The sequence below is a fragment of the Sphaerodactylus townsendi genome, linkage group LG03 (assembly GCF_021028975.2).
Source record: "Sphaerodactylus townsendi isolate TG3544 linkage group LG03, MPM_Stown_v2.3, whole genome shotgun sequence".
NCBI classification, from domain to species: domain Eukaryota; kingdom Metazoa; phylum Chordata; class Lepidosauria; order Squamata; family Sphaerodactylidae; genus Sphaerodactylus; species Sphaerodactylus townsendi.
In genome coordinates, this window is record NC_059427.1 from 69,843,069 (window position 1) to 69,985,640 (window position 142,572).

Below are 142,572 nucleotides of genomic sequence, written 5' to 3' on the forward strand. Positions count from 1 at the left end.
CTCCTTTGCTTTCTTCTGAAGTAAGCCAACTGGAGCCCTCTTAGAGGCTCTCATGGAACATGCACAGCAACACCCTGACCTGCAACATGCCAAACTCTAATCCTTCCTGAGCCTCCTGCTTTGCTTCTTGAAATTGCAGGCTCCATTCCCAGGTTTGCAAGGATTGCATGACAAATAGGTATATAAATAGGAGAAGGGTCACAGTGTTCCAGCATTTTTTAAAAAGTCACCTTCTCATCCATATTTATCATTATTTATCACTAGGAAGCCCATGTCTTGCTGTCTTGCTGTTGTCCATTTTGTGTGCCCACATAGCTAGGCCTAACTGGGCCTTTCTTGTCACACTTTCCACACTCCAGGGAAACTCTGACAGGGGCCTGAACACAGAGACTATTCTACTGTGAGTCCTGACTCTTTTGCAGTCCCTGAACAAAAATTGGCCCACACTCAAGTCTTAAAGCCTCACACTTGGCAAGGCTCAAAGTGAGCTGCTAGTTTAGCAGGAGTCCAGCTTTCCCTTATTGGGTGAGAGGATGGGCTTTGAATAGCACTATGGTAGTCCTAGAGACCTTCAGCCACTCTCCCTTCCTTGAAAAGATTCTAAAGGTGACAACCAAGAGCCCATACAAACAACAGCAAAGCAGAATTCTCAAAGCTGCAATATGTCAGTGAAAGATCCAGGATGATTATGATAATAATGATAATAATGATTTTAAAGTTTTGTGAACAGAATTCTGCAAATTGGATGAATTACATGGTCATGATTGTCAACAGACCTGAAGATAATATACTGTCCTTTTATTACAGACTTAAAGTGTAAAAATGGGCAAGTGGAACTTTTCATCACATTAAGCTTCTGTCAAGGCACAATACATTTTTTTTCTCCAGATGGGTGGCAACCATATTAATGCTAGAAAATGTAGGTCCACATTTATAGTGGTGGGGTCATAAAGAAAGGGCAACAGAGACTGGAGAGATTGTTGGGAATTGTACACAAATTGAAATGTGGTACCAGTTGTCATTCATGTCAATGGAAATTTGCCAACAAAGCAAACCAATCACTTTTGATTTCAAAAGAGTGAGTTTTATTAAAATGAGGGGATTTGTCAGAAGGAAGAGGGGAAATTAAGACAGTAAAATCCTTCCAGGATGCCTTGGAAATTATTTAAAATTATTCTGATTGAGGTACAGATAGAATACAGTCCCCAAATCAGGAAAGTGGGAAGTCTAAATGGATTGCTTGCATGGTTAGCAAGTCAAGTCAAGGAAGCCACAAAAAGAAAAAAGACTTTTTTTAAAAAAAAAAGTGGTAGATTAACCTGATCAAGGTGAACAAATATACATTGACAATAAGACAAGCAAAAAGAGAATTTGAAGAGTGGATGGCCAAAAAATGTTAAGGCAAAAAGCATTTCTTTGAAAAAAAAATCAGGAACAGGAAACCAGTTAGGGAGACATTTGGGCCTTTGCACAATAAAGGGATGAAAGAATAGCTTAAGGAACATGGAGAGATGACATCTATTTTCACTGGGGAAAATGTAGAGCAAATATCCATTCAGGGAGCCACTGCTTTTTGAAAGAGTATCAGAACAACTGAGTCAAAGTGAAATGACAAAAGATTAAGTTCTAAGAAACTGAAAACCACTGAGTCTGCAGGTCTAGATGGCATAACCCAAAAGTTATTAAAAAAATCAAATATGAAAATGTTGATCTATTATTAAGTATGGGTAACTTGTTTCTAAAATTGGGCACTGTGGTAGATAAGTAGACAATAGCAAACACCCCCAATTTTTAAACAAGGGGTTCAGAGGTGATTCAGGAAGTTACAGACCAGTTGCCTAGCATCTGTTCTAGGTACATTGCCATGCTACACACCAAATATAACATCCATGGAAATACTGGAGTCTAAAACCTTGCTTAGGCTTGGCTAAACCATGCATTGCAATTTAAACAGTCCTGATGCTTTGTATGAAGAGAGTGCCTTTCTCATCTGTGTACATAATGGGAAAGAGAGCAAGGTCAGTACCTACCATGAACAGATTGGCAGCCAATTGATCTCTGGATCCAGAGGGAGGATAAGGGTGAGAGTCCTCGATGTTTCAATAGATCATGATGGGGTTTCACAATGCCAGGCAAGAGTCCAGTGGAATGCAGAGAAGTTAGAAAGGACTGGAGTCTAATGAGACAGAACACAGCTATAGATTTTTTCGCACTTATGTGCTGTCCTGTCTCTTCCCTTTTGTACCCCTTCTATTTGCCAGTCTGCCCGCAGAGCAAATATATTAAGAGACTTCAACTTTTCTCACATTTTGTAACAGGCCTTGCATTGCAAAAACTATATTATGACAAAGCAAATTCCTGTATCAAAGGCTGTGTCAACCAACCAGACTGGCACAATAATTTACTGTATCACAACTGTCTTTCTGCAATCTGAAGCCTTGCTACATAGATGGTGCTAAACTTCTTGCACTATCTCTTGAGAGAATTGCCATAAAAGAAGAAATATTATCACAATTCACAAGCACTTTGCAGACAAGCATGTTTAGCCCTCAGCATGTAGCACACAGCACTCTCCATAAAATCTTAACTAACAACAGAAGAAGAAGTCTGGAATGTGATGTAATCCAACATCTTTCACCCCAATACTACACTTACGTAACATAAAACCATCAGCCCAGTTGTTATTTGCCATAAGTAGAACACAGAAACTAGCAAGATACATCAAGTTAATCATACTTGCAAAGTCAAAGAAATATATTTACTTCAAATATATTTAAGGCTGATATATTATGTTTAATATATATAATATATTTAAGGCATTACTGCATGATGGGGGTAAATGTGCATTGCCGCAAGACATATTTCCTCAAGCCCTGCTTTCACTTTCTATTCCCCCCATGGCAAACGAGACCACTTCTATCACAAATTTAATTTTGCTTCACAGCCAGAGCAAGCAGATTTACCAGTGAGCACAGCTTTGCCCAGGACCTCTTCCCTCCATCCACAGCCAGCCTGCCTAGTCTCACTCCCCTTCCACTGCTTTGCACGCTTTCCCCTCTCCCTCCTCCCACTTCTCTCAATGCTTGCAGCAATACATTGATATAGCTTTCGGAAAGAAACAGCACAAGTGTATCTTACAACCTCCGCCTCACCTCCCCCACCCTGCTTCTGCCCCACACCCTATGAAAGGCATTTTTACAACTTTCTTCCAGACAAGCTTCTATTTTAAAAATAAACCTCTCTCTCTCTTAGCAGCAAGTAAGTAAATAAGTGAGAAAGAGAGAGAGGGGGAGGGAGGGGAAGGGAGAGGAGGAGAGGGGAGGGGAAGAGAATATCAGCAAGATCTATGCCTTTAAGACTGTTGATGAGCAGAGTTAAAAGAAGCAGCAAAAGGTGGGGCAGGCACTGGGCTGCCTCCTCTTGTGTAAACAGAGAAACATGAGGAGACACCTCTGCAAGCCCACTGTGCAGAGAAGAGTCCCAAGGTAAGTGTTCCCTGTGTAATCAGCTTCTATGAGTTAAGCAGGTGAGCCATACCATTGCTACAAAACAAGATCACCATCTATTCTGGCTTCCCACTGTCCTCTAACAAAATCAACAAAATCTCACTAAGGAAGTCAAGTACAGCCATCAAAGTTCAATAACAGAAAAGGTTTTTTAAGAATTTGCTTCATCTGGCATTTTTTATTTCAGTTAGCATATTGACAGACAGGAATTAGAAGCCAAAATATCATGGCTTGAGGTGTACTGCCTTGATCCTTAATATGACACTTCCTCCCCAATATATTTATTGTTTTAAAGTTGATTTTCATCCCTTTTTTTCATTTTAAGGACTTTTAAATTATATCTTTACATTTTTAACAAAAAAGTGAGTACTTGATGATTATCACACAAAACCTAGACATATAGTCTATTCCCATGTAAGATAGTACATCAATTTAGACATAAATGCTATTGTATACTTTTTCAAAATCTGATCATTTATAGGAGATGATTTTTGTGATTTTTAATGCCTTTTAAAACTGTTGGCTGCCATGAAGCCCCTAACTGAGTGGAAAGGCAAGATGAAAATGTTTTAAATAAATATATAAAAACTCTTCAGCTTCTCTCTCCTGCTGCAATTCATCAATCCATTTGTTCCTTGGGGGCAGCAGACCCTTAGGAAGAGCATAGAGAGCAAAGTGTAGATTTGCAGTATGGGAGAGAAATAGATGGAAGTTGCTACTCCCGTTCCCAAGATGGAAGAGTCCTTAGTTTTCAAAACTGCACGGCTGGATACAGACCTTGTTTATGGAATATCCTCCCTGTATCCATCACCAGACATTCGTGATGCTGTAATACAGAAGCCAGATCATATATTTATGCAGGTTTTTAGTAGACATTCTCAATAATTGCATTTATTTCCTTGCCAAGAAACATTTCATTTCCCTCAAAGCTGTAATTTTGGCCAGAATATCTAAATGGAGTTGTTAATAATGATCTGAATAATACATAGAATAATGACCGGTATATATCCTGTCAGAATGCAATGTGCTATTGTAAGTGGGGGCCTAAAGAAAATCCTATGTTTCCTGATCCAAAGCCAACAGCTGTGAGTTATTGGCTTGGGAAGCAAAAGGGTTGGGTTTCGTTCCCAGGCATGACGTTCTGTGTGACCTTGAATAAGTCACTGACCCTCTCATGGTCTTTCCTTCTCTTAGCTCATCATGTGTACTGAGAGTGTGAGTTCTACACAGGGAGCTGTTTCTTGCTTCATGTGTATGCAATGATCAGAATAATGGATGCCCTGAGCTCACTGTGCCCCTGCCTCAGTTGCCTCACCAAATTGCCTTTTGAGGAGAAGGGTCCAAGAGTTACTTTATTCCTCTGGGAAGGGGCCATGTGGTTCATTTTCATATGTCAGTTGAGTGAAAGATTTGCAAATTTTAAAGTTATTTATTTAAGATGTGGTTTGAGGCTCGTAAGCAAATGCTATTTGCCTTGTGCTTCCTTATGGACTCTCCTGAGCATCCTCTTAAGATCATTCTGCACAGTTTCAATCAATGATTTGGAACAAGGTAGTTCTAGCCCATTTCTGTGGTCCTCTATTGTTACTCAACTTGCCCAAATGTACATATACCTTGATCAAAGGATGACTCCTTTGATTAAATTTGTGGCCTAAATGGAATTTAAAAAAACCCCTTAGTTATATGGTCTCCACTTGTGTGTTTAATTCTGGTGAAAACACAGAGAAGGAAATAAATATATCAAACTCAGAGACAAATATATATTCCTATTAATGCTCGTGGAATGCTGAACATAATTGACTGAGACTATTATTAACTTAGAACAGGTGTGTGCGTGTGTGAATGCACTGGCATCTGAGATTGTTATTACCTTAGAACAGATGTGTGTATGAGTGCACACACTTTACCCGAGCATAGACCTCTTTTTGAAGTGCTGTGATTTGCATTGCATTGTTTCCCTTCATCCCCCTGCCCTCAATTAGAGAAACATATTCCAATTTACAATTCCAAACTTTGGCAGAGAACAAATTAAAAAAAGAACATTTAAAAGACTCCATAGCCCTTCTGAGAGATCAGTGAAGGGATCCCAGCTACGTACTTAAGAGTTTGTCTGTGACCCTGTTCATTGAGTATTACCATTACCACACCGACCTAAACAGACTTCTGTCTGAGTAGCTAAATATTAATGGTCTGTGTCTGTGGAAACATGTGCCAGAGGTCAAAGAATGACTTCTTGGTGAAATTTCTAGATGTAAGCCTAGTTTGATATGATGCCAGTTCACACAGCTCTGTTGCAGGTGCTGGTATTGCCTCCTAACTTCTGGCCCAGTGACTCTTCTGGAGAGTGTCAGCTCCATAATGAACTGTATGAAATTCTGATGCTAGGAAGTGAAGCCACCCTGGCCTCTCATTCAAAGACTAGCAGACCTCTACGTCCCCTTCATTCCCCCTTATCTGGAAAAAGAGGATACCAGGGAAGCGAAGGGGCCCAAGATCCATCTGCGTCCCATTTGTGGGCCCACACGGTGTGTGTGTGAGGAGAGAGGTGACACTTTGGTGGCCTCTCTGGGGTCAATGGCCAGAGAGGCCTCTGCTCAGCTTTCCCCAGCCTCACATAGCCTCTTTCCCCTGCATGATCAGTCAGGCTTGGCCAGCAATGGGGTCCTGGCCAGTGAACCTCACAGAGGGTTTTTTGTCTTCCAGTCCACCCAGTCAGAATATTAGGCCCCTTGTTTAACTGCTAGGCCCAGTTGGCCTTGTGGCTTTTCCCACCCATCCCTCCCTCTGTTGTCATATTTTGGGAATCTGGTGCATTGGGTTTTGCTGTGAGGGTTTACAGGGGACATGCCAAACTTGGGAGCCATCAAGACACCTTCTCTTTCAAGTGGCAGGGGAGACCACACAGTGGCTTGTGTCCATGTGGAATCCTTCAACCTGCCATCCCATGGTGTCTCCCCAACCCCAGCAGGCAGGCTGTGCCAGGGTGGAGTACATTGGCCAGCAGGCAGGTCGGCCTGATCCATTGCTCCTTGCTATGTATCACTGCATCTGTATGTGGCATGATGGGAGGTGCTGTCCACCCTCTTCAGTGCTGGGAACTAGAAAATTTTTGGGAAATTAGCCCTTACTTGGAAATGATTAACATGGAAACAGGCAAGAATTGCTGCATGGTGGATTTTTAAAAAAAACCTTTTATGGCTGCATCCACACATCACTATTGTTCTATAGTGTGGTTGCTGTCCCATCAACACAGGAAAGTCAAGTTGCAAATGACCGCAGTAGTGCAGACACTAATAGTGTGTGGATACAACACTTACAGCAGCTGTATGTGAACAGGGCATTATGGTAATGTTTTATAATTAACACTGTCACATGTTGGCAACCATTGGAAACTGGTGAGGGTGATAATTTCCTGCTCATTGCTTAGCTGGCAGCCATAGTCAGTTGCTTCCACTTAATACTGCCTTGCTGATCTTTTTACATAGAAATCACATGGGAAGCAGTTGATTGTCACTGGCCTAACACCATCATTGCATCATTACATTGATATCACTCATTGGATGTGGGACAACCTCACTGTATGGTTGGAGTTTTTGTGACATTTTAATGGGGTGTCTTTATCACAGACATTTCAGACTTTCCTCTCCCCCAGGGATGCTTTTCAGGCCCACTTGGGCAGCCTGGGGTTTGGGGTCTTTTTTGGCAACCATTGGTGTGTCCAGAGTTGGTTCCAATACTGGGAAACCTCAGGGATTCTCAGGGTCCTCACCTTCCTGGAGTTGTTCCCAATAGTAGTGGATGTTGCCAATGGCGGGACAGGTTTAAGGACAAGCAAGTACAGTTATGGTGTGACTATGGTGTGACAACCAGGCCATGGTCAAAATCATCAACAGGCAAACCTTGCATCCGGAGTGGATCATGCATGTGGTTCATAAGCTTGTTATAACTTGTTGTTTAACATTACCTTCTCAGCTCAGTATATTCCAGAAGCCAATAACAACATTGCACACACACTGTCTTGCTTCCAGGAGGAGAGGTTCTGGTCCTTGGCCCCCAGAACCAATTAGATGATTTTACTGTGGAACTTATTCTAGTGCAGGGGTAGGGAACCTGCGGCTCTCCAGATGTTCAGGAACTACAATTCCCATCAGCCTCTGTCAGCATGGCCAATTGGCCATGCTGGTAGGGGCTGATGGGAATTGTAGTTCCTGAACATCTGGAGAGCCGCAGGTTCCCTACCCCTGTTCTAGTGGCTGGTCCTTGTACCTTCAAGATGTCCACTTCATAGAATCTGCGCTGCATATCCAGTTATGCAAGTCTAAGTCAGATCAACATGCTCGGGGTGCATGAATTAACTTATGGCCTGCCCCCGTGAGCAACCTTTTCCAGCATCATCAACCTCTAATTACTTTATAGTATGCCCCCACACACCCAACTCTCTGCTCATGCATGCTAATGGAACCTGCTTTTTGTGGTATCAAGTTCTAGGAATGTTCTGCACTTGCCTTTCCTGGCTTGGACTTCCCCCTGGGAATTCAGGGTCCACTCATTTTGGATCAGGGCTGCCACCGCAACAGCTGGGCTTTACCCCCTCCAAGACTGCAGCATCTACTGTTGGTGTCCTTCCATGTACAAGTGTTATGCTCACTTGCGTCTGTTATACTAACCTTCCTTTCCTCTCAGCTCTTCTAGGTTCATGGAGAAAAGGCCTTATAATAATGGGGCACAGCATTGTTTATTGGAATGGCAAGTATGCCAAGTTTATTGGAATGGCAAGTATGCCAAGGCTGGAACTACAATCTGGGACTGGGTGTCAGGATCTGCATCCATTGGTTGGATCATTGTGGGATGAAATGGGATTTCCTGCTTCCAATAGCTGCTGCTGAAGTCTTTGATTGAGACCACCCACAGGCCATCATCATCCACTTAAGGAGAACAACCTGCCAGCCAAAAAGGGTGTGCTTTTGTCTTGTGTTATAATCATATACATTACCATTCTGACTCAGAGGCTTCCAGGTACCATCATTCTGTAGCCTGTCTTGTTGGAATGTTGCAAGTGTCATGGAACCTCTGCCCTAGACCAGGTGGACTTAACAAGGTGAAAGGTTTGCAAGGCAGTCTCCCAGTTTCTTACCTCACTAGGGGGCCAAAAATATCACACCAAGACATTTCTTTTAGGCATCCTGAGCTCTTCTGTGATGAGACTTGTTCACCTTTCTAAGTGGGGCTGTGAGATCTGGCTGTACAGCATCTGCTTTGCCCTTTGTGATTGACTGCAGGCTCTGGAGCTTTGGCGGAAGCAGAGGCCTAGGCTGCCCCCACTCTTTGGTGGATTGGGCCTTGGAATGGATCCTTTTGTGGGAGGCATAATCTGTGAACCTGCTTCTCAAAGGTTGGGGGCTCCCATAAAAGGCTTTGGGGTGTGGGGGGCAACATTGCTATATCCCCAGGCAGGGACTGCCAGTTGGCCTACACTCCCAGGTAGTAAAGGTATACCCATACGGAGGCCAGTCCCCAGTGGGATCCCAGGCATTGCTACTCCTTGGTTTTTTAATCAGTGGGCAGGTTGGCAAAAAACAGTACTCATCAGGTTGACAGATGGGTTGCCTGATGCCAGGATCCACTCTCATGCTGAGCCTTAGCTCCTTAAGCCTGAATTCAATAAAACAGCTGTGGCCAGCTATTTTACCAAAGAACACGTATTATTTCTCAGTGCTGATCTCCCAACTAATACCTTCTTTGGCACTGCAAAAGCAACTCAAACTTCCCCCACAAGCTGTTGCTGCTGTCCAGGAGGGAGTGGAAAGGAAGGGTGGCGGACCATGCTAGCTGCATGGTCCCCAGCGGGCAGGATCGTTATGGGTAGCCAGGTAGTCTGAAGTTTCTCAGTTGCTAGAGGGTGAGAGGCCTAGAGCTTGGCAAGCCTTAAAAGGACAGACCCACCCCGACTTCTAACTTGTTGCCTCAGCAATTACCCTAGATTTGCCCACCCTCTTTCCCTTTGTTACATGTTTTTATCTTGTATGCTTGTATGTGATGCATTGTTTCTTTTAATTGTCACAGCTGGGTGGATTGGGCATTGGAATGGATCCTTTTGCAGGAGGTGGCGTATATGAACCTGTCTTCCAAAGGTTAGGGGCTCCCATAATGGGGCTTGGGGGTGTGGTGGGCCATGTTGCCACATGCCCAGGCCTACACCCCAGATGGTAAGGGGATATCCACACAGAGGCCAGCAACCAGTGGAATCCCAGGACTTGCTACTTCCCCCCACCCCCCGCAGCAGTGGAAAAACAGTGCTCATTGGATCAACAGCCAGTCACCTGTACCCATACTGCACCTTAGTTCCTCAAGCCTGAATTCAACAAAACGGTTGTGACCAGCTGTTTTACCAAACAACTTGTCTCTGTGTTATTTCTCAGCCCTGATCTCCCCACCAATATCCTCTTTGACATGGCAAAGCTTCCCCTCCTTTCCTCCCTGTTGTTGCATGGGAAATTTATCATTCTAATTGCCATAGTAGATTCTCTTGGTAATGGCACCAGCCACTCACATGGGACACCCCTATTCTCTTTTCCAAGTGAGAGGTGACGAGGATCAGGTCTGCATGTTAGAAGTAATGCTCCTGTCCCTATTCTCTTACTTTCCTGCTGTACGATTATTTCCCCCCTAATCCCATAAGTAAGAAAGTGCTCGGGCAAAATGAATCATCATGCATGTACAGTTTGTGTTTGTGTACGAACTGGTCTGGAGACTGTCCCGATTTACCAAAGATAGTCCCAATTTTTCCCCCTGTTCAGTTACTGTCCCAATTCTGTCTGTACATTTGCCTTGGGGTGTGCCTTGTTAAATTTTAGTTAGCATATATTATTAGAGTTGTCATTCTTTGGAATTCAGCTTCTTCCTCAAGGTCTCTAAAAATTACATTTTTATAGGGTTGTCTTGGTGGATGCATCCTGGCTCTAGCACAGATGTACATAAATGCCTCTGCATGAAGGCACCAGGTAGTGAATAGTTTGCCATGTTACACACTATAGTGCAAAAATGATTTTGAGTTATGGTAGCATATTGTTGGACACTTACGTTATTCTCATGTATTTTAACCAAAAGAATAAACACTGATTTGGCTTTGAAATTGAGGGAGGACAGAGTCAGTGTAGAGTCAGTGCATATAGCACATAACTGGCAGAATATATCCTTCAGCAGTGCATAATGGAGGAGCGACTTGACAGTCAGGAATCCTGGTATGATAATACGGTTATATAACCATGTGTCTGTGTTCTTTCCTAGAAAGCTAGACTTTAAATTGATGCTTTCCTACTGCTGCCTTGCCGCACTCTTCCCTTTCTTTTGAATCCTTGTCAAGAAATCATAACAGATGGGGAAACAGGTCTGATGTTTTTCCTCTTTAATCCTGTTCAGCTGCCTGCTCAAATTCCTTGCTGAGTACAGATGCCAGCCACAAATGACAATCCTGACTCTCTTTTACAGCTTTACATTACATTATCTCATTTTAACATACAAGACATGATTAAATTTAGACTTCCCTGTGAATAGTGACTGTGTGCAGCGTACCTTACTGCAGACCTTTGCAACCACAGATTTTTTTCTTTTCCCCCAGAGCAGGAATTCTATCTCTGTCCCATTTGCAATTTTCCATCATACCCTCCTTGAGCTTATGTAACAACCTCACACAGTTTTGTAAGAGGTCACAAATGACTGTGTTGCAATCATCCATTTATTTTGAACAAGATCTGTGAGGCTGAACAAACCAGTCAGTTTTATTAGCTTTCTCTTTCATTTGACAAATTATTTGAGGCACCGTGTGGTGTGATAGGGATTCATCCTTTGGAGGTGTCAGGCATGTTAAAGCTGCCACTTCATGTTCAGGCAAAGGGGGAAACCTATTTTAGAAGGTACCTTCTCCTCTGTGCCAGCATGGTAGCCTTCCAAAGGAAGAAGCTGCTGGCTGGCCTATTGTTTGCTTTGCTTTAGTACTGCCACTGCAGATTGCCAGAAGTACCCCTGCAGCTCTCCATTCACAGGCAGTCAGACAGCATAAGGAGAGGATAAGGCCCCACTTGGTCCTATCACATTCTGAGATTGGCCTCCTTTCTCATTCTGTTTCAAGGACTGTGGGTTTCTACTGCATGTTTTTTCCTATCCAGTTACTGACTTGACTGCCTCTTTGCTTCTTATCTTAATTATTCTTGTATTGCTTGCATTCAGACCACCAGTCCTGACAGTTAGAGATAATAATTTAACACAAAGCCGCCACTTGAAATTGCTCCATAAGAACTATATCAATGAGAGGAGTCTGTGAGGGTCAGCAGCCCTTAGGAAAATATCCCACCTTCCTTTCCTGACTGGTTTTTATTCAGAATAAGTCTCTATAGAAGTTGTATGGAAATATACGGAAATCCTTGTGCTCGGTCTCCTGTCCCAGTTACTCAGTAAGCCTAAACTTGCTGCCAGCCTTGAGGATTCTGGTCAAAGAATGCCAAGGCACTGGGATGACTGACAAGCGAGGGAAGTAGAGATTTCCTGCTTCTTTCTCCTCCATTGTACATGCTAACAATGATGCAAAAGTGGGAAGAATTTTGATCCTTCCTTCCTTCCTTTGAACAGTTTTCGTCCAGTTGACCTTGACCATGGTTTTTTCCTGCCTTCAGATACTTTTGTGCCGAAAACCAAGGACACTGTTTTTTTATACTTTAAAACAAATGGGTGGCTTAGTTTTGTGGTTTTGCATTAATTGACAACTGACTCCCCAACATACCTGTAGGTCACATTACTACAAAATTGCTGGCTATGAGTTTGCCAACCATTGCAGTTGTGTTGGTCATAGGCTACAGACACATGGTAAGCTCAGTTGTACTATCTTGAATCTTGTGCCAATTATAGGAACATGGCAATGCTTGATTCACTGAGTGGTTTTTAAGCCAATGAACTATTACAGGGCTCATGTCTTTTCAGCAAGCTATCCAGGAACTTGTGTGCTTAGGTTCCAGAATCCTCTTCAAGAACAGGAAAAAAGGGATGACTGTGGTCTCTGTATTGGCACCAATCCGAGCCTGGTATAATGACTAGGAACTTGACCATCTACCTTGCATAACACAGCAGATCGCTTCTTCTCTGCTCTACAGGTTATGTCTCAGCCCCCACCTTGGCTTTTCCCACTTCTGTTATATCTCTAACCCTCAGTTCATGCCAGCTTCTGACCAGAGGGATTCTAGTTTGGGAAACCCTTCATTCCAAGATAATATCTAATTTGTCTGCCCAAATCTAGTGCTGATTCACATAACCTGGTCTCCATGTGGTTAGAACCATCTTTGAAAGACAAAAGTATACTGATATGCTGTCCCAGTCTTGGAACCCTTGATTGACCAGACATTCAAATAGAATTCTACATTTGGGAGTTGAGAGAGGCAGTTAGGAAATGACAGAGAGTGACATAAAGTGGCAGTTGAAAGCTAGAGGCTGGCAGCTGGAATAAAGGAATAGAGTTGTGTGTAGGATCAGAAAGGATCTTGTGTATTGGAAGTTAATTGAGTGTGCTTCTGTCCTTCCTAAGGGAAATAGCTCCAAAGTAAAGGTGATGATCCCAAACCAGTTTTGAAGAAGAAAACTGGGAAATTATATGTTTCGTTCCTATCTTGATCAAATATTGTTTTAAAGAAACTTATGTCTGTTCAGTTAAGCGGTGACTGCCAAGCGTTTAATTTCTTAAAAGTAACAAACACCAGTCTGGGAAATCTATTAACTACATTCTGGATACAAAACTTCTGTTGTATATAATTATCCTAAATTTCCCCATTCCTATTGTTATGTTACCTCCCACATTTGTTCTTGAAACCTCCCTAACAACTAATTAATCATTTTTTCAAAAAGGGAGAAAAAAGTTTTTTAAGTTCTTAATTTATTCAGTTACTTTTGTGTCATATTCTAACAAACAAAGAGTTTTTGGCAGATTCTTTATTGTCCAAAGTGTGGAACAGAAAAACAACGTGACCCAAGTCATATGTGTCTGGAGTAAATGGGTTGGTGAGGAATAATATCTATTATACCATCCCAGAGACCTCTGTAAACAATCCATGCACACTTAGTAATTTTCTGTGCTATAAGTATTATTAAACACAGGGAAAATCAATATATTTTCCACCTTTTCAGTTCACATCAGAGCAAAAACTGAGGTGCAAGTTGTTACTGGCCCCTCCCACACATGCAGAATAATGCACTTTTAATCCACTTTCAATGCACTTTGCAGCTGGATCTTACTGTGTGAAATAGCAAAACCCACTTTCAAACAATTGTGAGAGTGGATTGGAAGTGCATTTTTCTGCATGTGTGGAAGGGGCCACTGTGAACTAATCAGTGCAGCTTTATGACAACTTATTTTCTTTTCCCTGCCATGCTTTGTGTATATTTGTTTAGGTTGGAGTTATGTTAATCTCTATCCTCAGGTAACAGTTACCTCAAACATACCTGTGTAGAGGCCTCCCATGGTGCAACAAGATGCCACCCTGTAAAGTGACTGTACATCAGCTGATATTTCATTCAGGGATTCACTTCTAACACCAGAGAAGAGCAAGGGCAGTCAAAAAACAAGCATGTTTTCCACAGTGTGTAGTTTCCCTGTTGCTGCTAAGGCAGTTAAATACAGCACAATGGAACTGGGCTTATACACAACAGGTTGCAGGTGTTTAATTGGTGATTTATATTAATGTTCCATTATATTAACATATGCAACAAATGTTTTGAGTTTCCAGCATTCACCCCCCCCCCAACCCAGCCAAAAAAAGTATTGAGTCCACTTTCATTGCAGAGATATGCTTTCCCACCCCCATATATCTTTCCAAGGAAAGCAGCAAGAGATTTACTTTTAAAATAAAGCTGGGAATTCAGAGAACTTGATGTGTACTTTGGTACAACAGCATATTGGTAAAACAGTAGTAAATTGCCAATTTTTTAATCTCCTGAAGGCTACTGTGGAGGAAATGTTGGGTGGGACCAGGTAAACCTGAACTTTTCCATCCACATGAAAGGCACCCAGGCTTTGCTATGACCTATCCCAAAACTTTGGAGGAAGGCAGGTTTGATAGCGATCACAGAAATGTACCACAATGCTGTGGGGGAGCAGGAAGTTAAAAACCCACTTTCTAACTGTATTAAAATAGGGGGAAATAACCCATGTGGAAACACCCATGGATCTGGAGATAAGTGATCTGTGTTGCTGTGGGTATGATGGGTCAGGAGAGAAAATTAATCCAGGCAGTGAGAAATCTTATCCTGATAATAATTTTGTCCATTCCTTCTGTAAGCAATTATGTTTCATCTTGGAAGCGTGTGTGCTTGCAAGGACACCAAGTCTTACATGGTCATCACTATAAAAACATCCAAATTATGCCAGAGAAATTCAGAAAAATTAACTAAGAATTGAGAGCTTTTATTTGGATATGTTTGGAGTGTTTTCCATGGAGTTAAGGGCTGACCTAAACATATTCCATTTTCAGCCGGAAATGTTCACTTTCCCTTGATCCTGTTTAATATCATTGTCCCCCCTGGGTACTGCTTGTATGGCATCATTTTCCCCTCTTACTGATTCCCCCCCTCCCGAATTAGCCACTTGATTAAAAAAAAAACAGGTGGACAATTTTGCAAAGGAGGCTAAACAAATCACAGTTTTGTTGTTACTGTAAAAAAGGATTGTGAAAAATTATGAGTAGCTTTCGTTTAGCTTCACATCAGACTTGACTGTCAGCTTGACTTTCAGATTGCTAGAGAACCTTGAGTGCACCCTCCCCTGACTGGGAAGAAATCCAAAATCGTTTCAAAAATGTATTTTGGCAGGGAAAAGATACATATTGTCAATACATTTATTCATGGTCCCCTTTTTGGAGCTGTACACACCTTTGAAGCAGTGCTGTTTTCAGCACTGAAAATAGAGTGCATACTATGTCAAAGATTTTCTAAGGGTCTTTTTAACATCCCATTTATAGTGCAATAAATGTACACATACTTTTGCACCGAAATTTGGTCATGTATCTGAGCCAGAATATTACCAAAGTAATTGTCTGAACTCATTAACCCTGTTTTCCTGTTCTTCCACTTTGGGGCAATGTCTGAAATGCTTAACAGGTTTTGTCCAGGATCTGAGATTATCTTTCTCCTTATTACCCATACATGCAATGAAGTGCGTCTGCATGAAGGTACAGGCGATTTACTGCTCAGATAATGCAAAATTCTTTTCAGCTGATCTGCAACATTTGCTTCTGGATTCTGTGAAGCTAATTGATTGAGAACTTCCAGGAATTATTGAGTGAACGAGGGAGCAAAACATAGTGTTTTCTATGTACAAGGATCATTCCTTAGTCTCTGCAGTATTACCATTGCAAATGTTTTGAAACTGCCAATTGTTTTTGTTGTAGTAATAATAACTGCACCCCTTAACATGGGTTTTTTATTCACTATCTATGGGGGCGGAGGAACTGCTGAAAGTAGCTTACTGTTGTGTCAAAACAAGACAAAAACATCGGGCCACTTTCTCACAGCTGTCAAATTTATGTGATCAAGGGCATGCTCAATCTATCTCCACCTTATCCTTGACAACTACAGGTCCTTTTTATGCCAGGCAAGTAGGGTAGCACTCTCCTGCACTGTTCCCCATTTTTCAGACTTACTATACAACATATCATGTGGGGAGCTACATCTGTACTGATCCTCTTTTTATTCCCTTCCCCGTTTTAGCCTCATAATAACTCCATGAATAGATTAAGCTGAGAATGTGTTGACTGGCCTAAGATGAATTCAGTGAATTCCATGGCTCCCGGATTTTGGCTGTCATAATGTGCCATGTATGGTATATGTCTCCCATTTCTCATATAAGGCATCTCCCATTTCTGGGAAAATGGGGGGAGCTGAAGGTAAGTTCACTGAGTCTCATAGAGAGAGGCCAGTTGACTCAGTAGAGCCTGAATGAGCACAGGCCTCTGGCTCAGAGCTAGTTAGCAGGGCTAAGGATGATTCTAGCATCTCTGGGTCTCCAGATGTAAGTTAGCATTGCAGATGAAGATTGAGACTGGCCTTAAGAGAGAGGCACCACTCAGCAAGATTGCAGGCTAGGCATTACCCAGAGTCTTTGAAGGAGCAGTCCCAGACAAGTAGCTCTGAGGAATGACAGCCCTTTGGCAAAAACTGCAGTTGTGACTGCAAAGGGTTTCTTTCTAGCTTTGACTGCATACCACTGTTGTCTCCAGACTTTGACTGACTACAGACCGGCATCTTGATCTTGATTCTTGGACTGTCCTTGCTGTTGTATGTGTTCCTGGCTTTTCACTCCTGACTTGATCCACATTACACTGGACTCTGCCACGGACTAGGTATTTTTGGAATTAGCACTGGCTAAACTGTTGTCAGCCCAGCCACAGCTCTGAGTCTCCTCAGTGCTGTATGTTTCTGTGGCAGCACACCAGCCCCACCCAGCCTGCACAGGTGTGGCTTGTGCTAAAGAGCCTTGGTGCCGAAAAAGCCAAACTTGATTCAGTTGAAGCTCTCCGTGCCACCATTTACCAGATCCACGTAGACTCAGGAAACTGTGGCAGGGAGAGGAGTCCGGCATTCAACTGAATCACTCCTTGCTGCAGTTTCTCAGGCCTTTTACACTTAACTCCTAGAACAGTGATGGCGAACCTTTTCAAGACCGAGTGCCCAAATTGCAACCCAAAACCTACTTATTTATCGCAAAGTGCCAACACGACAATTTAATCCAAATACTGAGGTTTTAGTTTAGAAAAAAATGGTTGGCTCTGTGGCGTGCATTACTCAGGAGTAAGTTTGGTGGTAGTCAGTGGCTTTCTTTTGAAGCAACCGTGCAACTCTTCCAATGGGTGAATCACAGCCCTAGGAGGGTTTACTCAGAAGCAAGCCCCATTGCCAGCAACCGTGCTTACTCTCAGGTAAAGGATCACGCTTTAGTTCTTTGCATAAAAATCAGTGGGGATTAACAGCGCTTAACAGGGTTACCTGCACTGCTTCCCCAAAACTAGGTCTTAGGTTAAATGGTAATAATCGAGCCCAGTGGCCCAGGCCCCGGGGGGCAACTCTATTTGCGCGTACCCACAGAGAGGGCTCTGAGTGCCACCTCTGGCACCCGTGCCAGAGGTTCGCCACCGCTGTCCTAGAACATAAGATTTGTTAAATGAAAGTCAGTGCTCAGCAAATGTAAAAGGCTAAAAGATGAAGTTTAAAATGCAGTGACAAGGTCCTAGACAACAGGTATCGTTTCCAATATCTGGATAAACAGCAAAATCTGTTGCTGTTCCTAGAACCAAAAGGAACAAAGGACACTGCACTGGATGTTGTTGAACAAATGTCAGTATCTGCTTCATCCAACTTTTCATATCTTATGAGAGGGTCAACAAAAGCTTTGACAAAGTATCTCGCCAAAGTCTAAGTAAACTAAGCCATGCTGGGATCCTCTTACTGTTGAAAAACATGAAGCAGAGGGCAGGAATAAATGGGTAATTTTCACAAAAGAGAAAAGTTAGCAGTGAGTACCCCAAAGGAACTGATTTGGGGCTGGTATTATTGATTTAGTCATCAATGATCTGGGGTCAGGAATGATAAAGCAGCAAATACCATGATTAAATAAATCTCAAGAGAGATTATATTTCAAGAGGATTGGAACATCTTCCTGATGAGAAAAGGCTAAAAGATTTGAGTCCTTCTACTTGGGGAAAAAAGAGTGAACATATAATTATCAATGATATGGAGAACATGGACACCACTGCATGCACTCCGTGCAATTCACCATTAACTTGTGGAATTTATTGCCATAGAGTGCAGAAAAGGCCCCTGATTAAAGACCACTTTATATATGCAGTAACGTGGTGAGAGACTATACCACTTCTGGTTACAATTAAAGGACAATTTTTTCATGATTCATGTAATTCCTTGTAGGTGGAAAAACTAGCACACTATTATCGGCTAGATCCTATTCTATTAAGGCTAAAAGTAAACATTGTAGCAAAGTAAAATGTCAGGAAACAATATGGGAGAACTGGGATATGTTTATTAAAAATAGATATGAATTACAGTATTGAATTGTTGAGACACTCTGACAAGATGCAAATTTATTTTTCTTATTTTTTTTGAAAAAGATAATTTAAGTAAATGTGAGTCTACAATATAATTACCTGGATAATATATATATTTCTTTATTCTCTTCTTTACGTTTTTCTTTTTTTCTTTTCTCTCTCTTCTCTTCAGTCTTTCTTCTTTTTTCTTTTCTTTTTTGTATAAGCTAAAGACAAACTAGTAATTATGAAAATTTTCGAGATCCACGTTAAATGAAATTATTGATAATCTAGATGTAAATATGATATTACTAAGGATAACAAGTAATAATATGACTAAGACTAATGATATCATGATTGGATTATGTGGAAACTTTAAGACAATTATGTTAAAAAAATTTGGTTTGTTATGCCTTGTAAGACATTATTTGTAAGCATCATCATATTTTAAAATGCAAAAATAAAATTAAAAAAAACCATTTTAGAGGTACATAGTTTTCACATGCCTGTTTATGCTAACCAGGTGAATTTATACACTTGGATATAAATACGTGGTACAGAGGTGACACTGTGAATGTTAAAAAAGATGTGCTGTTGTGTGCTAAAAGTCCTCGTTGAGCTTAGTTTGAGAATAGGTTGACTCAACTGGATTGGCCAGTTGATCTGTGACATAAGCAGTGCCCTTTGGTTAAGCAGAAGTGTTCTCAGGTGCAGCCATGTGTAGAAATATAAACACATAACCATTGACATTTATGTTCTAATGTTTGAGACTGTTTATAATAAACATCCCTGGTGTGTCAGGCTTCAGAGGGGAGGAGCTGATTTGTTTGATGATTACGTTCTTTGATGATTATCTTGTTACGTTGCCTTAAGAATCACAATCCACATGGTCGTCTTGTGACAAGCATTCCCCATCCAGCTATCCTAAATCTCATTTCAACATCATCATAGCTAATATTAAAATAGGTGATTCAAATGTAGCAAAACCAGGACACTTAGTGGCAAAGTATATGCAGCAAAACATGAGTGTGTTAGATAACCAATGGAAAAGGGCAGACTGTCCACTCGAAAAGGCTCTGATAAGGCCAGGAGTGCTCTCAGGGGCATGATCTGTTGGGAGCAGTTCAGAATCAGTTAAAGGTGTAGGGTAGGGTGGGGGACAGTTGGGAAATTGGCCTGTTTAGCTGCTCCAGACTTTATAAAGTCCTGGAAATATATGGGTGTGGGGGGAAATGTTCCATTTTTATCTTCACAGGCCTGAAATTGTTTAGAGATTCCAGTTTGCTCTCATGCCATCAGCAGAACAGCACCAGCCACAAAGTGGAGTCAAGGGATATTCCAGCCTGACAGAACCCCCAGATATGCAGAAAAATATACTTTGACTTTTCCCACTGAAAGGAAGGAAGCAGGAGGGTTGTACACATGGAGCTCTCACTCTATCTGATAGGTGAAATGGAACACCTTGCCATTTGCTTTTGTGCTTAAATACCTCCGAATTAATGTCAAAGTTGTAATAATTGGGAGTGTACTCAGAAATAAGAAACTCAAATGAATATTTGATCAGAGTGGCAAGGACCCTTTGCAAGGGAAAATCGTGGTACACGTGACTCATCTCCCAGCACCAGAGCCATTTTGCTCAACCAATCTGCAGATAGCCTAGCTGAGAAGAACAAAGAATAGAATAATGACACCTACACGACAGAAGACCAAATAGTAGTATATCAGCCTTCCTTTGGAAACAGGAAAGGGCAGAGAACTAGCAGAGGGAAAGAAGAGGAAGAAGCTCTCTTACCCATTTTGCCTAGGAGGCTGAACTGAGAACCAACTTCAGCCTCATATCTTGCCATCTTACTGGAAGTTATCTCATGCCTGAGTTACATTGCAAAGGCAGCCATGATCATACGTTGCTGAACAAAGGGGGAAAAACACATACCATGACACCAAAATTCAAGTCTAGTAGCACTTTAAAGGCCGACAACATTTTCCAAAGCATAAACTTTTGTGAGTCTAATGAAGTGAGATTTGACTTGTGAAAGCCTATATCCGTGGTGGCGAACCTTTGGCACTCCAGATGTTATGGACTACAATTCCCATCAGCCCCTGCCAGCATGGTCAATTGGCTCTTAACCTCCACGAGCTCTTAACCTCCTGCGCCACTGCTTACACTGCAAGCGTATCTGCGCATGTGCAAACATCCCCAGTGTTCCAAGTTCTGATTGGCTGTTTTTGGGGGCAGCAGCAGGGGTAAACGAAACCGCACCTTTTTCCAGTTCTGGATAGGGCCTGGTGCAGGCCTCAACACAGCAAGAGGCAGCAAAAAACAATGGGGCACAGCATCACATCATATTCCTGCTCACGTTCTCATTTTTTGTGGAAAACGAGAGACTACCTCCCCCCCATGATATGCCCACTAACATTCAGCTAAAAGTTCACATTTCCCTAGTTGTGCACTCTCAGTAACCAGTGCATGTACAGAAAAGAAAACGGGGACATTTTGGGGCTCCACTCCTGATAAACCCAGGCAAAATGGCACCCAGTCAATTCCATGAACAGAAAACATGCTTGGGGGAACGTTTCAGGAAGCGCAGGCTGCAACTATTGGCAGCTCAGCAGAGTTGAAAACTGACATGATGTCAGGTGGGGAGATCAGGGGGCTGGGTGGAAAAAAATAAACTAGTTCTGCTTCTGTGGTGTTTGCATAGTAGTGGGTTCAGCACAGGATTTTTAAAAAGAATCACCAAATTGGCAATTTTTGGAAATTCCGGGATGAGGGAAATATCATGAGACAAATCTGCTTTAGGACTGGGAATTGTGCAAACTTCTTGGCCAAACCAGAATATTTCCCTTGCTCAGCCCGGGATATTTGGATCATGCAGAAGCGACCCTAGAAGAAATGTGTGGAAGCATCATTCTGCACATAGACAAGGAAAAGCTCCTTTGGGAAGAATGTACTCCCCCTGTCTAGATAGAGAAGGGGTCCCCAACCTTTTTGAGCCTGAGGGTACATTTGGATTTCTGACACAGCAGGTCGAGCACAGCAGCAAAATGGCTGCACAAAATGGCTGCCCCAGGAGATGGAGCCAGACACACAATGATTGTCACAGGTGAAACTTCAATAACACAGTGCAGGTCTTTCTGCTGTTGTGGCAGTTGCGGACAAAGCAACATTTCAAAATTTCTGCTCAGCTAATGAAATCTCCAATGACCAATCAAAACCCTTGATGTACAAAAGTCCTTTCTGGCCCCACCCAATTCCTAGAAACACTTTTACAGGTGTCAGAAAAGATGTTGACAGGAGCCCAGGCATAGGCATCACAATGATGACCTCTGCACTAGAACTTCCTCCCTGTACCCTGTAGGATCTCCTTTTATCTTCTTGTTTGTACATAAGCTGTTGCTGCATTACCTGTAAGGTGCAACTGGACTATGAAGTACACTCCTCTTCATTGTTCTTTTTTGGGTACTGCTTTTATGGCTTGAATATCTAGAAGATGTCACAGAGCATTTAAGGTCCATCCTCTTTTTTGAGTATCTTTTAATTTGGGGGAAAGAATTCTGTTCTGATGGGAGGGTTCTGAACTCTATGGAGAAACCTACAGACACCTTTCCAATGCCCAATTGTCTGCTCAAGACTGCATCCATGCATCTCTGGAGAGGTATAGTCTCCCACTCCCCACTGGTACAGTCCAGGTCATGCTGTGTCTGACTTGCTGTCGGCATCAGGTTTGTCACATCTGAGTTGAGATCTCCTACCAAATTACTCTTTCTTGAAGGACTGTTGTGACTGCAACCAGTTGTTTTTGAGAAAATCTTGGTGGAATCTTTGTAGCATATGTTGGTAGTCAAAGGAAGGATTATTCTGGAATCTCCTGACCTTCTGAGATTCTAGGCATCGCCTTTGATTTATCTTTTGCCTATGCCAGGATCTTGTTAAGAGTCTCACCAAAGAACTTATCTGCTTGGAAAAGATAGGCTGCAATCACTGTCTTTGAATGGTAATCCATTGCCACCCTCTAAACCTCAAGAGACATCTAGTGGCAGCTGTTGATGTTCTGGCTGAAAACATCAAATAATCCTACATAGTATCTGCCATAAAGGAAACCACTTTGAGAAGACAATTGGCTCCTTCCTGCTTTCTGTCATTGGTGTCTGGTAAGAGTTGAACCATCTTTCTGGCCCATACAATTGCTGTTCTGGAAACAATGGATGCAGAAGCTGTCACTTTGATCGCCATGGCCACTTCCTCATGTACCTTCTTGGTGCACTGGTCAGCTCTTCTGTCAAGGACATCTCTGATGAGACCATCTCCATCTTCTGTCACTACTCCGGATGTTTTAATAGTCATGGTTAGAGCGTCCCTCAAATATTCCCTATTGGCAATTGCGTTTTTCATTATTTACTATGGGGAATCCTGCTTTATATTATTCTCTATAGGCAATTGTCCTTCCATTATTTCCTATGGGAAAACTGCCTTCCATTGTCCCCTAGGCAATCATGCCTTCCATTTTTCTCTATGGGCAAACATAGTTTACATTATTCCCTATGTGCAATCATGATTTCCCTTATTCCATATGGGCAAGCATAGTTTCCATTATTCTCTATGGGCAGTCATGCTTTCAATTATTCCCTATGGGCAATCATACGTTCAATTATTTCTTATGGACAACCATGCATTCTCTATGGGCAATCGTGTATCGTCAATGGGCAATTGCTGTCCATAGTTTTAGTATGTCCTGGCAGAAACAATAAATGGGGAGGGGGGGATCTATATAGCGATGGGAAAACTGACACAGAGTGTGGGTAGAATCCTGGAAGGGGGACGCTTGTATAGGGGCATAATGTCCAAATTGTTTAATTTCCTCCTTTGTAATTCTTCCTCGGACCCCAGCTTCTGGTTCTAATTAGGGACTTCTCTATTAATGATTCTTGCATTCTTCTCAAATAGTTAATATCCCATCGGCCTCTTTATTTTGTCTTGCACAACTGATCACAAACAAGGTCTGTAACTCAGCAGTTAACTTTGTAACCTACATTGAATTACAAAATGCTTGAACAGGCCTGATATTTAGGTTTTCTGGATATTGCCAGCTTGGATGTTATCATGCCATGCTGTTATTAGGAACTAACAACTGGTGCATGTCTTTTGCCAAAGAGATGCAAAACAAGAGCAGGAGTAATATGAGACAAGGGTAGTTTAGATCACAGGAGCACAAGGGCAGATCTTGTGACTCCAGCTTATTGAATATTTAACATCATACGTCTGTGTTGTATTATGGAGGTGATGGTTTAAGGCTCTCTAGTTAATGTTAAATGTTGCTTTGCAGAACAATGCAGCTTCAGATGCAGACAAGGAGAATATCCTTGCCAAAATCACAACCAGAAAGATTTTCTGGACAATATACAAACTGTTGTGGAGAATTTACAAAAAGCACTTCAATTCAAAATGTATTTATTGGAGCAAGTATTAGTAGTTTCAGTGATAACTGCACCCAAGCAATTTTCTTGGGATCAAAACCTAAATTTTCTATTAACCTTGATCAATGAAAATTATTACCACATTTACTTCTACATTTTAAATAATATTTTCTGTTTCTCCCATGCATCTCAAAAATCTTTTTTTCTATCTATAGAAACATAAACCAGGATGTGAACTGTGAAATATTTTTGTGCACTATGCTTGTATGTGGGGTTGTCAACCTCCAGGTGGTGACTGGAGATCTCCTGCTATTACAACTGATCTCCAGGTGTCAGAGATCAGTTCACCTGGAGAAAATGACCAGTTAAAGAGGACTCAATGGCATTATACCTCATGGAAGTCCCGCCGTTCACCAAACCCCACCTCCCTCAGGCTCCAACCCCCAAATCTCCATGGATTTCCCAACCTACAGCTGGCAACCCTACTTGTGTAATATATCCATGACCCCTTCCTTGAAAACATGTTATCTTCTACATATATAAAAAGCTAACACTGTTTTTGTTGATGATAGTATAACTCAGTAACTGCTGGGCCAATTCCTCTGAAAATTCCCAGCCACTATAGTCAGCCAGGTGAGAGTGTTCTTAGATGTTCACATACCTGAAATTTCACACCTGGCCCAGGTAAAACGCCTTTTTCCTGGCGCTCCATGGTGAAGGACATGCAGCTACCCGTGTGTAACTGTCACCCTTAGAATGTTCGTGCTGCTTAGAATGTTTGCTCAGATGGCCAGATAGGAGCAGTGGAAACAGCACATAGGCAGTAACTCAAGTGGAAGTGAAACACATACACACACGTACACACGAGGGAGAGGGGAGGGAGAGGGAGGGAGGGGTGGCATGCAAGGGAAGAGAGGGAGGGAGAGGAAAGGGATGGAGTGGGAGGCATGCAAGGGAAGAGAAGTGAGAGAGGGGAGAGAGTGAGGGGTGGCATGCAAGGGAGGGGAGGCAGGGGCCCCAGCATCTTGATATGACCCACCCACCCTAGCAGAGGGAAAGGGAAGGGAAGGAGGGGGAGGGGTGGCATGCAAGGGAAGAGAAGTGAGGGAGGGAAGAGAGCGAGGGGTGGCATGCAAGGGAAGAGAAGTGAGGGAGGGAAGAGAGTGAGGGGCGACATGCAAGGGACGGGAGGGAGGGGCCAGGCACCCAAATTCCCTGAATACTGTGGTTACAGTTAAGAAAACCAGGCACGCATTACTCAGGAGTAAGCTTGGTACAGCAACTGTGACATACTTTGAATGGCTGTGTCGCGCCCCTCAGATGGTTTCCTCACAAGCGACACCCATTGCCACCAACCAAACTTACTCCCAGGTAAAGTAAGATGTGTGGGAGGGGTGCCTTTCCATTCCCCCCCCCCCCGCACAGGAATGTGGACACACACATCACTGACATTGCACAGTATCAGGCTGCGTGTTTGCATGAGCACGTACTGCTGGCCTCTGCTATTGATTTGCTGCTACTGTTCCTTTCCCATTTCACCACGATAAGCCACAGCAAAGCGTGGCCGGGCCCCGCTAGTTCATCTAAATAATCAAGCTTTCTTCTGTGATACCCTATGATCCTTGCTTCCTTGCTTCCTTGCTTCCTTGCTTCCTTGCTTCCTCGCTTCCTCCCTCCCTCCCTCCCTCCCTCCCTCCCTCCCTCCCTCCCTCCCTTCCTTCCTTCCTTCCTTCCTTCCTTCCTTCCTTCCTTCCTTCCTTCCTTCCTTCCTTCCTTCCTTCCTTCCTTCCTTGTCTAACCAATACTCAAAGCAGATTACAACGTGATTAAAGAATTACAGAAGAAGCAGAGAATCTCCAAAGACTGGTAATTTCATTTTTCCTTGTATCTTCTTCCCCAAACTATTTCCTTTTTATCTCCTCCTGGCAGCCCCTGTATAATCCTCCCTTTCCCTGCTTCCTTTTCTTCTTCTCCCTTATCTGTCACTCCAGTCTTTATTATTTATTTACTTAATTTTGTTTTAATGTTTTGATGCATGCTGCCTTGGGTGGAATTTGGGTGGAAAGGTGGCATATAAATGGGAATCCAAAGCAGTTTGCATCCTTCTCAACACGTCTACCTCACAACAACCCTATGAGATACACCAGACTGAGAGAGAGTGAATGGTCCAAGGTCACTGTGACAGACAGGAGGGTATCCTGCCTTTGAAAGGAAAAACAGCCACTTGGATATTTCACCCCTGAGATTATGGGAGTGCTGCTCCAGCTTCTGATGACCTTTCAGAGGGGGGACAGTGTAAAGGATTCAATGGTGTTGATGAGAGGGGCAGCCGCCTGGCCTTGACTACATTCCACAGCCCGGGCGATGGGCCAGCTTCTCCGGCGGAGACCTTATCTCTGCGAGGGAGATGAGACCTCCGTTCCCATGGGAATCCGGGAGGGGGGATGGGATGGACAGAGTTATAACCTGTGTTTCTGGCGGGAGATCTTATTCCTGCCACTGCGTGTACTTGAGCTTTCTAAGATGTCTGAATAAACGGTCTTTTACACCAAAGAGCCTTTTATTTCTGCTTCTATGGAATTCCTTACATTGTGGCAGGAATCCTAATTCATCTATATTCCTAGTGCAGTGGACCTCTGGTGCCTCGGCATGGAGAGGTTGGATGTTTCTGGGGAAGGTGCGGTAGCCCCCAAAGAGGGCTCCGACCTTTCCCTTCTGGATCTGGAGGAACCGGCGGGAGAACGGTCTCGCTGGTGACTCTTTCCCCGCCCTCGTGATCAGCACGAAGTCTTCCTTTACTCCGCTGGAACGAGGGACGGAAGACGACTCATGGGGACTTACATGAGTCGTTTGGGGCGCTGTCTATGGATCGAAATGCCTGTGGATCGGATATCTACCCGCTGTAATATGGGATTACAAACCTCAGATGCAACTCTGTCACGGAGGAGACGGGCCTGACCACCTTTCATGCGCGCAACCCAGGAGTCCATTGAACGATTCCTGGACTCGTGATTTTGGTGATGCTCCTAAAGAACCACCGTGGCACAGCACTGGGGCTCCATCCAAGACCACCGTGACACTGGGACTATACCAGGGATTGGGAGGGGTATCCGTACCATCTTCCGATCGACCCCTGATCCCGGACCAGCGGCTGCACCTGAGATGCCCCGTGGAGCCACCGGTGAGGGCACGATGCTCGCCCAGACGACGAGGAGTCCGGAGAAAGCCTGCACTCCCAGCCGGATCTGTTCCTCTCCCATCGAAAGAGAGCTGGGATGAGGAAGTGGGCCGACTGCGAGATGCCCAAGAAGCATGGGCCCGTGAACGCCAGCTATGGGAAGAGGAACGGGAACAGCTGCAGCAAGAGCTGAAAACCTGCAGAGAGACCGAGCAGCAGCGCAAAGAAGTCCAACTCAATTGGACCGTACTAAAGAGGCGCCCAACGGCAATATGCGCAGAATCTATCAGTCCATGATAAAGTCCTGGAACACTCCAAACTGAACTTTACAGCGCCAACACGAAAGTGTTCAGGCCTTGGCGCGCACAAAGTGAACTTACTGCAGCTGTTCAACGGGACGAACTGGCTGAGTTGGAACGGGCGGAAGCAGCTTTGCATGCGCATCTTCAGGATGCATTGACTCGCTAAGGAGAGAGAGCTGGCTGCCTTGGAGAGGGAACTGAAGAAGCAACAGACCAGGACAGCCCAAGTTGGAGTCTACGCTGTCACAGGTACAGCCGGGCGCCAGAGGGCTTAGCACGCTGCTGGGTCCAGCCACCTTCCAAGGACCGGCTCCCACCGAACACCAGCGGCACCGGGCGTTGATACCTCCACCGATTCCAGCTCACAACCGCTGCCTCAACCCGCTAAACCTGTGCAACCGCCGCGGCGGGCTTAAGGGCCATGGAGAGGTTACTACAGGCCTCCAATACCTGCCCGCTTCGATGGGACCGGCTTCCAAACTTCCCTACTTCATCTTGCAACTCGATGCCCACATGGAGGACTATGATGATTTATACCGTCTGAGCGTGAAAAAATACGGGACATCGGCTCAGTCCTGGATGGGGCAGCAGCCGACTGGTTTGTGACTCTTTGGAACCTGCAAGATGAAGATTCTCGCACAGTACCCGCGATTCCTCCAAGCCTTGAGGGCTCGCTTCAAGATCCAGGTGCGGAAAATGAAGCTATCCGCATTCATCAAAACTATTCAGCAAGGCAACCGCCGTTTGCAGAATTTGCTCCATGAATTTCGTGCGCGGCTGCTCGACTCCCTCCTGAGTGGCCTGAGCGCATGAAATGCGAATACTTCTCGGATGCTGTCGACGGCAAGCTGCGTGAAACGGTGTTTTTAATTCGGGTCCCCCCGCACTATTGCTGATTGATTGCATTGGGATCCCCAAGTGGCGCCTCGCTTGGAGTATCGCTATGCCGGAGGCCGCCCACGCCTCGAAGCCGGCCACTGCGCCCACCAAGCCAAGCCCAGCCGCCCCTACCGAGACCACCTCCAAGCGCCGCCGCCGACTGGGATTGTGTCTTTACTGCGGAGGTCCCGGTCATCTAGCCAACTGCCCGAAAAAAACAGAAGCCAACCACTCCGCCACGCGCACCCCATCTGCCAAGCCACCACGCAAATCAGGGCCGCCCCAACGGGCTTGTCTTAAAGCAGTCATCGAAGGCGCACCCGGAGGAGGGGAAGCAGCTGTTTGCCTTTCTTCAGCCCCAATGGACATGGGTTCGACTCCAGACGCGGTGAGTGAAGGCAGCGCTCCCATTACAATCCAAGCGCTTCTGGCCAACCCCGCTAAGCATACTCGTATTATAGCCTCAGCCCTTGTGGATTCTGGCTGCTCCCATTGTTTAATGCGGCCCCAGGTGGCGGAGGAGCTAGGTCTAGACCAAGTCCCCTGGCTAAGCCCATACCTTTCACCCAAATGGACGGTAGTCCTCTCGAGCTTAAGGACCCGCCCAGTTCAAAAACGCAACCGGTTCTCCTCCGCTCGCCCGACCATTGGGAGAAAATTAGTTTTATTCTGGCGCCAGTGGCCAAACACTCCATAGTTCTGGGCATGCCATGGTTGTTGTTACATGAACCAAAATTCCTTTGAAAGAAAGGATCTTGGAATTCACTGACCCTCTCAAGCGGGGAACACATGAATTGGGGAAACTCACTTCTCCTGACACACACACCCCTGGCTTCATCAGCGCATTGCTCCCGATTCTACCGGCATCCCAATCGGGCGCATCAAGATCTAGCCAGAGTATTTCAGGAGCAAGAATGCATCAGTTGCCACCCCATAGAGACACTGACTGCAAAATCGTAATACAGCCAGGGCGAACTGCCCAAAGGTAGAATCTACCGTATGAGTCCCAATGAGGAGAAGGAACTTCGTGCCTTCTTAGACAAGAACCTCGCCAAGGGTTCATACGGGCGGCTACCAAAACACACACATGCTGCTCCTGTATTGTTTGTAAAAAAGAAAGATGGGTCTTTACGGCTCTGCACAGATTACCGAGGTCTCAATGCAGTCTCCCTGTCCAATAAATACCCTTTGCCTTGATCAAGGACCTTTTAGACGATTGGGCAAAGGACGATCTTTACTAAGTTGGACTTGAGAGAAGCTTACTACAGGGTCAGAATTGCTGAAGGCTATGAACACTTGACTGCATTTAACACAAAGTTTGGACAGTTTGAATACTTAATAATGCCATTCGGGTTAAGTGGGGCCCCCGGAGCTTTTATGGCCCTTATCAACGAAGTTCTCCATGACTTATTGTACAAGGGAGTAGTGGTGTACTTAGATGACGTTTTAATTTATTCACGAACCATGGAGGAGCATGAAGCATTGGTTCGGGAAGTATTGAAACGCTTGCTCAACAACTCCCTCTTTGCCAAACTTTCCAAGTGCTGTTTCCACCAAACCTCTATTGACTATTTGGGTTACCGAATCTCGCCCGAGGGCCTAAAAATGGATCCTGCTAAGATTGATGCGGTCCTCCAATGGCCGGCCCCCACCAACCGAAAAGAACTCCAATCTTTTCTAGGTTTTGCTAATTTCTATCGTGGACTTTATACCCCAATTCGCTGAACTGACTCTCCCTCTCACAGACCTCTTACGCACTAAGGGTAAAGATCCACTGTCCGCCAAGCCCGGGCCCCTTTCCTGGTCTGAAGAATGTCAGACAGCCTTTCAGCTTTTAAAGTCTGCTTTTACCACCGAACCTATCCTAAACCACCCTGGCCCAGATCTCCCGTTTGTGGTTCACGTGGATGCCTCGGACAAAGCGCTTGGGGCAGCCCTGTTGCAGAGAAATAAAGATGATAGACTGGTTCCGTGTGCTTATTTATCAAAGAAATTCTCCGGTGCTGAACTCAACTGGACTGTGGGGGATAAAGAGACCGCGGCCATTAAAGTAGCACTCTCCACTTGGCGCCACTGGCTGGAGGGGGCTAAACATCCCTTTCAAGTTTGGTCGGATCACAAGAACTTGGCCGCCCTCTCCACTTCAAGATGTCCGCGAAGCAACTTCGTTTGGGCAATGATTTCTTTTCTCGTTTCTCTTTCACGGTCCATTTTCCCCGAAAACCAATAAACTGGTTGATGCGCTCTCGCGCCTACCCTGGGAGGGGTGGAGCCAGCTTACGGGACATTCCGCACTGTTCTCTCCCTCTCCCAATTAGGGCTGGCTGTCACCCCGATCTCAGACATCCACTCCTCCTTCTCCGCCCATTCCCAGCCTGGTCTCTCCTTTCCGAACTTGAGGAGGCGGGGCGACGCGAGCCTCCGGCGGAGGAAGGCGACTCCCAATTGCGTTTGGAGAATGGCGTTTGGCGGCGGGGGGATTGTTGGTACATGCCTCCCTCCCTCCGCAAGCAGGTTCTCGAGGCCTGCCATGATGCCCGCTCGGCTGGACATTTTGGTTTTCTAAAAACTCTGCATTTGGCCCGCCGTCAATTCTGGTGGCGCGCGATGCGCAAGGACATTGAGACGTATATTAAAGGTTGCTCTGTTTGTGCAGAAGCCAAGACCGTCCCGGGAAAGCCCCATGGTCTGTTGAAACCTCTCCCGGTGGCCTCCCGCCCCTGGGAAGTCATCTCCATGGATTTTATTACAGATTTGCCAGAAAGTCATGGCAACACGGTCTTGTGGGTGGTGGTGGACTTATTTTCTAAACAAGCCCATTTTATTCCATGTGCTTCCATCCCCTCCGCTCCTAAGTTAGCTCGCCTGTTCATTCAGCATGTTTACCGTCTACACTTCAAGTTAAGGTGGTCTCCCATCCGCGGCCCCCAATTCATTTCAAAGTTCTGGAAAGTTTAGGGTTGTTAGGGTCAGCCCGGCGGTTGCCGCCTACCACGCTCAAAGCGACGGTGAGTCGGAGAGAACGAACAGAACCCTAGAGCAGTATTTACGTTGTTACACCAACTACCACCAAGACAATTGGTGCGAGCACAATCCGCTTGCGGAGTACGCCTATAACAATGCGGTTCATAGCAGTCACGAAAAACCCTTCGAAATTGTGTCTGGTCGCTCCTTCCCAATCGTTGCCGCAACTACCTGCGAAGCATTGGATCCTCCAGAGTTTCAACAATGGATTTCATCTCTGGCCGAGGGGTGGAAATCGGTCCAGACTGCCTTACAACAGGCTAAAGACTCCCAAAAGCTGCAAGCGGATAAGCACCGCCGGATTTCCCTCTGCGTGTGGGCGCCTGGGTGTATTTGTCTACCAAAAAATCTCAGAGGACGTGCATAAATTTTCTAAACGAGGCAAAAGATTCGTGGGACCTTTTCAGATTACTAAAGTGATTAATGATGTCACTGCCCGATTGGATTTGCCTAACTCTCTTAGTAACATTCATCCTGTCTTCCATTCCAGTTTACTCAAGGAGGCTCCCGTTTCCGATGCCTGGCACAACCCGCCGGAGAGGCCCCCACCGACTATTATTGATGGCCACAAGCATTACGAAATTGACGCCATCCTGGACTCTCGCTTTAATCGCAAACGCTTACAATATTTAGTCTCTTGGGTGGGGTATTCCTCTGGGTTTAATCAATGGGTTTATTCCGAAAATATTGACGCCCCCGCCCTTATTTCTGCTTTCCACCGCGCCTTTCCGCACAAACCTGGGGGGGAGGGGTCTTCTTTAAGGGAGGCAGAGTGTAAAGGATTCAATGGTGTTGATGAGAGGGGCAGCCGCCTGGCCTTGACTACATTCCACAGCCCGGGCGATGGGCCAGCTTCTCCGCCGGAGACCTTATCTCTGCGAGGGAGATGAGACCTCCGTTCCCATGGGAATCCGGGAGGGGGGATGGGATGGACAGAGTTATAACCTGTGTTTCTGGCGGGAGATCTTATTCCTGCCACTGCGTGTACTTGAGCTTTCTAAGATGTCTGAATAAACGGTCTTTTACACCAAAGAGCCTTTTATTTCTGCTTCTATGGAATTCCTTACAGACAGAATGTTAGAGGGAGGTATGGCAGGAGATATTTGAGATCTGCCTCAAGAACAGTGCAGCGATAGTTTGAGTCTGCCTTAGCAAGAGAGGTAGCATGGCAGAGTGGTTTAGCTGTACCTGTAGGAAATGATACAGTATCCAATTATGAGGTCTGTCTCTGGTGATGAGCAGACCTCACACTATTTAATCTGATTCTTGGGAAAGGGCAAGCTGATGTAGGGAATCCCATGTATGTGAAAGGATCCAACTTAATGGCTAGTTAATGAAAGACTGTTTGCAGTTGCAAACATTAAAGGGAATTCAAGTCACACTGTGAAGCCAAAACTAGCGTAAATTTATGTACCTCAGCCAGGCTCCTCCTCCTTTGGCTGTCTGGATATCTGTGCTACTAGTCTGCTCTCTAAAAATGACCCACAAATAAACAAACCCTTGTTATTTACACACAGTGTCTCCATTTGTGATCTTCTAGCTTACCACAAAACTTACTACAGAGCAGCAAAACTGAAGACTTTATACTTGCTACCCAAAAAACATCTTGTAACTGAGAAGTTTGGTTCCCCAAAATTGTAAGAGGCTGTCTGATCTCTTTAGTTGGTAGAAAGGTCCTATCATAATCACCCAACAAATTTCCATTGTAGAGTGGAGATTTGAGCATGGGTCTTCCAGACATCTGTATGACAATCTAACTGCTACACTACACTAATGCTCAGATTTCCTTCCTTCCCTTTCCCAGCAACCAATCCCTGTGAAAGGTCTGTCAGAGTTGCAAAAGTCATGTGATAGAAAATCTTTCAAATGAGTTGTGTGGTGATAACTGCTGGACCCTGTGGAAACATACAAGTGTATAGAGGCTGCTGCTGGGCACCAAGCTTTAGCCACCACGACACCTGGATGGTTGCTCAAATTGCGTGTTAGAAAGTTATCCAGTAGTTGCTGCTAGACCTTGTGTCAATGAGTCCTCCCTTCAGGGCAAGAGGAACAAAATCAGGGTTGGACTTACGGTTTGCAGCCAGGCTCTTCACTCCAGTCAAAGTAACATCAAATGACATTGCGGGCCACGTAGCCTAGGAGCTGTGGTGAAGTGGTTGAAGCAAAGTTGACTAAAACTGAATCCAAGGAAGATGGAAGTCCTGTGGTTGGGTCAAACTCCTGACTCTTGACAGGGTTCAGTTGGTACCAGCACCTTCCAACAGGAGCCTGGGGATGGTCCTGGATGCTGAAGTCACAGATACTGTCATGAGGGTGTTTTTCATCTTCTCCAAATTAGGCAGCTAGCTCCCTAGATCCACCAGACCATGGCCACACAGCCTGGAAAATCCACCACAACCAAGAAGATAAGTCTCTGTCAAATAAGATGAAGATACTCCACTGAGCCTGTAGTTGAGGGCAATGAGAGTTGCATATTAGTCAGCCTCTCTGCTGGGCCATCTTAGGCAATTATCCATTGTGGTCTTTACATTGTGCCCTGGTATGTTATTACACTATTATTATTATTATTATTTATTTATATATCACTCCTCCCCTTGCGGGCTCCAGGCAGCTTCCAACAATTAAATTTATCATCTTACAATAAAGGCATTATATCAGAATTAGGAATAAATATAGATTAAAGCATATTTCATAGTTCTAATGATAAGATGGTGGTAAAATACTGGCCCTTTCTGCACAAATCCCCCAAAACGTTTGTAAAACATTTTCAGTCCCGCCCCCTTTACCATGATGTATACCTGCATTCACCTTCAAATGATTCCTGGTTGCCATTCTGTGATTTCTCCCTTTCCCCCCCCCCCCCCTTTTTGTTTGAGAATACTTCATAGCGGAATGCTGCAATTCTCTGCAGTCCATCCTTCAGTGATTAGCACATGCGCGCACACACACACACCAAATAAAGAAACCTGTAGGAAAAACAAGAAAAACCTGCTGGAAGAATAGGCGAGGGGCAAGGAATGGGCTGAGAAAATGTTGCTGATAAGGAAAGGCAGGGAAGGCAGAGAAGCTTGGGAAGTGTCTTAAAGGGATCACACAGGCAAATGAAGTCACTTTGAAAACCTTTCAACTAAAGACTCATTTTAAAAGGGTATTCATTTAAAACATTTTGAGGCTTAAAAACAACACAGTTTGGGGTTAAAATAATGTGAAACTCCATGGAGGAAACATTTTATTTCCTGCCTCAAAACGTTTTAAAATGCAGAAAGAGCCACTATCAGTCACTAAGGGAAGAAGCGACCCCAGTGACTTCTGCGGCTGCTTGGTCACCTTTTGTTCAGTGGAAACTGAGGGCACCATCTTTTAAGTATTCGAGATATTATTAATCTTAGGTCTTACAGTTTTATATTGAACTATTTTGTATGCTCTGTGTTATTTAATATTAGCCAATCTGAGCCTGACTTTGTTGGGGACAGTTGGATAAAATGATTACTATTAATACTAATAATATAACTTCTAGTTGTATTTGGAAGTGACATCATGACTCTCTAGGAATCTACCAATCTCTATGGTAAAAACAATAGAGATCTGGAGGATTCCTAGAGTGTTATGATGTCAATTCCAGGTATAACTTTCAATGTTACTCCATGTCACTTCCCAATTCCCATTTTTGCTTCTGCTAGAGGAGATAGTAATAATGGAAGATGGGGGGTGGGGTGGTAGATGATGTTCTTGGCAGAAAATCTGGTTAGTCTAGTGGACTGGGAGGCCTAAAGAACCTTGGAAAGGATCTTCCTTCTTAACTTTTACCGACAGCAGCCGAGTTTTAAAGACTGGAAATACTTCAGAGGGCATTTGTTTTTCAAAGTTACAGACTTTGCTTCAGGGGGAAGGCAGTTAACCCTCTAATTTTTTTTAAGGTTTCAGATTTTCTGGAGGTTTTCTAAGGTTTGTAGAAAGATCTGTCTTGTCTGTTAATGGCTCCAGTCCCCAGATCTGAGTATCCACAAAAGGGGCCATGTTGAGAATTAGGTGCATTGATGATGTGAATGGCAAACTAAGGCAACAAATGCTGTAAACAATACAGAAAGTTGAATACAACAAACTTAGGTACATGATCAACACAATGGCAGGTGAATTGCACATTTATAAAAGCAGGTAATACCTTCAATAAGTATTGCAGTGTACTACAGTTCTATCCATTATAATGTAGTAGAAAGGAGAGGGGAAATCCATGTTTTTTTCTCTGATGATGAATATGACAATATAATTGAGCCATGGAGTGAAACATATCTTAGTGTGATATGCCTCTGAAGATTCCAAAATGTTAGGAGCAAAAACTATCTGACCGTGGCCACATAGCCCAGAAAACCCACATCAGCCAACTTACTGAAAGGTATTTAACTAATTAGTTTGTATGAAATGATCTTGTGCATAAATCCAATATGCTCTTAGGAGTAATGATCAGAGTTATTTTATACAATTTATCATTGTTCAAAATTTTCAGCTTTCAGCTAAGCCTGCATGCCTTTTTAAGTGGTTCAGTTTTGTGCTTTTAATAGCTGCCTGACATGCAAAAATTTAGCAGGTGAAGCTTTTCCTGACTTGGAAACAAAGTTATAAGAAAGATTTCCTCTACTTGTTGCCTGCATGCCAGGAATATTTAAATGGAACGGTATTTAAATGGCAGGAACGGTAACAAAATACGAGCAAACTCACTTTCACCTAAGGAGAGAAAGCAACAAGCAAAAATCCAGTGGTGTGGTTAGGTTGTCTTGTCGAGGGCTGCGAAAAGCTGGATTCAAATTTTCACTCAGCCATGAAGCTCACTATGTGATATTGGGCCAGTCTTCTCCCACAGCCTGTTTTTCAAAAGGCTGTTGTGAGGCTAAAACAGGAACTTACCTGACTGAGCTCTGTGGTAAAAAGTGAGGATAAAAATGTAATTATGAAAAGAGCATTTTAAGAACAGCCTGCTTGGAAAATTATTACTATTTCTGGTTGTTCCATAAGAGGTTTGATGCAGCAAGCTGTTCTTAACTGTAAAGGCTACAGCCTCAGCCCCCCTATTTCACACAGTGTTTCTCTTGGCTTCCTGGTATCCCAGGGAGCCACCAACTTGGTTGTTGCTAGCTGCTTTATTTGTGAAATTCATCCAGCTTTCCACCAGTAATATATTTCTTATGTGATCATTCATGTGGACTCTGAATTTCTGTTGTAATGTGGTCCCAGGCTATGCCACGAGGATCCCAGCTGTACATAGTACAGTGGAGTTGCTGCATAACCGATCAAGCTGAAGGTGCACAAATCTTCTGTTTGCTAGTTCTTTGCATTTTGATCACTCTGTCTTGCAGCCTAAATAACAAATTTTGAAATTAGTTCTGCAGGTATTATTTTGGCATCTAGGAATAACACTCCATAAACTATTTATGTAAACATCCACATTGATGAAGTTCTCCAGCTGATTTACTTTTTGTAAACATTTCAACACTTGTGGGGTGTTTTATCTGTGCCATGCAACTGAAACCAATAGAGATTCTCTAGGTACACATTTATGTTGTGGCAAGGAAGACAGAACCAGTTAATTAATTCCTAGCATGGGGGCATATAAACATAGCTTCTGCTCCAGAGAAACTGAAAGAAACATAATGCTAGTAGGGCTGAACTGAAATTACCCACATGTTTGACATTTGTGAAAACTGAGTGATTTTCAGAAGTGCTGATGAAATCAAGAGAGTATTTGAATTAAACTCTTTGGTAAAAACAGCTTTTATTATAGAGTTTTTGCCCAAATACCAAAGTATCTTCCTTGATGTTGTCAACATGATGACATCATTCCCAGAAGTGATATTGGCCTTCCTCTGCAGCTGCAGTAAATCCTTCCCACCTATCTATTGCTGGGGAGACCTGACAGTCCTAAGGAGGAAGTGGGTATAATAAGTCAGTCCATCAAGGGTTGGGAGTTGAAACCCCTGCCCTGGACCTCACTGGGTCTTTGATGGACTCCAAAATGGATCTTGGAAGCTAAGCAGGGTCGGCATTTGGAAGGAAGGCTATTCAGAGGAAGGCAATGGCAAACCACCTCTGCTTCTCACTTGCCTCGAAAACCCCTTGCTGGGTTCACCTTAAGTCAGTTGCAACTGGACTGCACTTTACGCGCACATATAAGGGATAGACTGCCATAAGGGATAGAGGGGGATTCGTCACACTTGTGAAATGGAATGGTTTTGTATACTTAAATAATATGAACCACATCAAAGGGGGAAGGAAGATGGTGGCAGCAGCCAGAGGTGACTGCAGGAATGCACATACACAACAAGCCTTTTTCACAATCAAGAACATATGCAAACTGTTGTATCCTTGATGTGATGACAACACCTTGTGGTCAGCCTGCAAATTGAACTGTCTAGATGATTTTGCATTTCTATTTCAGACATCTGCACCTCCACACAATGTCATTATGCAATTCCTAAAATATGGCTAATTGTCTTTGCACACACCCTTTAAACAGAGCACATTCTTGAAGAGCACTATCATGGCAATGTGAAATACTTCTCTATAGCACTATAAAATAATGGTGACTATTAAGACTAAATGCGCTCATTCTGACAAAAGATGCCAATGTCCATTTGCAGAAAAATTTGTTCCAGTCAAAAAAATGAAGATCCAGTGCAGCTTTGATTTTGAATTGTTCTAGCACATTGCAATAGACATGCAAAAATCTTCAAAACAAGGACCGTTTTCATGTGTACATTCAACACTAGAAGCCAAGATGCACACTGTGAAATGCATGCTACTTATCCAAATGCCTCATAGACACCTGAACATTTTAGATAACCCAGCAATTGTTAAATGGAATTACATTACTTATTAACTATTTAAGTTGGAGGGTCACACTGGGACCTTGAATTTAGATAACAACGATCTTCTGATAACAGGATCTGAGAAACTGGACTTACCCCACAACATAGTGTGTGTAATACTAACATTTACATTGGTGGATGTGGTTGCTCAATGTAAATGTGAAGATTTCCATCATATAAGACCACAGTTGCTTATAATTTCACCCTGTTTATTTTTTCCACAGTGCTTTATAATATTGTTCCACTTAATTAAAAACAAAACTACAGTTTCACCACAGTTCTGCAAAAATATCTTGATGTTAACCATGTAAGGTTTCACAATGATATCACACGGTATAGCCATGAACAATGTGTCAAAGATGGGAACATGTCACCTTGTTTTGGCTATATTGGTGATAAGAACTTTCCAGAACCAGAGGGCCACAATGGTTATCCATTGACTTTCCAATTAAAGTGATTCATGGACAGCTCATTTCAATCCATTTATGAGCCACCTTTAAAGTGCTCTGAAGTAGTCTGGTCAATTATAACAGTGCTGTACATTCCCACCACCTTTTTTAGCAGTGTGTTTTTTCAGCTTTACTATAGTGATTAGTGCTATAGCACTATAGTGATATCATCAGTATCTAATGCATTGGATTGCTGTGGTGCTGTAGCGCTTCAGCACTAATCTTAAAATGTCAAAAAAGCTGGAAAAAAGTGCCACTAAAAAGCCAGGGGAAAAGTGGTTCTTTTGGAAGTGCTCATTTTTAGAGTGAAAAAAAGGATACTTTTGTGCTGGAGGGAGGATTTTCTCCCCCAAAGGCTGTGTTCCAGTTACCAGTTACCATCCCTGTGATCCACAAAACTCTCTCCAAAAAAGGGAACCATTTCTGTGACTCAGGATGATTTTTCAAGATCATAACCATCCTCATAATTAAGTGATCCTGGAGCAACCCCCTCCCCTTTAGCTACTGTAGCTATCAGCAGACAGGGAGCGTTAACTGGAGAAGGGGTAACTTAAAGAAGTTGTTATTCATTCAAGAAATCTGCCATTATAAAGAAGAAAAAAGTCTCTTAATGTATATGTTTCTGTAGCTAACAGTTCATACACACCGAAATATATATAGGCAACTGGGACTGGAAACAGAATTGTGGAAGTTTTGGCTGGTTGTATGGAAACTGCTGGTTTTATCCTCAGTTCTTAGCAGCACCAGCAGGAAATATAGCAGCCCCGCTTATAACTGAAGACTGGTTATGGCCTGGATCAGACTTTGGATAAGGCAACTTCAACTGTTGCAGGAGGTAAGATGAAATATAATTTGATTTGAAAAGAACTTGTATAAGCTGAGTTTCTTAATTCTCAATACAGTTTGAAAAAGGCGACTTTAAACTCTCATCTCAGTTGATTTTTTATTGTACTCCACACGAGGTGTAATAACTTTTACAGTTCTCTTGGTAAAAAATGCAATTAAGTTACAGAAGACTTATGGGAACTCTGTAGGGTTTTCAAGGAATGGCTTAAGGATGGAGGTCTCACAACTGCCTCTTTCAAAGCTTCTGGAACTGTACCCTCCTGCAAAGAGGCGTCTACTACCACCAGAAACCAGTCAACTAACCCAGCTTTGCCTGCTAAATTAGCCAGGAGGGGCTAATAGCAATTGTTAATTATCAGCTCTTGTTAGCAAGAAGGAGGTTTAGGATTCCTTTTTCCTTCACAAGCAAATATACTCATTGCTTTTATTTTTATTATGAAAAGGCACTATAATTACAATGAAAAATAAAACTGGAGTGGCTTTGCCTTAAAACGAAAAATAGTACATAATTTCTTCTCCAAACAAGTGATAATTAATAATTGTTTCATAAAGAACATAGCTAATTGTGGATGAAGACATAGTGTGATTCCTTAAGAGGAAGCAGAAGGAAAGAACGAAAACGTAAAGTAATAGTAGCCCTGAGGCACCCATGACGTCTTAGTATGATGATTGTCCGTGCTGTATAATATTGTGCTACAACTGCACTCATGTTTGAAAAATCACCACAAATCAACTCTGAAAAAAGACACGAGGACCATGAGATAACACTGGAATGCAACAAATTACAAACAATTTACTCTGGATTCTTCGTTTTAAAAGCAACGAACAAATTACAGCAATTCCAGCCTAGACAGCTATAATGGAAGCACTTGGAGGCTGGAATACAGAGGAAGGGAGACACAAAACAGGAAACATGAAGGAGGGAAATATTATGTGCTTTGATGTGAATTCTATTACCCTAAAGGTAACGCTTTAGAATATACGAAACATTCAAAAGAAAGTGGGCATGATATAGTCACTTTGATCTCACTGTTTACTTTACCCATTGAAATTTATGGGGTTTGAAAGTGCTTATGTTTGGATGCATTGTGTGTTTTGTTCCCCCCACCCCCATTGGCACATAGCCTTCATGTGGTCCTCACTGCCAAAGACATGGATGTTGGACAAGAACAAAAAGGAACAAAAAAACTGGACTGGACAAATTCAGAAAATATCCATGGTGTACATCATGAAGATACTGTTGATATGCTTGTATGTTGATATGCTTGTATGAAATAAGATTCCTCTGCTAATAAGGCAAGCAGTTACCACAGGACTCCTTTTTTTGTCAGAACATATAGTAACATGGCTACTTCACTAGAATATAGGATTTCTACTCTGTTGGTTAAATGGAGTGAAGGATTACCTTGTAAATTCTATTATACCTATTGTTGGGAAATATTGTTGGTCTTTAAGGTGCTTCTTGTACAATATACCTGCTAGATATTTTGATGCAGCAGGGATTGCTACAGTGATCAGTCTTAGTTTAAACTGAGGCACAGTTCCTCACTTTCTGTTTCGTTGTGTCTGGCTTGTCTTGGCACCTTGAGTTGTCCACAGCCCAATGAGCACTGGAAAGGTGAGCAACAAATTTGTGCTCAGATGCTGCTTCCTCCACAGCTTGCCATGGAGTTAATTTATTTATAATATTTATAAACTGTACTCTACGCCTGGCACCCAAGGCAATATACCAATTTAGTGTGAATCAAGGCATAAATAATGTAACAGCCTGAAAATAGATGCACAAGGTTCGGTGTGATTTTGCTTAAAACTGTTACTTCTGTGATGTAATATAAAGAAGTCAGAGTAGTCATTATAAGAATTCCATAGACTCTTAAAATACATACATACATGAATATATATATCATGTGTCACAACCACGGTATTAGTCTCCCATGGTCAGGGGTGAGAGTATGTGATTGTCGCAAGATGTCAGCAAGCTTCTGTGGTACAAGTAGTGATTTGAATCTGGGACTTAGTCCAACACTTCAACCACTACACAACACTGACTCTCTTAAAACATTCCCATTGTATTTAGGTCTTTAAACTTTATTTAGGGATAATTTTTTAAAACTGAAGAATTTTTTGCTCCTGTTTCTGTCTCAAGAGTAGAATGTTCTAGAAATTCAAGAATCTAGATCAACTATGCCACACAGGATATGGTTGGCATTTGAATTTGCATAGATTAACAGTTCTTCCATGGCTTGAGTGATAGGATGAGCTTAAACAACAGTACACCAAGGCATCTGGAAACATCCGTGGAACATTTCATCCAATTAAACTTAACTAGTCATTAGAATTCAGTGTGAAGCATTTTCAAGCAGACACTTAACTCCCATTGAAATCAAGAGAACCTGGAAGTATTTAACTTTGCTAGACCATGCCTCATCAATTTATAACGTACCTGAATTCCATATGCTAAGCAGAAGAATAACTTCGTATTGCTCTCTGTGTTTTACATAATTTATGAGCAACAAGAACAACTCTGGCACAACCAGTTCCTAGGTTTTAAGTTTTTTGCTGGTGCTTTCTTCCTCTTCCTCCATATTCATTATCAATTAACATTAGAAACCACAACTTTTGTCAAAATGGTTGCCCAGTTGAGTCCTGTGTATTGCCAGATTGAAACAGTTTAAGACTAGTATGTGAAAGAGGAGACATAGAAGACGTTTTCATGTTGGGCCTTCTTAAATATACATCCTTTGGAGTATTTATGATAATTCACAGTTTTCCAGCCTCTGATAATGTGCAAAAAGATCAAAGGAAAGCCAAACCACTGACACTCTTTTTGAAAATCCTTCATATTGCCCAACTACAGTGCAATTCTAATAGGATATTCCACAGGAAGTCTCTTTAGGGCTGGACGGCTGCTTCAGTGGAAGTAACTGGGTCAGAGATAGCTTGAGTAGCTCTGTGTCCAAGGATCTGATTTTGCACCTGTCTTTACTTCCAGGTATTCTGAGTCCCTGCCAAGAGGGCTCTTCTTGTGGCTAGAGAATCTTCTCTCTCCCACTAAATTTAGCTCCATAGACAAGATTAGAAATACCAAAATAGGCCACTGCCGTTTAAACTAAACTCTGCTTTCCTGGGGAGAAAGAAACTGTCAGATTTAATTAAAAGGACCCCTTTGGGGATTAGAATTTTTAAATATATATATAACTCGAGAGATTAATATAATTAGTAGCCGCAAAAGTGTGACGCACAATTCCCCGCATTGATGACGAGGGTTTATTTACTCCGAGAGCCCCCTCGTTTCCACGCCTCCAAGGTACACCGATAGACCCTCGTTCGGAAATCCCTTCTTAATTTGCGTTTCAGTGGGAGAGAGGAAGCCTGTGGGGGGAAAAACACATGTTGGGCTATATAACCACTTGTGGTCGGGCACAGAGTTGCAAACTGCCATGCGAATCACGTTTCCTCGCAGCCGATGGAATAAAAGTTGTGCGAAAAGCCAGCGGGTGTAGAGGCGCGCAGTGGCCTTCTGCGTCGATCAGGATAGCCCCACAGGGACCTTGCTGGAGCAGAAGCGTTCAGGATAGCGGCAGAATTTGCAAAATGCATCCGTCGAGGCGCAGCAAAGCTGCTAACTGCCCCCCTCGCTGCCCGGCCTGCCCGGCCCCTGCGCGTGTCCCAGGCCCCCCTCTGGATCGCTTCCAACATACCTCCCTCCCTTCAAGTCACCAAAACGGGGGGGGGGGGGGAACCCATGACGCTTCCGCAGCCGCCGCGGAGATTGGAGGCGGCCGTGGTTGGGGGCGGGCAGGCATTAATCTTTTCACCTCCATTGGGGATTATTGGCCAGCACTGTAATCTGCGAGCGCAGAGAGAGCGAGGAGGGCGCCGCGAGACTGCCGAGCGCACCGAGAAGCGACAAGTTTGGCCGGGTTGTGCCCGCGAGGAACCGAGGCAGCCGCTGGGACCGGGTCCGGGACCGAAGGGGCAGGCAGGCACGTAAGTTACAGCCGACTTCGCGCCTCGGATCGGGAGGCATTGCGAGAGCTGCCGCAGACGCTGCGCCTTTCAGTGGCTATTTATACAGCCGCGACTGACTCAACGCTCGGGAGGAGAAGCCCCTGGAGCGCCGCCTCGAAGCGCTCCGCACAAACCCCCGCACCAACTTTTCTGAGCCAAGCCGGGCCGGTTCCGTTGCCTGCCTCTCTCTCTCTCTCTCTCTCTCTCTCTCTCCCTCTCTCTCTCTCTCGCAATGCTTTCTTGTACAATTGCTACGGCTAATACCTGCGTGGGTGGGTTCACGGAGGCTTTGATGTCCTGACAGGAGGATAGGAATAGACTTCAGCCTGGGCAGGTTGGACTGCCCCTGGTGTCGGGATGACAGGGGTTACTCTGCGCAGAGGGAGTGTGAGGAAGATCTTCCCTTAGGGCAGGGCTCCAGGACCTTCTGGGACTCCTTTTACTCCCCAGCTCTGAAGTGTTTCCTTCCCTCCTCTTTTACCAAACTTCTATGGATTCTTTTAGCTTCTTATTCCGGCTATACCCAAAAGAATGCCAGTCCTGGGATAGTGTCTGAAGAAGTGGGATGTTGCCCATCCACGTTTATGCTAGAATAAAACTAGTGTTGACCTTTGACTCTTGCTTTGGTCAACAGCAAAACGTTAACACTGGTCACCTCACGGGAATATGAATAACCTAAGTTCAGTTTGGTTTTTGGGGAAAGGGCATTAGTTATAGTTCAGTTATTATTTCAGTGGTATTGTTGGGTTTTTTAAATTTGGGGGCATCTAACAGTGTTGCTTTATACTTAGCAGCAGTAGACCATGTATTGCTCCTGCTTTTAAGACCAGAAAAGAACGGTGACTAAAAGTGGACTTGTTTACTATCCAGCACTGAGATTTGGTAACCTGGGTCAGACAGGATTTTAAAGACGACTATGCTGTATGGTCTGGTCCTGCACATACAAGCGTTCTTTGTGATTTAGAGCAACTTGCAGCCTGAGTGTGGCCAATGAGGCAGTTCTATCTCCAGCAAATGTATACAAGTCGTAGTCAGAGTTTTATTCCACAACTTGTAAGGGGAAGTTGTGTGTGAGAGATGCCACGTGTGAGAAGCAAATTCAACTGAAACAAGAGTTAGGGTTTTGGTTTTAGGCTAACAGTGCCTCCAGGGCTCAAGAAGACTGTATTACTAATGAGGAGCAAGAAATATATTTTCACCAGCAAGTTCAGATGGACAAGGTGAACAGGATGGGCCAGGCACTACAGGGGATGAGGACACCTGCAAAGAAGGGAGGATTGAAGAGGAGGAACTTTCTCCTTGTTTCAAGTATGATCAGGCAAAGCCTGAAAATATGCAAAGGCAACAGAGCTAGCGATGGTCAAAGACTTTCACGGCTGGATTCAACTGGTTGTGGTTAGTTTTTCTGGGCTGTGTGGCCATGGTCTGGTAGATCTTGTTCCTAATGTTTCACCTGTATCTGTGACTGGCATCTTCAGAGGGGTATCACAGAGAGAAGTCTGTACAGGTCTACCAGACCACGGCCACACCACCCAGAAAACCCACCACAACCAAAGCTTGGGATGTTTCGGCTAAGCTACACATCAGCTTCTTCCTTTAAAATTAGGTTGCTTACAGGACGTGTGCCCCTCTGCACAGGAGCAAGACAAAGATACTATTCCTGCCATAGTTTAGGCACCATAGTCACACTAATTGGAAGTATGATGATGCGGCTGGCCTCCACTCGGGCCAGGGCTTTTTCAGCCTTGGCCCCGGCCTGGTGGAACACTCTCCCTCCAGCTGTCCGGGCCCTGCGGGATCTTGGTGAATTCCGCAGGGCTGTAAGACTGAGTTGTTCCACCGGGCTTTTGGAGTGCCCAGCCGCTGATTAGGTGCCCCTTTTATTCTATTCCTCCGGTTTTTGGAGTCCCCCTGTCATCTAGGGGACCAACTTCTGTTACTGTCTTGTTCCCCTTTCTTGGGAGGGTTCAATCTGGGGTATTGCTGACGCCATTTTGTTGACTACTGCTGCATTTTAAATATTTAAACTTTTAAACTTACTTTTAATTTAATGGGGTTTTGTTTATATATTGTATGTGGAACCCATGCTGTACACCGCCCAGAGCCCTTTGGGGATTGGGCGGTATAGAAATCCCATAAATAAATAAATAAATAAATAAATAAAAATAAGTACAGAAAAGTGGTACATTAATGTGTCTCTGATGCACAATTGATTAATATAACCATGCTTGTGCAAATAGCTACTGTACCCTGTGCACTAATTTATCATTATTAATCCAAGTTTGATGTCACAGAGGAAGAGAAAACATCTCAGGTTTCCAATTATGAAATTTGCTTCCTGCTATACATATCTTCAGATCTGTGATTTGAGGGTGCTGTCAGCATGGTTTCTGCTGTTTATCTTAAGTGGATGCTGCCAGTACATATTGCACTTTCTTTTGACCAAATGACTTCTATATAATAGTTACTATTCCACTGGATTTATTGCTCTGTTGTGGGTTGAAGCAAAGCAGTGCAGTTTCTGAAGCTTAGAAAGGAAGATAAAGACTAAGTTGTTGGAAGTATCAGAAATGTCGTTAGTTGGGTAGCAAAAGAAGAGACTTACAGAGGGTTGGAAAAGGCCTGTCACGAGGAGATTACTTATTTGCTTTGTTTATACCTTGCCTTTCATCCCAATGGAGATCCAAAATGACTTGCATTGCTCCCCTCCATTTTATCCTTACAACAACCCTGAGGGGTAGGTTAGGTTCAGAGTATATGACTGACCCAAGGTCACCTAGCAACTGTCTGTGGCAGAGAGGGGAATAGAAGCTGGATCTCCCAGCTCCTACTGCGACACTCTAACCTCTATACTATATTGGCTCTCCATAGGCAATTGTCATGGGTAACTGATGTATTTTAGTTTGTGGCCTGATTCTAAAGGCTGGTTTAAATAAACTCTCACTGTGTCTTCCAGACCTGTACTTTTGCCACTCTGAGAACTATGACAAAGAGTGAGAGAAGTGGAAGTCTGGTTCAAATTTTACCTCAGCTATAGGCAAGCTGCTATTATTTCAGATTCAGCCATCTCTTCCAATCAGCAACATTGAGGTAATAATACTGGCCAGCCTTACAAAGCTGTTGTAAGGATTAATGTATATGAAGCTTTTGAAATTTGATATGCTTCAGTTAATGTCATATTTACTTTGGCTGCATTTGAGGAAATCTGAAATTTCAACACTTCTTCAGATGAAAGGAGCCTGCTAGGTCTTTCTTTCCCCTTCATGAAATTCGCCTTAGGCCTGTATAGCTATGTGAACGGCCATAAATGCAATCGGACATATTGATCTCATTACAAATACTCCCCTCCCCCCTCCATATTTGAACATAACACACTGCTTCTTATGACAAGGTCTTGGAAAGTACTGTCTGAGTGTCTGGGTTATCCAAGGGATAAGGGTTTGTCTGACATTTGCTGTGTTGTATGCATTTAAAAAAAACAACTACACTTTTTCCAGCTTTAATTTTTAATTGGGCTCAGGAGTGACATATGTTTCCTATCTCTGGAAACTCTTGCAGCATAGATCAAGTATCGGGATCTTCTGTTATTGACTTGAGACCGGCTGAACTTTGAGGGTCTTAGGATAGTTTTGTATTTTACAATCCCAGTGACAGTCTGTTGGGACCCAAGGAATTTCACTTGAAAATATTGGTAAGTGTTTTCACCTTTGTGTTGTTTCTGGCACTGTAGTAGTCTTGTAGCTGATGAAGTGAGCTTTGACTCATGAAATCTTACACCCTGGAAAATATTGTTGGTCTTTAAGGTGCTTCTAGACTTTTATAACTGATTTAGAATATAACATTCATCATACCACCCATGTGGTATGTGTTTGTGTTCAAGGCCATGCAGTGAGAAGGGTGAATGGAGTGTGATTAACAGGTGGGATGTGGTGCTAGGAAAGTATTGATAGAGCTTGCCTTATGGAGCTTCAGGCAGTGTGCTGTATGCTCTGGTAGACTACTTGCTATTGCCCACTTACTTCTTCCACATACCTGGAACAAGGCTGCATCTAGATCTCTCTGTGCAGTGGCTGGTTAGATACTCTGTGTGTTCAGGAGAGGGGCAGAGGAGGGATGCAGAGTCACACCTGCGACTGCTCAAAGTAGCATGTGCAGCTAAAACTGTGCGGTCTTTTTTTCCCTGTACCTTGAAGGGGTAGAAATTTACTTTTTAAAATTATAATTGTCATTCCCTCAGCTTTTGTATAAATGCAGGAGTTGGTTGGACACAGTAGCAAAACTGGGTAATGCCAATTCAGAGTGAACTCATGTTTTTAACCTACCCTGTTCAGTCTGTTTGGGGTTGTGTCTGTATGTGAATTTCCTCAGCTTGGAGCAACTCTGCCCATGATGCAGATGTGACAGAACCAGTGGTGTGTCCCATTTCCTAGAGAGGGGACTGAAACAAGGGCTGCCTATGGCAGAAGTAGGCCCTTCAATAGCCATTTGCCACCATACTGGGCTGGGACCTGATTGAGTTCCTATTGGCACGATCTTGGTGAGCATAAGTTCACGTTTCTATGTAGATTGGTTAGGCTCACATAGGAAGTCATGGAAGAAAGGGAAGGCAGGACTCCTACTTCTCAAGGGAAGACAGAATGAAAGTGAATGTTTAATACCAGATCTTAACAACCAGGTCAGCATGTACTGGTCTTCAAATTTGGGGTTACGAGAGGATTTTTATTTTCTTCTGGTAGGATTCAGCCTTTGACAGTTGTATAATAGGTTGAAATTCAATAGATGAAAGGTGGAGGGGGGGTGTTGTAGCATTGTAGTGCAGCCATGGGGAGGCCTAATGTGTTGAACAATCTGCCTTTTTTTCAGTAGGAAAGGGTCTGGAGCTTTGTTAAACAAAATGGGACACCCTCCTTGTCAGTTAAATTTGTTTTAAAAAATCTGTATCTTCTTGATTAGAAAGACAGGAAATCGACCACCTCTTTTAAAATGTACCAAGAAGCAGTGGCTTTATCCCAGTGGAACTAGCATCAAGCACATGCTTCAAGCTGATGGTGTGAGGTTTGCTGTTAATAGGAGACCCTATACTGGCTCTATCAGGAGGCAAGGTGCTCTTTTTTCGCCAGGCTAAAGAGAAGACTGGATATTTGTTTGCTTTGTACCAGAACAAGGGCACAGTTGTTTTGCAATCGGAACAAAGATTTGTGTTGGAGGATAGGCTCTTCCTGTGACTCTTCCTGTGGCTCTTGTCATCTGATCATCTCAAAGAGCCTTGCGCTCATTCATTTATTCTTGCATCATTTCTGCAGGCATTGTTCTATATCCCCATTTCATTGGCAGGTATTGTGGGGTGACATGACTGGAACAAGCTGAGCAGTGGTACAGGCAGAGCGAGGACCTCAGCTTCCTTGACTTGAAGATGCTGCTTCAAATGCAGTGTTCTTCTAATCACAAGAAGCAAAATGAAGGGCTTTGACACAGAGGCTTCCTGGTCAGCCAGCACATGGTACAATGAATGAACATTCATTTCTCATTAGACGCACACAATCCGCATGACTTCCTGCAAGGTCACTTGTTTATTTATAATATTTCTATACTGCATGTGGTTTACAAGGACTGACCCGGCGGCTTACAGTTTAAAATCAACATCACTATGATTGTACCCAAAAAACCTAAACTTATGCAGTAATCTAGAATTCTGAAAACCATTTCTAAACACATCTAAAAATTATTCTGCAAAAGCATCGCATCAAGTGCTAAAGTGCAATATAAAGTAAATTTCAATTTTCAATGCCTAGGGACATTGGGAAGTCTTTGCCTCCTTCTACAGGAAAGCAAGTGAAGAAGAAAGGTAGACTTCCAGGGGAAGCTGATTCTACAGTGCTGCAGCAACTACTGAAAAGGCCCTGCTTTTGATTAGGCCAGTGGTGGATCAGCCTGAGATGGAAAAGGGCTTATTGGGAAGGTTACACTCTGGAGCCAGATCGAAATCAATACTTCAAATTTATGCTTGGAAATGTAGAAGTCACCATTGTAATGGAACGCCATTGTAATGTGCTCTCTTCTGCTTGTTTCTGGGGGGGAAAAGCTGGGCAACAGCATTTTCAATATAATTGTCATTTCCAGACAGTCTTTAGGGGCAGCCTCATGCATAACACATTACAGTAGTTTAAACTGAAAGTCCACCAAGTCATGAATGACTGTGGCAGCATTTTTCAGCTCCAGCCTCAGGCACAGCTGGTGAATCAAACAACACTAATAAAAGACACTCCTGGTTGTATCTCTTAGTTCAAGCTCAAGCGAAGTGCTGCATCTTGGAGGGCCTCCACATTATGAACCCAGTTCTTCAGGGAGAGTACACTGTCATCCAGAGCAGCCCCATTTCCCTTGCTAACCAATTCTCTGAATCCCCCATCGCTATCATATTCTCCCTCAGCAAATCCACCATAGGCTGTTTTGGATGCTGATGTATATTTTGGGTGAGCCTCATTGGGACCTGTGTTTAGGGAGAAAGGTGGGATAGAAATGTTGTGAACAAATAAATAAATTTGGTTCATTTGCTGAATCACAGTGCAAAAGTAAACCAGTTACTCACGTCACATTCAGGCAGCAGGCAGCATTAAGAGGAGGAGGAGGAGGAGAAGCCCTTGTTTGGAAGGACAGTTATACAGTACCATAAGACTGAGGGGTGGACTATGGCTGAAGACCAGATCTCCTTACCAACAGTATCCAGAAGGTGGCAGCTGAAGGTACATAAAGCACAACAACTAGTTGGGACTATTTGCTTTGGCGGATGCATAATAAGTAAAACTCTTAGCTCAGAGGATTGGCTTGTTTTCTCAGGGCATTGTTTTCAAAGCTGTGTTATTCCTGGCAAGATAGTGAAGCAATCTATACTCTGCTCCTTTTGCTGAAACTGGTGGCCATATACACACATGCTCCCTGCTGCAACTTATCAATGCTTCTCCAGAGATTTATTTCCTGTCACCTCTGTTTCTTTCAACTCAAATTCTCTGCCACAGCCCAGCTGGCAGCCGCAGTCCAGTCAGTATACTGCTTCAGAGAGGATGATAATTTAAAGCCCTTAAACAAACACAGATTCTTCTTTAGATTCTCTTAATGTCTGAAAGCGCAATGTTCATGAGGGGTTTGGTGTGTGTGTGTGTGTGTTTTATAGCACATCAATATAGCCTTTCTTCAAGCTCCATTCACTGGTCTCTGTTGGGAGCTACATACAAGAAAGGCATTCCAGCTAAAGAAAGGACACAGCTTTAAAATGTCACATTAAGAGGGAATGAATATATCGAGTAATGGTTCACCAGAGCCTGAACCAAACACAGGCCCCTTCCGCACATGCAGAATAATGCACTTTCAATCCACTTTCAATGCAGCTGTGCGGAATAGCAAAATCCACTTTCAAACAATTGTGAAAGTGAATCGAAAGTGCATATTCTGCATGTGCGGAAGGGACCACACTGCAAAACTGTTCTAGAATCGGGCAGCGGGGGGTGGGGGGGGGGTGGACAACAGTTTCTGGGGTGAGCCTGGGTCTTTAGCCTGATTGTGATAGGGAACTCTGAGGTATAATGTGCAACTCTTTTCATAAACATGTAATTTCTGAACTGAGTGTGGGCAGGCATAGATGACAATTTCACCACATGCTAATGCTCTTTTGGATGGTAGAATTAACTATCATCCTGATACTTCTAACTCACAATGTGATAAATGTTTGTTTGTATTCATCTTGTCACAATGGAGCATAGCTGAGTTAACACTGTGTTTAGTGTGCGTTTAATCTTTATTCGTTGACTGACCAACAGGTACTATAATCATCCTTACTGTCGTAGGCAGTTGAATTACTGCCATTCTCTCTGCTTGTTACCCAGGCAAATCTCTGTTATTTGCTTCTTATCTCACATTACTTACACAAGAACTAATTTATTTCAGTGCTAGTTTAGAAGAGATTTGGAACCAAGATTACTTCAAGATACTTGGATTCTGTATCCACTTTCATCTCTCCTTTAGCAGACCCAGACTATGAAGAACAATGAATCTTTCTCATCTAATGGTTGCTTCAGTGGTGGGATTAAAATAATTTAACAACTGGTTCTGGTGGTGGGATTAAAATAATTTAACAACTAGTTGTTTACAAGCACCATTTTAACAACCAGTTCTGCCGAAGTGGTGTGAACCTGCTGAATCCCACCACTGTGTTGCTTCCTCCCAAAGGGCAGCTTGGGACAAGAGAAGCGAGTTCAACTTTCCAGTCCTCATGGGCATCTTGGCTTCCATAATTAGGGGCAGGAACTGGAGCAACGGTCCTGAGCAGACTCTTCAGCTGACCTGGTAATTCAGTGGGAAAGTCATACAGCAGCCACAGAGTCATTACCAACAAAAGAACTTCAGATCATAGGGGTGGGAGTCAGCATGCAGGCCAAGGCTTAATTGCCAATCAGAAAGGCATATTGTTTGCACTGTCAGTTGAACATCAAGAATTTAAACTTCAGTAAAGTAAAATAATTTGGGGGGACATGCCTTGTATCCCAAAACTCAGAATGAGACTCAGGGAGGCACGGAGGCATAGTGATGAGAGCAATAGCATGGGATATATGTGGGGGGTGGGGAGAGTCAACAGACAAAAAGGGATATGAGGAAGCTGGCCTTAATATATGTGGGAATTCAATAGCCATTTGGTGGTGCTGGTGCTGGTTTGCTATTGTAATTGTGTTTTAATCATGATACTGCATTTTAAATGTCCAGTGTTTTGTAAATCACTTTGTTTTGGAGAGAGGGTATATGAATTTTCAAGTAAATAAATGAATAGAGCATGGATGAAATATCATAACTTGTGCCTCAACCATAAAGTATGGATTGAACATTATGGCATTCCAGATGTTATGGACTACAATTCCCATCAGCCCATGCCAGCATGGCCAATTGGGATAGGAATTGTAGTCCATAACATCTGGAGTGCCAAAGGTTCGCCACCACATATAACCTATGCCTTCACCACCCACTGTGATGACATTTTCTTAAAATATCTGTAAGGGTTTTTTTAAAAGAAAACCCTTAACATTCAAAATGTTTCAATAAAACCATGAGATCTTTGCCCATCATTTATGATACTTTGTGACAGCTGGCATTGTGTTATGGGTAGAGTGTCAGACTGGGACCTAGGGCAACAGGATTCAAATCCCTGCCCTGTCACATAAGTCTACTAGGTAACCTTGGGCCTATCACAATCTTTCAACCTAACCTACCTCACCGTGTTGTTGTAAGGATAAGATAGAGTGGGGAGAGCAATGTAATGAGCATCTTTGCATACCAACAGGGAGAAAAGTATGTGTGTACGTCCCCCCCCCCCCCCAGTTCTTCCCCCTGTGGACTGCTGCTCCATTTTAAGGATGTTTTCATCTGAATTTCTCCCAGTATTTCAGAATTCCAAATGATGTGGTCTTGCTTCTGAAATAGAACTAGTGTATTATGACTTTTCTGTTGTTTTGCTTTATATTTCCAAATTTTGCCACAACTTCCCATTTTTTTCTGCTTATTTGTGTCTTTCTGTTCTCTGCAGTGTATCTGTTCCTGTGTGCTTTTATATATATTGCTGTCAAGTCACAGCTAACTTATGGTCCCCTGATGGGGTTTTCAAGGCAAGAGAAGCTTAGAGGTGGTTTGCCATTGCCTGCCTCCTTGGAGATCTGTCATATAAATGTTTGCCAGGACCAACCCTGCTTACCTCTTGAGATCTGACAAGATCAGGCTTGCCTGGGCTATCCAGGTCAGAGCCATTCATCTTTACTCAATATGTTATAAGTAATCTTGCTGCTGTTTCCCATCATTTCCTTTCTAAGGTAGGCCGCTGCCATTCTGACCAACAGCTGTTCCAAAAAGGGCTTGTGGGTTGTGTGGCAGGTTTGCCAGGTGTTGCTTCTTTCTTATAACACTGCAGAGATGTGAGAATTTACACCTGCAGAATGTTTTCCCCCCGGCAACTATTAATAGATCAAAAGCAAGAGAAAGCAATATCAGGTTTCTCAAGATGTCCCAACACTACCTGAAATCTTCCTTTCAATAGGTATGTTGCTGTTTCTGGCAGTTCTCTAGAGAGAGGGTTGTGCAGGGGGTGAGACATAGAGAAGGAGCTTGCTGCCTCCTGGAATATTCCTTCATTACCTTTGGTATTATGACATTGATGGTACAAACTCTAGCATGGTACGTAGTGTAATAACTTCAGTGATACCACCTGACAAAATGCATAAACCACCAAGTAGTCTTGGTAAGCACAATATGCCCATGTATAGACCTTAGTTTTTTTTAATTGACTTGATGAATAAAGCATTATTCTGTGTCCTGAAACGAAGCAAACTCAGGTACTTGCACATCGGAGTAGAACATTTAAACTCAGGCACATGGGGCTTAGTGGTTGTTTCATTTTTCATGTTTTTGATTGTCATCAGGGACATAGGTATAGATTTTTTAGGGGGGGTTCAGTGGCGGGGCTGCACTCTCACCCACCCTGGGGCATGGCCATAGCTCCCCAAGCCCCGCTCCCGGCCTCAGTGCTTATAAGAGCAGCTCTCTGAGGCCGGGGATGGCAGACTCCCCTGCCCCGCCCTCCCCTGCCCCCCACCAACTGGGCTTCTAGCCGGCAGCCCCTTCTGCCCTCCCCTCTGGGCAGAGGTGTAGTTAAGGAAAATGGAGTCGATGCAAAATCTGAGTTTTGCGACCCCCACCCACCCCATGGCGGCTGCTGTGTTGCTGGAATCCACCCCAAACAGCATCACTTTCAATGGTGTTTAAACTAGAGAGCTCAAATTCTCCTTTTAAATCCACCTTAAAGGGAGAATCTGGGGTCCCCAGTTAAAACAACATTGAAAGTGATGCTGTTTTGGGATGGATTATTCCCCACCTTGAAACAGCATCACTTTCAATGTTTAAACTGGGGACCTCAGATTCTCCCTTTAAATCCATGCCAAATATTTGGGATATGCCTGCTGTCAGGAGTGCAATTGTTAATCTAGCAGCACTAAACTTTCAGAGTATTTTTAGGAGACTCTCCTAATGAAACCTCCCAGGTTTGGTTAAGTTTGGTTCAGGGGGTTCAAAGTTATGGACCCTCAAAGGTGTAGCCCCCATCTATTATCTCCCATAGGAAACAATGGGGGATGGGGGCACCCCTTTGGGAGTTTATAGCTTTGGACCCCCCTGACCAAACTTCACAAAACCTGGGTGGTATCAGTAAGAGAGTCTCCTGATGATATCTCCCAGGATTGGTGAAGTTTTATTCAGGGGGTTCAAAGTTATGGATGCTCAAAAGTGTAGCCCCCATCTCCTATTAGCTCCCATTGGAAACAATGGGGGTGGGGCACCCCCTTTGGGAGTCCATAACTTTGGACCCCCTGAACCAAACTTCACCAAACCTGGGAGATAACATCAGGAGAGTCTCCAAAAAAATCCCTGAAAATTTAGTGCTGCTAGCCTAAAAATTGCGTCCCCTGCAGGCCAAAAACATAAAAACACTAAAAATACCAAAAAACCACAAATGGGGGGCGGAGCTTTGGACATGCAATGGGGGGGGGTTGAACCCGAGAACCCCCCTTACCTACATCCTTGATTGTCATATGAATATATAGGGAAAATAATTGATTTATCACTAAGACTGTGTACACTGCCACCGTGAGTATTTAGATTTCATATCTGAAAAGCCTGAATCACAAAGCTGGAAGATACCCAAAGGTGATGAAGTTCAGCCTGGGAAGATAGGTTTCAGAATGTGGTGCTAAGGAACTGCTGTGCTGCCGATTGCTCTGCTCAAGGTCCCATTGGGTCATTCATGCTTTCCAATATTTATGTAAAGCCGCTGGGAGAGGTCATCCAGAGATTAGGGTTCGGCTGCAACCAATAAGCTGATGACACTGATTTCTATTTCACACGACCGGAAGATCCCAGGAAAGATGTGGAAACTGTGAACAAGTGCCTGGGCTAATGAACTGAAACATGATTCTGATAAAACGGAGGTGCTGCTGGTGGGAGGAAGGTCTGACTTAGGAAATGAGCTATCCCCTGTTCTGGATGGAGTTGCTCTCCCCTTAATGGAACAGGTCTCCTAGCAGATGGCACCAGTGACCAGTGCTTTTTAGCAGTTCCAGGTGGTGAGCCAGTTGTAATCCTTCCTGAACAGAAAATATCATGCCACTGTGGTGCATGCTGTAGTAACATCTAAATTACTTCAGTATGCTCTATATGGGGCTGGTTCTGAAGTCTGGAAGATATAGTGGGTACAGAATGCTGTATCCAGAGTATTGACTGGAGGGCGTCATAGGGACCATATCATCTTGCCTCGTTCTACCTACATTGGTTTCTAGCTTGCTTCCAGGCTCAATTCACGGCACTGGTATTGACCTTTAAAGCCCTGAACAGCCTGGGACTGCCATACCTTAAGGACCCCCTTGTCCTATACAAACCTATTTGCTTACTCTGGTCATCCTCAGAGGCTCTTCTTTGTTGCCTTTGCCATCTGAGGCTAGACGAGGGGTGATCCAAGAAGGGCCTTCTCTGTTGTGACACAAAACTTCAGATAATCTTCCTGCCCAAGGTGACTTCCTCCCTCTATTGGTGTTTTTCACCAGCAGGTGAAGAACTTTTATGTTTCATCGGGCATACCCTCAGTAATGAGTTTTGATCCTCATTATAATGTTGCTTGTTTATTAATTTTTGGTTTTTATATTTTAACTGAATTTTAATTATTTTAATGTTTTTATGTTTGCTGCCTTGTGAATCATGACTGGGTGGAAATATGACATCAAATAAAATAAACCTTCCATTTTTTGCCAGGGCCCTTCATAAATCTTTGTCCTTGCAAATGAATTGTGTCACTCTTGTTACTGTCTTCCATAAACAAAATCACTAGAGGAATCCTGCATGTCAGAAGCCACTTTGTAATAAAAATGTCTGTGGGTGGACATCATATCAGTCATTTTCAGACTTTGAGCACATGATTTTATGTTCCTTTATGAGACTGAGATCTTCAATTGAGAAGGTTTGTGGGGCAGACTAGGCTATCCTAGTCCCATCAGATCTCAGAACCAAGGACAGCCCCAGTTAGTATTGAGGTGGGAGACCATCAAGGAAGTATAGTGTTGCTAAGTAGAGGCAGGCAATGGCAAATCATCTCTGAATGTCTCTTGCTTTGGCATGCAAAGTTATGAGGCCACAAGTCAGCTATTACTTGATGATATTTTCCGCCACCACTTGGGCAGAGGCTGGCAACATTGAGAATTAAGATACAAATGTAATAATAAATAGATATGTAGAATAAATTAATAAGTAATACAGATATTACTTAAAATAGATATGTAGAATAAATTAATAAGTAATACAGACCTCCCCGCTACTTTGACTACAGTTAGTGAACTGGAGGCTCCCTTGCCGTCTTCAGGCCCTTGTTTGGCCCGGTTTGCCCTGCTCTCTGAGGCCGCTGTTGACAGGGCCCTGGCTGCTGTTAGACCTACTACCTGTCCTCTGGATCCGTGCCCCTCCTGGCTTGTTAAAGTTTGCCGGGAGGAGCTACGACCCCACCTGTTGAATATCATCAATGGCTCCCTTGAGCAAGGAGTCTTTCCAGGTGGGTTGAAGGAGGCAGTGGTCCGCCCACTCTTAAAAAGGCCACCGTTAGATCCTGGAGATCTGGCCAATTACCGCCCCGTCTCGAATCTTTCGTTTCTGGGGAAGGTAATTGTGAGAGTGGTGCTGGAGCAGCTTCAGGGCTTCCTGGAGGACACATCGGCCTTTGACCCCTTCCAGTCCGGCTTCCGTGCTGGGCATGGGACGGAGACCGTTCTTGTCGCCGTCACAGATACGCTCCGTATGCAGCTGGACTGAGGCGGATCGGCGCTGCTGGTATTGTTAGATCTTACCGCAGCGTTTGATGTGGTCGACCACGACCTTTTGGCCCACCGCCTGGCCGCTTCCGGAGTCGCGGGGCATTGTCCTTCAGTGGATTGTCTCTGTTTCTCCGGGACCGGACTCAGCAAGTGTGGTGCGGAGATCAGCCCTCCCGACGGTGCCCGCTTCAGTGCGGTGTGCCCCAGGGGGCGCTTCTATCTCCGCTATTATTTAATATCTATATGCGACCCCTTGCTCAGTTGGTACGGAGCTTTGGGCTGATCTGTCACCAGTACGCTGATGACACTCAGCTCATTCTGTTGATGGAGAGGAGGGCGGCCATCGCCCCTGCAGCTCTACAGCATTGTCTGGAGGCGGTTTCTGGTTGGTTGCAACAGAGCAGGTTAAAACTAAACCCATCGAAGACGGAGATCCTCTGGCTGAGACGCGAAGGGGAGGTCGGGGATTTCCAGCCGCCGGTGTGGGAGGGGGCCTCATTGGCACCGGCCCCCTCTGTCCGCAGCCTGGGGGTCCACCTGGATTTGTCTCTTTTAATGGAGACCCAGGTGGCCCATACAACCGGGTTGCGTTTTTCCACCTTTGTCAGGCCCAACGGCTGGTCCCCTTCCTCTCCCAAGCTGACCTGGCCACTGTGATCCATGCAACGGTCACCTCCAGGTTAGACTATTGTAATTCGCTCTACGCTGGCCTACCCTTGCGCCTGATCTGGAAGCTGAAGCTGGTCCAGCATGCAGCAGCGCGTCTGCTTACAGGTGGTGCCTACCGTGACCACATCCAGCCTGTATTGCGCCAGCTGCACTGGCTTCCAGTGGAATTCCGGATCATCCACAAGGTATGGGTATTAACCTTTAAGGCCTTGCGCGGCCTGGGGCCCTTGTACCTTTGGGACCGCCTTACCCCATATGTCCCTACACGGCCTCTGCGCTCAGCAGAGGCCAATTTACTGGTGGTCCCCGGCCCCTCAATGATACGGCTGGCTTCCACCCGAGCCAGGGCCTTTACGGCCCTGGCTCCAGCCTGGTGGAACACTCTCCCACCATCTGTTCGGGCCCTGCGGGATCTTGGAGAGTTCCGCAGGGCCTGTAAGACCGAATTGTTCCACCGGGCCTTTGGGGAAGCCGGCCGTTGATGGTGTGCGCCCTTCCTGTGTTCTCCCTTTACCATCTTGGGAGCCTATAACATCTATACCGCCTCCTCTTCGGGAGGGGTCTTTTATCTACTGATAGTTTATATTGGACGTCATGTGACTTGCATGGAACGCTGTAATTTTTATGTAACTTATGTATTTATTGATTGATTGATTTTAAATGTAACTGATATTGCTGTATTGTTTATGACGCTTGTTGTCCACCGCCCAGAGCCCTTAGGGGATGGGGCGGTCTACAAATATAATAATAAAATAAAATAAATAAATAAAATATTCAGGTATCATAAATATTGAAACAGAATCAAAGGCTGTGATCTTGGGTGTAGTTTTTTAGTAGTGAGTCCCTTGAATTCAGAAGTGTATGTTTTCAAATTAGCATCAGAAGATCAAAACAGATTTCCATTCATTTACCCCCTTTTCTGTCCCAAAAAATAGGATAAATGGGCTAAAAAGGCCTGAGGTAAAGCAGCCTAGGTTTTTTTTTCACTTTTATTTTTCCTGTTCTTACCTTGTAAGATCTATTCCCTTGCAGTATAATGTAGAGGCGGGGACCTGTCTTTTTTCCAAGTGGAATTTTGCAAAGTACCCATTATAATGACAGCATTGTATTAAACAGTGCTCTCCCCTTTGTGCCTTGGCATTCTCTGTTGTTGGCTCTTTAACATACCAAGATAGTGGAAAAATAAATGAGGTGAACCTTGCCAGATCATCCATTTTAAGGATGGTAAGAGTATTTCAGCCTTCCCCTTTCCACTAGGGTTTCCACTTTTGTGAGAAAAGTGGAGGCTTGTGATTCCCCTTGGGAGTTCATGGCTATACAGTAAGGGCCTAATCATTCACTTATATACAAACATGTGTTAAAAAAACCAACCAATGGTTTCTCTTACTAGGAAAAAAAAAGCATATTTGAGAGGGTGGTCTGGAGCAAAGTAGAAGCAGTGGGAAGGGGATGTTTAGCCATTTCCCTGCCTGCCTGCCTGCCTGCCTGCCTGCCTGCCTGCCTGCCTGCCACTACTGGCCACTACAAATTACCCTCTCTGGCTGCTTTCCACTTGAAGATTTTCAAATATTGTTTGCTCCTCCTTACACAGATTTGGAAGCTATGTGTGTGGATTGGGGGACAGCTTGAGAAAGCCCTTTGCAATGGAGATGTGGGGGGGTGGGAGTTTAAGCACTGCCTCCCTGTCCTTTTCCCCCTTCACATCTTCACCTCTTGAAGTGGATCTTCCTTCAGTTGTTCAACTGTTGCTATAGATAATATTTTGTTCTGTTATGAAGATTGATATATACTTTCTATCATATCTTTCAATGGCTCTTTGCTTCTTTTAGGCATAGCAAGCCAAGTGATTTCTGCTTTGAGATTGCGTGGTTGCCCATACATTTGTATCAGTTACTGAATAAGTCAAGAAAGAAGGATTACATTACCTAAATAATTTCTTTATTTAAGAGCAGACCTATCCAACAACAGATAGTTCCCAATTCTTGTACCACATCCACTGAGAGTCTTTGAGAACATGCTAAGTTCTCTGATTACTTTGCCTTTTCCTATTTTTCTTAGTACCTGCTGCTGTCAATTTATGCCTGACATGTGTAACAAGGCAAAGATGTCTGCACCCAATAACATGCTATCTCAAGTACATCAGTAATGTTAACTTAGCAAGCCATGAAATGAAAGGACTGTTGTATCAACAGGATGTTGGTTAGATCAGGATTCAAGACCTTTAGTTCCATTTGGTTGGGATAGATGGGGTAAAAACGTAATAAATAAAATAACTTTTTCCCTGCCACCCAGACAATTGGACACACAGACAAAGGACATCATTGATTATTTATAATCATTCATTGGCCCTGCTGTCAAAACCAGTCACATGTACCTAGACAGGAAAGACTGCTGAAAAATGCATAGTACTGTAGACCAGCATAGACATAGCATGTCTGTGTTCAAACTCTGCATGTGTTTATTTACAAGAGAAGCCTCGGAGGAGTCCCTAGCACAGACCTTGTAATTAGAGATAATCATACTGATTGGCTGTCCCAGGTGTCAATAGTTTGGTTAGCTTTTTCCCATGTGGCCCTGTCTCTGTTGGATTCATGAAACAAGTTACAGTTGCCTTGTTCTTCATCTCCCCTCACCAGTGTGCAGGCTGCATGGGATCATGCATGTACAGTAATCAGGAGGATTGTGAACCTGGAGAAGGCTGTCCCTCCCCCTTTCTGCCACAACTGTATGTTGAAGGGCCTCCTAGTGTCCTCCCACTGTGAGGCCCAAGACAGCTACGGATGGTAAAGAGCAGGGAGTGAGCATAGATCCTGAACTACTACATCTCATTAATACAGACACAGCTATGCACCAAATGGAAGATTTATTAAATACTGTCAGAAATGGAGTCCTGAAGATCATGAATGGGATTGCTATCTCTCTTCATGTGCTTTTGAAAACTGAACTAACAGACAACAGAACCATCTGTTGCTTTCACTGTATTCCTCTAACTGGTGTAACTGTGCTAGTCAAATAGTCACTTGTGAAGCAGCTCGTAGTGGCACAGGTGCTAGGTGAGAATTGGCAACTTCACAATGGACCAATGAGATGTGCACTGGTCAGTTCAGTTGTTGGTCATGTTACCTCTACAGATGGTTGGCACTGCTGTGTGAATGGGGTTTATACCTTCCTTGACGCATGTCCCAAATGAAATACAGGGAGGGTAGAGTGTAAGATTCAGCAGTAGCAGCAGCACTCATCTCATGCACTGTGCATACAGTTGTGACCTACAGATTTAAGAGTGGTGCCACTGTTGTGCAGTTCAACTTCAACTTCTCAGACTACTTCTCAGACCACTGCTCAGTAGCAGAGCATCTGTTTTGCATGCAGAAGGTCCCAGATTCAATCTCTGGCATCTCCAGTTACAAGGATCAAGTTGGAGGTGTTGCGAAATACCTTTGCCTGAAACCCTGGAGAGGCTCTTCTAGTCAGAGTAGACAATAGTGATCTTGACAGAACAGTGGTCTGACTTAGTATAAGGTAGCTTTGGGTGTACTCAGGTGGAATACCCATCCCTTGTAGGGAATTGCATTGGGACTCTAGTTTCTGTGTTGACTGTTCCATGGTATCAGGCTCTGATCCTGTGGGGTGAGAGGAATCATAACCATTTGGCCTGCAGTTGACTTCAGTGATTGGCAGATTTAAAAGGACTGGGGGACTTTCCTTTGCTCTGTCCAGGGGCTGCAGGACTCATGTGCGCTAATAATCCTGGTTTTATAGAGCTTTTTAAATTGTATTGTATTTATTTAGTATTTTTACATTGTTCTTATTGTATTTATTGTATTTTTACTGTATGAAAGGTACAGGCTGCATGTACCTTGTTGTTTAATCTGTATTTATTGTTTTAATTGCTGCTGAATTTTAATGAGTTAGATTTTATGTTATATTGATTTACTGTTCTGGAAACAGTTATGTTGTGAGCTGCCTCGAGCCCTTCGGGGATGAGGCGACCTATAAATTTAATAAAAATAAATAAATAAATAAATAATTGTCATTAATGGCTCTGAGTCCTGCTTTGCAATGGGATATACATTGAAATAAACAAATAATTTATGCTGGTATAGAGGCTTCAGTGGGAGAGGGTAACCTCCTGTTTCATCCTGCTCCATCCTGGGACCTGGTCAGAGAGGACTTAGGATGCCAGCTAAATTCTACTTCTCTCCATGCCACCAGTTCTGATCATTATACCAATGTAGTCATACTGGTACATCTCCAGTATCTACCACTGTAAAGGGCTTAGCTGCCATCCTAAGCTGCTCCACAACTCTTTGCCTGTATAAGTTGATATTTATCTAAGGTGGATGATAAACTCTCTTTCTCCATCAGGAAATGTCACTGATGAGCAGGAGACTTTCACTATAGGTCCCATCCCAGAGCAATGTAATGCCAATTTTGTGATGAATATGTTAATATTACTTAATTATTAATAATATAGCAGTATTAATATACTATATAATACAGTAATATTAATACTAACAATAATTAATTATATTAATTGTTAATAATTAGGTGATAATAATGTTACTGACAGCCAGTGTGGTATAGTGGTTAAGAATGGTGAACTCTAATCTGGAGAAGCAGATTGGATTCCCCACTCCTCCACATGAGCGGTGGACACTTATCGGGTGATCTGGATTTGTTTCCCTGCTTCTCCAACCCTAGAACACATTACACAAAGACAATGTTCTTCAGCATGACAGTGTTAGTGGTTTATGCTGGTGATAAATGCTCATCTATTCAAAGCAGTGGTCTCCCTAGTCCAGTACCCTGTTCCAGCAGTGGGCATTCAGATACTGCAGGGAAGACCACAAGCAGGGTCCATAGAAAACAGTCCTCACCTATTTATTGCTCCCCAGCATCTGGAGGGTTCCAGTCAGCCATAATAGCCTGTGGTAGACCTATTATCCATAAACGTGTCCAGTTCCCTTTAAAATCATCTGGAACCCGTGGCCATCAACAATTAATGGGGCAATTTGTCCTACAAGTTAACTACCCATTGTGTGAAGGGGAATTTCCCTTCAATTGAAGAGCTCAGTGCTGACCAGTCAGAGGCGTAAACTGCATTCTCTTCAATGAGACTTCAGGCCTCGAACTGAAAGAGTGGCGTGGGACCTTTTTGCCCTATGGAGGGCTTTCAGGTGGCCAGAGATTTTCCAGAGTTTGCTGGCTTCCCATACTGCGTGGAGGCGCTCTGGAGGTTGTGCGGCAGCAACACTCTCCCTCTCCTCCTGAAACCTTCGGATTAGGCTGTAAATATATGCTAAAGTTATATCTACTGCCTTCTTTCTGTGATGATTTCAGATTTTGGATTTCTTTGAAGTTATATTTTACATATGATATGTATGAATTTCATTTTATCCCACTTCTCTCCGCATTGGATACCCAAAGCAGCTTACATCGTTCCCCTCTCTTTCATTTTAAACCTTAATGTAGATTGCCTTGCAGATGCTGAAATGTTTGGAAGGAGGAATAAAATTAATAAATGAATAAATTCATGTTTCTTGTGTGCAGGTGTGTTAAGTGGTGCAGCTCAGGACTCACCAAGACAGCAGGAAAAAGTAATGAAGGGTCAGAGTAGGTGCTGGAACAGGATGAGAGCAAATGCTACAAGTGGGTGCTGTGTGGTTTCCAGGCTGTATGGCCGTGTTCTAGCAGCATTCTCTCCTGACGTTTCGCCTGCATCTGTGGCTGGCATCTTAAAATAAAACCAGGTCACACATGAATTGCCTGTATTTTGTCACTGATATGACAAAAAGTGTTTGGATATGATATGAAAAAAAATTGCTCCTCCTAAACCTAAGACAGTCAGCTTGGTATGGTTGTTAAAGTGTTCCCCTAACATCCAGGAAGTCCAGGTACAAATCTACCTACCTTGCAGGGTGGTTGTTGCAGGGTGGTTGCAGTCACGAAGATGCCAGGGTGGTTGTTGCAGGGTGGCAGTCACGAAGATGCCAGCCACAGATGCAGGCGAAACGTCAGGAGAGAATGCTGCTAGAACACGGCCATACAGCCCGGAAACCACACAGCACCCAAGTGATTCCGGCCGTGAAAGCCTTCGACAAATGCTACAAGTGCTGGCGAATATTATTTAGGAATTCAGGGAACCATACATGGCTCTCTCCTCCTCCATTTTACTCTCATAACAACCACCCTGCAACAACCACCCTGCAAGGTAGGTAGATTTGTACCTGGACTTCCTGGATGCTAGGGGAACACTTTAACAACCATACCAAGCTGACTGTCTTAGGTTTAGAAGGAGCAATTTTTTTTCATATCATATCCGAACACTTTTTGTCATATCAGTGACAGGATTAACTCATCCCACCCTTTCATCTACATTACGGTACGTAATTAAGCACCAAATAAGGCAGTTTATGGGGATTGCCTTATTATAGAGGGCATCAAGCAGATAGTTGGAAGGAAGGACTGAAAGGTACTATAATTTCAGAGGCCTTGATCTTGTGCCGGATGATTCAGGAAAGCAAGCTACATGGCCAAATTGTGTGGAAGGTACCTAAAATGCTGTTCTAATGCAGCACTTGGACATTTTTGGTGGGAAGTTTGATGAGGCTGTTACACAGCTGAGTCAGAAAAATGCTTGGAATGGTATTCAACAGTTTAAATACAGAACTATCTCTTTTTTCCTCTTCTGCACCAGAAATAAATACAAATGAATAGCTTAAAAAAACCCTAGGATCAGAGCTAAGTTTCAGTATTAACAAAGGATCTTCCATGGCTGTCATATGGTGGGGGAGGTTAGAAATACAGGCAATTCATGTGTGACCTGGTTTTATTTGTATCCTTAAGGGAACTTCACTTTCAGGCCTGAAGGGAATGAGATTCAGCGTTTCCTCTCCTCGCAGATGCAACTTTTGTGCTACCCCAGCTATATTTCTAATGGACTCCAAATTCCATTGAAGTAATAGAATAAATATGACCCTTTAGAGACAGTATGGGGTTTCTTGGACTAATTATCTAAACGGAGCCCTATTGTTTTGTGAAGTATTGCCAGATACCCAGTGCTGGGGTTGACACAAGAAAAACATTTATCTCCTCTTAGCAAACATTATTATACTTTGCACACAGGATGGGGAAGCAAACTGAGAATAAGAGTAGGCCAGTGGATGGAGTGCTAGACTTGGATACAGACTCCATTGTGAACTCTTGGTCCTCATGAGTTTCCAGCTGTAAAAAGTGAATGTTGATCTGTGCCATATAGAGTTGCAACATTTAACTTTGCTTTTTTTGGTGAAATGACTCAGAGAGTTCTGAAATCCTGTGCTGCCAGTCTGGAGAGATGGATGTCTAGTTTTGGCTTAGCTGAGAATACTCCTATATAGAAGAAAGGTGTGGCTTCTCCTGCCAGGACAGCAGTGAGGTAAGCCAGGGCCCAGTTTAAAAAAGAAATGTGGGGTTCTCCTCCATCCGAAACAATTGCTGCCAGTAACTATAGAAATATTCTAAGTGCACAGGATACAGACATAATAAACATATTAAGTTGAGCGCAGAATATTACATTTTATAATTATGGATATATTAATCATCATGACTGCTGATTCAACAGACGGTCGAATGGAAAGCCTCACTGGTTCTGTAAACCACTTCCTTGAAGGTGAAAGGTCTGACAAATACAACCTTGTTTGCCCACTAACCTTAAGCAGTATAAACCTGTAGGTTAAAGGCAGAGGTGGGATCCAACCAGTTCTCACCACTTCTGTAGAAGTGGTTACTAATTTTTTCTGAGTGCCAAGAAGGGGTTACTAAAGCAACCTCCCTGCCCAATAGGGACTGCAGGTGCGTGTGTGCGGCAGCGCCACTGTTTGAATCCCACCACCATCAGAACCTGTTATTAAAATTTTTGGATCCCACCACTGGTTAAAGGTCTTCAGCTTTGTGGGTCCCCATGGCCAGTTGCTCCAGTCACTTTTCATCCCTGATTACTGTTTTAGAAGGTCTATTGTGGGGAAAGCTTCATATAATAAAATTCTTCTTTCTTCAAGATGCAGCAGTACTTTCAATGTCTGCACTTTGCAACCCTAGCAGTGGGGCTGGAAGGAGAAAAGGAGCTGTTCTGCTGGTTTCATAGAGTCCTAGAGTAGCTCTTAAATTCTCTGTGAGTGACATGAATTTTTTGCAACAAAAAAGGAGTCTGACGGAGGAGCCAGGAGTAAACTCGCTGTGGTTTCTGAGGTAACAATCAAAAGGAGGCAGAGCGTCTAAAGATGAAAAGGAACTGTCCTTATCATGAGAATAATATCTTATGTACTTTGGGTCTAAATACCTAATTTCTTCAGATATCATGATCCTCACTAATATAATTAGAGTTAAAAGGTTGCAGTTTATGTCCACTGTTCCTGTACAGCTTCATTAGCAGGATGAAATGAGCGAACAAGAAAAGTCCTTATCACTCGTACGCAGTCTTGCCGGGTCGCAACCCAGTGAAGTGCCTAGAATAGTTTAAATTTCCTGATGCAGCAGGAGCCGAGGCAACTGTGCCTACTCCTGCCGATCTGTTCTCTGGCCCTGTTCCTGCCTTCTTCCCCATGTGCTGAATTGAAGAGGGCTCCAAATGATAAGACCAAGGAAGGACCCAATGAGAAAAGCTGCAAGAGGCTCTTTTTCTTGCTGCATCTTGGAATGTAAAGCTTCATATGAATTCTTTGGGTTGTAATGTGGTTAACCTGCTGTATTTTCCCTAACCAGTCTCCTCTACTTTTGCAGTCTTCTTTATTTTTGCTTTGCTTAACACAAGATCTATGCTTTGAATGAATATTTCAAAAATTGCACAGTGGCTGCCTTCAGGGGATCAGGTTCTTTTGTTTTTTTAAAAAATTAACATGTACATGTCGCAATTCATGCAGTTGCGTCATTCATTTTCAGGGAGATCCGGGTAGGGTTTATATCAAGTAGGGGAAATGGGCTATCAGTGACTGTGATATCACTGTGCATTTGTTATGCCTCATTGATGCATGGGTATATTCTAAAATTAGAGGGGGAATGGTTCTCGTTTTCCCCTATCTCTTGTGGGTGTGTTATGTCTCATCAAGTTACTTCTGACTTATGGTGTCTCTATGAATTAATGACCTTCAAAACATCCTTTGACAGCCTTGCTCAGGTCTTGCAAACTGAAGGCCATGGCTTCTTTTTGTGTCAGTCCATCTCATGTTGGGTCTTCTTCTGTTCCTAGACTCTTGTTGGTAGCATAGGTGTTAACTGTACTTCATCAAGAGTTGGAAGCTGGCCACCCCCCAATCCCTCCCTTGACCTAGCCACAGGATCTCCATCTTCAATTGATTTAACCTCAGCTGGATCTACTTCAACCATTTTGTCATGGCCTCTAAACAACTGGCCAAAATACCTGCGGTGGCTGTCTATCAGTAGATAAAGCTGGATGTCAGTAGCATATTGATGGCAACCCTACCTGGAGGTCTGGATCAACTTGATGAGAGGGTACATGTAAATGTGAAATAACATCAAAGAGAAGATTGCCCTTTTTGGACCCCACACACCAATGCATGTTTGCTGAGGTCCGCTCTCCATTGCCACTGGAGAAATGAGCACAGCCACTGCAAGGGGGGTTAACCAATTCGAATGCTACTGTCAGGTCAAGCAACAACAACAGTATCAACCTGCATGGTCCAGTTGCCACTGGAGATCATTTGTGAAAGTGACAAAGGCTGTCTCTGTCCTATGGCCAGGGCAGAAGCTGGATTGAAATGGGTCCAAGACTGATGTGTCCTCCAGAAAAGCCTAGAGCTGTTCCTTGGCTGCTCTCTCAACTATCTTACCCAGGAATGGGAGATGGGAAATTGGGCAATAGCTGGAAGCTTCTGTTGGATCCAGCAATGGTTTTCAAGAGTAGCCATATCACTGTCTCTATTGGCCCCTCCGGAAAAGTCCCCAAACTCAGGGACAGGTTGATAATATTCCCCCTTGGGGTCCATGCCATGTCTCCGCTGACCTTCACCAGCCAAGACAGGCACAGATCTAAAAGGCACATGTTCGGCTGGACAGGATTCTGTTGACTCATCTTGGAAGAGGTGACTGAATTGTCCAACATGAGATCTGACAATGTCCAAGGACCAGTCCAAGGACCATCTCCAGTTCATTAGCCACAGCCAATTGTCAGCAGAGGATCTCCATCTTTGTTGGGTTCAATTTCAGATGACTCTTTTTTAACCACCAATTTTTTATACCACCAAATCAACCGAAGTTTCAAAGGCAGCCCTATATAGGTAATCTAATTTGGATACGAGCAGAGCATGGATCCCTGTGGCCAGATTACACTTTTTGAGGAACAGCTGTAGCTAGCAAACCATCTAAACTGCAGTCCAAACCATCTAAAGTGAAGTCTCTCCATGACAGGCTAGGTTTACTATCCCTAAACAGCTTCTCTACTGATGAGCAGTACCTTAGTCTTGTCAGAATTCATCTTCATTTTCTTGGCCGTCCTCCATCCTGTTACCTGCTTTAGACACCTATTCAGGATTTCCACAGATCCACCTAGCTTAGCTGTTAAGAAGAAATAGACCTGGGTGTCACCAGCATCTTATTGACAGCTCACTCCAAATCCCTGGATGACCTCTCCTAGTGATTTCATGTAGATGTTAAATAGCATGGGGAAAAGATACAGTACTGTGGGATCCCACAGCATGAATGTCAAAGGGCTGAGCAGCTGTCTCACAACACCACCCTCTGTAGTAGATTGTTCAAGTAAGACCAGAATTACCAAAGTGCAGTGCTCCCTACTCCCAGACAAGCCAGCTTTTCCAGAAGGATGCCATGGTCAGTGGCATCAAAAGCCACTGAGAGTTCCAGGACAATCCACTGGGTGCACTCCCCCACCATTCCCCTGGTGAAGGTCGTCAGTCAGGTAATCAGGCTCATTGTATGTGTGCCTCTGTGCTTGTGAGTATATTGTCACCTGTTACTTCTCTGAACAATGGGAAGTTCAAGCAGCAGCATAGGCTGGATTGGAAATATCATTTGAGTTGTTTTAGTAATATTTGAGTTGTTTTGTAATCATTTGAGTTGTTTTAATAATATTTATTTACTTTATTGCCCATCAGTTCTATCTATGGGAAGGGTAACACATAGCCAGTCATGTCTAGCTGTACATCAGCATCGCTGAGGGCACATAAACTGAAGGCAGTGTCTTTATTCTAATGTTATCTTAAGCAGAACAAGATCTGTCCAAAAAACAAAAAAAGATACCAAAATAGTACTTGTCCCATGTTTTAATCCCTGTTAGTCAGAAGTAGGGGCAGATCAGGCCAACAGGAAATCAGTGTTATTCATCAGCTCACCAAGTAAATCCCCTCTTTAGATTTTGCTGCTTTCTACTGACTTGCGAGGCAGTGACAGTGACTCTTACCTTATAGCATCAAAATCACACTTCCTGCAGCTGTGATGGCTTTGTAGACTGAAAAGGATTCTTCTCCTAGCCAAACAAGCGATCCATGAAGAGATGGGAGCAAAATTTTGGACAGGTTTTTTTTTAATATAGAGAAAGCAGGAACAGTGAGGTAACATTGATTTAGCAGAACTGTTTGGAACATTTTGAACTTTCCCTGGTAAAATATCACAGCATTCATTCTATAGGTCACTACTAAGGTTTCTAGGAGGCCTTGGGGCACAACGAGAATTGGTGCTCAACTAGATTTGGTGCCATTCTCTAGTGTAGTCTGACGTGGAAATTCCACTGCCATTTTAAATCCAAAAATGGGCAATTTAAAAATGCTGTGAGGGCCAATTCTGATTGGGCTTGCAGCATAGTCGGATAAAATGTTTTTTTCCTGTTCCTTCTCAAGTGCTGAAAGGCTCTCGTCTTCCCCACAGCAGTGCCCACTCTTGAAAAGCTGCATCAAGTGCTTGGAAGGATACCTCGCCTCTGCATGCTTGTAGCTTCCCGAGTTTAGAGCAGCACTTAGTGACAAGCCTTGCTCTTTTATGCTATATGCTTTCTTGCCCAGAATACTGCCAAACCCTTTCTTCTCAATTTGCAGTGGCAGAGAATATGGCATCAGCAACTGGAGTGTAGGAGCTGGTATTTTAGAGCCAATTAGAGATTTAAATAACCATGTTCTACTATAATTGCAGAGTTCTTGTCCTGTATTATTAGTCATGGCTTACAGATGGAGAAACAAGCACTGAGGAGGTGGGCATTGTCTGTGTAGATCTGTTGATATTTGACATCCTTCTGAAAGTCAGACACCCAACCCCTAACACTAATGTGAATATTGCATTTATTGGCCAGAATGTTTAACAACTCCTATATTTATTGAGGCATGAGGTTACAGAATTCCTATGCAGCAGGCCAGATGATTGTGCGGAAACTATTTATTGCTATTTACTTTACTGCTAAAATCAAGGAGCAAAAGAATTCTGAAAAGTGTAGCTGGAGCATCAATATACTCAGATTTGCACAACAGTAGATCCCAAGAATTTCAGCAGAATTTACTTCCAGAGTGAATGTGTTTAGGGTTTACAGACCAATTTTTATACCTCGTTGATGCCTGAAATCTCTGCCCATCTGGGATGGGATTAGATTCTTTTGCTTAGTGAAAACTTTTGCACCATCCATCTCCAGAGGAGGCTAATATGTCTCACCCTATTATAGCAGCTTAGAATGAAATTTATTCTCCTAGCCATGCTGAAAAGAGTAATGTAGCTGCTGCTGAGTGTGAATTTATTGCCCCCCTTTCACCCCATTACTAAAATCATGGTGAATTTGTATGTTTATTACTAAAATGAAATATACAATGTGTATTATTCTATTTCTTATTTTGCTCAGGGTTCTCTACAGCTGTCAGCATTTAGCCTAGAACAAATAATTGAACATGATGTAATTTGCCCAAAATGTCTGGGAGAAACTTCCAAAACAGTCATCTAGTGACAGAAGTACAGGTGGCCTAGGTCTAAGCTGTCATTGGTCCATAGACAGGACTTACAGAAAATTCATCTGACTAGCTTACTTAAACAAATTGACTGGTATTGCTATATCTGTAGCAGCTTGTGAGCAATTCTGAAGCTTCAATCATATTCCAACCATCATTGCTGTGCTCTTGTAAAAACTTGTAATTCGGACCCCCCCACATCAGTTCCACAAGTAATGAAAGAAAAACATCCATTTTGTTTCTGAAATGCCCTAAACAGAATGTATTGCAGTAAAGGGTTTAAAGGCCCCTAGCCTCACACTGATATCCAGACTCTAGTAGAGTGTACTAGTTATAGTTCCAAGTCCCTGCCCCCAACCACGAAATATTTGCTGAATCACATTTGTTCAAAATCAAGGGGCTGGATGCAGCAGAGGATTTCCATGACTTAATTGGAGGGAGGGATTCTTCCTTTTTTCTTATAGCCAACCTATGACTTCCCCCACATTCCTCCTTGCAACCCGTCCTGCTGGGAGAAGCAATTCAAATGGAGCATGCATGAGCAATTTGGGCTATAGTGGGAGAGGGGAGGCAATAGTGTTGCTCTCTGTTGATTGAAATCCTTTTCTCAGTGGATAGTTTCGGTGGGATCCAGGCCAGAGTCTTTAAGGAAAATGACAGAGTATTGGGAGAGTTGAAAATTGATTGCAGATCATAATTTTATGATTTCTAAAAGCATGGCGTGTCTTCTGGTTTACTGTTGATCTAGCATCAGGGGCCAGGCAGCAAAGAGAGAGACATTCCAGTGAGTAGGTAAAGTCATTACTATGTTTACAGTTTCTCCCTTCTCTGCCCCCCTGCCAGTATTGTTGCAAACTCTGCCAGGAATGCCCTGGGATTGAAACACTCTAAGCAGAGCCTGTAGGAAGTTGTCATACTCTTTTTCCAGAAAGCGCCTGAAATGTTGAGACATATGAATAGCCACAGTTGTTTAGGAAAACGTGTGTCTGCAGAAATCTTAACAAGGCTGGCATGGGCTGTTTGGTTGCCCAGGAAAGACAAAAAAAATAGCCTGATCATTCAGCAGCTTGTTGATGTTTTCATGGACTTAAAACATATTGTGAGGTGTCGCTCTCTTAAAAATCATGGCATCATCCAATTAACTTGGCACTACCAAATGCTTCCTTGTTCATTTGTCTTTGAAGAGCAGTCTTGAATTTTAAATGACATGGGGCAGAAGTGTCCACGGGTGTTGTCTGGAGGTTTTTGCATGTTACAAAGGTCTTGTGTGTGTTGGGTGATGACATCAGGAATTTGAAGCAGACATGTAACCAAAGCCTTTTTTCCCCTGTGACCAGTGTGTGAGTAGAAGTGGTAGTTTCCTTTACCCCTGTGCTGTTTTCTCTTCCTTAAAGTGTCCTATGGAGCTGCTATTGACTTCATTTGCAAAACTATATTATATAAACGAACAAAAGTAGAATCTGCTGGATCAGACCCTAGGCCAGTATGCCTTTTCACATAGTTGCCAACCAGTTGCCCTGGAGGGCCAAATAAACAGCGTAATAGTAGAGGTCATCCCTTGATTCTGCCTCTTCGCACTGGGTATTCAGAGGTTTGCTGCCTCTGTTCACTTTACATACTATGGGTAGTGGCTGCTAATGGACCTCTCCCCCATGTAGCAGTGTAATCCTCCTTTTAAGCATCTATGTTCTTGCCCATCATTACTTGTACTGGCCATGAATACCATTCTTTAATTATTTGTTGAGTGAAATAGTATTTGCTTTTATCTGTCCCTGAACCTATTTCCCAAGAATTTTATTGGGTCCCCCATGTTCCAGTATTACTGGAAAAGGAGAGAACGGTTTCTGTACCCGCTTTCTTTACCCCATGTATAATTTTGTAAACTTCTATCATGTCTCTTCTTAGCATTCTTTTTTTTGAAAAGTCTGAAAATACTGAAAAATCTGAGATACTGCATCCTTTCCTCATAGGAAAAGCATTCCAACCAACAGTGATCTTGGTTGCCCTCATTTGTACTTTCTCCATCTCTGCAATATCCTTTTGGAGGTTGGCAACCAGAACTGCACACAGTATTCCAAATCAGGCTGCACTATAATGTTATACAAAGGCTTTACAGCATTGGTTGTTTTATTTTCAGTCCCTTTCCTGGTAATTCCTAGCAGTGGTGTAACTAGGCAAACTAGAGCCCTGGGCAAAACCTGAGTTTGATGCTGAATCGTGCCCAGAAATGCAACGCATACACACACCTATAGCCAACTTCGATCCAATTAGTGTTTCTAGGCAAACCGGAGTTTGGCGCCCCCCATGGGCAGCCACCCTCCCCCACTGTTACCAAGCAATGATTTTTACACCAGGTTGTTTCAAAGTCACCATCACATTATAGAACATGCCCCAACTCACACAGCAATAAGCCATGCCACACAGCAGAAATAATTTTTTTGAAAGCATTTTCAAAATGCTTTCAAAATGTTTTATTACTGCTATGAAAACATTTTATGGTGTTGTATCCAGTACCCCCAATTGGGGGAAACAGCATCACTTTCAATGTTTCAAAGGAGAATCTGGGCTCCCTAGTTTAAACAAGTGATGCTGGAATCCACCCCCAAACAGCATCCTTTTCAATGGTGTTTAAACTAGGGAGCCCAGATTCTCCTTTTAAATCCACCTTAAAGGGAGAATCTGGGGTTCCCAGTTTAACCAACATTGGAAGTGATGCTATTTTGGGGTTGATCCTCCCCCACCCTGAAACAGCATCACTTGCAATGTTTAAACTGGGGACCTCAGATTCTCCCTTTAAATCCATGTCAAAGGCGGGGGGATTTAAAAGGAACATCTGGGGAAATTTGGAAGGTGCCTGCCGGCAGGGGTGCAATTATTAAGCTAGCAGCACCAAAATTTCAGGGTATCTTTAGGAGACTCCCCTAATGATACTACCCAGGTTTGGTGAAGTTTGGTTCAGGCGGTCCAAAGTTATGGACCCTCAAAGGTGTAGCCCCCATCTTCTGTTAGCTCCCATTGGAAACAATGGAGGATGGGGGCATCCCTTTGGGAGTCCATAGCTTTGGACCCCCTCGACCAAACTTCACAAAATCTGGGTGGTATCAGTAAAAGATTCTCCTGATGATACTTCCCAGGTTTGGTGAAGTTTGGTTCAGGGGGTCCAAAGTTATCGGCCCTCAAAGGTGTAGCCTCATCTCCTATTAGCTCCCATTGGAAACAATGGGGGATGGGGCACCCCCTTTGGGAGTCCATAACCTTGGACTCCCTGAACCAAACCTCACCAAACCTGGGTGATAGCATCAGGAGAGTCTCCCAAAACATCCCTGAAATTTTGGTGCTGCTAGCCTAAACACAGCGCCCTCTGCAGGCCAAAAATGGAAAAACACTGAAAATACAAAAAATCCCACAAACAAACTTGCGCCCCCCACAGGGCTGCGCCCAGGGCAACTGCCCACTTTGCCCAATGGGAGGAACGCCTCTGATTCCTAGCATAGAGTTTGCCCTTTTCACTGCTGCCCTATACTGGGTCTCATTTTCATTGAGCTTTCCACTACAACGGCAAGATTTCTTTCAATTGCAGTCTTAGCCAGTCTAGACCCTTTCAGAATATGTTTGAAGTTTGGATTTTTCGTTCCAGTTCGCATTACCTTACAGTGACCCATAGTGAAATGGATTTGCCACATTGTTGTCCACTCACTGAATTTAGAGATATCATCCTGTAGTGTTTTCAATCTATCTCACTGGCATTTTCCCCCACAGCCTATTTATATTTAGGCATTCTCCCCCACAGCCTATTTATATTTAGGGATAAGGAAGTGAACCATTCCGGTTTGGCCATGACTTTTGCATGGCTTCTGGGTCTCACTCGGGCCCGCCCTGTGAGATTTGCCTTATCCCGTGGCTTTCAAAAAATGATAAAATTGGTGGTTCTTTTGAAAAAGCCTGTGCCGATCCGCTCCCATGCAAATACCGCAAGAGATGGGCCGGTTTATTTTTCCGGCTTCTCCCCACCCCTTAGCTGCAGCCAATCAGAACATCGGAAAAATTGAAACTATGTAAACTACGTAAACTACGTAAACGTTCATGTGGAAAATGAAAATAAACTGGGGGCTCATGCATAATTCACTGGAGTTCTTCCTTCTGGCCTGAACGTGCTGACGGGCAGCCATGCGAAGAGAGAAACCAGGATAAAAACACCCTGGGATATATGATCCCAGGTCTATCCCAGGATATATTGGCTGTAGGGAAAACGCCACTGTTCACCATCCTAAATAATTTTCAGTAGAGCGTATGGACTTTCTTATATTGGCTTCTTGTTGATCTCTTGCTCTGAATGTTGAGATATCTTGACTCTTCAATTGTAAAAGGTTGGTGATCCGTGGGTTATAGTGGCATCTGCTTGTGAAGGTCAGGTCCCAGTGGCTGCACCCTCTATTAATATAATTGAGTGTTCAAGGGGCATCGTTTCCATGTGTGGAGCCAGCTCTGCCTGAAGCAGACTAAAGCTGCAGCAGCGGGTGGAGGAATGGCTCTTTCCCTAGCTTAAAACTATGAACATGAGTTATCCTTCCCATTTAAAAAAAATGACAGATTCTACCCTGGTGTCAGGATTAGAAATGTTTTTATTTCACATTCTTCAGGGTTTTTTTTAATTGTCATTGCCTATGGTTTGAAAAAAATACATCTGCAGCCCTGAACAGGTGAATTTCCCATTTCTGCATAGTGTAACAGGCAACATGAGACAGATGTCATGGTATTTGCACTGTTGTCTTTTGCTGTCTTGTTGCCTTTTACTGTCTAGTATTTGAGCATCTTAAAGGACTTCTGCAGCCTGGATGACTAGAAAGTAACACAGCCCTGCAGTGGGAGCTGGTCTGGGGTTGTCATCACTTCAGAATCTGTCTTTTATAAAGCTGCCGATTGTACAAATTTTGATCATTCTTGGAAGTTTAACAGCATCAGAACAAGCTTGGAAGAAGAAATGGACGGAAAGATAGGTTTGAGTGTAGTAAGAAGAGCAATCCTAAGCACATCTGCTCAGAAGCAAGTCCCATTTTATCAGTGGGACTTACTGTCAGGAAGATGGTTTTAGGACTGCAGTCCTGACTTACTCTGTGGTTACCAAATGTGTCTTATTTAGGGAGCTGTTCTCTTATTACAGATAGTCATGTTTTGCGGTTGTTCTACCCCCACTTCTGCAGAGGTGTTCCTCCCATTGGGCAAAGTGGGCAGTTGCCCAGGGTGCCCCCTTGTGTGGGGCGCAAAAACTGCAAGTTCGTTTGTGGGATTTTTTTATTTCAGTGTTTTTTCCATTTTTGGCCTTCAGAGGGCATAGTTTTTAGGCTAGAAGCCCCAGAATTTCAGGGATTTTTTGGGAGACTCTCCTGATGATCTCACCCAGGTTTGGTGATTTTGGTTTAGGGAGTCCAAAGTTATGGACTCCCAAAGGGAGTGCCCCCATCCCCAATTGTTTCTAATGGGAGCTAATAGGAGATGGGGTTACACCTTTGAGGGTCCATAACTTTGGACCCCCTGAACCAAAATTCACCAAACCTGGGTGGTTTCATCAGTAGGGTCTCACGAAGATACTCTGAAATTTTGGTGCTGCTATCTTAATAATTGCACCCCTGACAGCAGGCACCCCCTAAATTTCCCCAGATTTTCCTTTTAAATCCACCCCCTTCCTACCAATGCTTGTTTTCTTTCTTTCTTTTTCTTTCTTTCTTTCTTTCTTTCTTTCTTTCTTTCTTTCTTTCTTTCTTTCTTTCTTTCTTTCTTTCTTTCTTTCTTTCTTTTTCTCTCAATGCCTAATAAAGGTTATTATTATTAAATCCACCCCCTTCAGCATGGATTTAAAGGGAGAATCTGAGGTCCCCAGTTTAAACATTGAAAGTGATGCTGTTTCAGGGTGGGGGATAATCCACACACAAAAAACAGCATCGCTTTTCAATAATAATTAAAATAGGGACCCCCAGGTTCTCCAACTGGAAATGAATTTAAAAGGAGAATCTGGGCTCCCTAGTTTAAACACCATTGAAAATGATGCTGTTTGGGGCTGGATTCCAGCATCACTTGTTTAAACTAGGGAGCCCAGATTCTCCTTTTAAATCCACCTTAAAGGGAGAATCTGGGGTCCCCAGTTTAAATAATATTGAAAGAGATGCTGTTTCCCTCAATTGGGGGGACTGGGTACAGCACCACAAAATGTTTTCATAGCAGTAATAAAACATTTTGAAAGCATTTTGAAAATGTTTTCAAAAATATTTCTGCTGTGTGGCATGGCCCATTGCTGTGTTCAGATTTGTGAGTTGGGGGCATGTTCTATAATGTGATGGTGACTTTGAAACAACCTGATGGAAAAAATCATTGTTTGGTCATGGTGGGAGAGGGTGGCTGCCCATGGGGCGGGGCATCAAACTCAGGTTTTGCCCAGGGCTCCAGTTTGCCTAGGTACGCCACTGCACTTCTGTACTGCTTCCCTCTCCATAGTACTTCATGAAGCAGATCCATCAACTCACAATATTCTAGTTTCTGCATTTAGAGTAATTCACTTCAAGATCCAGATCAATTGCTCCAGGAGCAGGAATGGGGAGCAAGTTCAAACTTAGTAAAATAGAGGGCCCATTCAGTCCAATTCTCATTAAGAACCAGTCTATCTGAAGGAAGCAACATAACTAATTCAGCATAGTTATTTTCCCATGGTTTAGCGTGTGCTCAGACCTCAGAAGGAAGGAAAGCAATAGAAGCCTGTTTCAGCAAGAACTTCCACATTCAATGCTGTCAAAGAATTCTGGAGCTAGGAGCTGGTTTTTTGTTTTGGGGAGGGTGGGGTAAGGATTGTTCCCTTGGAAATAACAGAATTACCCTTTAAAATACAGGACCTCTGGCAGCAGCAGTACAGTGGAACAAATAGCAAGAGACCCACACACTTGGGTTAATAAGAGTTTAAGCAGCAGGCCACTGGGGATTATCTCCTTGCTATACACCAAAACAAACTGTGTGTTCTACTGCACAGCAGGGGTGGGGGGCAGTAAGGGCTTCTGGGTTCTATTTGTGGCTCTAGCTCTGTGTGTATCCTGGGCCCTGTCCCTTAATCCAACAATTCCTCTGTTTTTCAGTAGGGATAATAATATGGGTCTTTCTGGTGAAGGGAGAGAGGCTGAAGGGGGGAATACAATGTTGACAAGATGAAATGTGCAGCAGGTAGAATGAGTAGTATTGCCTTCTAGGGAATGGAGAGAGAAGTATCCAAGTGACTGCTTTGCTTTTTCTGGGCCTAACTAATTCAGGGCAACAGAGGTAACTTTCTAGAAAGCAATAGCCATTTCACCATATTTTAAGCTTCACACAGCTCTTCCAAAATGTAATCGCAAAACATCTAGCGTTAGGAATGAACCTGAATCTAGAAATCTGCTCCTTCTTTTGGCCTGCATGCCTCTCTGTGTCTGTGAAGACTTAATTCATAGTTATTGATGTGGTTAGTGAGAATAGTAAAAAGATCCCCCCTCCTCCCATGAAATAGTAATGCCACTGACAGTTATCGGGAGAATGTTGATGTATGGGAATTTTAGTATATATTTCTTTCCTTTTAAAATATTTTTCTTTACTAATATGAAAATATAGATGTGGAATGCCTCACTGTTTTCATCCCGTGGATTAATTTATGGGCCACAATTTTTATAGCTAAACTTTATTTTAAATTTTAAAATGATAGTTGCAGAAATACGTAGCTGTGTGTGTGTGTAAAAAGTGCTGCCAAGTCAAGCCCACCTATGACAACCTCAGCAAGGGATTTTCAAGGCAAGTGAGAAGCAGAAGCAGTTTGCCATTGCCTTCCTTTGCAGAGTCTTCCTTGGTGGTCTCCCTTCCAAGTACTGACTCTGCTTAATTTGAGAGATCTGACAAGATCAGGCTATACCATGCTGCCTTCCTTCCCATGTAGCTTTTTGCCTTTCATTAAATATGTATGTTTTCAAGTTTTAAATAAAAATATATATTTATGAGATTTAGCTCTCCTGTTTCCCCATCTTTAGGTGTACGTACTGAGGGAGAATGCGTAAGATCACTGAATAGGATCAATTACTCCTGAGTACCATGCTTGCAATAAAAGTGGACAAAGGATGAAAACATCCTCACTTTAGCATCTCTGATTGTGTGTGTGTGTCTGTGTGGAGAGGAGGAAATGGAATAGATGGGCAACTGGAGAGTATAGGTAAGGGATTTGGTAAAGAGAAAAATGGGGACAATTGGGGATAGGTGGAGCTGTGGGAAATGAGAAGGAAGAACATCTCAGCCTCTATGACCTTTTTTGAGCTTCTTCACTCCTCAGCTCATTGTGGAAGGCTGGTGGGGGATCCATTTCCATGTGCAAAGATCTCATCTTCTCTATTTAGCTGCCATTTTATTTTGAGTTGTGCTTATGGTAGAGCTGAATCTGAGGGGATTTTTTTGTCAACTAAAGCTCTATTTGAAATGCCTAAGCTCTATTTTTTTAGTTGCAACCACACAATTTCCTTGGAGCTGGAGTCAATGCTGATATGCCATGTCTTTGATGGAAACCTCATATTCATCTGAAATCCCCGTGATATGAGGGACACAAACTAAGACACTTAAATTCAACTGATACGACCTAATCAGAGCATGGCATGCTGGATATGAGTGGTGGAGGAATAGTGGTGGAGCTGATGTTATGGAGCAGATTCAAGTGGGACAGCTTGCAGAGCACACCTGGTTACGTGCATTGTGTAGCTGGGTGTAGCTGATGCCAGGAAAACGCATGTGCATCTACTTACTTGGCTGTTGAGACTGCAAACAGCATGAGAGATGAAGTATCCATTTAGTCTTCAATAGAGTTTTTTTTTAACTCCAGGCTGTAGATCTCCTTGCCTGCTGTTTCTCCCTGATCTGAACTGGCTTTTCTGAACCAGCCAGCTATCCCATGCCCAGCTGCCCTTTGAGAAATGCATATGCCTTCACTTAAGTCTTAGAATGTTCTCATGCCAAATACACTTTTACAGAAGTGTATGTCATATTGACTACCAGAAAAACAATGAAATGCATCTAGAATCCAATGGTTTACATGTAGAAGTTCTACTCACCTAGAACACAGATGTATATCCTAAATTGATAGATGTTGGACGAGATGGCCTGTATGGCCCTTTCCAACTTTGCCATACAGACTATCTCATCCAGCCCTCCACATTCACCAATCTCCTTTTAAAAGCGCAAATATAATATCAATCAGGCCTCAGAGTACAGGCATAGAGGACAGAGGTTTACAGTAGAGACTTGGCAAAACCCTTCATCATGGTCAGTACTTTTCCATGTAAAACAAATGCTTACATGAAAAGTAAACTTTCACATACTGAGATGAGGGCACTCACAGACCCCCTTTCACACAAGGTTACCTTTTATTTGCTGTTCTGCAAGACCTTATCTCCCAAGCAAAGCAAACAGTTTCAGGGAGGGTCCACCTTCTTGTTTTATCGATTTTATTTAACTCTCCATTTTTTCCGGTGTCACCTCATTAAAATACCTTTCAAATAAGTGTTTAAAAATCATTAGCGTCTTGTGTGACTGCCTCATTTCCACATTAATATTACCAATAAGGTGCTTACTTGAATTGCATTCTGGGAAGAATGCCAGCTCAGGAACAAAATGTGTTCCTGCCAGATAGGGCCAGCTGTCACAAGAGGCCTGCTGCATCCGTGGGTTTCACAGAGTCAGGATGATGGCAGAAACCCTCTCTGTGCATTAAGCTAAACACATTGACAATCAGCCTTAGCTGTCCAGAGACAGAGTTTCTCAAGTAGCTGGTAATCCTTGGGCAGAAAATCACACTTATTATGTCATAGGACAGTAAGGCTTTTGAACCAAAGACCAAACGGACGGGTATAAATCTCTTAGGAAGCAGAAACTTCAACAGCAACCATAATACTTCACACCTCCAAATATTGTTGGGAAAGAGTTGCCATGGCTGTGTTCTGCAATAGCTTGTTAGTGGGCTTCCTGTTTAACTCTTCTATGGCTTACTTACTGGATGGTTCAAGTGTGTGTTTTAAGTGCCTTTCAATGTATGGCTGCCCTTTTTAATCAATTGGCCATTATACATGGAATGCTTACCTCGGGGCTTTTTTACTGCACAGTGACTTGTAGTGGGGTCTCTTAGCATTTTTCTGCTTACATGCAAGGAGGCACTCAATCCTGCAGCACAGTTTTTCTGCAAAAAAACCTCTCCACCTGGTTCCCTTAACTCTGCCCATCTACTCCTTAAGGGCATACATCTTATCACATCCGGTAATTGCAAAATAAAGGGCTTTATTAAAGCCCTTTAAATTGCAGTTTTATCGATATACCTGTGATTGTTATGTCAACATTGTAGCCCCTTTTAAAAATAATTCCCCCCTCAAATGAAAGAGGCAAAGCAATTCCCTGGACCACATACTACTGAAGAAGTGGGCCATTTCCTAGACCTGATATTCTCTTCCCTTCCCACCCACCCACACATTCTGCTGTTGCTACTGCTGCAGGAGAAGAGAGAGGCTACTTTTAAAATAAAGGCCGGTTTGAAATGAAGTTTTTAAAGGAGCTAGAGCAGGGAAGGTTAGGTAGAGCTAAAAAGAGACCCTTCTTGTACTGTTCCTTGGAAAAGCCCTCTCTGTTGTTATTATATCGCGATATCAATATGAGCATTTAAAGAATCAGGAAGGAGCCGGCAACATGGAAGGGGAGCAAGGGGGAAGGTGTGGATGGCAGTGCGAGGAACTGGGATGGGTGGAACAAGGTAGGCTGGCTATGGGCTGACAGAACATATCCAGGGCAAGGTTGTGTTCAGTGGCAAATCTGCCTGTTTTGGTAGTGAAGCAAATTAAAATTTATGCTAGAAGTGGTGTTGCTTGCTGTGGAGAGAATGGAAAGTGAAAGTGAGATTTAAGGAAATACATCCATGCAAGAAATCTTGCCGCTATGGACATTTATTTTTATTTATTTATTTATTATTTGGACTTTTATACCGCCCCATCCCCAAAGGGCATTTGCCCCCATTGCTCACAAGACACCTTGTGCATAATTGGCCAATGTCCCCCAAAACTTCCTATAATTAATAGCCTTGCTCAGGTTCCAAGTACCAAGGCACTTCTTGTGTAGCATATATTCAAGACCCAGAATATGTCCAAAAAGTTGAAGAGATTGTGGGTTTTTTGAAAGTCACAGTAGGATGGAACAAGAGAATGTAATATTCATCTGGTAAGGTGACAGAAGCTGGGAATCCAGTTCACACATGCAGGATGATGAGGTGGTAGGGGGCTGAGGTGATAGAATGCACTGCTTCCCTTCAGACTCAAGTAGAGGATTCTGGCTTTGAATTTTCCTTCATATTAAACAAATGAGTACAGCAGGGAGAAATGTTGTACCACTTTGCATGCTATGCTGGTTTTTAATTTACAAAGATTTTTTTAAAAAAACTTGGGAGCATTCCAAAATGTGATCGTCCTCCTGGACTCTGAAGTGGTGGTATTCATTTTATTACTTCACGTATTTGTCACCGCATTACCCTGCATGTGTGAACCTGGCCTCCTGTGCCAAAGTGTCAAAATGTATTTAACACTGCAAGTATTCTCTGCCGCTTGCCACCTGCCTCTGGCTAGGAATGAGAAGAATCACAAACATTCCTGGGGATTTCTGAGGCTCCATTTTTACCCAAAGACCTGTGACTGAAATGCTGGTAAGTTTCTGCACATCTCTGTGAACAGAATCACATCCTTTGAGTATGTACACCACCCAGTGCTGCAGAAGGGCAGTGCCATTTTGAGCCATTTCCAAGAATAATGTTATCTCCTTTATCATCATGCAATTGTGCTGCTCTGTAATTCATAGCTGGAATATCAAACCTAATAATTTATAGAAATCCAAGTTATAATAGGTAAGCTTACTATGAAAGAGGAGATGAGAATGGGATAAGTAAGAAACAAAATTTCCTAACAGCTAAGAAAATAACTTATCAGCGTGGGTGGTTTACTTGCTGTCATTTGCTGTTTTTTTCTGCCTTTCCAAGATTGCCTGTTTGTTTGGAGGGTGGGGGGTGGGGAAAGCATTAAAAACCCAAGATTACAAACTGATATCTTCTGTTCATTTGTTTACTTGTTTCTAACCAGTGGAGAAGACCTAGGAAATAGCCAGAGACATATTTATGGATTTTTAATATATAGTGAACATATTACAGATTGTTGCTGAGTTATCCAGCAGCTACTCTGGAACCAATCTGTAATAAATTGCTGGAAACTGCTGTGTATTGTGTAGATGCTGTTAAAAGTTGCATTTCCAGGGTACATTCTGCACTGATTTTAAGGTCCAGATGTTCCTAGGAATATATAATGAAAAAGAGAAAGGGGTATTTGAGATCCAATGGGGTTAAAACAATTTTCTATATTTTTTCTAGTCCTCCCTGCCAGTGGTTAGTCTTCACACGGGTTGAAGAGAGTGGAAATGAGAATCCTCTTCAATCATAATACAGGGTCTTCTACTCTGTCATGCCTTTGTCTTAAATAACTGGCACAGTTTGAAAGACGGAGTCAGAATCTTGGAGTTTTTACTTCTTGATGCTCACAGCTTTGCAGGGATCTTTTTCAGGCTGTTCTGGACCCCCAGGAGGGCTAAGTAGAAGCAATTTGGTTTGCATAGAAATTGATATTTGTGTGGAAGTAGCATGACCTGGGACTTTAGGACAGACAGCTTCTAGGCTAGGAGAAAACTTGCAGTGGATGCCATGTTTGTCTAAAATGATGTCACACAGCCATCTTAATATTAAGAGAATGAGTGGTTTTTAAGATAAAGCAGTGTTGACTCAAAGCACAGAACAGCCCTAGATTGCAGCAGAAAGCCATAGAAAAAGCTGCCTAAATCTTACTGAGCTTTTGTAGTCTCACATGGGACCACCCTTGAGAAAGCAGTTATGGCATTAACTGTGATTGTCAGGATACCGGATTTTCAAATCCATCTTTGTTATTTAAGAATATGCTGCTTGTGTGTTGTGTGTGTATGTGGGTTTTTTTTAAAAAAGGTAGTTGTGGTAATGAAAACTTCAAGGTAACTTCTCACTTTTTAGGTTCAGGGAAATAATGACAGGTTGACGGCAGAGGCTTTATGGCAGAGTATGGATTAGAATCTAAGTTTTGCTGAGTTTAATTGTGAGCCTATTCTAGTTCTCCTCACCCAATTCTCCTTAAAATCTTCCTTGTTCCGCTTCCAAACCTACTCTGCCTGAACATCAAAATATCCTAGCATGTGGTACATATGTGAGAATCTCATGTTCTGAGAACTGGGGTGTCATGATCTCCTATTCTCTTAAGGGCTATTGAAAAATATTCTAAAATCAACAGTACAAAATAGAGTATAGAAATTGTTTGCCTTAACTGAATGCAGAAAGCTACAGTCAATGAGTCTGATCCAATCTGGGGTGCTGTGTGGTTTCTGGGCTGTATGGCCTTATTCTAGAAGCATTCTCTCCTGACGTTTCGAATGCTGCTAGAACACGGCCATACAGCCCGGAAACCACACAGCACCCCAGTGATTCCGGCCGTGAAAGCCTTCAACAATACACTGATCCAATCTGTTTCTCCTGGTAGGAGTGGATCGGTTCTTACTTCTTCCTTGTCCCAGCTGCACTGTGTGATCTTGAAGAGCTGATGCGGTAGTGGTGGTGTTAGTGGGGGCACTGATTTAGGAAATCAGGGAATATTGCCACTGTTTTGTGTAAGTGGAACAATTATTGGATCTATACATTTTAATATTTTTGTGATGCATGATTTATTGTATAGAGAGAACTTGATCTTCTTGGTCCAAGCCTGTGCTCAAATTGCCATGATGTATTATGGGGCATTTATTTCCATGGCCAGCCACGTGTCTCCACTTTCCCCTGTCCCTGCCAAAAGTGTTTATGTAGCCTCTTAATTGTAGCCATTTTGTTACTTGGAGATGTTTCTGCCAGCATTCTTGGTTTATATGGCAGGCTTGAAGATTTTAAGTTTACCTTCTGTCCTTTGTGGCAAAATCGCTGCGTAGGAAAAACACATATGGCTAGCTTGGAAATCATGTCACAAGATCAGTTAGTTTACGACATTCTGATAGTGAGCCCTATTAATAGGGTTATTTTCTTGGACAGCAAGAATAGCATTTTGCAAACTTTTTTTCTTGACATTTCTCCATGTAATAGAAATTTTAAAATCTTCTCTTTGTTATATTTTGAATGCTTTTAGAATCACAGAAGGGGCCATATAGACCATCTCGTCCAACCCCCCATGTATCTAGTTCTCTAATTGCTAATTGGCCTGTTTCTAATTTGTGTCCTCATAGCCTGGTTGCTGAATTGTAAGCCACAATGAGGAGGTGAGGTGGAATGGAAATAGTTTCAATAAATAACTTCTTTGTTTACCTACCTCCTACCCGTTTTGAACTTCAAACCATGACTCCATTGTGGCCACTTTGTTTTTTTCCTGGGTGACTCAGGTGGCGGTGGTGGTGATACTCTCTGTTCTCTGCAGACTGCTTGTACTCCCTTTGGGTGTGCAAAGTGTGTAGAGACGAGTGGGTAGTTATTGAAGAGGATGGGTATTTTACTTCCATCCCTGCCGTGGTGCCTGTGGGTCAGAAAAGTTTTCAGTTTATCCTTTCAGTGGTGACTGGTTTCAAGGTATAAATCTCAAACCCTACTGCACCCTTGCCTTCGCCACTTTCCTGTAACATGGGGTGGATGTCTCATTAGGCAGTAGTGCTCAGAAGAGTTACAAGAGCTATGTCAAAAATGAAAAAGAAAATGTGAAAAGAAACCAGCGTCTGCACAGGCATGAAAAGTTAAAAATGTTGTGCTTGGGAAGAATTTCTGCAAATAAAATTCAAATTCAAAATGTTACAATATGGAAAAAAAGAGTTGGGTTTAGCAATACCAAGCATAAAGCTTTACCGTCAAGCAGCTGCAGTAGATGTACAGTAGATGATTCCTTTTAAAACACCATACTTACTAGTAAAGTACAATCCAGTGGATCAGAAGCTTTCTTCTCATACCAAAAAACCCAAATTTAGTTTATAGCTCCTGGCCCGCTGAGTGTCACTGACCTTCTGGGAGGTTCTGAGCAAGAAAACAGCCCATGGGGAAATGATTACTCATCCCCCTCTGCTCCTGCTATTCAATCAAATAGTGCCCTCTCCCTGGGGTGTAGTAATTAAAAAAAATTGGAGCAATTCTACATGTCTCTTGTATTGCATGTAGTTTGTCCTTGAACTGCTAACAAATACAGAGAGCTTGAAACCTGTGTTTTTTTAAATGGAGATGAATGTTTTCAGATTTGAAAATTCTAGATTCTGGCTTTTATGGCATGAAATAATGATGCTCTGGTCCCAGCCCTACAATTTTATTAAATAAATAAAGACACCAACTTTTACCTGGAGTCTCCCAAGAAGAAAGGATAAAACTAAGTGCATTGTACAAATTTCTCTGTTCACTGGTTCCTCAGCACCCATCTTCCATATGTGTATCTGTTCCCCAAGCAAAACTGTTTCTGGTGCCCTGTGCCTGACTAGAACAGAGTGGGAGAGTCACAAGCAAGGTTTAACAGTTCAAACAAAAGGTTTAATATTAGAAGAATGGAGACCCTAACTCCTCCCAGGGTCTGTCTAAAATAAAGTACTTGCTTGACTGAACAGTAGAAGCTGTAGACTTTTGTTCTTTCTTTGACTGCTTCCAGGAAAGTCCACTTCTTTAAGTTCTTTGAGTCTTTATCTGGCTACTGTTCTCTGTAAACCTCACATTTGTTCTCTCTTTACACCTTTGACATGGCAAAATATTGCTGCCTCCTAACTCCTCGGGCACCTGTGCTGAACTGAACTGAGTTAAACAGGGGCATTGCTGGGAGAAAACAGAAAGACTGCCTCTTGGGGAAACTTCTTAAAGGGACAGGGGCTAACTAAAATTCCCTCCCTTTGGAGACTATACAGACTATACATGCTATCTATGGGAAACTTATACTTAACAATGAAAATAATAAAAGCTTCTGTGCGGGCATGACAGTATCTAACACTCAACTGAAGAAAAGTTGCTGGTATAACTCCCATAGTGCTGGACTTAATCTATGCTATCTCTAGTATAGCCATAAGATGCGGAGTGGTGACATTATGTGTCCTCTCCCTGTAAATTGCAGCCCTAATGCACAGAAGAAATATTCCAGAACAGTGGTCAAATGGCAGATAACAGGCATCCTGGAACATGGGATTATAAATGTTTATGAAGCAATGATAATGCTAGATAAATAAGATGACTCGTATAATTTGTTTAACAGATCACTGAATCAGGTCTTTAAAAAGTAATCTCTGCAGTAAGACTGAGGCTGAATAATTGTTAGGAATTTCACTGACGTAAGTTTAGCTTTGTTTATAGATTTCATTGAATGAGTTAATTTTGCTATAAAGCTGTTTCTGCTGAAAGGGTTCAAGATGGACTGATGAGAAACTTCTTGATGATTGCAAACCTGCCTGGTGTGTCAAGAAGGATGTCAGATGTTGCTGTGTGAAGAACACGAGTGAAGCAGAAGTTATACCTTCATGTTAGCCTGAGAAAGAAATGCTAACGGGGGCTTGCAGGGATGGCTGCAAGGATGTGCCTTCACACTGGTGTGAACTGAAGAGTTTTCTCAGCCTCCCTTTTCCTTCTGGAAAATGTGGGGGGTGGGGGGTGGGGGGTGGGGGAATGGTCAAGTACTTCCTGGGTAACTCTAGGCTCCTTTGCACTGCTGTGATTTGGTCCTGTTACTGTCAGTCACGAATAATACTTTCAGGTGTCATGGAATCAGTTGCTGGATGGTCTACCTTCTGGCTGGACACCATAGCTATTCTAGGATGATTTAGTGACATTCAGAAAGCAGTTTCTCTTTTTTGGCTTGCGCACACTTATTCATCACAAACACTGTGCCCTTTGGAGAAAATAAGGGGTTATTTTCAAAGTCTGGTTGGGAAACCACTCTGTTTATTGTGGAACTGTTGCTTTTTAGAACTCTTAAAAGGTAGTTGCAATTAAGGGGAAATGTTAATGATTTATAATAATAAACGTGTTTGTTATGGGACCCATTTCTTGAGTGGTAATTCACACTTTACATCTTGCAGTTAAAAAATCCTTTAAAAAGATAAGAGTTAAAGCACCAGACAATTTATCCCTGTTCCAGAAAGCACAGAAATTGTGAGTTAGATCGTGCCTCACACTTCTTGGCACAGTTGAATGTTTTTGCTTAAAAATGTGGTGGTGGTGCATACTGCCTTGTCTTAATGCTCCACAAGTATCTACAGGTTTAACAAGTTGGGGGCCTATCATTCTAGAGTCACACCAAGAAAAATAGCTCCTGGTTGGGGGCAGGGGGATATGCAGTTGAAGTTAGACAGGAATTGACCTTGCGGTGAATGGTTACAATCTGGGATGCAATTGTGAGTGGGCAAGACCTGAACCAGAGGCAAGTGCTGAAGATTAGCAACCTCAAAACTACCTACTGATGGGATCCAGCAATCCTGTTAACATGGGGCTAACACATAACAGGTGGTTTAATTGAGTAGGTAAAAGGAGAAAACTTTTGGCCACTAAGGGATGGTAAATAATAATGACAATCAAAGCGTAATGACTCAAGTCTTTATCTGGGATTCTGTGGTTGCCAGATAAGCAATGGGCTTACACAAGGGCTTGGAAAAATATCTGTCCTTTCAGTCCCATGGCTTTTCTAACACTGTTACTTTGTGCTGGATGCTAAGAACTCTCTGTCATTTAAAAAGGAAAGAGAGGGAGGAATGAGATTTCCCTCACTACTATTCACTGTTAATGACAGGACATTTTAGAGGACATTGATTCGTAGAGTTGCTATGAATTGGAAGCTACTTGACAGCACTTAACTTGCACACACCCAAGTTAGTTTTTTTTTTAAAAAAAATTGGCCTGTTTTTATTTTTAGCACTTCTAATTTGGGTTTTTAAGGTCACTTTTACATACTTATAATCAATTGATGCAAAAATAATATTGGAAAATATGCTCATTTTAGTGGGAAAAAATTGTTGTGTGTGCATGGACATACACACAACCCCCCCCCCCCAATGCCCTGAACATAAAAACATGTCTTGTATATTTGCTTCACTTATAGCCCACATTTCTTAATGAGGCTCACTGGGGAATGCAGGTGAAACAGAAATGGGAATTCTTGAATTGAACCAGCTGGGATGAGATATTAAATAGTATACCTAATTTGGAGACAGGCAAAAACTTGCTGTCCTAAGAAAGTGCTATCAGCAGTTGCCAAGACCAGGATTGACCTCCAGCCTGTAGTATCCTTTAAAACAAAAACATCCCTCCTGCTTTCTACCACATATGTTAATGCACTCCTATGCTCCCTTCCCTGAAAATTCCACTACTGTTGATCAAGGTCCAGTAGGTGTGCGTGAGTTGATGTTCTCATGCGCAGGGCAAGAAGAGAAGTACCAGACCTCAACCCAGGATTATACAACCTTTTCCCTTCGTCAGACTGACAGATGAATACAGTGCAGCTGTCCAGATCAGCAAAACGAGTATTGAAGAATAATTAGCATTTCATCCATGAATTGTTGCAGATTAAAGATGATTATCTCTGTTCAGTCCTGATCTGCATGGCCCAGGCTAGCCCAATCTCATTAGATCATGGAAGCCTAAGCAGGGCCTGTCCTGGTTGGTATTTGGATGGGACACTGCCAAGGAATACTAGAGCTGTGATGTGGAGGCAGGCAGTGGCAAACCACCTCTGAACATCTCTTGCCTTGAAGAACCCAATACGGTTGCCATAAGTCAGATGTGACTTGACAGTCAAAAAAAGGGCCCCAATTGAGTTTTTCCTTCAGCTGAACTTGAGAAACAGACCCCATCAATCAGCAACGTGGGAACCACCGATTCTGCACCCACACCCACACCCCCATGCCCCTCGTACCGGCTGCAGTGTTTACAGAGTGCAGGAAAAGGGCCAAAGCGAAACCTTGCTTGAATTCCTTAGAGATGCTAAGACGCCAAGCAACCTGTCTTTGGGTTATGGACTGTGCAGCAGCGAAGGAAATTGAATCTCAGCCTGTTGCACATCAGTCCAGTACTCTCACCTCAAATAATCCTCATTCTGATGTTGTTGCAACAGTGATGTGGTTTTTAAAACAGTACAAGAAACTCTTCAAGAGCCGTGGGTGGCAGAGGAAAGAACGCCAGGGGTGGGTTGCTGAGGAAAAGAAGCTGGGGCAAAGGCCCTAATTACTGTGAGCATGAACAGCCTATAATGATGCTGTGTCTTTGGGAGCCACTTCCAAGATATCAGCAGAGAGGGGCTCAGACTCCAAACAGAAGGCACTTTGTGCTGTGTGCCAGCAAGTCCAGTGCTCAGTGCTTTCCGAGCCTGGCAAGCTTCCTCTGCCGGGGACTTACTTCCAGTCTTTCAAACTTCTGTGGGCTCATGCAGTGATTGGCAGTGGAGTCAGTTGCTGCCAACCCCAGGTGGGCAGAATTTTTCTCTCTTTGAAATTTTTTGTATAAGTTTCAGGTCAGTTGGGAAAGTGCTTGATGCTAGAGAGATGCCTCTTGCTTTCGGAGGAGCTTGGAGACTTGATTTTCCCACTAAATACTGTTTTTCTGTCCCAGTACTGCCCTAACAGCCAGAAGAAAAAATAATTCTCTGCCATATGTCAAGCTGCATCTAGGGACAAACCACAAAGAAGGTTTTAACTTGAAAGGCAACAAGGCAACAAGTTTTAAAGGCAACAAGCAGCTCCAGGGGGTGATGATGTGATTCTAAGTCATGGTGCTGAGGAAGAGGGGGGTTAATTCCCCCCTGCACTGTTTCCCTGCTGGAAAATTATTTATTCACCCCATTGTGCTCTCCGCAGGGTTTCAAACACTTCTATCTTCTGTGGTATTATTGGGACTGCAAGATTTGCCTCAGAATGAGATGCAGTACTTTGGCAATTGTGTTTGAGGTGTCTCACTTTTGGAGAACTTGACAGTCGTCCTAGGACAACTACATGTCTAAATATGACTTCTGGTTCATTGTCAAGACAAACCAAAAGGTGTCTTATTTGAACTGGCCAAAGGAATGGAATTTCCAGGAGAGTGTTGGACCTTGTACACACCTGTCTCCATTTTTGCATTGTATCACAAAGAAGCAGTTCCATTTTCTATCTTTATTCAGGATTTCCAATTCTTTACAGTTTGTGTTTTGCAAACATATAGCCTGCAGGAAGAGCTGGGATTTTCTCCCAGACTGCTTTTTGCACTGTCTGCTGGTGTCCTGCTTCCTTTTGCATGACGTTACGCCCACCAAGGTTTTCATTGTAAGGTTTCTTCTGCTACCTCTGCCTTCTCTGTAGCTAAGCTGCTCGCTTCCTCCAACACAGGGGTAACACTTGACCTAGTGCTTTTGTCAGTTCTGGTTTAGTTGAAACAGTGAACTTCCCAGGGCCGGGGCCTGCTCTACTTACAGTGAGAGATTTAAGGAGCTCAGGCTGTTTAGCATGTAAAAGGAAGGTTAAGAGGTAACTTGGTTACGATGAATAAAGAGAAAGTGCTAATGGGTTTTGATGAGAAACTACTACAGCAACACCAAATGGTTGGAAGTGAAATCAGCACAAACTCACATGAGAAATGAAGCGTACAGTTTTAACAGTTAGGATAATTAAGCAATTATCCTCACGGTTTCTATCCTACTGGCCTCCCTTCTCCCCGTTCTCCTCCCTCTTTCCATCCCTGGCATGATTGACTAGCATATTAGTGTGGGGGTTGATTTTGTGTACCTATCCCTTGAATTTTAAGGGGCACCAGGGTTTTATCAGAGTTATCAGTTGGATTTTATTGGATGTTTTAATTGTTGTAAGTCACCCTGAGGCCTTTGTGGAGGGGTGGCCTAAAAATCGAACGAATAAACAAGCAAACAGATAAGTGTTGCTTGCAATAGAACAGAATGAAATTTCCATTAAAGTTCCTTTGGTTTCAGGATCCTACTAGGTGTGTTGTCTGTATTTGGCATATAATAGTGTTGGGCAGTTCTGTGTTCCCTTGAGATGCAGTTACGTGTCGGTAGCCATAGATGGATTCATCTGCAGACAGCCAAGTGCATTACTAGATTACATATCATAATTTCAGTGTGGATTTCCTACACCAACTCAAAGTCCTAACTCTGGTTTACCCACAATTTATCAAGCACTGGGGTGAACTCAGGTGCAACATGGAATTTCTTTGGAAAATCTGAGCCTTTGAAAGAAGCCCAGGAAAACTGTGAATTCCTGGAGATGCCAGAAAGGAGGGAAGCCTCTGTCATCCGTTGTTATGTGAGAAGGAATGCTGGTATCAAAGACTTTGCCGGACTACCAACCTTGCGTGGTTATATCATTATGAGTGTATCAATTTAGCTGTGAGGTTACAGAAGGTAATCCCTTGCTGCCTCTGCAGGAAAGCGGGCTGTACAGAAATATATGGATCCAGGAAGTTTGTAAATCAAACAGCCAAATAATTTTACCCTTCTTTTGATGCTGTCTGGGAAGCCAGAGCAGTACATGGGATGCTCTGACAGGGAATGGTCAGAATTGCCACATAGGCATATTGTAGGTACCAGTATATGCTTGTTTTAGGAGCCCATTTGTGAAAGAAAACTAGGTCTCAGGTGCAAAATCTCCAGTGGTGAAATTGAATTAACAGAACTCCCTCAGTGTTATATTTGGGGATCTATGTTGGTGCTCCATAATTATTTTCTGGTGCTCTGTTCTTACTGGATCTCCTCTTATCAGTGGATTTTGTGTCCTGAAAAGTGAATGAAAAAGGATGCGCCTGGGAACTAAAGCTGGTCACTCTGCTGCTCTCCAAACACAATGAACCTAACTGAGTACTTGGCTTCTTGGAAATGTTGGGCTGGAACTTTCCTGCTTAAGCCATATTGTTTACAGGTTTTTGATATCTAAAAAAGGACTTTGTGATTAGGCCACCTGAAGCCAGCAAGGGGAGTATTGAATAACAAATAAGCCAAGGAGTTGTTTTGGTTTTATTCCACAGGGCAGGAGCAGCTCCGTGATGCTCCAGTTTTGTGTTTTCTGATGCCAGCAGAAGGTGGTCTGATACCTATCTTACTCAGGGCTTTTTTCCTGCTATCTCCTGGTACTGGTATTCTCTGCAACAGAAGTGAAATAAATTGTTTGTGTGTAAATTCTGACCTGCTGGGACAAAACAAAAATAGAACAGTTCAACAGGTTGAGAGATTTTTTTTTGTAGAATCTGTCTGCCTCTATCTTGGAGTTTCACTACAGTGCCCACTACTCTTTGATCAACAGTCTCCTAGAAGATCACACCAGATTCCAGAGTCAAGTCTGTGTGCTTTCTATACCTTCAAAATTGTGTAACATAGAAATCCTATAATTATTTGGCAGTAAGAGCAGAAAACAGGAAGAAGCATGGACAGCTGGCACCTGAAAGATCCTGAGATTTGATTTTAAATGAGGCATGTCTAAGGATTAAATCTGACACTAGATCCAATTGTTTCAGTGGACAAGAGAATAACATGGACATGTAAATTCTGCCTTGGTTTAACCACTGGTTTAATCACTTTGCACTCACTTACCTGGGGTTAGTGTGCTACCAGAGAAAGAATTGCTTCAAATGTGTGTATTTTAATCCATTTTGACTCTCAGTGAGAAAGGTAGATTCGAAATGAAGTAAATAAATTAATAAAATCAATTTGTACATTTCAGTGGCTAAAGGTAGATGCCTTATCAAAGGGACATGCAAACTCATGGTCTTGTAGACTGACAGAGGTTTGTTTCATGTAGCATGGTTTGGGAAACGTCAAAGCAGAAATGGGGAACAAAGTGCAAGAACAGGTAACACAGAAGTTTTTTTAATAAACAGAAGCTACAGTCTGTGTGTTATATAGGAAGTATCTATGAAGACTGACCGGTTAAACTGGGAGGCAGGAAAAGCGAGACAAAAGGATTATTGGCCCAGGGAAGCATACACTTACAAGGAAAAACCTAGATGAATCCTTAGGTTTGAGGTTTACTGCCAGCAGTGACACTGACAGTGTTGGGCTACCATGTGGGTCATGTTGCAGTGGAGAATTATAAGAGCAACCTTTTCTGCCTTTGTTCCTCATCTCAACCTGCTTGAGCTGTTTGGCCTCAAGATGAATTCTGCCTATATGTGCTGTAAATATGAACGTCCTGTAAATGGAATTTCATTATTGTAACTATCTTTTTCCTTCAGTTAAAAATTCTTGGTAAGGCAGGCTGTGTACCTAGACTTGGTTGGTACACTTTGTGCAAAGATAACAGTACTACCCTGTTTCCCCGAATATAAGACATCCTCGGAAAATAAGACATAGAGGTTTTGCTGAAGTGCGAAATATACGGCATCCCCCAAAAGTAAGACGTAGCAAAGTTTTTGTTTGGAAGCATGCCCGTCGAACAAAACACAGAAATATAAGACATCCCCTGAAAATAAGACATAGCGCATCTTTGGGAGCAAAAATTAATATAAGACACTGTCTTATATTCGGGGAAACACGGTAGAATCTCACTGAGATACACTAACAGGTAGAAGAATGGAAAGCTGGCCAGGGCTGTGCCACCTTACAAGTTGACCTCTGAAAGCATGAAAGTTGTTTGGAGGAGATCAGATGATTACTTGATATTATTTGTCTATTGACCCTTGCTGCCCCTAAACCAACAGCAACAGTGGGGAGCATGAAATGGGGAAAAAATATTGGTGTTTGCTAGCAGTTTCCAGCAAGATCTGTCACCTATCGGGACAGGATCAATAATATTGTTTTGAAATATATGCATTTTTATATATCAGTCAGGCATCTGTGAATAATTCCCACCTAGGCTGGGCGCATCAAACTCTGTTGGCGAGTCTTTGGTATCCTTGCTTTATGGAGTCAAGTGCATGATTGATTGACATTTCCTTGCAGATACAGCACCACCAAGGAGACAGGCCTCTGCAGCTTGCTTCTCTACAGTTGTTGGCTGCTTACTTGAAAGTTGTCAGGAAAGAAGAAGGGAAAGTGCTCACATCAAATTGCAGAGATGAATTCCACAGCGATCCCCATCCAAACAGAAATGGTGGAACTGGTACCAAATGGAAAACACTCAGCGCTGAATGCCTCATCTGTCCCTTCATTGGGAAATGACAGGTGAGTTGTTTTTCACACATCACAGAGCGTACAGGTTCTGTCTGGGTCCCCAGTCTGTGTCAAACATTAATACAGGGCCAACTAATCGTGATGGTGTGCTGAATCCACCATGAGGACCTCCACTGCTATTTTAAAGTGATTTTAAGATGCCATGAGGGCCCAATCCTTGTTTCCTTTCCAACACGCCTTTTCAAGCTTTGAAACAGCTGCATCCCACACGGCTATTTTGGCACTTGATAAGGTAGCGGTGGGGCAAGAGCACCTCAACCCACTGAGCTGTTGTGGCACTTTAAATCACTTTAAAATGGTGGTAGCATGAGGTTCCTGGCTTGTCTAGATTGATCCACTGTGAAGGACTGAAAAGAAAAGTGTGTATTTTAAAAGTGCAGATTTGTCAGGAGCCATTACTGTTTACATCCAGAGTGAGGCATAGAGGCCTGGGAAATCTGGTGGTTAGATTATTGAGGAGCTCAGGTTGAAGAGCTATATATATAAAATCACTAAAGGATATATCTTCCCGAAAGAGGGGATAAGAATCCCAAAGACCAGTTAGTCTGTTGCATTATTTTGCTTTATTTTCCTCTGACGAGAGTGCTTATGTTTTAGTTTTGGGGGTTTGTATCTGTTAGGGCTTAGTGACAGTACTGAAGTAAATGTACCAAGCCTGATAGAGCCTCAAAAGTGTGTGTAATCCATTAGCCAGAGTACCATCTGAAGTATAAGGACCATCATAAAATAACTGTACTATCTAAGGAACATCTGTTTACCATCTAAGGTATCTGAAACTGAACAAACTTATTTAAGCCTGTGCCTGAAAACAAACATTGCTTATTCTCTGCCCAAAATCTCTGTTGTAAATATACATTTTTGCTGCCTCTTCCATTCCTTCATCCAAGTTATTCATCTCCCATTCCCATTCTCTTGTTAATAAATCTTTTATTCTGTTTAAGTTTTAAATCTGCCTCAATGTTATTATTTTGTATGCCTTATATTAAGGAGTTTGCCAAAAAAGGTTTTAAAATAATGGGCACCTTTCACCTTCTGGGGAGTATAACAGAGCCGAGGGAAAGTGCTTTCATTACCATACACTATCATATTAGAATCAGCTTAGCCCGTCAGGAAAAAGGCAGGAAAATCTAACAAGCCTGTCAGTGAATGGTTTCCCTTCCTGAGTGATGGGGCGGGGGGGGGGGGGGGTCTGTCGTACCCACAATCACACTGAGTTGTGGTTTCTCCTCAGTTTCAGTGCCTGTGGGGCCCAATAAGGATCAGGACTGTGGTGCATGTGAGAAAGGGGCTTCAGCCTCCCCCCACCCTGTGCCATTTTCCTGGCCTGAAAAACTCCTACAGTGCTGCTATTGGGCCAATTTGGAATACCTATGTATATCCCAGGAAATATGCGACTTTCCCAAGTAGCCAGCCACAGGACTGTACTACATTGGAAAAATGGTGCAAAGGGAAAGGCTGAAGTCCCTTTTCCACATTACTATGGTCATGATCCTAATCAGACATCGCATGTGCAAGAAGTGAGGTCAATCCTAAATTCACATGATTGTGTTACAGGGCAGGGACTCACACCCAACTTTTGCACCCCATAATGTGTGACACGGAGGCACAGGGCTAACTCAGAGCCATACTGCAGGACTGAAAGTCTCTCCCAATACAACAAATCTCTTTTTCAAAATAGTGAGGGATTGGCAATGCAATTTATACTTCAACTTGGAAAAGTTGCATTTGTATTCTTAATATCAAGTTATATTGCCATTATCCAGTCCTAGCTTTTCTCTGCACAGGCACCTCCTGCTCCCTAACTTTCCCTTCCGCACCCGCAAGCTCTGAGCTCTTTGGATATATACAAAATCCTGGAAGTTATTCTGCCCATTCATTTAAACCATCATTTGCTCATCAGTGGCTTGGAGACACACCAAATACCTGAATAATGTTATGCTGCATACATAGGATAATGGGGACAGTGTTCACATGTAAGACAGAAAGTAAATTTGGATTATCAGGTCTCTGAGCCTTCTTTTGCGATCTGTTTTAACACCAAGAGATCCATGCTTGTTTCTTGTGCTCTGCCCTTACATCTTCCCTCAAGGTTGCAACCTGATCTGAAACTGTTAGAAGTTTCTGTTGTGGGAATAACACATTTTCTTTGCACTTAAGATACTTTACATTGTACCTGTGAAAATGTGGTCTCTTTTCCCAGCCAGGTGTAGCATATATTGCAGTAATGACTCATGCTTGCAGTTTTCAAGAAGCTAGACTCCTGCTGCATATTCTTTAAGCGATTACGTAAACATTTTCACTTATTTTATGAATTTACACTCCCCCACCCCTTAACATTGTGCAGTGCAACTCCAACATGGATGTCCAGGTATAACCAGATGTTTTATAACAGAGACTAAGTATGGAATAGCAGCTTAAAAACACCAACCTTTTCCATGGAACAAGGGTTTATTCTTCTATCCCATGAAGATTTGCTTTCACATTGTGGGTAGGATATTGTTGTTGAAGAGGAACTTTGGGGCGTATAGTGCAACAAAATTGTGCAGAAAATCCTCTGGGCAATGGAAGTTTTAGCATTTGTCCAGGTTGACTAAGTAGGCATCACCTATATGAGAGGAAACGCTGCCGATCTATATAATCATCAGCACCCACAACCACACACTCATCCAACTGTGAATATGAAACTGTCAGGAGAAGGTTGCATACTAAGGTTATGTTTTCCTGCTGCCTTGTTCCAGATTTGAGGAGAACCAGGCAAATCTGACAGAGATGGAGGAGTTCCTTCCACATGGTGCTGTAAAGAAACAGACCCACTTCACAGACGTAAGTGTTTGCATAGATCTGGACAGTTGAGTTGGCTATCTTTCCAGAGAACTTGGTACAGAACAGAATCACACAGCTACTAATGGTTTTACCTGGGGGCCAAGGGAAGGCATCAGAGCAGGGGGATGCAGGCAAATAGTTTGAAGAACAATCCTGGAAGTCCATTCAAGAACACAATCCTCTATTAATTGCTTCCTTTTAGAATCAGAATCAACACTCTCTTGCCCAAACACATCTCCAACTGAGAGATGGGGGTGTGGGGCATGGGGGGGGGGGGGCTGAGGCAATGAATGACCCCCAGGCAGTGAATGACCGAGAAGGGTCTTGGGCCCATTACAGCTTCTACTCCTCAAAGTGGTCCCTGGCAAACCTAAGTTTTCTACCAGGATAGGAGGATCTGAACCTGTATTGCTGCCATGGGTCAGGCTGGCCCACAACAAGTGGATTCAAAGGGAAACAGGATTTTTTACTCCTTTTCACCTGCTCCAAGGAATCATACGGGAAAGGGAAGTCGGAGAAGGCTAGAGAAAAGGAGGGAGATGCAACTGCTCCTTTCCAGAATAGTAGAAAAGAGTGCTATATACTTGTGTGAATGAGTGATCAAAGGTAGATTGGGACTGCAAAATGGCCCAGGAACAAGCTAGACTGATTGCTTCCTTCTGCACCAAAAGCCAGCTCTGCATGGGCCATTTAGTGCAGACGGGACTTAGGATACCAGAAGTGGGTGTTGCCTCCTCAACTGGCAGAGTACAAAAGAATCCAACAGGGAAGCCAAGATGCCTTGCTGGTACTGCTGGTGAGATGTGAACTGAATGGCCCCTGCAGTGCGGGACAGCTGATGCAGCGTGGCTCTGTGTGCTCCTGCCTGCCAGCAGCCCTCCAGGACAGGAGCCCAATGGCCCACCTCAGCCCCACCCCTCCATGAATAATCCTGTCTCAACCTCTCTCTTTTTCTCTCCTGGCTATGCTTACAGTTTGAAGGGAAGACCTCTTTTGGGATGTCCGTTTTCAACCTGAGCAATGCCATCATGGGCAGCGGGATCCTTGGGCTAGCGTATGCTATGGCCAATACCGGCATCCTCCTCTTTCTGTAAGTGCCACTCAGAACATCAGAAGAGCTAAGGATATATCTTTATCGCTCCCCTTAAAATCACAATTCCTCTCTTGCCTTGTGCTAAAAAACCCATTTCCAGTTTATTTTGAACTCCGTGTATTATCTCATAGAACATTCAGAAGTTTCATTGCTGTGATGCCCCAATTGTGCTGTGGCTGATCTGATGAAAATTTCCTCCTGGCCATTGCCCTGCCCTTCTTCTGCTTTTATTGATACTTTTTTCTTTCCTCTCTCACCTGCAGTCTGTGGGATGGAGGTCATCTAGTGGCAAATTGCTCTTTACGTTACGTCCACCATGTTGGATGTTGCCTTCCTAGAACAGATGACCAAACTTTCAGAAGGGAAAGAACTGGTAATAATGGGAGATTTCAGTTATCCTGATATTTGTTGGGAGCCAAACACTGTCAAGACTATAAGATCCAATCAATTCCTCACTTGCAGACAGTTTCATGGTCCAGAAGTTGGAAGAGGCAACAAGGGGATTGACTATTTTAGAACTGTTCCTAACCAACAACAATGACCTAGTTAATGGGGTGAAAGTAGTAGGATCCTAAGGTGGGAGTGACCATGTTCTGCTGGAGTTTGTTATACAGTGGAAAGGGAATGCCTAGCATAATCAGACATGCATGCTAGACTTTAAGAAAGCTGATTTCAGTAAATTTAGGAAACTATTGGTGTGATCCCATGGTTAAGAATGCTAAAAGAGAAGGGAGTTCATGATGGATGGGAGTTTCTTACAAGTGAGATCTTGGAGGCACAATTTCAAACAGTTCCAATGAGGAAAAATGGGAGGTGTCTAAGGAAACCAGGAAGCCAGGTTGAAAACAATAAAAAAGGCTTTTTTGGTTATGTTCACAGCAAAAGGAAGAAAAAAGATATGATAGGGTCACTGTTTTAATGAATGCATTGAAGAGTGCCAGAAGAGCAGATGAGTAGACATGAATCAGTGACTTTGATTTCATATTACGTTTATTCTAATTTTTTGTAATTCTTATATATTTTATTTCTAAACTGAGATTATTGGTATTTAAATAGCACATAAAAGTGTGACTATCTGACTATTTCAGTAAATGCAATAGAAGTACCAATGATTCCCTTTTTCTGAGCAGTTTAGTAGTAGTCTTGCAAGGTATTCATGTATATATCCTGGCAGTTCATAGCTTCATTGGGTCAGGCAATGTACATACGCATGGCTGAAGTTACAACTCGAATTTAAAGGTGTTTATGATGCCTCATTCTGTTGTTGTATATGACTACAGAAGTGCTAGATGAGATAAATAAAGTATTATTCTTCTTGTCATGACAAGAACCTGGAAAACAAAGGATCTGGGTGAAGCAAAGCACTCAGCCTATAAGGTAGCAAGCTCTGAACAGAACATTTAGGCCTTTCCTTCTCTGTTTAACACACAACTAAGGTCATTGGCAACTGTAGCTCCTGAGTCAGAAAATAGCCTGACCCAGGCCACACAGCAGGATTGGGAAGAGGAAAAAAAATAAAGGAAGTTTGTTAGACTCATACTAAGTGGGTAGCAGCAGGTGGGCTGGGGCAGGTTGGGACCTCTTTCCTGAGAGCACAGAAGACTGTAGGCTATTGATGGATTTGCATTTATTGATTTCTTTGTGGTGCTGAGGCAGTCAGACTCTTTATGTGGGCAGCTGCCCTGGTTCTTGTGCTCTTTCTTTCTCCAGGCTCAAAGCCAGGGGCATTCGAGGCCTGCAAAACAATGTGGAATATGCCCTTTCCAGGCATCCTTGCTATTGGTTGGAGAAGAGAGCATCACAAGGCTGAGACCGCTTAGGAGAAATAATGGGCAAAAGTTTTGTAACTTTTGCCTTCAATCCAGCTTTTAACATTCTGTTGGTAGAAGCGACCATAATTTTGGGGCCTTGAAAATGCTCTCTTGACAGAAGAAATATGTCTTTCAATTGCAGGCCTACTGTTCATTTTTAACAGCTGGTCAACCTTTTCTGGATCAGGACAGCATGTGGAGTACATGCATGATGTCCCTGAATTGAGAGAAAGGCCCCTTCTTGTGAAGCATGTCATGATCACAGCCTTGCTGACTGCTTTTCTTCTGCACTGGTTTGTGTTCAGCCCACCATGTTGCTGTGTGGGGCTTGAAAACTTTATGGGATAAAGGTCATGGCTAATCCTTGCCCTCTCCTGATGCCTCTTATTAGGTCCATGAAACCTTTTATTCTGTTGTTTGGCAGTGCCATGAACGCTGTGGCCATCAACATGTGTGGACTTTTCTCTCGTTTGTTTTGATTCTCCCCCCTCTCTTGGGGAGTTACGATTGCCAGTTGAAACTGTGCAAACAAAGCCACAGGTTGAGGTCATTACCAGCAGAAGGGACTGTCCTTTTGCTTCCCTATGTGTCTGGGAACAGAGAGTTATCAGTCACAGATTGTCAGCATTCTAGCAGCATCATGGAACATGGAAGTGTCAGGGTCCTTCAATATCACTGACCCAGATCACAGAATGGTAGGCCAATGTTGCTCTGTTTGCATCAATTAAAATTATTACATTGCAAAAGTGTGTGAGGAGAGAGAATATAAACATCATATTCCATAACTAAAAAGTATACTTAGGAAATTTGCAATCTAAATAGCCTAGCAGATAATATATTTATATATTTATAAATATATGATTTATATAATTATAATTCAGATTTTAAAAATTGGCTATGCTTTTTTCTAGAACAGGAATATTTGACTGGAATGAGGATGCAAGAAAGAAGGAAGCATAATTTAAATTTATGTGGATTTCATACTGCACCAGTTTCAAACCAAATGTTAATGTATATGCAAAGAGAAACAGGCTTACTCCTAACTACAAAAAGCCAGAGTAAACAAAAGACCTTAGAACTCTCACAAAAGATGCTAAAACTTGAACTAAAGCTTAGTTACTCTCCAGAAAAAAAGATATCCATAATTATAGATCATTCTGGAAGAATGCCTTTTTGAATGATCTGCAAGCTACTCTAGCATTATTAACTAGGGAGCTGGCCAGTTGTTTTATTTTCCAAGCAAGTTTATATAGTAATATTTTAGTTGTTTTATTGTTCTATTTATTGCTTTTACTTCCATTTTATTTGTTTTTACTGTATTTTGAAAGTATTTTTAAGTGTTTTGCAGCCACCCCGAGTCTTCTGTGGGAAGAGGGTGCAGGGTATGAATAAAACAGACAAACAAGAAGAGTATAAACATCAGGAAACCCCCTCCACAAACTCTCCTTCATTTTAAGTGGAATTTGTACAAAAGGCTCAAGTGATGGATTTGGATTCCATAAACTTTTGTTTTAACATGAAAGTGTAGATTTCATCCCTCTCCCAAGCTGTCTAAACTGCAGCCACTCTTATTTGTTGTCTGAAAGGAGAATATTTTGGCCCAGTGGTGGTGGGGAGTACTTTTCACTCAGATGATTTGGCTTGTGCTTCAGAAGCTGCCTGACATTCAGAGCTCTCATTCCGTGTGAGCTGTTTGGCCGTGAGGGTGATGCTTGGACCAGCGCAGCCTTCCCATAGCCTGGAGAATGCTCGTTAGTGCTTAGCTACCCTGTGGAGAGTTTCTGTTGCGTTGCCTAACTACGTGCAGCTAGGGTCAGCTAGGGACAGAGTTGAGGCGCCCAGTCCGTCTGTCTTCAGCTTGTCAAGTGGCGATTTCTTTAGCCAGGGCACAACATGTCTCATTCAAAATGAAAACGAGCACTGAAATATTTCTGCAGGGAATAGCTACGTTTATTCCCTCGATGCCACCTGCTTTTAAGGATTGGTTCCTAATTTCATTCAGTGACAGTTCCATAAACTTGTTGAACTTCTTTCCTTGAGTGAATCTCCCTAGGACCGTCCTAGTTCCAGGTTTGGAGTTTTTGCTAAGACAGAAGTGAGCACAAAGCCTTTTGTGAAGATGCAGCAGTTCTGTGCACATTGGTTGCCCCTCTCATACTAGGTTTCCAATGGGTACCCTGTCACAATAAGAAAACTGGAGAGGGCACTCTCAGAAGGTGAGAACTGACTTTTATAAATGAGGTTTTGATCTGTCATTCTTACCTTTGTGGGATTTGGGCGAGCTTTAAGCAGAACCCTTTGTCCCATTACAGGTGGGGAAACTGATGTACAGAGAAGGGAAAGCCATAAACTTAACATGGGTGACAAGTGCACTAATGCCACGAAAGAGCTGGCATCCAAAAATAATAGCTTTTGTTTCCAAAATATAATTTTCCCTAAAGATGAACACACATTTTAGTTCAGTGCACATAGCCAATTTTAGTATGTGGATTTTTGTACATTGTGACCATCGGTGACTTCAGAAAAATGGTACATTTAGAAATACTTTTCTGGTTTTTGCATATGCATGCCAAAATCAAGAGAAAGGCTGAAAAGCATTTTGATGAATTTGGCCTGCATCGATACCCTTGTTATGGCTTCTATTTGGGAAGTTTCCACTTGAAGAGATCCTGTATGGCTATTTTCTTTTCCAAAATTAGGGTGGACATCTGAACATATTCCTAATGCCAAGCTCTCCTGCCTAATTATTAATACACATAAACTCCCTGGATATGAACTGATCAGGGAGGCAAAATACTGTTTCCTGAATTGTAACTGATTTACCTTGCTCCCAGGCTGACTGGAGTGGTTACAACAACTTAATAAAGGGAAAACATAGTAGACATTCCCGGGTATGTTTTGGTCAGTAAATCTGGCCTACTGCTTATTACATTGTGACTTCTTATAAGCAGGCCAAGCCCCTCAGTGTGTCTCAGAGCCACGTCATACTGTCCTCGCGCCACCTGGACAGGTGCCTAAGTGGGTCATAAAGATTTAATCATGTTGTGAAACCGTATTAAATTTTCTTTTCAGATTGAAATAATTAGATGATTTCTAAGTGGTAAATGAAAAGGCAGGTATCAACTTGCTGGAGGTTTAGGGAGGACAGCAGGCTAGATAAAACACTCATTTCCTTTTAGTTTCTCATTGTGTGCTTTTACAGTACCTACTAAAGCACATTCCGCCTTTCTGTGTTTGTGCGTGTGCATGCGCACACAGTGTAGACGGAATAAGGCATGAGAGACTGACCAGCTAGTGCTATTGGGATTACAGTAATGACAGGGTTTTTGCAAGTACCTGAGTGCAGAGCTGACAGAAAGAGCAGTCCATCTAAGCACAGGAACTCATGAGTACCCTTTAAGACACACAATTATTCTTAACTTTTCCCAAGTTTTACTAATCTCTCTGCAAGGTTTGGGGTAGGTCTGTCTTTCTGGATATCTTCTGTTTTATACATATCCAAAGATGAAGGATGGTTCTTTCATATCTCTGTCGCTCTGGGGTTGGGTAGTGGAGGCAAAGAACAGTGAGCCTGTTTCCCTGTGTAGAAATGACTAGTTATGACACTGCAATGATGTGGAAGAAAGTCTTTGTGATTGCAGCGGAGGTTATGACCAGGTAACTGTTTAGAATTGCAGAATGCTGTCTTATTTGGGACTGGAACAGCCATTCAGAGAGGGTTGGAGCTGCAGTCTTCAATTGATGTGATAAAGAGAAAAGCTTGTTATACCAGGTATAAAGTTAGCAGTATGATGAATGACTGGAGCAACAGCTATGACGATGTCTCTTTTGCCATTCTTATAACTGTAATTGCTTGGAAATATTTGTCACTTTAAAAGTGGAGTCAAATTTTTTTGCTAAGCCTTGGATCAGATCAGCTTATTTTTTGTTTGTGCTCATCAATAAAAATGAACCTGCACAGAGGCTCTGTTCAGTCAATACTTTCTGGTCCCATCACCTCTCCGTGTTTTGGTTTGGAAGAGGGTGGACCATGTTTGCTAACCTGATCTCCTTGCAAGGAAGGGTGGGATAATGAAATAAATGGTAGTGTTGGTCATTGTGTGATTCCTCTGATTTAGCTAGATGAGGGTTTAATACCTGTAATACTTATATTTTATTTATTTATTTATTGTTGCATTTTTATACCGCCCTCCCCCGGAGGGCTCAGGGCGGTGTCCAACATTAACAACAGACAGTAAAACAAGATAAAAATAAATTAAGACTTAAAATGCAGCATTCAATATCAAACCTTATTTAAGTTTTAAAATAGATGGCATCCGGCTATTTAAACCCTCCTCTTAAGAGAGGGACAGTGGGTCTAGAGTGTTTCTCAGCATGTTTGTTTCGGGCACCCACATCAGCGGCTGGTCTCCCCAAAGGCCCGGTGGAAAAGCTCAGTCTTACAGGCCCTGCGGAACTCATTGAGGTTCCGCAGGGCCCGGACAGCTGGAGGAAGAGCATTCCACCAGGCAGGGGCCAGGGCTGCGTCAGAATGCACCTGGCCCTGGTGGGAGGCCAGCCGCATCATAGTGAGGCGAGGCGGGGATCACCAGCAGATTGGCCTCCGCAGAACGCAGAGACCGGGGTGTGGGACATATGGGGCCAGACGGTCCTACGTAGGGTACGAGGAGTCCCCAAGTCAGCGCAAGGCCTTAAAGGTTAAAACCAATACCTTGAAGACGATCCGGAATTCCACTGGGAGCCAGTGCAGGCGATGCAACACGGGCATGATGTGGATCTCTAAAAGGCACACGCCCGTGAGCAGACGATGCCGCCGCATGCTGGACCAATTTTAATTTCCGGATCTGGGGCCGCTTGAGGAGAGCCCTTGCCAGAGCGAAGTTGCAATAGTCTAATCTGGAGGTGACCAAGTTGCATGGACCACTGCGGCCCAGGTCTGCTTAGGAGAGGAAAGGGGCCAGTCGCTGGGCCTGGCGAGAGATGCTGAAAAAAGCGCAGTAACCTCGGGTTGTATGGGCCACCTGGGTCTCCCATTGAAAGAGGTGAATCCAGGTGGGACCCCCAGGCTGCAGTAACTGAGGGGAGTCGGTGCCAATGAGACCCTCCCCTGCCACACCGGGCGCTGAAAGTCCTCTGCCCCCCTCAGCTTTCCAGCTTTCAAAGGATCTCCGTCTTTGTTGGATTCAGCTTTAAGCCTGCTCTTGCTTCAACCAACCAGCAACCTTGCCTCCAAACAGTGCTGCAGAGCTGCAGGGGCGGTGGACGGCTCCCCCTCCATCGACAGAATGAGCTGGAGTGTCATCAGCATAATTGGTGACAGACCAACCCAAAGCTCCGTACTCAGCTGAGCAAGGGAGTCGTATATAGATGTTTTGAATAACGAAAGCGGGGACAGCAGCGCTCCCTGAGGTACAACGCGTAATAAAGGCGGGCACCCTCGGGAGGCCTTGTCCCCACACCACACTTGCTGGACCTCCGGTCCCGGAGAAACGAGGCAATCCATTGAAGGACAGTGCCCCTGCACTCGGAAGTGGCCAGGCGGTGCAGGTCAAAGATCGTGATGCGACCACCATCAAATCGCTGCGGTAAGATCCAATAATACCAGCAGCGCCACGTCCGCTTCTCGGTCAAGCTGCATACGGAGCGTGTCTGTGATGGCGACGAGAATAGTCTCTCGTCCCATGCCACCCAGCACGGAAGCCGGACTGGAAGGGATCGAAGGCCGATGGTGACCTCCAGAAACCTTGGAAGCTGCTCCAACACCACTCTCTCAATTACCTTCCCCAGGTGAAACGAAAGATTCGAAACTGGGGCGGTACTGGTCGAGGATCACTCAGGGATCTAATGGACGGTCTTTTTAAGAGTGGAAGCGGACCACTGCCTCCTTCAACCCACCAGGAAAGAGACTCCTTGCTCCAAAGGGAGCTATTGATGAATATTCAACAGGTGGGGTCGTAACTCCTCTCGGCATGTTTTAATAAGCCAAAGAGGGGCAACGGATCCAGAGAGGACAGGTAGTTGGTCTAACAGCAGCCAAGGCTCTGTCAACAGCGGCTTCGAGCATAGGGAAAACTGGGCCAAGCAAGAGGGCCAGAAGACGGCAAGGGAGCCTTCAGTTAGCAGAATTGTCTCCAGAAAGTGGCAGGAAGGTCCTTGGCGGAACAGCTGACTTTATCTGCTTGAGAATAGCTCATAAATGCCTCACAGCTAATAGCCAATTGATCATTTTTTTGAGACCCCTCATTGATAATGGGGTAAGCAGCGAATAGTTCGAAGGCACAATTGTTAACTGGGCGGGAGCTTAGCAAGATCGCGAGAGAGGAGGAGAAGAATACTCTCTTCGCCTCCTCTTCATCGCCATCTCATAGGCCTTCATAAACGTCTATAAGATGTTCGCGCAGCCCTCGATCACGTAGACTTCCTCCACACTTTCGCTCTAGCCGTCTAAGCTCCACGTTTCCAGACAAGCGTAGCTCCTCGGTATACCAAAGCGAGCCAGCCGAGACCGGGAAATCGTAGAGGGCGCCGAGAAGCAATCTTTAACCTCGATGGCATTAAAGAGGCGGGTATTCCAATCCGCCACTAGTCCATCGAGGGTGCTGGTGGGTTCAGGATCCCGTAGAGCATTCAGGAATCCAACAGGATCCATAAGTCTCTGCGGGCGAGCAAAAATCCGCTCGTGGCAGGGTGAAGTTCTTGGCGCTTGATCTGTCTCCTACCCAAGTACTGGTTCTTGTCTTTTTCTCCTGTGTGATATATACATTCATGCAAGTCCATGGATGCAGACAGTTCTTGCTCTGAACTGTCTTGGCTTCCTCCCCACTGCATTATCCTCCAGATAGAATTGCACACATGGACAAATAAATGGTTACATGACGAAATGGTGTTACCGTAGCTGGTAATAGACAAGGGCTGTTATGAAGGTGTACATCTCCAGATGTAACCAGTGCATGATGGTGCCCAGCAGGTTAGCAGGTTAGGAGGAGGGCAAAAGTACAAACGATGCCCTCTATATTATATATGTTTCCTTTATATATAATATATAATAAATTATGTTGACCTCTGTGAACTGTCAATGAATAATTACACTTTTGCATTATTTTATCTATCTGTAAATGTTGAATATTCCCTCCTGCACACATAAAAACCCAATCCAAGGAGAAAGTTCTTAGCCTTTCCTGAACTTTTTAAAAAATACAGCACACATGATTTTGACATGGGAAACACCAAACATACCGCACACTTCTTCGTAGCCTGATAAAGTACAGCCCAAGAAAAGTTTTATCTGATAATTAAGCTCTAGAAACTAAAATGACTAAACCGCAGCTTTTGCCTTACCAAAGGTTGTGACTCCCCTGAGGCTTGGGGGTCTCCTTCTCCCTTCCCCCCATCTGTCCATCTCCCTCCCCACCCTCCCTTAACATCAGGTTAATCAAGAGAATGGGGCATGCACACTGCAGATCAAGCCATCTCTGCTGCACAATTGAGCTTTCCCCACCTTCTAGCAGCAGCAGGCAGCCATCTCTTCCATGCAGCTGAACCTTTCCCTCCTCCTAGCTGCTGCCTGATTGGGGGAAGGAGGGCACGTGGTACCAAACTGTGCAATTAACCACCACCACCACCCCCCCCCCCCCCCCCGGTTTCCTAGCATCAGCCTCCAGGGGCGCATGCACTGCAGAACAAACTGTCTCTTCCAGGCAGTCAAGGCTCCTGCCACCTCCTGCCACTGCTTTCTCTTTGCCTGCCTGGGGCATCTGCCCCCTCGCCCTCCTAGCTCTGCTTCTAGAGCCCTGCCTCCGTCTCTGTTTCCCTGCCCCTCCTTGCCCACACTTCAGGTATTTAAATATCTGGAACTGAGATAAAATAACTGGATGGATGGTCAGCCAAGCATTGTTGGGCTTTATACTTAATCAGGATTTATTGTGTTTCATAAATGTGCATTTCTTATTTGTTTTGCACAGTCTAAACATCTGGCCTCAAGAGTGTACAAGAGCTGCAAAAATATCCCATTTTCCAGACACTCTAAAGGAGGTTATCCCATGGGGGGAAAAGTGATCCCGTCCCCTGCACAGTGCATTCCTTGCAGCTGTGGTTAATATTTTTGAAAGGAGTTGCCCAGGGATTACAGATGCCCACCGGATAAAGATTATAATGTTTTCAGTAAAAAGTAACAGAATAACATTTTATAAACCCTTTTTTTCCAAATCATTTAACCGCTATGCACTTCATTTTATCTAGCCAATTTTTTGAAAATGGGAAATGAGCTGGGCTCACATCTTCAAAGAGATTCTTTAAAGAAATGCAATGTATGGACCAGCATGGTGTAGTGGTTAAAAGCAGTGGACTCAGATCTGGAGAACTGAGTTTGATTACCCTCTGCTCCACATGAGCTTCGGAGTCTTGCCTGGTGAACCGGATTTGTTTCCCCACTTTTATATTCCTGCTGGGTGACCTTGGGCTAGTCACAGTTCTTCGGAACTCTCTCAGCCCCACCTACTTCATAAGGTGTCTGTTGTGGGGAGAGGAAGGGAAAGGAGTTTGTAAGCCCCTCTGAGTCTCCTTACAGGAGAGAAGGGCAGAGTATAAATCCAATCTCTTCTTTTTCTTTTGGAGCTTTTAGAAGACGGACACTCCTTCCTTCCTGCAGAGTGGTACAGCCAATATTAGGGTGACTAGCGTGTTTGGATAGCACTGAGGAAACCTGGGCTGAATTCCTTAACACTGAAGCACTCACTGGGTATTTGGGAATATCTGTTACTCAGTCTAAACTGCCTCAGAGGGGAGTTGTGGGAATACAATGGAAATGTGGAAAACCAGGTTTACTGCCATGAACTCTCTGAAACAGTAGGAATAAAAACAAATGGACAGATGGCCAGTTTCAGGTAAAAGCAGAGTAATTCCTGTGCTGGGTATCCCATCTAGTTCATGTGGGTGTAATCTAGTGCTATTGGGATTGACTTTCAGGGAACATACACAAAAGCTAAAACAAATGTGGAACATGCAGAGGAAAGTGCTCAGAAAGTTAAATCAGAATTCTTGTGGAGTTGTCTGGAATGCTCAAATAGAAGAACCAAAAGTTCCCTAATCTGTCCTTCCCTCTGGATGCCTGCCTTGTTGCCAGTCTCTTTGTCCACATAATGGAAGCCACTCTTTTTCTTCTAGGTTCCTCTTGACTGCTGTAGCTCTGTTGTCCAGTTATTCCATTCACTTGTTGCTCAAATCCTCAGGAATTGTTGGTGAGTAATGAGTATCAGGGTTAACCCCATAGTTGGCTTGAGTTCAGTCTCCTCTTACATGTTGTTTCTTTGTACTGTGTGCAATGTATGATTCTCTGGCAGTCAATGAAGTCTTGGTATTCTGGAGTCTATGGACGGAGAGCAAGGAGGGACCCTTCCAGTCCCCAGTAACACAACTGAAGCCATGCTGTTATCTGGCATTTCCAGTGCTTGGAGATCATGAAAATTGTGTTTTCTCTGAATGTGGAGTCAGTTCAGTTGACTCAAGTTTGATTTTTCTGGTGGTTTAAAAGCCACTGCAAGTAGAGCTCTCACTCCCAAGAGTGTTTGTTCTGCCATGCAACAGTGCTTGAGTTAAACGCCTTCACTATCCTGTCACTCAAACTGTGTGTGAGGCAGATGGAAGGATGCTAGTGTCAGAGAGCATCACTAGAGGAAAATCTGTGAAAACAATGGCCCCTTCCACACATGCAGAATAATGCACTTTCAATCCACTTTCACAATTGTTTATAAGTGGATTTTGCTATTCCACACAGCTTCAAAGTACATTGGAAGTGGATTGAAAGTGCATTATTCTGCATGTGCAAAAGGGGTAAATGTGTATGTTTGAGTGAAGGATCACATTGTCAAAGATCTGGAGATGGTGTGTTGACTGATTTTTTTGGTGGTAAAAGCATTAGTGAGGAAGTGTTGTTCACTTACTCTATGGGTGCTTGTCTTTTTAATCAGTTTTGTTCCAGTTTTTCACATTCTTGGGAATGATTCAAAGTTACAGACTCCACAGAGAAGATTGACACCTGATCTGGGAGCTCCCCCTTTTGAAATTGTGATTTGGATTGGACCATAGTTAGTGTGGGGATCAGTTCCCTTCACTAGTTTTCTGACCTGAAATGGCCCCAGTTTGCCATTATTTACCTCAGTATGGAAACATGATTGTAGATGGAAATTTTTCCAGTGGGCCAGATAGTGGCTCTCTTGGGACTGCTTCAGGTTGAGGAATATGACACAGAAAGGAAGGCTTAAGTCTGTGCTCCCTGTGTTGTGGTCCTGATCTTTGTGCCTGGGAACTGAATTCCCAGCAGGCAACTCCCAGTACTATTTGGTTGAAAGTCCTTGTGGTGGCCAAGAGGACTTTGTAGCATGTGATCCAGTCTTCAGTTTCTTCAACAGCTGTGCCCATGTGTATGTTTCTCTATCTTTCTTTCCTTGCTCATTAATGCTTGGTGTCTTGTAGGAATCCGAGCCTATGAACAGCTGGGATTCAGGGCCTTTGGAACTCCAGGGAAATTGGCAGCTGGCATTGCTATAACACTGCAGAATATTGGAGGTACATCTTAAAATCATTCATTTCCCAATGAATTGCTCCAAACAAGTAGCCATAAAACAGCTGCTGAGATCAGTTCTCTCTTTCCTATCCTAGCCTCCTTTTACAGGAAAACACTGGGAGGGAGGCAAAATTAACCAAGTTAAGACAGTGTTTCCAAGCATCCTTTCCCCTGGCTCTGAATAGTATTTAGCAGACTGTTGAACTTCTATCTCCCTCTACAGCCATGTCAAGCTACCTGTACATTGTGAAGTCTGAGGTGCCTCTGGTCATCCAAACCTTCCTCAACCTGGAAGAGAAGACAGCGTAAGCATTTTTCACCTGGTTCTTCTTTTCTGTCCCCAGCTTGCCTTCTTCTCTCTTTTGCCTCACCTATCTGTGCAGTCCATGATTCACAGAATCACACTGTTGTAGTCAGCAGAGGGTGTGAGATCAGCGGATTGATTAAGGTGATGGATTCGTGTATTCTCAGCAGTTTTATAAGTTACATGGCATTTGCAAATTACATGGCAGAAAACTCTTGTTTTACTCCATAGTTGCTGTGAGTCCCATGGCCAAACCAAGTTCTGTGGTACATGTTCCCCTACCACAAATTCTGTTGAAAATATGCAGAATCTTTTGAAATAAAAAAAAATGAAGACCAGGGGGCATACATTGAAAATGCGGGGGGGGGGGGGATTAGGACTAATAAAAGGAGACATTTCTTCACGCAACGCGTGATTGGTGTTTGGAATATGCTGCCACAGGAGGTGGTGATGACCACTAACCTGGATAGCTTTAAAAGGGGCTTGGACAGATTTATGGAGGAGAAGTCGATCTATGGCTACCAATCTTGATCTTCCTTGATCTCAGATTGCAAATGCCTTAGCAGACCAGGTTCTCAGGAGCAGCAGCAGCAGCAGAAGCCCATTTCTTTCACATCCTGCATGTGAGCTCCCAAAGGCATCTGGTGGGCCACTGCAAGTAGCAGAGTGCTGGACTAGATGGATTCTGGTCTGATCCAGCAGGCTCTTTCTTATGTTCTTCTTATGTTCTTATGTCCATCCACTCCAACCCCTTGTGCAACCAGAATCAAATATTCCCAATTATGTAATAGGTTATGCTATATCCTTGAGATAATATTGCTGGGTGTATATGTGTCTGTCAGAAACTGCTGGGAAATAAGATTATAATGCATTGTTGGTAGAGCTGTTGGGCTGAGTTTATTGGAAAATGGTCTCTCCATGGGGATGTCTGCAGGCTAGATTTCTGTAACATTTTGCCCAGAAGGGAGCTGTAACATGTCTATGGAATCATGAACAGTATGGGCTCACTCTTTGATTACAAGTACAGCACTGGAGCTGTAAGGGGAGAGGGACTTTGTGCTGGCACAGATGTACTGATTATACTTTTTCAGTGCTCCTGATATGCACGTAGGCATCCTCTGTAGTATTTATCTTCCCCCACCATTATTCCTGGCTCACTTCCTCCTTGTGATTCAGCTCTTGCAAACATCTCTGTCTCTCCCCTTGCCATCTAGTAGGAGAGGGATTTATCCGCTAGACAGCCTGTTGCAGGGATTTCACAGAATTAAGCCACCACTATTTTTGATTGACACCAGTGCTGAACAAACCATCAGCACAGGATTAAACCGGAGTGAACTTCCAATCTCTACACAATGCATCACTTCCTTTTCAGTCCTTACTCTGAAAGCAGTAGCAAGCTTAGTTCCTGTAGCCTGTGCGTGCAAGTGTATGACAGAGATAGAGAGACTGACCAGCCTTCTGTTGTTGTTTATGCAGCAAATTGGTGCAGCCGGTGACAGACGTCAGTGACCAATTTGTGGCTGGGTAGCAATCAACCGTCAGAAACATAGTTCTCCTAAATATCCACTATACTGAGACAGCATGTGCTGGGGCACCACTGTTCTTCCTTCGTCATGTTACAGAGGAGAAATATTGTTTCCTGCTCTAGTTAGTTCCATTTTTTTTACTGTCAAGTCACAGCCGACTTATGGTGACCCCATAGGGTTTCCAACGTTCAGAGATGGTTTGCCATTACCTACCTCTGTGCAATGACTTGTCCTTCCTTAGTGGTCTCCCATCCAAATACTAATCAGGGCTGACCCTGCTTAGCTTCCAAGATCTGACAAGATTGGACTAGCCCCATCAGGGCATTGAGTTCTTAAGGAAAGTTTTATCCTTAAAAGGCCAAGGCTGTACTAAATGGTAGATGCTGGCAAGGAGGGATAGCTCATTGGTTACGCCTGAAACCCAAACCTTGAAGGTTTGCTACTTAGTTCTTTCTGTGCCATTGATAGGTTGCACAGTTCCAGGGAGTCTGGAAATATTGATGACTACTGTTGAGTATCAGAGCCCAGAACATAGCATCAAATAGAAAATCCCAAAACTAAAAAATTAATTTGAAGGATTGTTCAATCTTCATTACATTTTTATTCTGCCCTTCCTCTGAGTAGTTCAAGGGGGCATACATTTTTTAACCTCACCACAACTCCATTTTTTAACCTCACCACAACACATTTTTTAACCTCACCACAACCTCACCACACAAAGGCAGGTTAGGCTAACAGATAGTGACTGGTCCAAAATCACTCAGTAAGAATCATGGCTGAGTGAGGATTTGAACACAGATTCACCCACTCTAGGCCTCTTATTGTAAAGAAATATCATGAAAATTAGATTATGACATTTCTTTGCAGACTTGGGATCTCTGTAAGATCTCAGACAGATGGAGAAAGGGGGCTCCACAGACTCTGTCTGTTTCAGCTGATCTTAGGTCCAGACTAGATGTGACACTTTTCAAAGAGTTTGGTGCAGATTCCTCAGCCCTGACACATGTCCCCTCCAGCTAAGCCGCAAAAGCAGGGAATGTCATTTGAAATTGAGGCTGGAGCTGAGGCCTATTTTGGCTTGGGAAAACAGCATGGAGGTAGGGCAGGAACCCATCCACTTCCACATTGCAATTATTGCTCATTTTTAAAATGGCACTGGGTGGCTCCAGGGAACACGAGTTGGGTCCAGGAGCCCAGATCCCACTTTGGAAAACTCATCAGGTGTAGTTGGCCTTTAACTATACCGAATGTGAAATCTACAAGACGGGGTGAGAACCAAAGTGGTTTAGCAGTCCTGACAGTATAATGAGATGAGTGCAAGTTTAGAAGGAGTGGTGAAAAGAAGGTAGGTGGATGATGGATGAGCTAGGGAAGCAGCTGGTTTTAGGTGTACACAACTTGCTTCTCTTAATGCTGAGAGAAATAGGACAAAACTATCACTGTATGCTGCCACGAGAGCCAGTATGATGTAGTGGTTAAAGAGTGTATAAGTGGAGAGGGCTGGAATCAAACCCTCGCTCTGCCCTGAAGCTAACTGGGTGAACTGGGGCCAGTCTCTTGCATCCATTCAGAGTTGTAAGGATTTAACGGGGGCAAATGAACCATGAATGTCGCCTTAAGTTCCTTAGAGGAAGGGAGGATTAAACATTCTAATGAATACATATATTGCTTACTTCTGATAACCTCCTGTTGAAGGAGCCCCTCCTTGTTTATAGCCCAGGACAGGGCCTTGCCCCTTCCAATGAATGAAGCTATTGACTCCTTGGCCAGCAGCCACTGTGATGCAAAAAAATCACAGACCCAACACCTCTATCATACCCCAGCTTCTTCTTCTTTTAGACTGAATCAAATAAAACATAATAAAATATCCCACAGCCTTCCAAAAATACTGTCATTCATGCAAATTAAGTCTGCCCCTAACTTGACTAGCATGTTCCAGTTGTAGATGTTCAGAATTGTGGCTGCAGGGTTTTGAACAGGGTTGAATTCTGTAGTACAAAAACTTTCCCTCCTTCCTCAGTTCCTGTCTCGGTGAAATACATAGGATGTGCTGCAATGCCAAAGGGAATGAATGTGCCTTGCTAAAGGGATGAGGGAGAAGACAAGAGCTGGAGAAAGATCCTGCCTTTCAACACCCACCCTGCCTTGCAACAGAAAGCAAACTCATCCGATTTTGTTGTTGTGTCTGCTAATCTGATTTTATAAATCCTGACAGGTCAAGCAGCGGGGGAGGGGGAGCCTTGCTTTGCATGGAGAGAGGGAAACATCCAGCAGGATGAGCGGAAGCCAGTGGGGCAGGGAGGACGTTCTGCATTTCATGCGCAAGGCCAGAGCTGTCCCCTGAGGCTCCCAACAGACAGCAGCTTTATTCATTCCTCAGTGGGAGAGGCTGCTCTGCCGAGGTCCAGGGCACCTCAAAGTGCGGCATGTGAAAGCCTCCGTGTTCTGCAGGCAAGGTTGTCTTTGCTCTGCTGGGTTTGGCTTGGCCAATGTCACAGGCAGGTATGGGTGTTTGGGACCAGCATTACCTGTGTTACGTTTATAGCCCACCTTTCTTCCTGGCTGCTTATGGTGGCATTGCCCAGAGTTCCTACACAGGCTGCCGTCCAAATGCTGATGGGAGCCAGATCTTCATAGTTCAGCATGCTTACTGTCTATCGACTGTGTTGCCCTCTAGGCTTAGGTTTGAATTGGTGCTTCAGAGACTGAAACCTCATGTCAACCAAATGGGGGAAGGAGAAGCATGTAATTGTCTGCCTCCATTTAGAGAGAAGAGTAGTCTGTAACTCTGCCCCAAGGCTTTGCAGCCTAGAGCCACTTTGGAAAAGTATTATCTGGCAGCCCTCTGGAGCATTTGGAGTAAAGATCAGAGAAAGAACAAAACTCTGTTTTAGGACTCTAGAGAACAGGGTAAACTGAAGGAGTCCTAGCTCTTCCCAGGCAACCCTGGCTGAAATTACTGAAATAATTAAACAAAACGTCCATCTCTAGAGGATGAATTCTCTGAAAGGTTTTTGGCATTCTGTGTAAAACTGTGTTCACAGTTGTGTGCAAAGGAAACTCAAATGCTGTGCCTGTAATAACTTAGAGGCATCCAATGAGATAATGCAGTCTGTCAGTCGTGTGCATTTTTATCCTTCCATTCCAACAAGGAAGGGAGGCTTTTTTGGCTGAGAAAGAGTAGCTGGTCCAAAATCAGCCAAGACAGAATGGGGTTTGAACTTGGGTCTCCCACTCTAACCACCACATCGCACTGGTTGTCACTTGGGGTCACTATTTAAACTTTTTAAAAACATTCATATTTTCCAGATAATTAGCAACTCAGGATAAAGAAGGGACTCAGTGGCAGAGATCAGAGAGAGGCAGTGTCTTGGGAACGTGGTCAAGAGAGAACAGACAGGAGAATGGGATAAGGAGTTAGATAGGATGCTAATCAGTTCTTCCCAGCCCTTTATCCTGAAATCAAACATACTGACCACCAGAAGCCCTTTTAATTTTCCCAGGAGCTGTGAGAAGTTCCATATATTTCCATGATTTTGTGTGTTGTAGGTTTTCCAGGCTGTGTGGCCATCGTCTGGTAGTTTTTGCTCCTAACATTTCACCTGCATCCATGGCCAGCATCTTCAGAGGAGGCCATTCCCCATTCATTTTTCTCTCTCCTCAGCTGAAATATTGCTTTGGCATCTCTTGGATGGTTCAAGATGCACTGAAGCCTGTTTAGCTGGTAGGAGGTGCAGTCAAGAAGAACCCCGTCACCCCAGAATTGTAGACACTGCAAAAAGGAACTGTTCATGCACAATATTTGGATTTCATTTCCCAACTCTATTTTGAAGTTCTTGGATTTTAAATTTGCAGATTCTCCATTGAGCAAGAGGACATCTGGGTTCTGTTGATCTCCATTCAGGAAGGCAGGGGTTAAATTAAAATTTCTCCCAGGCTCCTCCGCTTTCTGTAGGTCCGCCTTCTCTCTCTCTCTCGCTCTCCAGTTTGTTCCCTGCCTCAGGAAGAGCAGGCTGCAGTGGCTGTTCTTGCAGCCACTGAGTTGAGTTTTTTCTTTAAGGGAAATTCTTTCTTTTCTGTTCTGGCGCCGGAGATAGGGCTAGGAGCAAAGCAAGCCATTGAATTTAAAACGGCACAGCTTTTTTCCTCCCGGCCAGCCGCGTTGATTGACAGACGCGTCGTTTTGTTTTCTTTTGGCGCCAAAACGCGGGTGACTCATCCTCCTCCCTCCCCTCGCTAGCGGAACGCTGCGCAATGCCAAAACGGGGAGAAATCCTGCTGTCCTCAGAAGAGGACAGCGAGGACTCCTGCGAACGCCCCCAGCACGGAGCGGGCAACGCAGAACCCAGCCAGAAGGAAGCGGCCGCAGTCCTCTCGGTGGGAGAAACGCACCATGCAGACGGCTCCCACTTGACTGATATTTCGCGCCAAAATTAGCTAGCATAAAATGGCCGGCTGACCATGGTGAGTTAGCACAATAGCCCAATGTACTCTGGTGTCCCGAGTCAGGGCTCTATTATGGCTGCATCACAACAGGAGGAGGAGTCCGCAGAGAGCCTACAGGAGGGCGGTAAGCTCTCATTGAGAGAATTAAAGTCTGAATTATTTGACTTTGTTAAGGGAGCTCTACAACAGGAAAGAGCTGTTATGAGGGAGGAAATGATTGAGCTTTACAGAGCTCAGATGGCCCCTGGTCCAGCAAGCCCCCCTTCCAGCTCCATAGGATCTCTCTCTAAACAAATAATCAGAGACAATAAGAGAGCTGGTCCTTCTTGGCAAACCAAAGCAGCCCTTAAAAGACCAAGATTAATTCCTGAGCCTTCTGGGAATTCTTCAGATTCAGAGCCACCCAGCAGGGAGGAAGGGGAAGTGCTATCAGACCAGGAGGACGCAGAGGATATGAAGGTTACTGCGCAATCCTCTCGCCTTTTCCAGATGGATGATTATCAATACTTATTGGCTAAAGCTGTTGCTGCCTTACACCTGGGGGAAGCACAAAGTGGGGAGGGCTCCTCCAAGCGCAAGTCCACATCTCTCCACAAGGGGGATGGGGAATTTTTTCCTTCCAACCCTAATGCCAAGAAGGTTTTTCCCTTCCCAGAATATTTTGAGACACAAGTTATTAACCAATGGGAAAAACCAGCAGCCAACAAGCGATGCCCTAATTTCTTACGCAAGTTATATGATTTACCTGCATATGCTAACAATATTTTGCAAGTCCCTGTTATAGATGGCCCCGTAGCTGCGCTGCAGAGCTCAGGCCTAGTATCCAAGGATGGCAGAGGTGGTGGGGGGGGGGGGGGGGGGGGGGGGGGGGGGTGGGGGGGGGGGGGGGGGGGGGGGGGGGGGGGTGGGGGGGGGGGGGGGGGGGGGGGGGGGGGGGTGGGGGGGGGGGGGGTGGGGGGGGGGTGGGGGGGGGGGGGGGTGGGGCCTGGGGGTGTGGGGGGGGGGGGGTGGGGGGGGGGGGGTGTGGGGGCGGGGGCGGTTGGGGGGGGGGGGGGGGGTGGTGTTGGGGTGGGATGGGGGGGGGGGGGGGGGGGGGGGGGGGGGGGTGGGGGGGGGGGGGGGTGGGGGGGGGGGGGGGTGGGGGGGGGGGGGGGTGGGGGGGGGGGGGGGTGGGGGGGGGGGGGGGTGGGGGGGGGGGGGGGTGGGGGGGGGGGGGGGTGGGGGGGGGGGGGGGTGGGGGGGGGGGGGGGTGGGGGGGGGGGGGGGTGGGGGGGGGGGGGGGTGGGGGGGGGGGGGGGTGGGGGGGGGGGGGGGTGGGGGGGGGGGGGGGTGGGGGGGGGGGGGGGTGGGGGGGGGGGGGGGTGGGGGGGGGGGGGGGTGGGGGGGGGGGGGGGTGGGGGGGGGGGGGGGTGGGGGGGGGGGGGGGTGGGGGGGGGGGGGGGTGGGGGGGGGGGGGGGTGGGGGGGGGGGGGGGTGGGGGGGGGGGGGGGTGGGGGGGGGGGGGGGTGGGGGGGGGGGGGGGTGGGGGGGGGGGGGGGTGGGGGGGGGGGGGGGTGGGGGGGGGGGGGGGTGGGGGGGGGGGGGGGTGGGGGGGGGGGGGGGTGGGGGGGGGGGGGGGTGGGGGGGGGGGGGGGTGGGGGGGGGGGGGGGTGGGGGGGGGGGGGGGTGGGGGGGGGGGGGGGTGGGGGGGGGGGGGGGTGGGGGGGGGGGGGGGTGGGGGGGGGGGGGGGTGGGGGGGGGGGGGGGTGGGGGGGGGGGGGGGTGGGGGGGGGGGGGGGTGGGGGGGGGGGGGGGTGGGGGGGGGGGGGGGTGGGGGGGGGGGGGGGTGGGGGGGGGGGGGGGTGGGGGGGGGGGGGGGTGGGGGGGGGGGGGGGTGGGGGGGGGGGGGGGTGGGGGGGGGGGGGGGTGGGGGGGGGGGGGGGTGGGGGGGGGGGGGGGTGGGGGGGGGGGGGGGTGGGGGGGGGGGGGGGTGGGGGGGGGGGGGGGTGGGGGGGGGGGGGGGTGGGGGGGGGGGGGGGTGGGGGGGGGGGGGGGTGGGGGGGGGGGGGGGTGGGGGGGGGGGGGGGTGGGGGGGGGGGGGGGTGGGGGGGGGGGGGGGTGGGGGGGGGGGGGGGTGGGGGGGGGGGGGGGTGGGGGGGGGGGGGGGTGGGGGGGGGGGGGGGTGGGGGGGGGGGGGGGTGGGGGGGGGGGGGGGTGGGGGGGGGGGGGGGTGGGGGGGGGGGGGGGTGGGGGGGGGGGGGGGTGGGGGGGGGGGGGGGTGGGGGGGGGGGGGGGTGGGGGGGGGGGGGGGTGGGGGGGGGGGGGGGTGGGGGGGGGGGGGGGTGGGGGGGGGGGGGGGTGGGGGGGGGGGGGGGTGGGGGGGGGGGGGGGTGGGGGGGGGGGGGGGTGGGGGGGGGGGGGGGTGGGGGGGGGGGGGGGTGGGGGGGGGGGGGGGTGGGGGGGGGGGGGGGTGGGGGGGGGGGGGGGTGGGGGGGGGGGGGGGTGGGGGGGGGGGGGGGTGGGGGGGGGGGGGGGTGGGGGGGGGGGGGGGTGGGGGGGGGGGGGGGTGGGGGGGGGGGGGGGTGGGGGGGGGGGGGGGTGGGGGGGGGGGGGGGTGGGGGGGGGGGGGGGTGGGGGGGGGGGGGGGTGGGGGGGGGGGGGGGTGGGGGGGGGGGGGGGTGGGGGGGGGGGGGGGTGGGGGGGGGGGGGGGTGGGGGGGGGGGGGGGTGGGGGGGGGGGGGGGTGGGGGGGGGGGGGGGTGGGGGGGGGGGGGGGTGGGGGGGGGGGGGGGTGGGGGGGGGGGGGGGTGGGGGGGGGGGGGGGTGGGGGGGGGGGGGGGTGGGGGGGGGGGGGGGTGGGGGGGGGGGGGGGTGGGGGGGGGGGGGGGTGGGGGGGGGGGGGGGTGGGGGGGGGGGGGGGTGGGGGGGGGGGGGGGTGGGGGGGGGGGGGGGTGGGGGGGGGGGGGGGTGGGGGGGGGGGGGGGTGGGGGGGGGGGGGGGTGGGGGGGGGGGGGGGTGGGGGGGGGGGGGGGTGGGGGGGGGGGGGGGTGGGGGGGGGGGGGGGTGGGGGGGGGGGGGGGTGGGGGGGGGGGGGGGTGGGGGGGGGGGGGGGTGGGGGGGGGGGGGGGTGGGGGGGGGGGGGGGTGGGGGGGGGGGGGGGTGGGGGGGGGGGGGGGTGGGGGGGGGGGGGGGTGGGGGGGGGGGGGGGTGGGGGGGGGGGGGGGTGGGGGGGGGGGGGGGTGGGGGGGGGGGGGGGTGGGGGGGGGGGGGGGTGGGGGGGGGGGGGGGTGGGGGGGGGGGGGGGTGGGGGGGGGGGGGGGTGGGGGGGGGGGGGGGTGGGGGGGGGGGGGGGTGGGGGGGGGGGGGGGTGGGGGGGGGGGGGGGTGGGGGGGGGGGGGGGTGGGGGGGGGGGGGGGTGGGGGGGGGGGGGGGTGGGGGGGGGGGGGGGTGGGGGGGGGGGGGGGTGGGGGGGGGGGGGGGTGGGGGGGGGGGGGGGTGGGGGGGGGGGGGGGTGGGGGGGGGGGGGGGTGGGGGGGGGGGGGGGTGGGGGGGGGGGGGGGTGGGGGGGGGGGGGGGTGGGGGGGGGGGGGGGTGGGGGGGGGGGGGGGTGGGGGGGGGGGGGGGTGGGGGGGGGGGGGGGTGGGGGGGGGGGGGGGTGGGGGGGGGGGGGGGTGGGGGGGGGGGGGGGTGGGGGGGGGGGGGGGTGGGGGGGGGGGGGGGTGGGGGGGGGGGGGGGTGGGGGGGGGGGGGGGTGGGGGGGGGGGGGGGTGGGGGGGGGGGGGGGTGGGGGGGGGGGGGGGTGGGGGGGGGGGGGGGTGGGGGGGGGGGGGGGTGGGGGGGGGGGGGGGTGGGGGGGGGGGGGGGTGGGGGGGGGGGGGGGTGGGGGGGGGGGGGGGTGGGGGGGGGGGGGGGTGGGGGGGGGGGGGGGTGGGGGGGGGGGGGGGTGGGGGGGGGGGGGGGTGGGGGGGGGGGGGGGTGGGGGGGGGGGGGGGTGGGGGGGGGGGGGGGTGGGGGGGGGGGGGGGTGGGGGGGGGGGGGGGTGGGGGGGGGGGGGGGTGGGGGGGGGGGGGGGTGGGGGGGGGGGGGGGTGGGGGGGGGGGGGGGTGGGGGGGGGGGGGGGTGGGGGGGGGGGGGGGTGGGGGGGGGGGGGGGTGGGGGGGGGGGGGGGTGGGGGGGGGGGGGGGTGGGGGGGGGGGGGGGTGGGGGGGGGGGGGGGTGGGGGGGGGGGGGGGTGGGGGGGGGGGGGGGTGGGGGGGGGGGGGGGTGGGGGGGGGGGGGGGTGGGGGGGGGGGGGGGTGGGGGGGGGGGGGGGTGGGGGGGGGGGGGGGTGGGGGGGGGGGGGGGTGGGGGGGGGGGGGGGTGGGGGGGGGGGGGGGTGGGGGGGGGGGGGGGTGGGGGGGGGGGGGGGTGGGGGGGGGGGGGGGTGGGGGGGGGGGGGGGTGGGGGGGGGGGGGGGTGGGGGGGGGGGGGGGTGGGGGGGGGGGGGGGTGGGGGGGGGGGGGGGTGGGGGGGGGGGGGGGTGGGGGGGGGGGGGGGTGGGGGGGGGGGGGGGTGGGGGGGGGGGGGGGTGGGGGGGGGGGGGGGTGGGGGGGGGGGGGGGTGGGGGGGGGGGGGGGTGGGGGGGGGGGGGGGTGGGGGGGGGGGGGGGTGGGGGGGGGGGGGGGTGGGGGGGGGGGGGGGTGGGGGGGGGGGGGGGTGGGGGGGGGGGGGGGTGGGGGGGGGGGGGGGTGGGGGGGGGGGGGGGTGGGGGGGGGGGGGGGTGGGGGGGGGGGGGGGTGGGGGGGGGGGGGGGTGGGGGGGGGGGGGGGTGGGGGGGGGGGGGGGTGGGGGGGGGGGGGGGTGGGGGGGGGGGGGGGTGGGGGGGGGGGGGGGTGGGGGGGGGGGGGGGTGGGGGGGGGGGGGGGTGGGGGGGGGGGGGGGTGGGGGGGGGGGGGGGTGGGGGGGGGGGGGGGTGGGGGGGGGGGGGGGTGGGGGGGGGGGGGGGTGGGGGGGGGGGGGGGTGGGGGGGGGGGGGGGTGGGGGGGGGGGGGGGTGGGGGGGGGGGGGGGTGGGGGGGGGGGGGGGTGGGGGGGGGGGGGGGTGGGGGGGGGGGGGGGTGGGGGGGGGGGGGGGTGGGGGGGGGGGGGGGTGGGGGGGGGGGGGGGTGGGGGGGGGGGGGGGTGGGGGGGGGGGGGGGTGGGGGGGGGGGGGGGTGGGGGGGGGGGGGGGTGGGGGGGGGGGGGGGTGGGGGGGGGGGGGGGTGGGGGGGGGGGGGGGTGGGGGGGGGGGGGGGTGGGGGGGGGGGGGGGTGGGGGGGGGGGGGGGTGGGGGGGGGGGGGGGTGGGGGGGGGGGGGGGTGGGGGGGGGGGGGGGTGGGGGGGGGGGGGGGTGGGGGGGGGGGGGGGTGGGGGGGGGGGGGGGTGGGGGGGGGGGGGGGTGGGGGGGGGGGGGGGTGGGGGGGGGGGGGGGTGGGGGGGGGGGGGGGTGGGGGGGGGGGGGGGTGGGGGGGGGGGGGGGTGGGGGGGGGGGGGGGTGGGGGGGGGGGGGGGTGGGGGGGGGGGGGGGTGGGGGGGGGGGGGGGTGGGGGGGGGGGGGGGTGGGGGGGGGGGGGGGTGGGGGGGGGGGGGGGTGGGGGGGGGGGGGGGTGGGGGGGGGGGGGGGTGGGGGGGGGGGGGGGTGGGGGGGGGGGGGGGTGGGGGGGGGGGGGGGTGGGGGGGGGGGGGGGTGGGGGGGGGGGGGGGTGGGGGGGGGGGGGGGTGGGGGGGGGGGGGGGTGGGGGGGGGGGGGGGTGGGGGGGGGGGGGGGTGGGGGGGGGGGGGGGTGGGGGGGGGGGGGGGTGGGGGGGGGGGGGGGTGGGGGGGGGGGGGGGTGGGGGGGGGGGGGGGTGGGGGGGGGGGGGGGTGGGGGGGGGGGGGGGTGGGGGGGGGGGGGGGTGGGGGGGGGGGGGGGTGGGGGGGGGGGGGGGTGGGGGGGGGGGGGGGTGGGGGGGGGGGGGGGTGGGGGGGGGGGGGGGTGGGGGGGGGGGGGGGTGGGGGGGGGGGGGGGTGGGGGGGGGGGGGGGTGGGGGGGGGGGGGGGTGGGGGGGGGGGGGGGTGGGGGGGGGGGGGGGTGGGGGGGGGGGGGGGTGGGGGGGGGGGGGGGTGGGGGGGGGGGGGGGTGGGGGGGGGGGGGGGTGGGGGGGGGGGGGGGTGGGGGGGGGGGGGGGTGGGGGGGGGGGGGGGTGGGGGGGGGGGGGGGTGGGGGGGGGGGGGGGTGGGGGGGGGGGGGGGTGGGGGGGGGGGGGGGTGGGGGGGGGGGGGGGTGGGGGGGGGGGGGGGTGGGGGGGGGGGGGGGTGGGGGGGGGGGGGGGTGGGGGGGGGGGGGGGTGGGGGGGGGGGGGGGTGGGGGGGGGGGGGGGTGGGGGGGGGGGGGGGTGGGGGGGGGGGGGGGTGGGGGGGGGGGGGGGTGGGGGGGGGGGGGGGTGGGGGGGGGGGGGGGTGGGGGGGGGGGGGGGTGGGGGGGGGGGGGGGTGGGGGGGGGGGGGGGTGGGGGGGGGGGGGGGTGGGGGGGGGGGGGGGTGGGGGGGGGGGGGGGTGGGGGGGGGGGGGGGTGGGGGGGGGGGGGGGTGGGGGGGGGGGGGGGTGGGGGGGGGGGGGGGTGGGGGGGGGGGGGGGTGGGGGGGGGGGGGGGTGGGGGGGGGGGGGGGTGGGGGGGGGGGGGGGTGGGGGGGGGGGGGGGTGGGGGGGGGGGGGGGTGGGGGGGGGGGGGGGTGGGGGGGGGGGGGGGTGGGGGGGGGGGGGGGTGGGGGGGGGGGGGGGTGGGGGGGGGGGGGGGTGGGGGGGGGGGGGGGTGGGGGGGGGGGGGGGTGGGGGGGGGGGGGGGTGGGGGGGGGGGGGGGTGGGGGGGGGGGGGGGTGGGGGGGGGGGGGGGTGGGGGGGGGGGGGGGTGGGGGGGGGGGGGGGTGGGGGGGGGGGGGGGTGGGGGGGGGGGGGGGTGGGGGGGGGGGGGGGTGGGGGGGGGGGGGGGTGGGGGGGGGGGGGGGTGGGGGGGGGGGGGGGTGGGGGGGGGGGGGGGTGGGGGGGGGGGGGGGTGGGGGGGGGGGGGGGTGGGGGGGGGGGGGGGTGGGGGGGGGGGGGGGTGGGGGGGGGGGGGGGTGGGGGGGGGGGGGGGTGGGGGGGGGGGGGGGTGGGGGGGGGGGGGGGTGGGGGGGGGGGGGGGTGGGGGGGGGGGGGGGTGGGGGGGGGGGGGGGTGGGGGGGGGGGGGGGTGGGGGGGGGGGGGGGTGGGGGGGGGGGGGGGTGGGGGGGGGGGGGGGTGGGGGGGGGGGGGGGTGGGGGGGGGGGGGGGTGGGGGGGGGGGGGGGTGGGGGGGGGGGGGGGTGGGGGGGGGGGGGGGTGGGGGGGGGGGGGGGTGGGGGGGGGGGGGGGTGGGGGGGGGGGGGGGTGGGGGGGGGGGGGGGTGGGGGGGGGGGGGGGTGGGGGGGGGGGGGGGTGGGGGGGGGGGGGGGTGGGGGGGGGGGGGGGTGGGGGGGGGGGGGGGTGGGGGGGGGGGGGGGTGGGGGGGGGGGGGGGTGGGGGGGGGGGGGGGTGGGGGGGGGGGGGGGTGGGGGGGGGGGGGGGTGGGGGGGGGGGGGGGTGGGGGGGGGGGGGGGTGGGGGGGGGGGGGGGTGGGGGGGGGGGGGGGTGGGGGGGGGGGGGGGTGGGGGGGGGGGGGGGTGGGGGGGGGGGGGGGTGGGGGGGGGGGGGGGTGGGGGGGGGGGGGGGTGGGGGGGGGGGGGGGTGGGGGGGGGGGGGGGTGGGGGGGGGGGGGGGTGGGGGGGGGGGGGGGTGGGGGGGGGGGGGGGTGGGGGGGGGGGGGGGTGGGGGGGGGGGGGGGTGGGGGGGGGGGGGGGTGGGGGGGGGGGGGGGTGGGGGGGGGGGGGGGTGGGGGGGGGGGGGGGTGGGGGGGGGGGGGGGTGGGGGGGGGGGGGGGTGGGGGGGGGGGGGGGTGGGGGGGGGGGGGGGTGGGGGGGGGGGGGGGTGGGGGGGGGGGGGGGTGGGGGGGGGGGGGGGTGGGGGGGGGGGGGGGTGGGGGGGGGGGGGGGTGGGGGGGGGGGGGGGTGGGGGGGGGGGGGGGTGGGGGGGGGGGGGGGTGGGGGGGGGGGGGGGTGGGGGGGGGGGGGGGTGGGGGGGGGGGGGGGTGGGGGGGGGGGGGGGTGGGGGGGGGGGGGGGTGGGGGGGGGGGGGGGTGGGGGGGGGGGGGGGTGGGGGGGGGGGGGGGTGGGGGGGGGGGGGGGTGGGGGGGGGGGGGGGTGGGGGGGGGGGGGGGTGGGGGGGGGGGGGGGTGGGGGGGGGGGGGGGTGGGGGGGGGGGGGGGTGGGGGGGGGGGGGGGTGGGGGGGGGGGGGGGTGGGGGGGGGGGGGGGTGGGGGGGGGGGGGGGTGGGGGGGGGGGGGGGTGGGGGGGGGGGGGGGTGGGGGGGGGGGGGGGTGGGGGGGGGGGGGGGTGGGGGGGGGGGGGGGTGGGGGGGGGGGGGGGTGGGGGGGGGGGGGGGTGGGGGGGGGGGGGGGTGGGGGGGGGGGGGGGTGGGGGGGGGGGGGGGTGGGGGGGGGGGGGGGTGGGGGGGGGGGGGGGTGGGGGGGGGGGGGGGTGGGGGGGGGGGGGGGTGGGGGGGGGGGGGGGTGGGGGGGGGGGGGGGTGGGGGGGGGGGGGGGTGGGGGGGGGGGGGGGTGGGGGGGGGGGGGGGTGGGGGGGGGGGGGGGTGGGGGGGGGGGGGGGTGGGGGGGGGGGGGGGTGGGGGGGGGGGGGGGTGGGGGGGGGGGGGGGTGGGGGGGGGGGGGGGTGGGGGGGGGGGGGGGTGGGGGGGGGGGGGGGTGGGGGGGGGGGGGGGTGGGGGGGGGGGGGGGTGGGGGGGGGGGGGGGTGGGGGGGGGGGGGGGTGGGGGGGGGGGGGGGTGGGGGGGGGGGGGGGTGGGGGGGGGGGGGGGTGGGGGGGGGGGGGGGTGGGGGGGGGGGGGGGTGGGGGGGGGGGGGGGTGGGGGGGGGGGGGGGTGGGGGGGGGGGGGGGTGGGGGGGGGGGGGGGTGGGGGGGGGGGGGGGTGGGGGGGGGGGGGGGTGGGGGGGGGGGGGGGTGGGGGGGGGGGGGGGTGGGGGGGGGGGGGGGTGGGGGGGGGGGGGGGTGGGGGGGGGGGGGGGTGGGGGGGGGGGGGGGTGGGGGGGGGGGGGGGTGGGGGGGGGGGGGGGTGGGGGGGGGGGGGGGTGGGGGGGGGGGGGGGTGGGGGGGGGGGGGGGTGGGGGGGGGGGGGGGTGGGGGGGGGGGGGGGTGGGGGGGGGGGGGGGTGGGGGGGGGGGGGGGTGGGGGGGGGGGGGGGTGGGGGGGGGGGGGGGTGGGGGGGGGGGGGGGTGGGGGGGGGGGGGGGTGGGGGGGGGGGGGGGTGGGGGGGGGGGGGGGTGGGGGGGGGGGGGGGTGGGGGGGGGGGGGGGTGGGGGGGGGGGGGGGTGGGGGGGGGGGGGGGTGGGGGGGGGGGGGGGTGGGGGGGGGGGGGGGTGGGGGGGGGGGGGGGTGGGGGGGGGGGGGGGTGGGGGGGGGGGGGGGTGGGGGGGGGGGGGGGTGGGGGGGGGGGGGGGTGGGGGGGGGGGGGGGTGGGGGGGGGGGGGGGTGGGGGGGGGGGGGGGTGGGGGGGGGGGGGGGTGGGGGGGGGGGGGGGTGGGGGGGGGGGGGGGTGGGGGGGGGGGGGGGTGGGGGGGGGGGGGGGTGGGGGGGGGGGGGGGTGGGGGGGGGGGGGGGTGGGGGGGGGGGGGGGTGGGGGGGGGGGGGGGTGGGGGGGGGGGGGGGTGGGGGGGGGGGGGGGTGGGGGGGGGGGGGGGTGGGGGGGGGGGGGGGTGGGGGGGGGGGGGGGTGGGGGGGGGGGGGGGTGGGGGGGGGGGGGGGTGGGGGGGGGGGGGGGTGGGGGGGGGGGGGGGTGGGGGGGGGGGGGGGTGGGGGGGGGGGGGGGTGGGGGGGGGGGGGGGTGGGGGGGGGGGGGGGTGGGGGGGGGGGGGGGTGGGGGGGGGGGGGGGTGGGGGGGGGGGGGGGTGGGGGGGGGGGGGGGTGGGGGGGGGGGGGGGTGGGGGGGGGGGGGGGTGGGGGGGGGGGGGGGTGGGGGGGGGGGGGGGTGGGGGGGGGGGGGGGTGGGGGGGGGGGGGGGTGGGGGGGGGGGGGGGTGGGGGGGGGGGGGGGTGGGGGGGGGGGGGGGTGGGGGGGGGGGGGGGTGGGGGGGGGGGGGGGTGGGGGGGGGGGGGGGTGGGGGGGGGGGGGGGTGGGGGGGGGGGGGGGTGGGGGGGGGGGGGGGTGGGGGGGGGGGGGGGTGGGGGGGGGGGGGGGTGGGGGGGGGGGGGGGTGGGGGGGGGGGGGGGTGGGGGGGGGGGGGGGTGGGGGGGGGGGGGGGTGGGGGGGGGGGGGGGTGGGGGGGGGGGGGGGTGGGGGGGGGGGGGGGTGGGGGGGGGGGGGGGTGGGGGGGGGGGGGGGTGGGGGGGGGGGGGGGTGGGGGGGGGGGGGGGTGGGGGGGGGGGGGGGTGGGGGGGGGGGGGGGTGGGGGGGGGGGGGGGTGGGGGGGGGGGGGGGTGGGGGGGGGGGGGGGTGGGGGGGGGGGGGGGTGGGGGGGGGGGGGGGTGGGGGGGGGGGGGGGTGGGGGGGGGGGGGGGTGGGGGGGGGGGGGGGTGGGGGGGGGGGGGGGTGGGGGGGGGGGGGGGTGGGGGGGGGGGGGGGTGGGGGGGGGGGGGGGTGGGGGGGGGGGGGGGTGGGGGGGGGGGGGGGTGGGGGGGGGGGGGGGTGGGGGGGGGGGGGGGTGGGGGGGGGGGGGGGTGGGGGGGGGGGGGGGTGGGGGGGGGGGGGGGTGGGGGGGGGGGGGGGTGGGGGGGGGGGGGGGTGGGGGGGGGGGGGGGTGGGGGGGGGGGGGGGTGGGGGGGGGGGGGGGTGGGGGGGGGGGGGGGTGGGGGGGGGGGGGGGTGGGGGGGGGGGGGGGTGGGGGGGGGGGGGGGTGGGGGGGGGGGGGGGTGGGGGGGGGGGGGGGTGGGGGGGGGGGGGGGTGGGGGGGGGGGGGGGTGGGGGGGGGGGGGGGTGGGGGGGGGGGGGGGTGGGGGGGGGGGGGGGTGGGGGGGGGGGGGGGTGGGGGGGGGGGGGGGTGGGGGGGGGGGGGGGTGGGGGGGGGGGGGGGTGGGGGGGGGGGGGGGTGGGGGGGGGGGGGGGTGGGGGGGGGGGGGGGTGGGGGGGGGGGGGGGTGGGGGGGGGGGGGGGTGGGGGGGGGGGGGGGTGGGGGGGGGGGGGGGTGGGGGGGGGGGGGGGTGGGGGGGGGGGGGGGTGGGGGGGGGGGGGGGTGGGGGGGGGGGGGGGTGGGGGGGGGGGGGGGTGGGGGGGGGGGGGGGTGGGGGGGGGGGGGGGTGGGGGGGGGGGGGGGTGGGGGGGGGGGGGGGTGGGGGGGGGGGGGGGTGGGGGGGGGGGGGGGTGGGGGGGGGGGGGGGTGGGGGGGGGGGGGGGTGGGGGGGGGGGGGGGTGGGGGGGGGGGGGGGTGGGGGGGGGGGGGGGTGGGGGGGGGGGGGGGTGGGGGGGGGGGGGGGTGGGGGGGGGGGGGGGTGGGGGGGGGGGGGGGTGGGGGGGGGGGGGGGTGGGGGGGGGGGGGGGTGGGGGGGGGGGGGGGTGGGGGGGGGGGGGGGTGGGGGGGGGGGGGGGTGGGGGGGGGGGGGGGTGGGGGGGGGGGGGGGTGGGGGGGGGGGGGGGTGGGGGGGGGGGGGGGTGGGGGGGGGGGGGGGTGGGGGGGGGGGGGGGTGGGGGGGGGGGGGGGTGGGGGGGGGGGGGGGTGGGGGGGGGGGGGGGTGGGGGGGGGGGGGGGTGGGGGGGGGGGGGGGTGGGGGGGGGGGGGGGTGGGGGGGGGGGGGGGTGGGGGGGGGGGGGGGTGGGGGGGGGGGGGGGTGGGGGGGGGGGGGGGTGGGGGGGGGGGGGGGTGGGGGGGGGGGGGGGTGGGGGGGGGGGGGGGTGGGGGGGGGGGGGGGTGGGGGGGGGGGGGGGTGGGGGGGGGGGGGGGTGGGGGGGGGGGGGGGTGGGGGGGGGGGGGGGTGGGGGGGGGGGGGGGTGGGGGGGGGGGGGGGTGGGGGGGGGGGGGGGTGGGGGGGGGGGGGGGTGGGGGGGGGGGGGGGTGGGGGGGGGGGGGGGTGGGGGGGGGGGGGGGTGGGGGGGGGGGGGGGTGGGGGGGGGGGGGGGTGGGGGGGGGGGGGGGTGGGGGGGGGGGGGGGTGGGGGGGGGGGGGGGTGGGGGGGGGGGGGGGTGGGGGGGGGGGGGGGTGGGGGGGGGGGGGGGTGGGGGGGGGGGGGGGTGGGGGGGGGGGGGGGTGGGGGGGGGGGGGGGTGGGGGGGGGGGGGGGTGGGGGGGGGGGGGGGTGGGGGGGGGGGGGGGTGGGGGGGGGGGGGGGTGGGGGGGGGGGGGGGTGGGGGGGGGGGGGGGTGGGGGGGGGGGGGGGTGGGGGGGGGGGGGGGTGGGGGGGGGGGGGGGTGGGGGGGGGGGGGGGTGGGGGGGGGGGGGGGTGGGGGGGGGGGGGGGTGGGGGGGGGGGGGGGTGGGGGGGGGGGGGGGTGGGGGGGGGGGGGGGTGGGGGGGGGGGGGGGTGGGGGGGGGGGGGGGTGGGGGGGGGGGGGGGTGGGGGGGGGGGGGGGTGGGGGGGGGGGGGGGTGGGGGGGGGGGGGGGTGGGGGGGGGGGGGGGTGGGGGGGGGGGGGGGTGGGGGGGGGGGGGGGTGGGGGGGGGGGGGGGTGGGGGGGGGGGGGGGTGGGGGGGGGGGGGGGTGGGGGGGGGGGGGGGTGGGGGGGGGGGGGGGTGGGGGGGGGGGGGGGTGGGGGGGGGGGGGGGTGGGGGGGGGGGGGGGTGGGGGGGGGGGGGGGTGGGGGGGGGGGGGGGTGGGGGGGGGGGGGGGTGGGGGGGGGGGGGGGTGGGGGGGGGGGGGGGTGGGGGGGGGGGGGGGTGGGGGGGGGGGGGGGTGGGGGGGGGGGGGGGTGGGGGGGGGGGGGGGTGGGGGGGGGGGGGGGTGGGGGGGGGGGGGGGTGGGGGGGGGGGGGGGTGGGGGGGGGGGGGGGTGGGGGGGGGGGGGGGTGGGGGGGGGGGGGGGTGGGGGGGGGGGGGGGTGGGGGGGGGGGGGGGTGGGGGGGGGGGGGGGTGGGGGGGGGGGGGGGTGGGGGGGGGGGGGGGTGGGGGGGGGGGGGGGTGGGGGGGGGGGGGGGTGGGGGGGGGGGGGGGTGGGGGGGGGGGGGGGTGGGGGGGGGGGGGGGTGGGGGGGGGGGGGGGTGGGGGGGGGGGGGGGTGGGGGGGGGGGGGGGTGGGGGGGGGGGGGGGTGGGGGGGGGGGGGGGTGGGGGGGGGGGGGGGTGGGGGGGGGGGGGGGTGGGGGGGGGGGGGGGTGGGGGGGGGGGGGGGTGGGGGGGGGGGGGGGTGGGGGGGGGGGGGGGTGGGGGGGGGGGGGGGTGGGGGGGGGGGGGGGTGGGGGGGGGGGGGGGTGGGGGGGGGGGGGGGTGGGGGGGGGGGGGGGTGGGGGGGGGGGGGGGTGGGGGGGGGGGGGGGTGGGGGGGGGGGGGGGTGGGGGGGGGGGGGGGTGGGGGGGGGGGGGGGTGGGGGGGGGGGGGGGTGGGGGGGGGGGGGGGTGGGGGGGGGGGGGGGTGGGGGGGGGGGGGGGTGGGGGGGGGGGGGGGTGGGGGGGGGGGGGGGTGGGGGGGGGGGGGGGTGGGGGGGGGGGGGGGTGGGGGGGGGGGGGGGTGGGGGGGGGGGGGGGTGGGGGGGGGGGGGGGTGGGGGGGGGGGGGGGTGGGGGGGGGGGGGGGTGGGGGGGGGGGGGGGTGGGGGGGGGGGGGGGTGGGGGGGGGGGGGGGTGGGGGGGGGGGGGGGTGGGGGGGGGGGGGGGTGGGGGGGGGGGGGGGTGGGGGGGGGGGGGGGTGGGGGGGGGGGGGGGTGGGGGGGGGGGGGGGTGGGGGGGGGGGGGGGTGGGGGGGGGGGGGGGTGGGGGGGGGGGGGGGTGGGGGGGGGGGGGGGTGGGGGGGGGGGGGGGTGGGGGGGGGGGGGGGTGGGGGGGGGGGGGGGTGGGGGGGGGGGGGGGTGGGGGGGGGGGGGGGTGGGGGGGGGGGGGGGTGGGGGGGGGGGGGGGTGGGGGGGGGGGGGGGTGGGGGGGGGGGGGGGTGGGGGGGGGGGGGGGTGGGGGGGGGGGGGGGTGGGGGGGGGGGGGGGTGGGGGGGGGGGGGGGTGGGGGGGGGGGGGGGTGGGGGGGGGGGGGGGTGGGGGGGGGGGGGGGTGGGGGGGGGGGGGGGTGGGGGGGGGGGGGGGTGGGGGGGGGGGGGGGTGGGGGGGGGGGGGGGTGGGGGGGGGGGGGGGTGGGGGGGGGGGGGGGTGGGGGGGGGGGGGGGTGGGGGGGGGGGGGGGTGGGGGGGGGGGGGGGTGGGGGGGGGGGGGGGTGGGGGGGGGGGGGGGTGGGGGGGGGGGGGGGTGGGGGGGGGGGGGGGTGGGGGGGGGGGGGGGTGGGGGGGGGGGGGGGTGGGGGGGGGGGGGGGTGGGGGGGGGGGGGGGTGGGGGGGGGGGGGGGTGGGGGGGGGGGGGGGTGGGGGGGGGGGGGGGTGGGGGGGGGGGGGGGTGGGGGGGGGGGGGGGTGGGGGGGGGGGGGGGTGGGGGGGGGGGGGGGTGGGGGGGGGGGGGGGTGGGGGGGGGGGGGGGTGGGGGGGGGGGGGGGTGGGGGGGGGGGGGGGTGGGGGGGGGGGGGGGTGGGGGGGGGGGGGGGTGGGGGGGGGGGGGGGTGGGGGGGGGGGGGGGTGGGGGGGGGGGGGGGTGGGGGGGGGGGGGGGTGGGGGGGGGGGGGGGTGGGGGGGGGGGGGGGTGGGGGGGGGGGGGGGTGGGGGGGGGGGGGGGTGGGGGGGGGGGGGGGTGGGGGGGGGGGGGGGTGGGGGGGGGGGGGGGTGGGGGGGGGGGGGGGTGGGGGGGGGGGGGGGTGGGGGGGGGGGGGGGTGGGGGGGGGGGGGGGTGGGGGGGGGGGGGGGTGGGGGGGGGGGGGGGTGGGGGGGGGGGGGGGTGGGGGGGGGGGGGGGTGGGGGGGGGGGGGGGTGGGGGGGGGGGGGGGTGGGGGGGGGGGGGGGTGGGGGGGGGGGGGGGTGGGGGGGGGGGGGGGTGGGGGGGGGGGGGGGTGGGGGGGGGGGGGGGTGGGGGGGGGGGGGGGTGGGGGGGGGGGGGGGTGGGGGGGGGGGGGGGTGGGGGGGGGGGGGGGTGGGGGGGGGGGGGGGTGGGGGGGGGGGGGGGTGGGGGGGGGGGGGGGTGGGGGGGGGGGGGGGTGGGGGGGGGGGGGGGTGGGGGGGGGGGGGGGTGGGGGGGGGGGGGGGTGGGGGGGGGGGGGGGTGGGGGGGGGGGGGGGTGGGGGGGGGGGGGGGTGGGGGGGGGGGGGGGTGGGGGGGGGGGGGGGTGGGGGGGGGGGGGGGTGGGGGGGGGGGGGGGTGGGGGGGGGGGGGGGTGGGGGGGGGGGGGGGTGGGGGGGGGGGGGGGTGGGGGGGGGGGGGGGTGGGGGGGGGGGGGGGTGGGGGGGGGGGGGGGTGGGGGGGGGGGGGGGTGGGGGGGGGGGGGGGTGGGGGGGGGGGGGGGTGGGGGGGGGGGGGGGTGGGGGGGGGGGGGGGTGGGGGGGGGGGGGGGTGGGGGGGGGGGGGGGTGGGGGGGGGGGGGGGTGGGGGGGGGGGGGGGTGGGGGGGGGGGGGGGTGGGGGGGGGGGGGGGTGGGGGGGGGGGGGGGTGGGGGGGGGGGGGGGTGGGGGGGGGGGGGGGTGGGGGGGGGGGGGGGTGGGGGGGGGGGGGGGTGGGGGGGGGGGGGGGTGGGGGGGGGGGGGGGTGGGGGGGGGGGGGGGTGGGGGGGGGGGGGGGTGGGGGGGGGGGGGGGTGGGGGGGGGGGGGGGTGGGGGGGGGGGGGGGTGGGGGGGGGGGGGGGTGGGGGGGGGGGGGGGTGGGGGGGGGGGGGGGTGGGGGGGGGGGGGGGTGGGGGGGGGGGGGGGTGGGGGGGGGGGGGGGTGGGGGGGGGGGGGGGTGGGGGGGGGGGGGGGTGGGGGGGGGGGGGGGTGGGGGGGGGGGGGGGTGGGGGGGGGGGGGGGTGGGGGGGGGGGGGGGTGGGGGGGGGGGGGGGTGGGGGGGGGGGGGGGTGGGGGGGGGGGGGGGTGGGGGGGGGGGGGGGTGGGGGGGGGGGGGGGTGGGGGGGGGGGGGGGTGGGGGGGGGGGGGGGTGGGGGGGGGGGGGGGTGGGGGGGGGGGGGGGTGGGGGGGGGGGGGGGTGGGGGGGGGGGGGGGTGGGGGGGGGGGGGGGTGGGGGGGGGGGGGGGTGGGGGGGGGGGGGGGTGGGGGGGGGGGGGGGTGGGGGGGGGGGGGGGTGGGGGGGGGGGGGGGTGGGGGGGGGGGGGGGTGGGGGGGGGGGGGGGTGGGGGGGGGGGGGGGTGGGGGGGGGGGGGGGTGGGGGGGGGGGGGGGTGGGGGGGGGGGGGGGTGGGGGGGGGGGGGGGTGGGGGGGGGGGGGGGTGGGGGGGGGGGGGGGTGGGGGGGGGGGGGGGTGGGGGGGGGGGGGGGTGGGGGGGGGGGGGGGTGGGGGGGGGGGGGGGTGGGGGGGGGGGGGGGTGGGGGGGGGGGGGGGTGGGGGGGGGGGGGGGTGGGGGGGGGGGGGGGTGGGGGGGGGGGGGGGTGGGGGGGGGGGGGGGTGGGGGGGGGGGGGGGTGGGGGGGGGGGGGGGTGGGGGGGGGGGGGGGTGGGGGGGGGGGGGGGTGGGGGGGGGGGGGGGTGGGGGGGGGGGGGGGTGGGGGGGGGGGGGGGTGGGGGGGGGGGGGGGTGGGGGGGGGGGGGGGTGGGGGGGGGGGGGGGTGGGGGGGGGGGGGGGTGGGGGGGGGGGGGGGTGGGGGGGGGGGGGGGTGGGGGGGGGGGGGGGTGGGGGGGGGGGGGGGTGGGGGGGGGGGGGGGTGGGGGGGGGGGGGGGTGGGGGGGGGGGGGGGTGGGGGGGGGGGGGGGTGGGGGGGGGGGGGGGTGGGGGGGGGGGGGGGTGGGGGGGGGGGGGGGTGGGGGGGGGGGGGGGTGGGGGGGGGGGGGGGTGGGGGGGGGGGGGGGTGGGGGGGGGGGGGGGTGGGGGGGGGGGGGGGTGGGGGGGGGGGGGGGTGGGGGGGGGGGGGGGTGGGGGGGGGGGGGGGTGGGGGGGGGGGGGGGTGGGGGGGGGGGGGGGTGGGGGGGGGGGGGGGTGGGGGGGGGGGGGGGTGGGGGGGGGGGGGGGTGGGGGGGGGGGGGGGTGGGGGGGGGGGGGGGTGGGGGGGGGGGGGGGTGGGGGGGGGGGGGGGTGGGGGGGGGGGGGGGTGGGGGGGGGGGGGGGTGGGGGGGGGGGGGGGTGGGGGGGGGGGGGGGTGGGGGGGGGGGGGGGTGGGGGGGGGGGGGGGTGGGGGGGGGGGGGGGTGGGGGGGGGGGGGGGTGGGGGGGGGGGGGGGTGGGGGGGGGGGGGGGTGGGGGGGGGGGGGGGTGGGGGGGGGGGGGGGTGGGGGGGGGGGGGGGTGGGGGGGGGGGGGGGTGGGGGGGGGGGGGGGTGGGGGGGGGGGGGGGTGGGGGGGGGGGGGGGTGGGGGGGGGGGGGGGTGGGGGGGGGGGGGGGTGGGGGGGGGGGGGGGTGGGGGGGGGGGGGGGTGGGGGGGGGGGGGGGTGGGGGGGGGGGGGGGTGGGGGGGGGGGGGGGTGGGGGGGGGGGGGGGTGGGGGGGGGGGGGGGTGGGGGGGGGGGGGGGTGGGGGGGGGGGGGGGTGGGGGGGGGGGGGGGTGGGGGGGGGGGGGGGTGGGGGGGGGGGGGGGTGGGGGGGGGGGGGGGTGGGGGGGGGGGGGGGTGGGGGGGGGGGGGGGTGGGGGGGGGGGGGGGTGGGGGGGGGGGGGGGTGGGGGGGGGGGGGGGTGGGGGGGGGGGGGGGTGGGGGGGGGGGGGGGTGGGGGGGGGGGGGGGTGGGGGGGGGGGGGGGTGGGGGGGGGGGGGGGTGGGGGGGGGGGGGGGTGGGGGGGGGGGGGGGTGGGGGGGGGGGGGGGTGGGGGGGGGGGGGGGTGGGGGGGGGGGGGGGTGGGGGGGGGGGGGGGTGGGGGGGGGGGGGGGTGGGGGGGGGGGGGGGTGGGGGGGGGGGGGGGTGGGGGGGGGGGGGGGTGGGGGGGGGGGGGGGTGGGGGGGGGGGGGGGTGGGGGGGGGGGGGGGTGGGGGGGGGGGGGGGTGGGGGGGGGGGGGGGTGGGGGGGGGGGGGGGTGGGGGGGGGGGGGGGTGGGGGGGGGGGGGGGTGGGGGGGGGGGGGGGTGGGGGGGGGGGGGGGTGGGGGGGGGGGGGGGTGGGGGGGGGGGGGGGTGGGGGGGGGGGGGGGTGGGGGGGGGGGGGGGTGGGGGGGGGGGGGGGTGGGGGGGGGGGGGGGTGGGGGGGGGGGGGGGTGGGGGGGGGGGGGGGTGGGGGGGGGGGGGGGTGGGGGGGGGGGGGGGTGGGGGGGGGGGGGGGTGGGGGGGGGGGGGGGTGGGGGGGGGGGGGGGTGGGGGGGGGGGGGGGTGGGGGGGGGGGGGGGTGGGGGGGGGGGGGGGTGGGGGGGGGGGGGGGTGGGGGGGGGGGGGGGTGGGGGGGGGGGGGGGTGGGGGGGGGGGGGGGTGGGGGGGGGGGGGGGTGGGGGGGGGGGGGGGTGGGGGGGGGGGGGGGTGGGGGGGGGGGGGGGTGGGGGGGGGGGGGGGTGGGGGGGGGGGGGGGTGGGGGGGGGGGGGGGTGGGGGGGGGGGGGGGTGGGGGGGGGGGGGGGTGGGGGGGGGGGGGGGTGGGGGGGGGGGGGGGTGGGGGGGGGGGGGGGTGGGGGGGGGGGGGGGTGGGGGGGGGGGGGGGTGGGGGGGGGGGGGGGTGGGGGGGGGGGGGGGTGGGGGGGGGGGGGGGTGGGGGGGGGGGGGGGTGGGGGGGGGGGGGGGTGGGGGGGGGGGGGGGTGGGGGGGGGGGGGGGTGGGGGGGGGGGGGGGTGGGGGGGGGGGGGGGTGGGGGGGGGGGGGGGTGGGGGGGGGGGGGGGTGGGGGGGGGGGGGGGTGGGGGGGGGGGGGGGTGGGGGGGGGGGGGGGTGGGGGGGGGGGGGGGTGGGGGGGGGGGGGGGTGGGGGGGGGGGGGGGTGGGGGGGGGGGGGGGTGGGGGGGGGGGGGGGTGGGGGGGGGGGGGGGTGGGGGGGGGGGGGGGTGGGGGGGGGGGGGGGTGGGGGGGGGGGGGGGTGGGGGGGGGGGGGGGTGGGGGGGGGGGGGGGTGGGGGGGGGGGGGGGTGGGGGGGGGGGGGGGTGGGGGGGGGGGGGGGTGGGGGGGGGGGGGGGTGGGGGGGGGGGGGGGTGGGGGGGGGGGGGGGTGGGGGGGGGGGGGGGTGGGGGGGGGGGGGGGTGGGGGGGGGGGGGGGTGGGGGGGGGGGGGGGTGGGGGGGGGGGGGGGTGGGGGGGGGGGGGGGTGGGGGGGGGGGGGGGTGGGGGGGGGGGGGGGTGGGGGGGGGGGGGGGTGGGGGGGGGGGGGGGTGGGGGGGGGGGGGGGTGGGGGGGGGGGGGGGTGGGGGGGGGGGGGGGTGGGGGGGGGGGGGGGTGGGGGGGGGGGGGGGTGGGGGGGGGGGGGGGTGGGGGGGGGGGGGGGTGGGGGGGGGGGGGGGTGGGGGGGGGGGGGGGTGGGGGGGGGGGGGGGTGGGGGGGGGGGGGGGTGGGGGGGGGGGGGGGTGGGGGGGGGGGGGGGTGGGGGGGGGGGGGGGTGGGGGGGGGGGGGGGTGGGGGGGGGGGGGGGTGGGGGGGGGGGGGGGTGGGGGGGGGGGGGGGTGGGGGGGGGGGGGGGTGGGGGGGGGGGGGGGTGGGGGGGGGGGGGGGTGGGGGGGGGGGGGGGTGGGGGGGGGGGGGGGTGGGGGGGGGGGGGGGTGGGGGGGGGGGGGGGTGGGGGGGGGGGGGGGTGGGGGGGGGGGGGGGTGGGGGGGGGGGGGGGTGGGGGGGGGGGGGGGTGGGGGGGGGGGGGGGTGGGGGGGGGGGGGGGTGGGGGGGGGGGGGGGTGGGGGGGGGGGGGGGTGGGGGGGGGGGGGGGTGGGGGGGGGGGGGGGTGGGGGGGGGGGGGGGTGGGGGGGGGGGGGGGTGGGGGGGGGGGGGGGTGGGGGGGGGGGGGGGTGGGGGGGGGGGGGGGTGGGGGGGGGGGGGGGTGGGGGGGGGGGGGGGTGGGGGGGGGGGGGGGTGGGGGGGGGGGGGGGTGGGGGGGGGGGGGGGTGGGGGGGGGGGGGGGTGGGGGGGGGGGGGGGTGGGGGGGGGGGGGGGTGGGGGGGGGGGGGGGTGGGGGGGGGGGGGGGTGGGGGGGGGGGGGGGTGGGGGGGGGGGGGGGTGGGGGGGGGGGGGGGTGGGGGGGGGGGGGGGTGGGGGGGGGGGGGGGTGGGGGGGGGGGGGGGTGGGGGGGGGGGGGGGTGGGGGGGGGGGGGGGTGGGGGGGGGGGGGGGTGGGGGGGGGGGGGGGTGGGGGGGGGGGGGGGTGGGGGGGGGGGGGGGTGGGGGGGGGGGGGGGTGGGGGGGGGGGGGGGTGGGGGGGGGGGGGGGTGGGGGGGGGGGGGGGTGGGGGGGGGGGGGGGTGGGGGGGGGGGGGGGTGGGGGGGGGGGGGGGTGGGGGGGGGGGGGGGTGGGGGGGGGGGGGGGTGGGGGGGGGGGGGGGTGGGGGGGGGGGGGGGTGGGGGGGGGGGGGGGTGGGGGGGGGGGGGGGTGGGGGGGGGGGGGGGTGGGGGGGGGGGGGGGTGGGGGGGGGGGGGGGTGGGGGGGGGGGGGGGTGGGGGGGGGGGGGGGTGGGGGGGGGGGGGGGTGGGGGGGGGGGGGGGTGGGGGGGGGGGGGGGTGGGGGGGGGGGGGGGTGGGGGGGGGGGGGGGTGGGGGGGGGGGGGGGTGGGGGGGGGGGGGGGTGGGGGGGGGGGGGGGTGGGGGGGGGGGGGGGTGGGGGGGGGGGGGGGTGGGGGGGGGGGGGGGTGGGGGGGGGGGGGGGTGGGGGGGGGGGGGGGTGGGGGGGGGGGGGGGTGGGGGGGGGGGGGGGTGGGGGGGGGGGGGGGTGGGGGGGGGGGGGGGTGGGGGGGGGGGGGGGTGGGGGGGGGGGGGGGTGGGGGGGGGGGGGGGTGGGGGGGGGGGGGGGTGGGGGGGGGGGGGGGTGGGGGGGGGGGGGGGTGGGGGGGGGGGGGGGTGGGGGGGGGGGGGGGTGGGGGGGGGGGGGGGTGGGGGGGGGGGGGGGTGGGGGGGGGGGGGGGTGGGGGGGGGGGGGGGTGGGGGGGGGGGGGGGTGGGGGGGGGGGGGGGTGGGGGGGGGGGGGGGTGGGGGGGGGGGGGGGTGGGGGGGGGGGGGGGTGGGGGGGGGGGGGGGTGGGGGGGGGGGGGGGTGGGGGGGGGGGGGGGTGGGGGGGGGGGGGGGTGGGGGGGGGGGGGGGTGGGGGGGGGGGGGGGTGGGGGGGGGGGGGGGTGGGGGGGGGGGGGGGTGGGGGGGGGGGGGGGTGGGGGGGGGGGGGGGTGGGGGGGGGGGGGGGTGGGGGGGGGGGGGGGTGGGGGGGGGGGGGGGTGGGGGGGGGGGGGGGTGGGGGGGGGGGGGGGTGGGGGGGGGGGGGGGTGGGGGGGGGGGGGGGTGGGGGGGGGGGGGGGTGGGGGGGGGGGGGGGTGGGGGGGGGGGGGGGTGGGGGGGGGGGGGGGTGGGGGGGGGGGGGGGTGGGGGGGGGGGGGGGTGGGGGGGGGGGGGGGTGGGGGGGGGGGGGGGTGGGGGGGGGGGGGGGTGGGGGGGGGGGGGGGTGGGGGGGGGGGGGGGTGGGGGGGGGGGGGGGTGGGGGGGGGGGGGGGTGGGGGGGGGGGGGGGTGGGGGGGGGGGGGGGTGGGGGGGGGGGGGGGTGGGGGGGGGGGGGGGTGGGGGGGGGGGGGGGTGGGGGGGGGGGGGGGTGGGGGGGGGGGGGGGTGGGGGGGGGGGGGGGTGGGGGGGGGGGGGGGTGGGGGGGGGGGGGGGTGGGGGGGGGGGGGGGTGGGGGGGGGGGGGGGTGGGGGGGGGGGGGGGTGGGGGGGGGGGGGGGTGGGGGGGGGGGGGGGTGGGGGGGGGGGGGGGTGGGGGGGGGGGGGGGTGGGGGGGGGGGGGGGTGGGGGGGGGGGGGGGTGGGGGGGGGGGGGGGTGGGGGGGGGGGGGGGTGGGGGGGGGGGGGGGTGGGGGGGGGGGGGGGTGGGGGGGGGGGGGGGTGGGGGGGGGGGGGGGTGGGGGGGGGGGGGGGTGGGGGGGGGGGGGGGTGGGGGGGGGGGGGGGTGGGGGGGGGGGGGGGTGGGGGGGGGGGGGGGTGGGGGGGGGGGGGGGTGGGGGGGGGGGGGGGTGGGGGGGGGGGGGGGTGGGGGGGGGGGGGGGTGGGGGGGGGGGGGGGTGGGGGGGGGGGGGGGTGGGGGGGGGGGGGGGTGGGGGGGGGGGGGGGTGGGGGGGGGGGGGGGTGGGGGGGGGGGGGGGTGGGGGGGGGGGGGGGTGGGGGGGGGGGGGGGTGGGGGGGGGGGGGGGTGGGGGGGGGGGGGGGTGGGGGGGGGGGGGGGTGGGGGGGGGGGGGGGTGGGGGGGGGGGGGGGTGGGGGGGGGGGGGGGTGGGGGGGGGGGGGGGTGGGGGGGGGGGGGGGTGGGGGGGGGGGGGGGTGGGGGGGGGGGGGGGTGGGGGGGGGGGGGGGTGGGGGGGGGGGGGGGTGGGGGGGGGGGGGGGTGGGGGGGGGGGGGGGTGGGGGGGGGGGGGGGTGGGGGGGGGGGGGGGTGGGGGGGGGGGGGGGTGGGGGGGGGGGGGGGTGGGGGGGGGGGGGGGTGGGGGGGGGGGGGGGTGGGGGGGGGGGGGGGTGGGGGGGGGGGGGGGTGGGGGGGGGGGGGGGTGGGGGGGGGGGGGGGTGGGGGGGGGGGGGGGTGGGGGGGGGGGGGGGTGGGGGGGGGGGGGGGTGGGGGGGGGGGGGGGTGGGGGGGGGGGGGGGTGGGGGGGGGGGGGGGTGGGGGGGGGGGGGGGTGGGGGGGGGGGGGGGTGGGGGGGGGGGGGGGTGGGGGGGGGGGGGGGTGGGGGGGGGGGGGGGTGGGGGGGGGGGGGGGTGGGGGGGGGGGGGGGTGGGGGGGGGGGGGGGTGGGGGGGGGGGGGGGTGGGGGGGGGGGGGGGTGGGGGGGGGGGGGGGTGGGGGGGGGGGGGGGTGGGGGGGGGGGGGGGTGGGGGGGGGGGGGGGTGGGGGGGGGGGGGGGTGGGGGGGGGGGGGGGTGGGGGGGGGGGGGGGTGGGGGGGGGGGGGGGTGGGGGGGGGGGGGGGTGGGGGGGGGGGGGGGTGGGGGGGGGGGGGGGTGGGGGGGGGGGGGGGTGGGGGGGGGGGGGGGTGGGGGGGGGGGGGGGTGGGGGGGGGGGGGGGTGGGGGGGGGGGGGGGTGGGGGGGGGGGGGGGTGGGGGGGGGGGGGGGTGGGGGGGGGGGGGGGTGGGGGGGGGGGGGGGTGGGGGGGGGGGGGGGTGGGGGGGGGGGGGGGTGGGGGGGGGGGGGGGTGGGGGGGGGGGGGGGTGGGGGGGGGGGGGGGTGGGGGGGGGGGGGGGTGGGGGGGGGGGGGGGTGGGGGGGGGGGGGGGTGGGGGGGGGGGGGGGTGGGGGGGGGGGGGGGTGGGGGGGGGGGGGGGTGGGGGGGGGGGGGGGTGGGGGGGGGGGGGGGTGGGGGGGGGGGGGGGTGGGGGGGGGGGGGGGTGGGGGGGGGGGGGGGTGGGGGGGGGGGGGGGTGGGGGGGGGGGGGGGTGGGGGGGGGGGGGGGTGGGGGGGGGGGGGGGTGGGGGGGGGGGGGGGTGGGGGGGGGGGGGGGTGGGGGGGGGGGGGGGTGGGGGGGGGGGGGGGTGGGGGGGGGGGGGGGTGGGGGGGGGGGGGGGTGGGGGGGGGGGGGGGTGGGGGGGGGGGGGGGTGGGGGGGGGGGGGGGTGGGGGGGGGGGGGGGTGGGGGGGGGGGGGGGTGGGGGGGGGGGGGGGTGGGGGGGGGGGGGGGTGGGGGGGGGGGGGGGTGGGGGGGGGGGGGGGTGGGGGGGGGGGGGGGTGGGGGGGGGGGGGGGTGGGGGGGGGGGGGGGTGGGGGGGGGGGGGGGTGGGGGGGGGGGGGGGTGGGGGGGGGGGGGGGTGGGGGGGGGGGGGGGTGGGGGGGGGGGGGGGTGGGGGGGGGGGGGGGTGGGGGGGGGGGGGGGTGGGGGGGGGGGGGGGTGGGGGGGGGGGGGGGTGGGGGGGGGGGGGGGTGGGGGGGGGGGGGGGTGGGGGGGGGGGGGGGTGGGGGGGGGGGGGGGTGGGGGGGGGGGGGGGTGGGGGGGGGGGGGGGTGGGGGGGGGGGGGGGTGGGGGGGGGGGGGGGTGGGGGGGGGGGGGGGTGGGGGGGGGGGGGGGTGGGGGGGGGGGGGGGTGGGGGGGGGGGGGGGTGGGGGGGGGGGGGGGTGGGGGGGGGGGGGGGTGGGGGGGGGGGGGGGTGGGGGGGGGGGGGGGTGGGGGGGGGGGGGGGTGGGGGGGGGGGGGGGTGGGGGGGGGGGGGGGTGGGGGGGGGGGGGGGTGGGGGGGGGGGGGGGTGGGGGGGGGGGGGGGTGGGGGGGGGGGGGGGTGGGGGGGGGGGGGGGTGGGGGGGGGGGGGGGTGGGGGGGGGGGGGGGTGGGGGGGGGGGGGGGTGGGGGGGGGGGGGGGTGGGGGGGGGGGGGGGTGGGGGGGGGGGGGGGTGGGGGGGGGGGGGGGTGGGGGGGGGGGGGGGTGGGGGGGGGGGGGGGTGGGGGGGGGGGGGGGTGGGGGGGGGGGGGGGTGGGGGGGGGGGGGGGTGGGGGGGGGGGGGGGTGGGGGGGGGGGGGGGTGGGGGGGGGGGGGGGTGGGGGGGGGGGGGGGTGGG

The 142,572-nt window shown here is 52.0% G+C and overlaps 1 protein-coding gene across 1 annotated transcript; it reads left to right on the forward strand.

The window, feature by feature from the left end:
• The first annotated feature begins 43,368 nt into the window (after positions 1 to 43,368).
• Positions 43,369 to 112,179, forward strand: SLC38A3 (solute carrier family 38 member 3). The gene is made up of 7 exons (XM_048491225.1): positions 43,369 to 43,520; positions 95,004 to 95,225; positions 97,973 to 98,057; positions 99,032 to 99,147; positions 110,124 to 110,197; positions 111,432 to 111,524; positions 111,746 to 112,179. The coding sequence occupies exons 2-7, from the start codon at positions 95,119 to 95,121 to the stop codon at positions 111,829 to 111,831; spliced, it is 561 nt and encodes a 186-aa protein (XP_048347182.1). The 5' UTR covers positions 43,369 to 43,520; positions 95,004 to 95,118; the 3' UTR covers positions 111,832 to 112,179.
• Positions 112,180 to 142,572: the final 30,393 nt, after the last annotated feature.

Coding starts and splice junctions, on each gene's coding strand:
- SLC38A3 (XM_048491225.1), top strand. CDS start 95,119: ATGAATTCCACAGCGATCCCCATCCAAACAGAAATGGTGGAACTGGTA. Junction 95,226..97,972: donor CCTTCATTGGGAAATGACAG/GTGAGTTGTTTT, acceptor GCCTTGTTCCAG/ATTTGAGGAGAACCAGGCAA. Junction 111,525..111,745: donor AACACTGCAGAATATTGGAG/GTACATCTTAAA, acceptor CTCCCTCTACAG/CCATGTCAAGCTACCTGTAC.